This window comes from Danio rerio, chromosome 2, assembly GCF_049306965.1.
Source record: "Danio rerio strain Tuebingen ecotype United States chromosome 2, GRCz12tu, whole genome shotgun sequence".
NCBI lineage: Eukaryota > Metazoa > Chordata > Actinopteri > Cypriniformes > Danionidae > Danio > Danio rerio.
In genome coordinates this window covers 51,217,953-51,362,131 of record NC_133177.1, presented here as the reverse complement: position 1 = coordinate 51,362,131, position 144,179 = coordinate 51,217,953, and the positions used below count along the sequence as shown (strand labels likewise).

The 144,179-nt window shown below is 37.5% G+C and overlaps 5 protein-coding genes and 3 long non-coding RNA genes across 17 annotated transcripts; 4 read left to right on the top strand and 4 right to left on the bottom strand.

The window, feature by feature from the left end:
* Nucleotides 1–5,805: 5,805 nt before the first annotated feature.
* On the bottom strand, nucleotides 5,806–13,914 carry klf6b (Kruppel like factor 6b). The gene is made up of 4 exons (XM_001920617.7): nucleotides 13,670–13,914; nucleotides 11,237–11,696; nucleotides 7,300–7,423; nucleotides 5,806–6,323 (listed from the first exon to the last, which is right to left on the bottom strand). Exons 1-4 carry the CDS (start codon nucleotides 13,769–13,771, stop codon nucleotides 6,272–6,274), a joined length of 738 nt encoding a protein of 245 aa, XP_001920652.3. The 5' UTR covers nucleotides 13,772–13,914; the 3' UTR covers nucleotides 5,806–6,271.
* A 16,957-nt stretch (nucleotides 13,915–30,871) lies between these two features.
* On the top strand, nucleotides 30,872–94,948 carry LOC141378791 (uncharacterized). Of its 6 annotated transcripts, XM_073930175.1 has the most exons (7): nucleotides 30,872–30,959; nucleotides 44,479–44,573; nucleotides 48,662–48,737; nucleotides 77,323–77,362; nucleotides 79,998–80,284; nucleotides 80,689–80,782; nucleotides 89,772–94,948. In XM_073930175.1, exons 5-7 carry the CDS (start codon nucleotides 80,267–80,269, stop codon nucleotides 93,431–93,433), a joined length of 3,774 nt encoding a protein of 1,257 aa, XP_073786276.1. In that variant the 5' UTR covers nucleotides 30,872–30,959; nucleotides 44,479–44,573; nucleotides 48,662–48,737; nucleotides 77,323–77,362; nucleotides 79,998–80,266; the 3' UTR covers nucleotides 93,434–94,948. The 6 variants fall into 6 exon arrangements, with proteins under 6 accessions (XP_073786276.1, XP_073786285.1, XP_073786283.1 ...); XM_073930184.1 differs by lacking the exon at nucleotides 79,998–80,284 and having other exon boundaries at nucleotides 80,686–80,782; XM_073930182.1 differs by lacking the exons at nucleotides 48,662–48,737; nucleotides 79,998–80,284 and having other exon boundaries at nucleotides 80,686–80,782.
* On the bottom strand, nucleotides 43,548–114,542 carry LOC141378861 (uncharacterized). 3 transcript variants are annotated; one of them, XR_012394393.1, is made up of 6 exons: nucleotides 114,279–114,542; nucleotides 114,102–114,126; nucleotides 111,487–111,536; nucleotides 45,764–45,841; nucleotides 45,270–45,315; nucleotides 43,548–44,876 (listed from the first exon to the last, which is right to left on the bottom strand). It is a non-coding gene; the product is annotated as an uncharacterized lncRNA (long non-coding RNA). The 3 variants fall into 3 exon arrangements; XR_012394382.1 differs by having other exon boundaries at nucleotides 43,762–44,876; nucleotides 45,277–45,315; XR_012394388.1 differs by having other exon boundaries at nucleotides 44,179–44,876; nucleotides 45,243–45,315.
* LOC141378880 (uncharacterized) lies at nucleotides 89,216–91,639 on the bottom strand. Its single transcript, XR_012394403.1, has 4 exons — nucleotides 91,432–91,639; nucleotides 91,060–91,346; nucleotides 90,809–90,955; nucleotides 89,216–90,671 (listed from the first exon to the last, which is right to left on the bottom strand). It is a non-coding gene; the product is annotated as an uncharacterized lncRNA (long non-coding RNA).
* si:ch211-77g15.32 lies at nucleotides 99,653–101,533 on the top strand. The gene is made up of 3 exons (NR_120356.1): nucleotides 99,653–99,773; nucleotides 100,015–100,080; nucleotides 100,821–101,533. It is a non-coding gene; the product is annotated as a si:ch211-77g15.32 (long non-coding RNA).
* On the top strand, nucleotides 100,821–109,679 carry LOC110437898 (uncharacterized). 3 transcript variants are annotated; one of them, XM_068218048.2, is made up of 3 exons: nucleotides 100,821–103,594; nucleotides 104,140–104,237; nucleotides 104,363–109,679. In XM_068218048.2, the coding sequence occupies exons 2-3, from the start codon at nucleotides 104,144–104,146 to the stop codon at nucleotides 108,142–108,144; spliced, it is 3,876 nt and encodes a 1,291-aa protein (XP_068074149.2). In that variant the 5' UTR covers nucleotides 100,821–103,594; nucleotides 104,140–104,143; the 3' UTR covers nucleotides 108,145–109,679. The 3 variants fall into 3 exon arrangements, with proteins under 3 accessions (XP_068074149.2, XP_073786262.1, XP_073786263.1); XM_073930162.1 differs by having other exon boundaries at nucleotides 101,749–103,594; nucleotides 104,144–104,237; XM_073930161.1 differs by having other exon boundaries at nucleotides 100,821–104,237.
* Nucleotides 114,543–130,660: 16,118 nt separating the features above from the next.
* Nucleotides 130,661–133,171, top strand: fzd8b (frizzled class receptor 8b). The gene is given in 1 exon segment (NM_131553.1): nucleotides 130,661–133,171. A coding segment is annotated over 1 exon segment (1,731 nt). The 5' UTR covers nucleotides 130,661–130,846; the 3' UTR covers nucleotides 132,578–133,171.
* Nucleotides 133,162–143,372, bottom strand: ftr27 (finTRIM family, member 27). Its single transcript, XM_073930302.1, has 8 exons — nucleotides 143,068–143,372; nucleotides 142,381–142,972; nucleotides 140,096–140,191; nucleotides 139,790–140,023; nucleotides 139,480–139,624; nucleotides 138,506–138,565; nucleotides 135,341–137,299; nucleotides 133,162–133,226 (listed from the first exon to the last, which is right to left on the bottom strand). The coding sequence occupies exons 2-7, from the start codon at nucleotides 142,966–142,968 to the stop codon at nucleotides 136,764–136,766; spliced, it is 1,659 nt and encodes a 552-aa protein (XP_073786403.1). The 5' UTR covers nucleotides 142,969–142,972; nucleotides 143,068–143,372; the 3' UTR covers nucleotides 133,162–133,226; nucleotides 135,341–136,763.
* Nucleotides 143,373–144,179: the final 807 nt, after the last annotated feature.

The window sequence follows — 144,179 nt, the reverse complement described above, 5'->3', positions numbered from 1 at the left end:
CGAATGTTTTTTAAACTGTCCAGCAGATGTCAGGAGAAGCAGGCAAGCAGCGCTTTATTAAACACAAAAGGTCAAGTAACGTTAACAGAAAGGGAGTGAACGCGAAAATAAACTACTTTTAGGACATGTAGGGAGTATTTATCTATTAGGGTGAAATATTGTAATACGTTTTAAAATGATAAGGTGATTGCTGGACTCTGGAGGGAGTTTTCCTAATAAAAAAATACTAAATAAAAATACTGGTTTCATCCCTAACTCGATAGTGGGTCAATTCCTTTTAAAACTTGTGTTTTTAAAATAAAAATAAACTAATTAAATTAAATTATTGAATATATAGACGTAAAGTATATTGTGCCATCTCATGCTATTTAATTATATTATAATACATTAAATATTCTGATTGGAAATAAATGTCTATATTAGTTTTCGTTATTACAGATTTGTATTATTTATTTTATTTGTATTAGCTTTTTTGCAGATATATATATATTAGAATGTTACTGAACAACACATTAAATATGGAAGGCATCTATTCTGATATGTATGTACACATAAACACTACCTGACAAAAGTCTTGTCGTCAATCCCAGTTATAAGAGCAGCAAATATTAACTTGACTTTTAGTTGATCATTTGGAAAAGTGGCAGAAAGTAGATTTTTTCAGATGAATCATCTGTTAAACTGCATTCCAATCATCACAAATACTGCAGAAGACCCATTGGAACTCGCATGGACCCAAGTTTCTTATAGAAATCAGTTAAGTTTGGTGAAGGAAAAGTCATGGTTTGGGGTTACATTCAGTATGGGGGTGCGAGAGATCTGCAGAGTGGATGGCAACATCAACAGCCTGAGCTATCAAGACATTTGTGCTGCCCATTACATTACAAACCACAAGAGGTAAAATTCTTCAGCAGGATAGCGCTACTTCTCATACTACAGCCTCCACATCAAAGTTCCTGAAAGCAAAGAATGTCAAGGTGCTCCAGGATTGGCGAGCCCAGTCACCAGACATGAACAATATTGAGCATGCCTGGGGTAAGATGGAGGAGATATTTAAGATGAATCCAAATAATCTTGATGAACTCTGGGAGCCTTGCAAGAATGCTTTCTTTGCCATTCCATATGACTTTATTAATTAATGAAGCGATTTGAGTCATTGCAGAGATGTCTGGATGCAGTCCTCCAAGCTCATGGGAGTCATACACAATATTAACTCTTTTTCCACTGTACCATGACTTTATATTCTATACTGGACATTATTTCTGTTAAGTGACAAGACTTTTTGTCTAAGCAAAGCCAGACCTTACTGTCCTAATGAAATAATTAAAAATCAAGGCATGATCATATTTTATTTTGATAAAATAAGCGTAATCTAGAGGCCTTTGCCTTTCATATAAGCCACTTCTGACACCAAATCATAAACTAGAAGTCAAGTTATTAATTGCTGTTCCTAAAACTTGAACAGACAACAAGACGTTTGTCAGATGGTGTACTGGCTTCCCAGCTGAAGCAATAACTCCTCTTTTAAAGATCTTTTCTCCCCATTCCAGTTGGTTTAAAGTGTTTTTCCCAGTGTTTGTGTGTGAGGGTGGGTCTGTAGAGCATCTCCTTCATCTTACTGATGTCTGTTTTAGGTTCATGCGGAGGTAAAAGTCTGTGAAACACTCCCATGAACTCGCAGTACTGAACATTTGTTGTTACATTGAACAAAGTGCATCAGATTTTTGTCGACACAGTGTCTTTGTTTACTGTTTATACACAGTCCTCCTGTGGATTTCACTGACACAGGATACCAAATTAATCTCTAAAGCATGGAGCAGCAGTCCAGGCCTGAAAAGCTGAGAGGTGTGATGTTTGCACACTGCATATTAATAATAATATAAACATGGCAACACAGTGGTTAGCACTGTCGTCTCACAGCAAGAAGGTTGCTGGTTTGAGCCCCAGTTGGGTCAGTTGGCATTTCTGTGTGTACTGTATGTTCTCCCTGTGTTGGCGAGGGTTTCCTCTGGATGCTCTGGTTTCCCCCACAGTTTCCCCCGCTAGATGAATTGAATAAGCTAAATTAGCCATACTGTATATGTGTGAATGAGTGTGTATGGATGTTTCCCAGTGATGGGTTGAAATAGGTGAATAGGTTGGCGGTTCATTCTGCTGTCGCGACCCCTGATGAATAAAGGGACTAAGCTGAAGGAAAATGAATGAATAAATAAATAACACACAAAACTGTGTTTTATAAAAATCAATTATTTTTATTGTGGTATAAAATGTATTTACAAAGATTTAAAAAGTGACAATACATTGTTGCCTTAATATGGATCTACTTTTAACAAACAAAGAGCAAACAAACAAAATGCACCTTTTATATTATATATAAAGCTATAGAAATAGTGAGAGACCACTTTAAGATTTTTTGTTTCTCTAGATTTACTTGTGTTTGAGTAAATTATAATTAATCTTTTATTTTGTAAATGACAAATTTAAAATAACAATGTAGTCAAATTGCAGAATATTTAATTTAAATATAACAATAAAAATATGCCATGTTTTTGAACATGTTTATGTTTAGAGCAGTGTTTCTCAACCATGTTCCTGGAGGACTAGCAACACTGCATATTTTGGATATCTCCTTGGTCTGTCACATGTCTTTCAGTCTCTGCTAATGAGCTGATGATCTGAATCAGGTGTGTTTGGTTACGAAGACATGGGCTGCGTACGAAACCGCATACTATACAGTAGGCTAAAATCAGTATGCGTGCCGAGTAGTATGTCCGAATTCATACAATTCGACAATCAGTATGCAAGAAGTACCCGAATGACTTTCTACTTCCGGCGAGATTCTGAAGTGCGCATCCCATGCACGCTGCGCTATCACATGATGCTACGCAAGAGAATTCATGAATGGGAGTGAAGCGAGTATTGACCGTACTAGAGTATAGATACTGTATAGAACGTACTTTTCTAACAGCCGAGTAGTGCATTTAAATTCAAATGCAGTACCTACTGAGAAGTAGGCGGTTTCGGACGCAACCATGGAAATTGTGCAGAGCTGGTGGTCCTCCAGGAACGTGGTTGAGAAACATATGAAACATATAAGAATACCAATGCTTTAAAGTCAGAAGGGTTAAGAAATGAATATATGGTGAAATAACCCTGACACATACAACAAATGAAAACATTTATGGGAGGAAATCTGACTCTTATAAAAACAAAACCTTTGACTCAAACCAACCTTATCAATCCAGTTAATACACAAGTAAAAATCAGAGGTCTTCAGGAAAACTCAAACAGTTCAACTGACATGAATCTAGGCATGGGCCGGTATACGATTCTGATGGTATGATAACCTTGGATAAAAATACCACGGTTTCACGATATTGTGATTGCTGCTCCAAAATAAGTTCTTTTTAAATGTCTGTGAAAAAAAAAATCAACAACTTTTTTAATTTTGGAAACATTTAAAATATTTTGGGCCAGTAGCTTTTGATGTAGAAGTTCCTTTTCTGCTGAAGATACTGTTTACAGTACTAAAATAGTTGTAAAAAACATGTAAAAAAGAGGACAACAACAAAAATATCGTACATACCTTAGGAACGGTATAACAGAAAACTTTGGCGGTTTTAAAACCTTGACTTTTCCAAACCGTGGTATAGCTTAAAAACAGTTATCGTCCCATGCCTACATGGATCTAAAGTATTCTTTAATATAATATAAAATACACAATGTCATTTCAAGGGATACACCTGGAGTTCAAATCCCCTTAAAGATGAAGCTAAATTCCAGTCTGCTATAAACAGCATTGATATCGTGTTGACACTGTAACACCTGCAGGCCTTTAAACATCTGGACAGCAAATGCTGGAGTTCATCAGCTCCTCCTGCCAACATCATGTCAAACAACTGCCAGCAAATTTCCTCATGCATTTTTTTAAAGACCACAAAAAATATAGCATACTACACAGTAGCAAGTCTGTGTCCTGTCTTTATGTTACACCCATTCTAATAAACACAGTTCAGTCTCAATCCTTATGACACTAAACAGCAATCAATGATCATCAGAATTACAGTTTCACTTCATGACTCTTGGACAAAACTGAACTACTGATACTGATTGCTTTAGTGCATTCATGCCAAATTAAAAGTTTATTGCTTTTAAATTCAGCACAAATGCTGCACCTAGTCGATAAATGTAATAAACACCTTAATTTCTCTCAAATGTGCTCTTATAAACCTGCCTGGACACACTCAGTAGCTGCTCTGAACAAAAACACACCAGCTGTGCAGTAAAGCAGAGGTTTTCATTTTTTTAATGCAGCTTTGTGTTAAAATGTTTACAAAACTGAGGCATATTATATGTATTCCACTTGGAAAAAAATAATAGTTTCCCTGGATTTACTGTTTATTGTTACAGTGCTCAGCATAATTGAGTACAGCCCATTTTGAAAATGAATATTTTAATCCATTTCTCAGCGAATATACTGTAGGCAGTGTATTTTGGTGCATTTAAACAAAACAGATTTATTAAACAGATATATTTATTAAAATAGCATTTTTGTCACCCAACATATTAAAAAATTGAAAAATACAATTAAATTCAAGCAAAATATTGAAAAAAAAAATACAACCTACACAATTTCAACTCAATTTTTTGGCTTCTTTTCATTTTTCCCTTTTTTAAATTTGTATTTATTATTTTTCTATAACATACATTTGGCTGTACTGGTTTTTTGAACCGTTACCTTAAGTTATTTTGTTAGATAAGCTCCAGATTTGACTTCAGTACTGACTAATCTAATGTATATGCACAAAAATAATACTGTAAAGCTTCCTTTTAAAAATATGAATTTAAAAAGAGAGATTTGTGAGAGATCTGTGCTTATATATGCAGAGCACTGTATGTGTTTCAATGAAATGTCATTAAGGGGGGCTAATAATTCTGACTTCAACTGTATATATACACACACACACAGGCAGTATATGAAGAGTTAAGTTCAGATGCAGATACCTCTGAATGCCATTTGATTTTTTTTTTCAAAAATTTGTATTTTTCTCAGACTCTTGAATGTAGGCTCAGTAATTTTACTTTTACAGTGATAAATAAGTTATTTTTATTGGCTTTAAAGTGAAATAACTGAAGACAAATGTAGAAGGCTGAGAAGAAACATGTTCATTTTACGACAAAATATCAGACTACATTTAGAGGTTTTTGTATCTGAACTCTTTATATATATATATATATATAAGGTTCATCATTTGCATGTGTCTTTATGAGGTGTGACAGAGCATTTTTAAGAAAGTTTAGAACATTTGGGCACAAAACATTATGATGTTTGGAGATGCAAGAAAGATTTATTTAAAATATATGTATTTATATACAGAATGTATATGATTTGTGCCAAAAAAGAATTTCTCACCTAGAATTTTTTTACCCAAGTCAAAATATCTTCATTTCAAAGAGAGAACAGGACTATTGTAATTAACAAATTGGCACATAATTTTGCTTGTCTTCAGGATAAACTTTTAATTTGGACTTATTTCTTCTGAAGGTGAAAACAAAACATAATTATTACTTGATCTGAGAATTTTTCGTTATTTTACTAGAAGACAGAATTGTTTTTGCTTTGTGATTGTTTAATTTCTGTACCTGAATACTGTTAGACTCCCAGAAAACTGTCAAATAGAGCTATTCAAACCATTTTCTGAAACTGTATTCATATCGCAATATCGTGCAGCCCTAATATATATATATATATATATATATATATATATATATATATATATATATATATATATATATATATATATATATATATATATATATATATTATATATACACACACAAACACACATGCATGCACACACACATATACATACATATACACGTGCACACAAACCTATATTCACACACTTTTTGAGATACGCACATTTCCAGTGCAGAATGTAAAAGCTGGCTTATATATAGAATGTAAACTGGCTTATGATTATTGTATATTTTTTACCCCAGGTGAAATGAATTTACCCCAATTTGGAAATTCTACAAACAAGTTAACCTCTATTCAGCACCAGAACGTTGTGCATTAAATTAACAAATAAAATGCCATCCTTTTTTTAAGTCTCGATTTGAATGCATATAAGAAGTAGGTGCAAAATGTGCAACGCAGGCACTCACTGAATGCACACAAAAACAGCCGTGCAGGTGTTTGGGATTCTCACACACACGCTTGGTTTGTTTTTGTGCTGTAGCAGGTTGTTCGTCTCTCGCTGCTCGTCATTCAGATGTGTCTCTTCATGTGCAGAGCCAGATGATCAGAACGAGAGAAACACCTGAAAGAGAACATAATGTTCATACAAGAGGAAAAGTCCCCCTGAATATAAAACCAAAGATAGTATTAAGGTTCTCTAAGTCAGTGTGCTTAAAACTCGCATTTAGATGATATAAGCAATAAGGGTGTAGATTCGCATCATGGATGTGCAGCCGACAAATGTGCAGCAACTATGTGATGCTATCATGTCAATACGGACCAAAATCTCTGAGGAAAATTTCTAGTATTTTGTTGAATCTCTGCCATAAAGGATTAAATGGGGTCTAACCCGGTACTAGTAAGGTGTACCTAATAAAGTGGGCTGTGAGTGCATCACCTACATTTGAATTCAATTCAATTAATACACTCAATGCTGTAATTTAGAGGTGCACTTCATTTGAAAGCAACAAAACAAACACGCTAATAATGCAACAAGGCTGCTAATTGGATGAAAGCGTGTTTTAGGAATTGGTCTGAGACTACTAATAAAAACATATTTCAAATATAGCCTAGTGCACCTTTAAAGCAAATAATCGTTAAGACAGAGTCAACATTGCCATTATAGATTAGACAAACTTCAGCCCCTTGCTTCTAATTGGCCGAGCTGTTATACACAAAAATGTTTAAAAAGTGGGAGGGGCTACTCTTCATGTCTTGTTGGAAATGACATCAAACAATGCTGTGCATCTCAAGGCATTTCAGAAGAGCTTTATCTTGCGTTTATCTGCCTTAAATGGATTTTTTGCATTGAGCTTTCCTGCTTAGTATGATTCGGTACAGAGCACCCTGATGAGGCTGCCCTTACATCATAGGCATGATGTATATTATAAAGTTACCATTGATATCACTTGATAGGCGTGGTATATTTTTAGTTTCTCACCATGTCAAGTTCCCTTTGCAGTCTTTCTTAGAAATTGAGTATTGTACTGTTCTTACCAGTTACAGGAAATGAGCCATTAAATGCTGCATCACACACACACACACACACACACACGCACCTGTCACAGTGGCTGCATTTGAAAGGTTTTGCTCCAGTGTGTTTTCTGAAGTGTCTGGTCAGTTCATCACTTCGAGCGAAACGCCACTCACAGCCTTCCCACGAACACCTATATGGCTTTTCACCTGCAGGAAAGACAAAACACAGCTATACTCACTGTTTTTGTATTTTACTTAGGGGTAAAAAAGTACTATTTGAATGCTGAGAGTAAACAAGCTGATGCTGCTGAGAGCAACATTTAGAGGAGTGTGTACAGTAGATGTGAGCTGCAGGCTTTCCCTCATTAGCACAATAAAAATAGAACAAACAATGACAGCAGTGAGAAAGGATGCTGAGGTTTAAAGGTTTAGAAGGCACATTTTTAAATACGTTTACATACTTGAAGACACTTAAGTTAATACTCTACATTAGGGATGTGTAAAATTCACCAAAACATATGTTGATAATAAGAATTAGATGATGTTTTGCAGAGTGTGTTTGTGATTGCACCATGACTTTGAATCAGTTGTCCAGAGCAGGCCTCAATGTTCACCACCTTAAAATGATTTCTGGGGCATTTTTAGCTATCTAAGGAGATTCTGTTTTAGTTATAAGATGTATGCCTAACTTTTAATGCCGAATTTTAACATTTAGTATCAATGAAACTAGAATAGCAGCACAGAATGAGGTTATTACGGGCCAAGCACCGAAGGTGTGTAGGCACCTATTGTATCTGTTCCGGTTCTTAGTAATATTCTTCTCGGTTTCCTCTTCTTCTTCTGCTCTGGTTGTCTACAGCATTTGCGCAAACTTTCACAGTCTGATCTTCAACCAAAACAAATTTTCACTCTCTAACTCAAACTCTCTAGCGCCACCACTTTTTACTTTTACTGTCTATCTTTAGAACTTTGAATCAAATGGGCTACAATCTTTTTCTGCTGATTCCTTGGCTCAAAATGAATGATGTCATTTTTCATCATGAAAATATTTTCTCAATTTTGAATTTTTAGTAAAACCCATTTGAACTAACTCATCCTAGGCCATTTTTCCGATTTTTACCAAAATTGAATTACATGATCTACAGAAAAAAAAACATGCAACACAGAACATGTTCATTCCCACAAGTCCATGTCTATGTGGAGCTCTTTAAAGTGATTACAGTATTTATTCTTAATTCTATTACTTCTAGACAAGTCAGGATAGTAGTCAGGATCATTCATTAAATTGCAAGCAAGACGAGAAGTGTGGGAAATAGGGTTAATATTTGCACCTCCAGCACATGACAGCAACATGAAGAATGAGCATTCGAAGAATGCAGGGAGTCACCAAACCACATGTACACACACACTCTTCAAACATTTGCCTCTAGAGGAGGAGGTCTGCTTGCTAAGTATTCAAACAACGAGAGTGATGCAACAGCAAAGCCACATGGGAATGAGCGTATAAAGTGTATGAATGCACTGAAACTGCTGGGTTTCAATCACCCTGTGTTAATGCACATTTTGAAGTATTGCATGAAAAACTAGTGCTGGAAATACCAAATATTGAATAAAAAATCCCTTCACAGAAAATTTTTACACTCACTTGAGATGGCTTTGGACAAAAAAGGGTTAAAGCAAATAATGTGCGATGCATTTACTGAATAAACTCTGAAGTAGCGAACATTACACCTGCATGACCAATGAAGTTCAAGTCAAAATTGAGCATTATTGTCACTCTGCTACATATGTAATGAAATGTCGTGTCTCACATATACACTATACACACAACACTGTACATAAGAATTATTTGAAACCTATACATACTAACACTGGAGCAGTAAACTAACTATAATTATGGATTTTAATATACGTGCCTAAACTATCCACATAACCTAAGACAAGCTATACAAGCACTTTCACACAAGACAGAACAATTTTGTACAAGATATTGTGCAAAAGGAAGTATTTATGTTGGATGAAAAAAGTAGTGCAACATGATCAGCTACATAGTTGCTAGGTTACCAATACTACAGTCAGCCACTCTAAAGCCTCATTCACACTACGAGTAACTGGGGATCTCTCAGCTCGCTCAGAGGCCGTTTGTATTCTCCGTGCTGTGGACCTACACAGACCTGCGTTCACAGCAGGTCGCCACCTAGAGCGAAAGAGACATTGGCATTTGACATTAATGAATTTTGGCTTGGTAGAACATTTTATACAAAGCGAGTTACACTGCATTCTAATAATGCATTTTATCAGTTCATGCATTCTCTAATTTTGGGATGTTTTAACTCTGTTAAGGCTGACATCTTAAATAAAAGTCCAAAGAGACAGTTTAGTAGATAGAAAATAATTTTAAAAAGCATTCAGGTATAAGAAATTGTATCGTTTGTAACTTTGAAAAGGGCGAAGCAGTGGCACAGTAGGTAGTGCTGTCGCCTCACAGCAAGAAGGTCGCTCATTCGAGCCTCGACTCAGTTGGCGTTTCAGTGTGGAGTTTGCATGTTCTCCCTGCATTCGCGCGGGTTTCCTCCGGGTGCTCCGGTTTCCCCCACAATCCAAAGACATGCAGTACAGGTGAATTGGGTAGGCTAAATTGTCCATAGTGTATGAGTGTTTCCCAGAGATGGGTTGCGGCTGGAAGGGCATCCATAAAGCTGCTAAAAACTTGCTGGATATATTGGCGGTTCATTCCGCTGTGGCAACCCCAGATTAATAAAGGGACTAAGCCGACAAAAAAATGAATAAATGAATGTAACTTTGAAAAAAGAAAGACAATTAATTTTATTGAATTGTTTATATAAGGACTACGCAGTGTAATTTCACATTTGATCATAGCATTAATGTACACCTGACCTGACAAAAGTCTTGTCGTCAATACCAGTTGTAAGAGGAACAAATAATAACATGACTTCTAGTTGATCATTTAGAAAGTTGCAAGCAAAGCAGGTCAGGGTATTCCAGGATTGGCCAGCCCAGTCACCAGACATGAACATTATTGAGCATGTCAGGGGTAAAGATGGAGGAGGCATTGAAGATGAATCCAAAGAATCTTGATGAACGCTGGGAGTCCAGCAAGAACACTTTCTTTGCCATTCCAGATGACTTTATTAATCAGTGAGTCATTGCAGAGATGTATGTATGCAGTCCTCCAAGCTCATTGGAGCCATACACAATATTAACTCTTTTTCCACTGCAGCATGACTTTATATTCTATACTGGACATTATTTCTGTTAAGTGACAAGACTTTTGTCTAAGCAAAGTCAGACCTTACTGTCCTAATTAAATCATTAAAAATCAAGGCATGATCATTTTTAATTTTGCTAAAATAAGCGTAATCTAGAGGCCTTTGCCTTTCATACCAACCACTTCTGATACCAAATGATCAACTAGAAGTCAAGTTATTATTTGATGTTTCTAAAAACTTGGATAGGCAACAAGACTTCTGTCAGGTAGTGTATACCTGAATACAGTTCGACTCCTCTGAAAACAATAACATTCTGTTTATTTAATTTTCACTTTATTCTATGTAGATTTTTTATTATATTTTATGCAAACACACTCCCCCCTACAGTATCAACCCAATAAATCTAAAACAATAAATTCTTTCCAAACAGTTTTTCAAGACATCTAGTGAAAGTACATACATATCGCTGAATAAAAAAACATTGCTATGTTGGATTTTTCCAATATCGTGCTGCCCTAGCTTTTACTTACTTAAAAACTATCAATCAGGTGAATGAAGGAACGAAGCATATTCGAGTAACTGGTTTTTCAGCAAAATTCTGTTCATGTCTGTGTGTGTGTGTGTGTGTGTGTGTGTGTATTTAAATGCTTTGTACATCATATTCATCAGTGTGACTTTCAGCTTGATCTGAACGAGAGCAGTTTTGTTTCCCAAAGCTGAGGAAGCTGTTATGGCAACAGTAAGTCAAAATACTGGTAGGATTATACACCCTCACATAGAAACTGCTTACCCGTGTGTGTGCGCTGATGTGCTTTCAGGTGAGAACTCTTTGTGTAAACCTTCCTGCAACCGTTAAAGTAGCATCGATGAGCTCTCCTTCGTCCTTCAGGTGACCCTTCACATCTGACCTCCTCCCCTCTTGGACCGTCTGCATCTTCTTTCACCAGTGAGGGCGAGGAGGGCGGTGTGTGTGCGATTACACACTGCTGCTCAGACGCGTTGTGGCCCAGTGGGTGTGTGTGAACATCAGCAGATGCGATGATCTTCTCACAGCTGCCGAATGATGAATGGCAGGATGCTGCGATCTCATCCTGTCTGGGGATAGAGGCTCCCGGTGGGGACAGGTTTGCTTCTGTCCCACAGCACCGCACAAACTGGCTCCACAGATGGTCGGATTCGCATACTGACCTCAGATCTGCTGCAGAGACATAGGGCTCGTTCTGCAGATAGCGCTCAAGCTCAAGACAAGTCTGTGTGAGAGAGAAAAAGGGCACAAAAGTGACATGTTACATGCATTTTCTGCTTGTGTTTTTAAATGTAAAACAATTTTTTTTTTTATGTTTTGGAAATGTGCGACATTGTTTTAGGGTAACTTTCTAAATGGTAAATTCTAAAATGAAACTAAAACTCTTAAAAATAAAGCCCTGTTATCATTTATGGACATATATGGTGTTCTAAAGCTTTTAGTATCTTCTGTAAAACACACAATTTGAGGTTTAGCAGGACTTCAGACGTTTTCTTGTTAGTGTGAAGCTGTCAAGTTGCAAAAAATTATACATTTATAGTAACAAATGTTTTAAGTTATATGAAGACTGAAATTCAAAGGTTTGGGGTCAACGAGAAAATGAAATACTCTTACTCAGAGAGATCAGAGGGAATTTATCGTAAACATTTTGAACATAAACATTTTTTAAATATCGGTTTTAAGTGCTCTACCATAATTGTTTCTAGAAATGGGGCGATAACCGTTGTCAAAGTAATCCGCGGTTTGTTTTAAAATCGTCAAAATTGTGTGCAATACTGTTCCTAAGGTATGTGTATGATTTTTTATTTATGTTTTTTTTGTTTGTTTTTTAGGACAGCAGTATCTTCCACAGAAAATATATCTAAAGATGACGTTTTAAATAATAAAAAATCTGTTTTTGAAACAAATGATGACAGCAGAAGTCAATAATTTATTAAGCCAGACATGTTTACTCTTCCAGAATAATTTTAATGTTTCTCTAAATATTGTGTTCAAAAGGGAAAAAAGTTTTTGTTTTTACCAAGATATTTAAATAAAAAAAAAAAAAAAAAAATATATATATATATATATATATATATATATATATATATATATTAGAACAGTAATCATAACACCGCGAAACCGTGATATTTTTATCCAAGGTTATCATACTGTCAGAATCTTATACCAGCCCATGCCTAATTGTTTCCTTCATTCTTCCTACATAAGAAAGGATTTTTTAAGCATTAAACCAACATTGAGATAAAGTTGGTTATATATTCACATATTCGTTCAGTGACAACGGTCCCTATATTGTTTACCATGCAACTTTGAATATTCGGTCTGAAATCACATGTAAATGTGACTTAAAACAACATTAGCACTGTTTAGTTGACTGTGAACAATGTTGTACTTTAATAGTCATGAGCTGCTAATATGATTTCACTATTTAGAATTAGCAGAGAATGTTTGTGTAAAGTTATATTATTAAGAAGAAACTGTGAATGTGAAAACAAAAAACCAACTTTACCTTAATCAAACCAACATAACTTCTAAAGAATCATGTGACACTAAAAACATAGTAGAAGTAGCTTTGTAGAATTATTTACACTGAAAAACAATGAGTTCTGTAAAATTGATGCAAACAACTTTGTTTAAGTTCAGCCCAAATAAATAGTTTACAACCACAATAAAAACAACTTTTAAAAAAATTGTAAATCCAAGAAATAATCTTTGAATAGTTTTTTCATTGTATTTTGATGCTGTGTTTTACAAACATCATTATAAATAAATGCAGTCAAATAAAAATACTTTCTTTTAGCATCAAATGATATTACGACTTCTGAAGGATCATGTGACAAAAAAAGATGTGAAATTCAGCATTGACTATATTAATGCTGTATTTTTAATAAACGCAGTCATAAATGAACAGACTTAACGTTATTCCTAAAATAAATGTTTACATTTCAAAACCCTTTCACTTGTCGATTATTGTAGATTATGGTAGCAAGTGCAATTTTTATGTAAATTTTAAACGTCTTTTCCCGCTAAATTAAAATCTTTTATGAAAGCAATAATTTGTATTCCACTCTTGGGGAAATCTCGTGAACTGAAACATCGTATATTAAAATAAAATAATACCCTGTATGAAGTCGTATATTTATTTTCTTTAAATTTCTTCGGTCAAAGACTTTACAGAGATTGTTTATAGTTGGTTACCTGTTGCCAGTACTCCTCCAGAGACGGTAACGCGGACAGGTATCCCGTGTCAAGCACACTCTGCAGCTCCTGGAATATACTACACATAGGAATAACATCCATATCCCTCCCAGAACTGTCAAATTCAGCTTGAAAATGCGTTTTCCCGCCGTGTCTTCATGTAAGGCAGCAGCTTTGTCTGTAGCGGTAGCGAACACTCGGCTGCAGAGAAAGCGCTGTAAACTGCAAACTTCCCATTTCAAAACAAACCTAACACGCTGCGTGACAAGCTGTCAGTGAACGAATCAGAGGCGCGCAGATAGTCCCACGCCCACTATCTAGACTCCACCCACTTAGAGAGGCAGTCCGGGTAATTGGATGGTGATTGGTTGTTGGCTTGTCCTTCTGTGTGATGATTGGTGAGTTGTAGTTGGCGCTATTTCTGGGGAGGTATTTAAACATACCCCCTTCATGTTCTCACTTCACTTCAACCAAGGAAGGAAGCCTGTGAATATGTGGTTGATATATATATATATATATATATATATATATATATATATATATATATATATATATATATATATATATATATATATATATATATATATAATGTATGGAAAAAAGTATTAACCTTAATGAACCATCAATTAACATTAAATATTACAATTATGATTTAAGAATTATTTTTGATGTTTTTAAAATACTTTAATGTTTGTTCTTTAATTTTTTTTTATGTTCATTGATGGTTCATAAAGGTTACAACCTTTTTTCACAAACAAAAACACAGGCCTGAACACTGAAAATATTTTCAACCCATCCTGACCCTCTTTATCCTGACCATTGCATAGGGAACAGTATTAACAGATGCTTGCTATCAGGGTCGTAGCAACCAGGGGGTGGGGTGGGGGTGAGGGGGATACGTCCCCCTCACTTTTAGAGACAAATCATTTAGAAACTATTGATTAATGATTATATTAACGCAAACTTTTGGACTCATTCTCATTCAGCTGTCCCCCCACTTGTACAATGTTTATCCTGAAGTTGATATAGCCGCAACATATTGGTGTTTCGTAACATTTAATTCACTTAAGATTTAACAATATGTTTAAAACTCAGCCTCACGTACGTGTGTCAACTCATACATCATCTCGGTCACACATTACCCCTGTACTGCAACAGTTGCACTGGTTGCCTGTTAAGTCATTAAGGCATTGATTTTAAAACTTGATTTTAACTTATAAAGTTGTTCATGGTTCTGTTCCTGATTATATATGTGATCTGATCTGATATCTACAGCATCTTCTTGTTATTTACGTTCCGCTTTGGGGATCACCTTGTTTCAGCCTCCTTGCAAACTTAGCACCATGAGAGGTCATTCTCCTACTGTGCACTTAAATTGTGTAATGCTCTTCCCACAAACATCAGGAACGCCAGTTCCCTGGACTGTTGTAAGAAACTTCTTAAAACTCACCTTTTTAGTGTTGCTTTTGAGGCTTTTTTCTTATTTTGAATTTTTGCATTTCATGTTTAATTGTGTTCTGATGCTCTTGTTAGCGATTTGAGTCTAAGAAAAGCGCCCTATAAATAAAATGTATTATTATTAGTTTTTATGAGGTGGGTTGTTAGCCCAATGCTCAACCCCTAACCTGGAGAGCCAGAACATACACACATACACTCTACGGACAATTTAACCTACTGCAGCACTTGTCTTTGGACTGTGGGGGAAACCGGAGCACCCAGAGGAAACCCACACCAACAGGGGGAGAACATGCAAACTCCATACAGAAATGCCAACTGCCCCAGCTGGGACCTGAACCAGTAAGCTTATTGTTGTTAAGCGAGAGCGCTATCCCCTGCACCACCACGCCGCCATTATTATTTACTTATTTTCAATATAACTGCTGTCCTAAATACAAAATCAGAGATGCCTTGCACAAAAATCATCTGATAATGAAATCCTTTTCATGAAGTCAGAGATTCAAGCGAGCTGGTAATACTGGACACGTCAAAGCAACTGAACAGCGAACACTGAAGAGCGAATCCATCGATGTGCAGCTCCACAAGATCCGAGCAAGACAGTGGCGAGGAACAAAACTTCACCAATTGATGAAAGTGAGAGGAAAAAAAACTTGAGAGAGACCAGGCTCAGCTGGGCACAACCACTTCTCCTCTGGCCAAACTTCTTGTGCAGAGCCAGCAGGCATTTATCCAGCACTGGCATACAGCATGCGGGGCAAACATGGCCCGGATTTGGCAGAGGTGGCACTGTCTTTAAGGCGACACAGAATACTTGGGCCAGATGTAAAACGTAGTATTAGACCCAGATGTTCTTAATTGATATGTGGGTCGTTCAGCCTATCTTGAGCCACATTTAAAATACATTCTTATTATTTTCAAATAAAGAACGAAAATTTTACCAATCGGGTCGCTTTGAGAAAAAACACGCCTAAAAATTGCAACCGGGTTCATTAATTTCATTGCAGTAGTGACAAACCAACAAATCTGGCCCAGTTCAGGCTCTGTTAACTTGGCTTCCAGACTTGGCCCAGATATGGTCCATGTTTGGCTATTGTCTGAAAGCCAGACTTGGTCCAGTCATGTACCGTAATTCACTATGACGTGGGCCAAGCAAAAGCTAATTGCGTCGCCACTGGCTTGCATGGTTTGGGACCTGTAGAGATGCACATCGATAGATTTGCTCTAACTCTCAGCAGTGAATATTAAACCACACTGAACTGAACTAAACTGAACTTAAACTCTGACAACTGGACTCACACTGTTGCAGTGTACCATAATCTTCTATGTGAGGCTGCTTTCACACAATCAACATTGTAAAAGCGCTTTAGTAATAAAGATGAATTGAATTGGGCCAGGTAAGGCAGTGGCAGGCATCCGCTGTGTAAAAAATTGCTGGATAAGTTGGCGGTTCATTCTGCTGTGGCAACCCCGGATTAATAAAGGGACTAAGCCGACAAGAAGACGAATGAATGAATTGGGCCAGAGCTGGGCCAGATATATTTTGCTATATGTGGGATTTTATGCAAGTGTTTGGAGGGCATCTGAGGTGAATCAGCTCTGAATCAATCTTTGATGTCTGTGATTTATAGTGCTTTCCGCACCCCTGAAATCCTCCGATTAAAGACGCTGCTGTGAGGATTACAGAAAGTAAACACCTGGAAGCATGTACACTTACCTGAACCTCATAAAAACACTGTGGCATGGATTGTTTACAGTCATAAAATTTCCCCCTTATCATGGCTGAGTGAATGAATAAAGCATGTTTACACACACACACATGCACTAACATGCACATACACACAGAAAAGGGAGTGTGTGTAGTGGTGGTGACTCATATTTTCTGTGATTACTGTTTGTGTACATGGTGTCTCCCTCAGACACACACTCTTTCATGTTGCAGAGCTAGCCTTCTGCAAAATACTCCAAATAACAGATTGTTTTCGAGGTAAATCATAGCACCAGGAAGACATAAAGGAACACAAATATGATGCTAACCAAAAATACACAATAAATGCAAAATATTAAGAAAGAAAACTGTATACAGACTCAGTAACTTGCATGCTTGTTAAATAGCAAAACTATTTTTATGATATTAATGTTTTAATACACTTGCATCTTGAAAATTTTACAAATTATGTTGTGAAAAGGTAGATGTGGGCATTTTAATAAAAGGTTTTTAGTATTCAGTCAGTGGCTGTGGGTTTTAAATTGATCAAAAGTCTTGCAAAAACTGCATTAAAGTTTCCACACGATCTACCACAACTGTTTCTAACACAGAAAACATAATGGAGGTAAAGTTCAGATTTGTAGAAGAGGTATACAATATAATTGCAGTATGCAAAATTAATATTAAATAGCAAATTGTTGAATATTGTAGCAAGGAATAAGGTCATGTACAGTTTTAAAAGTTTTACTTTTTACTATTTAAAATAGGTCTGCATGATATTGGAGAATTATGATACAGGTTCACCAGATGCTTTGAATGGCTGATGTTTTTTTCTGGGGAGTCTAACAGTGTTTGGGTACAGAAATTGCATATTCATGACGGAAAAATGCTCTTCTGAATTAAGAGTTTTTGTCTCATTTCTAGTCCAAATAACCAAAGTTTCTTAGATTAAGCCAATTATTGGTTTGTTATCAGTTTCAACATTAAGGAAGTTTTTCCTTAAAACAAGCTAAATAATCTCCCAACTGGCTAAGTAAAATAATATTGTTTTCGGTTTGGAATGAAAACAAGGCAAATTCTAACAAATTCTTAGACAGACAAGCATTTTTGCAGTGACAATTTTTGAGCATTTTTTTTACGGACAGTTTAGTTTATTGAACTCACCTACAGCGCATGTCTTTGGACTTGTGGGGGAAACTGGAGCACCCAGAGGAAACCCACACAAACATGCAAACTTCACACAGAAATGCCAACTGACCCAGCAGGGCTCAAACCAGCAACCTTCTTGCTGTGAGGTGATTGTGCTACCCACTGCGCCACCAGAAAAGATACATATTCGCTTTTATAGTTTGTTGTATAACACATACATATGCGACTTATACAAGTGTAACATATCAGTTTTATTTTTTCAACATGTCCCTTATCTAAATGAGATTTTACAACACTTTACTTTTTGAATCTATTTGGTAATGGTTGTTCAGTTAAAATTATGGTTTTTCTAAACGAGCAAACCCTTGAAACCTTTTCAGAGTCGGCTTAATTCATCTACATAAATATCATTTATGTGGCTGAAAGACACAGTGAATTGTAAAATGCTCCACTCATGTGTAACTGGAAATTTCTCACTTCCTACATATAAAATTGCACAAATCATGTTTTAAGCTTGATGATGAAGCGGTTATCTTACTGTATCAAACATAAAATATGCTGCAAGCGATTGTTCATATAAATACATTTGCACTATTCAATAACAATACAAGTCAGCAATCACAATAATTAAACTGATAGTTTCTCAGTACTAAATAAGGCTTCAGTGGCCAACTTCCAACTAGAAAACTCAGATTCATGATTATTCTAGCACATGAACACAGCATCAATCACACGCATTAGTTTATAAGAAGACTCCTCTGGGAAATGTAATTTTATTGTGTTTTTGTACTATTTTCTATATATTTTTTCTGATGTATGATTTCTCATACATACACATAATGAGATGGAAATTATTAAGTAAAAAAGACACACAAGACTGAACAGGTGTGGAAGTTCAGTGTGTGAATGTGGAAGCATGTTGTTCTGCAACGCATACGAAAAGCTTGACACATGCAATCGATTAACATACTTTATTAGGGAACGGCTTTGCAAAATCGATGACACTATACATTCTGCAACATTGGTGTATCTAGTTGTGTGGGCCTGGCAATTGTTCTGTTTTTTTTTTTTTTTTTTTTGTGGTTCTGCAAGGTGGGGTTCTGCAGGTTTGAACTTTTTTCTTTGTGGTATTGTAGATGTTTGTCAAAGAAATTAATAAGACACAATGAATGTGTGTGTGTGTGTTTGTGTGTGTGTGTGTGTGTGTGTGTGTGTGTGTGTGCTTGGTCTGTTCCAGCTTGTTGATATAATACATAATTCTATAGTCATGTACAGTATATGTGGACATGATTTGAAAAGGCATACAGCTGTCTATATAAGGTCCCAGGGTTGACATTGCATGTCAAAGCACAAAACAAGCATGAAGACAAAGGAATTGTTTGTAGACTTCTGAGACAGGATTGTCTTGAGGCACAAGGCTGGGGAAGGTTACAGAAAAATTTCTGCTGCTCTGAAAGTTCCAATAGACCAATTAACATGCTTGTAAACATTCAGGATGCGCGCGCAGGAAGGTGGCAGAAAGCAACCGGGAGCCCTAGCATTTACAGCGAGGGAATGACATCAGATGCGATGCAGAGTTTGTTGCTGTCTTAGAAATAAGATATATTACTTACATATTATATATATTATTTACATAATGCTTACAGCATATTATAACAAGTGATTCAGCAAAATTAACGTTAAAGTGAGCGGCGTTCATCTGACAGCTCCATTTGCGATAGCACCCTCCCAATGAATATTGGATAAGACGAAATGACCAAGCATCCAGCCCCAAATATACAATCTCAATAAAGCTCCGAGTGATTTTACAAGAGAGAAGTTAAAGGTCTACAAGTCTTTGGATGCCAACAATGTTGTTCTTTGAGGTCATGTGCAATAAATATTGCTCCATGATGACCAGATTCAAGAGCTAAACACCGAGATACCGCCTAGCCAAAGACAAGGAAACAAGACGGAGCTAACGTTATACAAGGCCTGGGTAATTAATCACCAACACGCAAAACGACTGCATTCTGACAGTGAACTGCACCTGTACTGCAGGATATGTGAACCTACACATAAAGGTAAAGTTGGTTTTATATTCGCACATTCAGACTTTCTCCTTAATAATATAATTTCATAAAAATATTATTTGCAAACTCTAAATAGCGAAATCATATTAGCACCAGCCAATGACTATCAATATACAACATTGTTCACAGTCAAATAAACAGTGGTAATGTTGTTTTCAAGTGACACTTGCAGGTTATTTCAGACCGAATATTCAAAGTGCCGTGGTAAACAATATAGGGAATGTGTCACAAGTTGTCACTGAATGAATGTGTGAATATAAAACTAAGTTTACCTTAATAAACATAACTATCACGTTTCATTCTTAGCATTCAGTGTCAGCAGTTTAATTAACCACATGTAACTGTTTTTGCTGAAATCATTTCTGCAATCAAAAACAAGTAATGATTCAGCATAGCGTGAACTTACCTGATATGACATGAGAACTGCAGAGTCCAGCATTTCTAATTAGCTCCTCACTTCATTCAGCTCCCATTTAGCCAAAGACATCTGCAGTCGGTATTAAAGCAGTGTGTGGTGAATGGTAAAAGTTAAGTTTTCCATTTTTGGACTCGAATTTAGCATCCTACCGCAAAACACAACATCTTTCCCACTGTGTCCCGTTGTCTGTTTTTTGCAAACGGGGACCCGTGTGACGTCATGTGTGACGTAGGTTGGTAATTGGACTATAACCACAGTGGCCTCCATCATCTGTAAGTGGAAGATGTTTGGAACCACCAGGACTCTTCCTAGAGCTGGCCGGCCATCTAAGCTGAGTGATCGGGGGAACGACCTTTGTTAGGGAGGTGATCAATAACCCATTGATCACTCTGTCTGACCTCCAGCATTCTTCTATGGAGAGAGGATAGCCTTACAGAAGGACAACCATCTGTGCAGCAATCCACCAATTAGACCTGTATAGTAGAGTGGCCAGACGGAAGCTACTCCCCACCTGGAAGATGACAAAAGGCATCTGAAGGACTCTCAGACCATAAGAACCAAAATTCTCTGGTCTGATAAGACTAAAATTGAACTCTTTAGAGTGAATGCCAGGCGTTACTGTTGGAGAAAACCAGGCACCTCTCATCAACAGGCTAATACCATCCCTACAGTGAAGCATGGTGGTGGTAGCATCATGCTGTGGGGATGTTTTTCAGCAGCAGGAACTGGAAGACTAGTCAGGATAAAGGGAAAGATGAATGCAGCAATGTACAGAGACATCCTGAATGAAAACCTGTTTCAGAGTGCTCTTGATCTCAGACTGGGGTGCAGTTTCATCTTCCAGCAGGACAATGAAACAAAGCACACCACCAAAATATCAATGGAGTGGCTTTACAACAACTCGGTGAATGTCCTTGTGTGGCCCAGCCAGAGTCCAGATCTAAATCCTTTTGAACATCTCAGGAGAGATCTGAAAGTGGCTGTACACCGTCACTTCCCATCCAACTTGATAGAGTTTGAGAGGTACTGCAAAGAGGAATGGGCGAAACTTCCAAGCTTGTGGCATCATATTCAAAATGACTTAAGGCTGTAATTGCTGCCAAAGGTGCATCAACAAAGAATCGAGCAAAGGCTGTGAATACTTATGTTCATACGATTTTTCAGGTTTTTTATTTTTAATAAATTTGCAACAATTAAAAAAAATCTTTGTTAACAGTGTCATTATGGGATATAGTGAGTAGAATTTTGAAGAAATCAATGAATTTAATCCATTTTGCAATAAGGCTGTAAAAAAAAAAGTGGAAAAAGTGAAGCACTAGGAATACTTTGCGGATGCACTATATAACCCATAAAAAAAAAAAAAAACTACATCAGCTTTGCATGACTAAAACAGTTTTAAAACATAGAATTACCTGTCCAAAAGAAATACTTTAGCCATATTGTCACCCTCCTCCAGTGTGCAAAACTAACTCCAATATTGATTCAGGATTTTAATGTTTTGATTCAGCATTTGATTTTATTGCTGTCACACTCATCTCAGATAGTCAAAAAGAGTGATGTTTGCTGTGCTGAGATCCACATTTCAAGATGATATTAGGAGAAATCAGCCTGATCTCAAGAGGAAATGTAAGTATTTTAAGTGTTGTCAGTTTAGTGGCTAATTCGGACGAATTAGTACGAGTTCAGTCGTACAAAAATGTACGATTTCAAAAAGGAGGCGTGGCACCTAACCCCACCCCTAACCCCAACCGTCATTGGGGGATGAGCGAATCGTACTAAATTGTACGAATTAGATTGTATGAATTCATACGAATTAGCCACTAAATCAAAAGTTACAAATTGCCGTGAGATTGTGTTGGAGAAATATATTCTTAGTCTCAAAGACAAAAGGGTCCATTCAGACTTTCATGAGAAACACATGAGAAAGCAAACAACTGAACAGAGACACAAGGTCCCATAATGCAAGTCAAAAGCATAAATAACACTGTAAAAAAGTTAGTTACTTTACTTAAAGTGAGAAAAAGTTGCCTTTATTCTAAAAAGTGAGTAAATCCATTGTAACTCGAAACTGTTAAGCTGACTAAACTTCAAGGGATAGTTGCCCCAAAAGTGAAAATTCTGTCATCATTTCCTTATCCTTCTTTTTCACAAGACCTAGAGAAAACAGTTGATTAAAAAATACTTTCAAAGTAAGGCCAATATTTCATAATTATCTTATTGGTTTATCAGTATTGTTTTATTTGTGAAATACTTTTACTATGAAAAACAAAATAAGAAAAACACTATTACTTTGGGACGATTTTTTTCAAACGGTATTCACGACAAATAGTCTGCAAATTGGGATGCAGCAATAATCATTTACAAGGCAAACTGAATCATTTACTTGCATTATTTCAAAACTTTCTTGTTTATAATGTAAGCATTTATAAGAGCAGCGTTTTCACTGGTGACTACTTTAAATGTTTGTCACAGTTTGTTTCAAGGAAATATAACTACTTTATTTTAAAAGAGCCTAATTCGTAAATAATTATATAAATCAATTTATACAAAAATGTAAAATTTTAAAAGAAATCCACCCCTGACCATACTCCTTATTGGTGGATGAGTAAATTGTGCTAAAAAGTACGATTGAGATCATACAAATTAGTCACAAAGTTAGGTTGAGCGGGGATGAAATTAACGCTGGACAAAAAATAACTATTGGTGCATTCCAAAAGGGAAATATCATCCTCAGAAGGGTGCTTTGGAGTAAAAAATTATGGCTGCCATATTGAAGTGTCATTCCAAACAAAGTGATCAAAACTGGGCACATCAAAGGGGCTTTTGGAATTAACTGAATGAAACAAAAATACAACTGATGAACACTTCAGCAACTTATACTTTGAGAATCTGTTTGGTGTCACACACTGCACTTAATTCGTAAGTGCTCATCACTTCTGAGAGACTGTCCGAAGTGCTTAGTGCATATGGATAAGTCCTACAGAATGGGGATTTGCGATTTGCTCATTACCCAATGACGGTAGGGTTTAGGCAGTGGTCACCAAACTTGTTTCTGGAGGGCCGGTGTCCTGCAGATTTTAGCTCCAACCCTAATCAAACACACCTGAACAAGCTAATCAAGGTCTTACTAGGTATACTTGAAACATCCAGGCAGGTGTGTTGAGGCATGTTGGAGCTAAACCCTGCAGGGACACCAGCCCTCCAGGACCAGGATTGGTGACCCCAGGGTTTAGGGGTGGGGTTAGGTGCCATGCCCTCTTTTTAAAAACGTACAATTTCGTACGACCGAACTCATACGGATTCGTACAAATTAGCCACTTATCTGGCAAAATGTAAAATACTTAAGTTTTCTCGTGAGATCAGGCTGCTGTTTTTTCAATACAATTAATTCTCGCATACTGTTTTTAACATACTATATAGTAAAGAAGTGGTAGTGCACCACTTGAAGTATTTGATTTCAGAAGCAGTCAAATCAATTTCCTCAAAGCCCTGACAACATTTGCTTTCCAAGTTATGACAACACATTCGACATGCAACCCATGATAAAGCTGACAAATTTCACATGCCTTCATTATTGTGTCCTGCAGTTAGGACTTTGTAGCAGTTAGCAGCTTAAGTGCAGAAAGGAAATCAGTGTAACAGAATTTTTTCTCCCTAATTACAAGTTGTGTTTCTCTTTCAGTGTGTCAAAGTAGCCTTCTAATTGTCGTACTGCTATTCTCCGCATTGCAAGTAAATCTAATGCAATGTGAGATCAGATCAACACAATTAAAAGTAATGAAACATTTAATCTATTTTCACAAGGCTGTTCATTTTGAGGCAGACAGATTTCTTAAGTGCTTGTACAGGTCTTTGAATCTGTTCATTGCACCGCCACACACTAGCTCAGACTTGTTTAGAGGGTTTTTTTTTTTGTGCTTTTCCTAGAAACAGATTTTTGTTATGGAGGTAAATTAGGCTGTTCCTAGAAGCAGATTTGCGCAAGCATACTGTACATACCTAAAGCTTGAGAAATTCTCTTGTTCTGTTATTATTCTAGACTTCTCTAGAACACCCATCCACTGTAATAAACCTAGTTCAGACTCGCCATCACACAACACACATACACAGAACCTGTTGTGTTGTTTTAAGAGGCAGAAATACCTGCTTTTGTGATCAGTGAGCCCAGATCTGCAGTGGGAGAGGATTTGATGGTTGTTTGAGAGTTCAAGGTCGGACTAACATGTCTAGAAGAGATTATAAAATGTTAACTATTCTCTCATGTCATTATGAAAATGCATCACAGCTGTCCTAAACAACATGAAATGACCCATAAATGAAGAGTAAACATCTCTACACCACACTTAGTCTTCGGTTTAGCCATGTGTTTTAAAGTGGTCACTAGTTTCCACACAATTTTATGAGGTTGAGCTTTTTCATTCAACAGTTTGATATACCGATATATATATATATATATATATATATATATATATATATATATATATATATATATATATATATATATATATATATTCATTCATTAATTTTCTTGTCGGCTTAATCCGGGGTCGCCACAGCGGAATGAACCGCCAACTTATCCAACAAGTTTTTATGCAGCGGATGCCCTTCCAGCCGCAACCCATCTCTGGGAAACATCCACACACTCACACTACGGACAATTTAGCCTACCCAATTCACCTGTACCGCATGTCTTTGGACTGTGGGGGAAACCGGAGCACCCAGAGGAAACCCAAGCAAAGGCAGGGAGAACATGCAAACTCCACACAGAAGTCGAGTCGAGGCTCCAACCAGCAGCGACCTTCTTGCTGTGAGGCAACAGCACTACCTACTGCCTCGCCATATATATATATATATATATATATATATATATATATATATATATATATATATATATATAGAGGCAGAATCGAACCCGGGTCGCAGCGAGCACCAGAGTGCATGTGTCAACACACTAACCACTACATCACTGGCGCCGACAGATAGATATTTGTTATATATAATTATATTTTTAGGGTTTTTTTACCTTTATTGGATAGAACAGTGAAGTTGAGACAGGAATACATTGGGAGAAGGGGAAAGGATCCCCAAAGGATCTCAAGCTGGGAATCGAACTCAGGTTGGTGTGAGCACCTGAGTGTTATACGTCAGCGCACTTTACCACTAGGCTATTGGCGCCGACAGATATTTTTTAAATTAAAAACAATTATTCCCATTTCCTTTCACCAAATACACATATTTTTATATATACGTAGCTCCTGCAGTAATGGCATTAGTCAAATTGACTCGATTTAAGCTCATGAAACTGAATAATAAAAATAATTACTTACTCACAAGGCCGTTTATATTGAGTTGTTGTTTAGCCACACCATGTTAGTGTTTCGTAACATCTACTTTTTTTGAAGTCGTTAAGTCAAACTCAACGCTTAACCCCAAACCTGGTGGACCAGGACTTACCCAATTCACCTATAGCGCATGTCTTTGGACTGTGGGGGAAACTGGAGCACTTGGAGGAAACCCACGCCAACACGGGGAGCACATGCATACTACACACAGCACAGAAATGCCAACTGTCCCAGCCGGGGTTCGAACCAGTGAGCTACTTGCTGTGAGGTGACATAACTACCCACTGCGCCACTGTTCCGCCTTATAATAAAAAATAAAACAAATTTAATATTTAACAAAAGTTATAAGTACAAGCAAGTAGAATGTCACACTGTAGAGCGATGTTTTGCAGTAACATTACCATAAACATCTACAGTATAACTATATGTATTTTGCAACAAATGGTATGAATTTTCTATATGCAAAGCCGTTTTTAATTAAAATGTATATCTATTTTAGTCTTTTAAAGTAATTTTTTTCATGGTTTAACTTAGTCCATCATGACCTCCTAAACATCCTCATATCATAACTGGCTTAATCACTGTCTCCTCTCCACCAATCAGCTGGTGTGTGGTCTGGCGCAAAATGGCTGCCATTGCATCATCCAATATAGTATATACAATTATAATATGAAAATTTGCAAGCACAGCACATAGTAAAACTACTTAAAGACTCTTAAAATTAATTCCTTTAGAGCAGAATTGGCAATGATAATAAAATAAACTATCTAAAATAACTGTAAAAATAAATCAACTTAAACTTCAAATACAGTTTGTAAATAAAACTATATTATAATAACAGTCCATTTGTGACAAGCAAATTCAACTCCATGTTTAACTCCAATCTTCACGAACACGGACAAGCAAAACAGGGTGTTTGTTTGATTGTATGCCTTTGATGTTCCGTCATGTGAATCATTTCAAACTCAGCCAATATGAACTAACTTCTCAGGAAAGTTTAAACCTTACCAAGAATCCCACTGATCCGCATGAAAATGTACCCTGCATCCACCATCGCCTCTCTGAGATCTGTGAGCATATAGTGCGTTGTATTGTATGCAAATTTGTCATCTACAAAGATCTATTGAATAATTCCTGGCCCTGCAGTCAGTGTGCCATTCAGAAACATGATTCCAGACACAATCATGCACATTTGTCTGCCCTCAAACCACATTTCAGCAGCTTGTTTGTTGAGCAAGCAGAAAGCTCAGTAACAGGACAGCATGTTCTCCTCATCACACAGTTATTGCCCTGATGGAAGCAAGATGGCCAATAAAACAGCCTTTGTGTAAGAGAGTGTGTCGAAAAGACATTCAATGACTCATAAGGGTGTATATCCTCACTATTATCCATAAGACACACACTCTTGGCTAAATGCCCGACAGAGATTTATGCAGTATTTATATTTATAAATCAGCTACTGACAGCATTAAGACCTACCCTGTTAATATAAATACAGTGTGTGTCTCTCTTTCACACACACACACACACACACACACACACACACACACACACACACACACACACACACACAGCTCTCCATGTATTTGTGGGCTAAAGGTTAAAAAATGAGGAAATGTGTGCACACAAACACACATACTTGTACAGATGTCTTTATTGAGACTGTGGTATTTACGCTGTACAGACCGTATATTCTATCCACTGCCCCCACTAAATATTCTCCTGTTTTACATTTCCAAAATACTTCATTCTGTGACATACATGACCTATTTTCCTCATGAGGACCTCCCCAAAAAAGTCCCCACAAGGTCAAAGCTTACTCATATTGCCATGTCCCCACAATGTGATGAATACAAGGTACACATACCGGGGTAATCCCTAAAATGGGCAACTGAAGCATGTCAGTCCTCAACTGTCACATTTCATCACTCCCAATCTAAAAAGAGGTTTTACGTAGAATTCCCGTGTAATTAGTGACACTACTGGCGAATCAATGAACTGCAGGATCTAAATGAATCTTCTTGCATGGCACATAAACATTCATTTTTGAATGTTTTTATGTATTTAATTATTATTATTATAACATTCTAACAGTATGTTACGACCTCTTTGATGTTAGTCTAGGGTAAAAGTAATAACATTTAAGAGGTGTGGTACCTTTACAAGATGATGGGTGAAAACAAAAGACACAAATCAACAAAACTGCCAACAAAAGTGATTTATTGTACAAAAAAGTGAAATCAGAATAATGCCCAAATATATATACACTCAGAAAAATATTTACAATAATAAAGTAACAAATTAAACAAAGTATCAAACAAAATTAGGTCAACTCAAGAGTAAGGGGACGCCAGTGAAGCCAAATCAAAGAAATAAATATAACAAAACAATTCTAACTCATAAGCGAAACCCTTACCTCACTAGAACATGAAAAGAAAAAGAAAAGAAAAAAATCTTTAGCGCCGTAAACTTACCTATTCTGAACTAAAAACAAAACAAATACATAAGTGGCATTCACTTTCTTACCTGGTGTTTTAAACAATGGATTGACTACGTGTATGTAAGATGGAAGTCGTACGACATCTTCCCTGTCCACCTTACTCTGAGGACAAAGTCAACTCTCAATGATCTGTTTTGGATTTGAGCAGGTAAGAGTTGTGCCAAAGTAACAAACAAACAATCGAATATAAATGTACAGAAATCACAATCTCGATCAAAAATGGGCAGAAAATATACTAAATAATTTTATCCAAACGAAAGTTAAGCAAAATTTACGAATAACAAAATCATGTCGGCAAAAATACACAAAAACGGGATCAAAGGAAAAGCGCGCTCCTCCTCCGCTCTCCCTGGCGTCCTTATATATGACAGCGCCACGTCACCCAATGATGAGTGACTGGTCTCCTGACCAATCAGATTCCGCGAAGGCGGACCTAAAGGATATGACAGGTAAAGATGGGGAGAGAGAAAGAGAGGGAGATAGAAAAAGAGAGAGAGAACGGGACGCAAAAATTCCACCAATATACGACAACCGTTACACAGTACAAAACAGGCCCGGATTGGCTAATCGGGAGGACCGGGAGAATTCCCGGTGGGCTGGTCCGTTTTTTTGGCCGCGAGGGCTGGTGTCCCTAGCTGCTTGCTCTCTCAGCAGTCGCACTTTTTTCATTTATTTATATATTTGACCATAGCCTCACCCTTTTTATTCATTATTTTGCTGCAGCTCTGCTCTTTTTATTTATTTTCTCGCAGCCCCGTGAGCAAGATGCAGCCTTGCAGTTTAATAATGACAGCGGCACAGTGAATATAAGAATTGATTAATGAATATTACACCTGCTCAAAGAAAATCAGATGATTCACTACATTAATAAATCTGACATAGCTTAATCAGAAATCTAAAAAGGGGAGAAAAAAAGTGCTTTTTTTTTATTCCACACGCACTAGCATAACATCGCCGCTGTGGTCCAGTGGTCAGCATGTTGGATTACGTCGTTGCCAGCCTGAGATCGAACCTCATCTAATAATTATTTAATTAATAATTAAATAATAAATTTTTTTTTTCATTTTTAACGTTTAGACATATAGTACTGTTTGGGTTACTTATGCAGGTGTACATATTTTATTTTTATTTTTTTCGTGTGACCACCGTTACAAAGGACTGGATATCTATAAAGAGTTCTGCACAGAATATATATTCAGATATTGCAGGAAAGCGCATTGTGATGTTTTAAAGAATAGTGTTGAAGATTTAGCCACCCTTTAACGTTCTCATATTTGTGAAAAACATCTGAAGTTCTAAAGCAGCTGTGTCCTTGAAAAAGACGTGATCGTGTCATTAGAAACTGAATTGGAAATGACCTCATTTTACAATAGTCAGTCGTGAACTGAGCCTGGTTAAAGGCTTGAAACTCCAGGGCTGAAAAGGAGTCCCACTCCGGCCCTGTCTAAGGCACATTTATCAGAGAATAAAAGACCTCAGTGGCTTCTTTAAATGGAAACATAGCTATTGACTTCCACAGTATTTGTTTTTCCTATGCAAGTCAATGGTTACAGGTTTTCAGCATTCTTCAAAATATCTTCTTTTGAGTTCAGCAGAAAAAAAAAAACTCAAAGCTTTGAAAGCAAATGGTGAGTAATTCTACATTTTTGGGTGAGCTATCCCTTTTTGTCCCTCACAGAGTCTTATGAATCAGCTTTAAGAAAAGTGTGAGAGTGTATTATAGTGTCAAGCGGCTGGTAATTTCTAGCAAGAGATTGTGACAGAGCTATTTCTGTCCGGTAAGAGGGTGAGATATTCAAGATCAGAGGAGCGTAGTAGAGCTGAACACACACACACACACAGAGAGAGAGAGAGAGTCAAAAGGTTCACTAGTCATTTACAGTAAACCTTTCTCCCTAAATGTATTATGTAATATATATTTAATTGATAAAGTTACATAATGATTACTATTATTATTAAGCATTATGCAACATCTGTTTACAGTTTTTGGTAAAACATGATTGGGGTTCAACCATGCATTATTAAATGTTTATCTTTCTATCTTGAAGGTCACCATCCACTCAAAAGATGACATGTGCTTATTTAAAATAAGCTAAAACAACACAATTCCTGAATTATTTTATGGGGAAGAGGAAAACTTGATAGTTTTATGTTCAATCAATTCAATTTTGTATAAACTAATAAGTCAACTTAATTCCTTTATGCATTTTTTACAACGTATATGCACTGATGAACACAGTAAACATGGCACAGAGATGCTGCCCTCTAGTGTTCAAAACAGACTTTGTAATAATATAGAATAATGCCTTATGTTATCTTGTGTGAAACAATGTCCTGTTATAACACAGACTGATAGAAACCTCTCAGCAACGTTACAAAATATCTTTGTTTATCAGTGTGGAATGTTATCCTGACTCTGTTTCTTGGCTGCAGTTATGAGCACATTATGAGGCCAGTGAGAAATGCTGAAAGAAAGGCTACTTTGTTGCTAATGTCATTGAGTGGGAGGGTCCAGCAGTCCACTCTTGTATATATTTCGGTAAAAACATCATTGCCTCATTAGTGCGAAAGAGAGAGCAAAATATATTTATATAGGCAAATATATTTTGAAGATACAGACGACAAAGTTCTCTGGATGCAATTCAGGTAAAGAAACCAACTAAATATTTATTAACTCTTTGCAAGCTCTTTAGTCATCATTTTGCTGATAAATTTATTTTTTTTAGGATTTTGTACAGATTTTATTGCATTTAAAAATAAGTGTTTTTCATGCAACAGAATATATTTCTAATAGTCGAATAGTACAACTGCATTTCTTAAAGGGATAGTTCACTCAAAAAATACAAGTTACTCACTATTTACTCTCCAAACATGATTCCAAACATTTATACATTTAATTTATCTACTGAACTTAAAAGAAGATACTTAGTAGAAATCTGGAAACCTGTAACCATTGACTTCCATAGTAGAAAAAACAAATATTGTGGAAGTCAATGGCTTTATTCAAAATATATTCCTATTCAATTTAAGTGCATTTCTAAAAAAAACAAATGCAATAGAAAAGTACAATTATGAGAGTCAAATAGTTCACTGTTTTGCATTTCTTAAAGTGACGTACTCTATTTATTCTCCCTCAAGTGCTTATGCATTACTGTAGTGCAATTTTCAGTTGTAAATAAATGCAAAAATAAGGAAAATGCTCCTGCATTTAGAAAATATTAAAAATTTTTTTTGCAAGATTCATTTGCAAAAAAAATCCAATAACAATGTAAAATGATAATAGAAAGCACAAGTTTTTGCATTACTTAAAGGGATAGTTCATGCAAAATAAAAAAAAAAACCTCACTATTTACTCTCCCTCAAGAGGTTGCAAATCTTTTAACATTTATTTTCTCTGCTGACCTTAAAAGAAGATAGTTGAGAAAGCTTCTATAGTGGGAAATACAGATCCTATTGAAGTCAACATTTACAGGTTTCTTCAAAAATATCTTCCTTTGTGTTCAATTTAAATACATTTTATTTAAAAAAAAATGCAATAGAAAAATACAATTATGAAAGTCAAATAGTACAACTTTTTGCATTTCTTAAAAGAATAATTCACTCAAAAATAAACCTTTTCTCACTATTTATTTCCTCTCACGTGCTTTTGCATTACTGAAACGCAATTTTCAATGAAATAAAATGAATGCAAGAATAAGGAAAATACACCTGCAATTAGAAAAATAAAACAGTTTTTGCAAGATTCACATGCAAAAAAAATCTAATAATAATGTAAAATTATAATAGTCAGACAGTACAACTTTTTGCATTTTTAAAGGGATAGTTCACTCAAAATTGCAAAAGTTACTCACTATTTACTCTCCCTCAAGTGATTGCAAACCTGTTTACACGTATTTTCTCTGCTGAACTTAAAATAATATATTTAAAAGAAAGCTGAAAACCTGTAAACCATTGACTTCCATGTAGGAAATACAGATACTATTGAATTAATGTTTTCATGGCTTTATTCAAAATATCTTCAATTTAAGTGCATTTAAGCAAAAGGAAAATAAAATTATAACAGTCAAAGAATATAAATATATATATTTTTTTATTTTTTATTTTTAAGGAGATAGTATTTTACCCAAAAATTAAAAAGTACTCACTATTTTCTCTCCCTGAAGTGGTTATGCATTACAGTAGTTTAATTAACACTGCAACATCAGCTGTAAATGAATGCAAAAATAAGGAAAATACACCAGCATTTTGAAAAATAAAATAACTTTTGCAAGATTCAATAATAATGTAAAATTACAATAGTCAGACAGCACAACTTTTCACATTTTTAAAGGGATAGTTTACTCAAAAATAAAAAGTTACTCACTATTTACTCAACCTCAGTTAGATTTAAACCTTTTTATATTCAATTTCTCTGCTAAACATAAAAGAAGATATTTTGAAGAAAGTTGAAAACCTGTAACCATTGACTTCCATTGTGTTTTTTTCTACTATCGAAGTCAATGGTTTCCAGCTCTCTTCAAAATATCTTCCTTTGGGTTCAATTTAAATGCATTTTTAAAAAAAATGCAATAGAAAAATAAAATTAAAATAGTCGAATATTGCAACTTTTTGCATTTTTAAAGGGATAGTTCCCTCAAAAGTATAAATTTGCTTACTGTCTACTCTCCCTCAAATTATACATGCCAGGAGGTAAGTATAAATCTAATACAAATATACATTCGTAGAATTCACAAATGTTTAAAGTTTGTAGGGCTTTCTTATCTAGAGTCTCTGATACTAATATATAAGCATAATTCAGTCATCAATACCTTAAAATTTGGTTTCTTGTGAGTAAATTTACATTTATGACTGAAAAATTTTGTTAGCAAAAAAAGTTAATTAATTAAATAAAAACAATTTTCCTCTTTACTAGGGTACATAGTCAGGCTCGTAGCCAGGGTGGGTTCGGTAGGTTCGAAAGACCCACCCCTCTTCTGACAAAGTCCAGAATTTGGCACCTATATGAGTTTATTGTTGTTCACTTTTTGACAGTATGCCATCATAAATTGTAAAAAAAATAACCAATAGAACGCTTTTATTATTTAAATGGACAAATTCTGACTGAAGAAATGAGCTGACCAGATTGTTATTTGCCTATAGGCTACAATGTTTAATTTAAAACAGATTATTTTTATTTTTTATGATGGATGATAAAATGATATTTTTGTTAATATCATTACATTATATACAAAACTTTAGTAATAATAACTTACAGTTTAAATGCACATTTGTAAAAAAAAAAAAAACATACATTTTTGTAAACAAAAAAAAAAATAGTATGATAAGCACTTTCACATAAATGTAGAAAGCTTTTTTTTCATCAAAAGAGTGGTAATGATAACCATCTGACAAGCTAAACCAGCACAAATTAGCGCTTAAAATGTTATAATGCAGCATTTGAACTTCAAATATCTGCAAAAAGGTCTACCACCCCTTTTAATTGGCAGGCTGGCATGATGGTAAAGCCGAAAAGTTAATTTTCCCACAACAATAAAAATGGTTTAGAACACTGTAAATTGTTATTAATACATTTTTGCACCTCACCCCATAAGTTGACAGAGTATGCACAATGACAATATGAGTGCAAATCTCCTCATATTCGTTACAAAAAATACATCAATCCCACTTTTAAATTGGCACAAAGACTTCAAATATAATATTAGAGAAAAATATTTCAACATCTTAAAATCATTAGTTTTATATGCAGGATGTTATCTATGAGTTTTCTGTGTTTGAGTATTTCTGTTTTATACTGTACTAAAAAACTACATTTTCATATTGTTAAAAAAATTAATCTGACGTTTCCAGATGCCTTTTTGGAAATAATGAACTGGCGCTCTCTAGTGGACAAGTTTCGTCAAAGCTTCAACTTTTTATAAAAATAAACATTAGTTATTTCATCCAGCACCATACGACTGTTGCAACCGTGTGTTTCCGTCTAAATGCAAACATGTTTTTCCTTTATCAACAATAATGAAACGATAACCAGATGTAATATTCATGTAAGCACTGAATATTTGCGACACTAATTTACGACTAGTAGAAGAGTTTACTATTGATGGTTAACCTGTAATACGGCAACACGTTGTGGATTAAAGCTGGAAGTTGTTGGTACTCACTGTCCGTCTCCTTATTTAATTACTGCACGCCCCGTGCAACAAATAAAGTTAAACGCAAAACAAGACATGGTGTCAGAAGAAAAGTAAATTTAAAAAATGGATTTAGCAGGAGTACCATCGCCGCACATGAACTGGGAATCGTCTAATTTACCCGACGCATGGAGGAAATTCAGACAGCATGCAGAGCTCATGTTCGCAGGTCCACTGAAAAAAAGGGGAGAAGACGAAAAGTGCAGCTATTTGCTCCTATGGATAGGAGAAAAAGGAAGAGATATATTCAACACCTGGGCGCTGACGGCAGACGAAGCAAAGGTACTGCAAACATACTACGACAAGTATGAAGCATATGTGATGCCCAAAACGAACATAATCTTCGCCAGATATAAATTTCATGAGCGAATACAAGGAGCAAATGAAAGTTTTGAGCAATTTGTAACCGAGCTAAGACTATTAGTGAAAGACTGTGCTTATGCAGACAGTGAGGAAATGGTCAGAGATCGCATCGTGTTTGGCATTCACTCTCCTCGAGTGCGAGAGAAGCTGCTCAGCGTTGGTTCGGAGTTAACGCTAGACAAGGCTATGGACATAGCCAGATCACACGAAGTTGCACAAGCTCAGCTCAAAACGTTCGCAAACAGCTCATACAATCCCCGCGATCAAGTGCTGCACGCTGTCACAGCACAGAGAGAGTCACAGAAGAGAGCAAAGAAAGCTGAAGTGTAAGCTTCACATCGCAGCAGCAATGACGTCACGGAGCGCGGCAGAAGTTGCGGTTACTGTGGCAACCAGGCTCACGGTCCATCTGAGAAATGCCCTGCTAAAGGTAAACAGTGTGGCAAATGTGGAAAACGTAACCATTTCGCCAAAGTATGTCGTTCTGTTTGCAAAAAGAATATGTATGCAGTGAGCAGAGAGGTTTCACATTGTGAAGAAGACCCACCTGCAGAGTTTTTCGTGGATTCAGTCTCACAAAAACCAGGTGACATGGAACAAGCATTTGCAGACATACTACTAGGGGTAGAGGAAACTGAAGTTAGTTTCAAGTTGGACACTGGAGCGCAGGTAAATGTCATTCCACTGCACACATTTGATAAAATTAAAGCTCAGTGCAAACTCTCACCGACTAAACACAGTCTCACTGGATATGGTGGTCAAGTGCTCACAGTAAAAGGGACATGTGCACTGCCATGCAGATATAAGGACAGAGAAACACTAATGAACTTTTACATAGTTAACACACAAGCACCGCCCGTGTTAGGTCTAAAAGCATGCCTCGACCTGGACTTAATAAAGCTAGTGCTCTCAGTAAATGCATTAAAAGAGGACAAATGCATTATGGAGGAATATGCTGATGTATTTGATGGCATTGGATTATTCCCAGGGGAATGCACAATCCATCTGAAATCCGACGCAACTCCAGTCGTGTATCCCCCAAGAAGGGTACCTCTGGCCCTATGTGGCAGACTGAAAGAAGAGCTGCAAAATATGGAGAGACAAGGGGTCATAATAAGGGTAACAGAGCCCACTGACTGGGTAAATGCACTCGTAGTTGTGGAAAAACCGCGAACCCGTAAACTTAGAATATGCTTAGACCCCCGTGACCTCAACAAAGCGATCAAACGTCCTCACTACCCTTTACCGACGATTGAAGACATCACACCCAAATTAATGGGTGCAAAATACTTTAGTGTGTTGGATGCCCGTTCAGGGTACTGGGCAATCAAACTGACAGAGGAGTCATCCAAGCTCACGACATTTAACACTCCATTTGGAAGGTACAGATTTCGACGTCTCCCATTTGGCATCATTTCCGCACAGGATGAATTTCAACGCAAAATTGATGAGACGTACGAAGGTTTAAGGGGTGTTGTTGCAATCGTTGACGATATCCTGGTGTACGGACAAACCAAAAAGGAGCATGACGACAACTTGCATGCGATGTTGCAAAGGTCTCGTGAGAAAGGTGTAAAACTCAACCCTGAAAAAAGCATTGTGAGTGCTACCGAGGTTCGCTACTTTGGTCACTGCTTATCTGCTGAAGGAATCAAGCCGGACCCCGAAAAGGTCTCAGCGATCAAAAACATGGAGCCACCAAAGAGCAAAGCAGAGCTCGAAACAGTTCTGGGCATGATAAATTACTTGTCGAAGTTTGCTCCCTGTTTATCGGACATCAATGCGCCACTTCGTCAACTGCTTAAACAGTCCAGCGAGTTCATATGGGATTCTCAGCATGATGATGCATTCAAAAAAATGAAAGACCTCATAACTAAGGAACCTGGACCAGTTCTAGCATATTATGACCCGCAGAAAAAACTGCACCTTCAAGTGGACGCATCAAAGTATGGCCTTGGAGCAGTTCTACTTCAGGACGGAAAGCCGCTCAGCTATGCATCAAGGTCACTGACTGAATGTGAAGTGAGCTACGCTCAAATAGAAAAGGAGCTATATGCGGTCCTATTTGGCTGCAAGCGTTTTCATCAGTATGTTTATGGCCGTGAAGTCATAGTAGAGTCTGATCACAAGCCGCTTGAATCAGTGATGAAAAAACCTCTGGCTGCAGCTCCGCCGCGACTCCAAAGAATGATTCTACAGCTCCAGAAATATGACATCACCATCATACACCGACCTGGAAAGGAGATTCCAGTGGCAGACACCCTCTCTAGAAAATCCATAGAGACAGAGCACGACAATCTCAGTGAAGGAATGGACATGCAAGTTCACATGGTATATAAAAGCTTACCAGTCAGTGACACAAAACTGCAACAGATCCGTGTTGAGACTGAATCAGACAGCCAGCTCATTCGGCTGCAGCAAGTGATTCTGAATGGATGGCCTGGAGAGAGGAAGAAGTGCCCGGCAGAGGTCAGTGATTTCTGGAACTTCCGAGACGAACTCTCATTGACCAATGGAATCATTCTCAAAGGTGAGAAAATAGTCATACCAACATCACTCAGACAAGACATGCTCACACGTATTCATGTTGGTCACATGGGTGTCGAAAAGTCAAAGCAAAGAGCACGAGATGTGTTATTTTGGCCAGGAATGTGTAAGCAAATAGAACACATGGTCGAAACGTGCGATACTTGCTTGGAGCAACGTCGTTCAAACACTAAGGAGCCCATGATTTCTCATGAAATACCAACCAGACCATGGCAAGTCGTAGCTTCAGATCTTTTCACATGGAATCATGAAGAATACATGATTACAGTAGACTACTACAGCCGGTTCTTTGAAGTGGACAAACTCACCAACACAACGACCGCCACTGTAATCAGCAAACTGAAAGTGATCTTCGCGAGACATGGTATCCCAGAGAAATTTGTCTCCGACAATGGTCCACAATATCGAAGCAAGGAGTTCGAAGACTTTGCAAAGACATGGGGTTTCACACATACCACCACTAGCCCCTATTACCCCCAGAGCAACGGTTTGGCTGAGAAGACTGTGCAGATCACAAAATCGATGTTGACAAAAGCCATGATGGACGGGAAAGATCCCTATCTCAGTTTGTTAGAGTATAGGAATACACCTGTTGACAGCTTTAAGTCACCTGCTCAGCTCCTTATGAGTCGCAGACTGCGATCCATACTGCCAACCACAAACAAGCAGCTACTACCTGAAATTGTCAAAGTCACAGAGGCTCGCTGTAAAAGGGCAAAGCAGCAACAGCATCAGAAAAAGTATTATGATCGTTCAGCGCATCAACTGTCACAACTTCGCATGGGACAACCTGTTCGCATACAGGAACATGGCCTCTGGAAGCCTGCTGTTGTTGTTCATCCAGCCAACATCAAGATCCTATCATGTACGCACTTCAGATGGTCAGGTGTATCGGAGAAACCGACGTCACCTTCTCAGTACAAAAGAGGAAGCTGTGGAGCCTTGTGGTTCTGCAAACATTGAAGAAAATCAAAACAGCAATACATCGCCAATGTTTCCTGTACATGCTGAAATACCAGCACAGCCTTTAAAAGTCAGAGAGGTGCAGCCCATACAATATCATACCAGATCCGGTCGAGCAGTGCGACCAAGAGAAATCCTTGATTTGTAATTTGAAATTCGTCTGGGGTGTAGGCGGATCGCTGCCCCTGTGAGAGAACGAAATCTAAAATCTGGTATGGGCTGTCAGAAAGAAATGGACACTTTGTTCTTATATTAAGTGCCTTCTGTTGCAATTCTGTTTAATCCAGCACCCTTTATGTTTATGCTAAAGTAATGTTTAATAATTTAGATATACACTTCAGTGATGCAATGTGTCATTTTCTTTTGTTGTTTTTTGAAAAAAAGGGAGATGTAATATTCATGTAAGCACTGAATATTTGCGACACTAATTTACGACTAGTAGAAGAGTTTACTAGTGATGGTTAACCTGTAATACGGCAACACGTTGTGGATTAAAGCTGGAAGTTGTTGGTACTCACTGTCCGTCTCCTTATTTAATTACTGCACGCCCCGTGCAACAAATAAAGTTAAACGCAAAACAAGACACCAGACAAATTAAGAATTCAATGAGTGACTAATTAATTTGAACTAATTGCATTTTAAATTTGGAATACGATTGTGCCTAGTATTGCTAGTTTTTTAATGTATCTCACATTAATGCTTAATTTAAAATGATAAATTCAAAGTAGCATAATTTGACATCAATTGTCTTGCATTAGCCTGCTGTATATTACTGTTGGCCATTTTATATTTGTATCATAAAACAACTGTCTCTACATTTTAGGTGCTACATCTTGGCCCTGATAGATTTATAGTTAGATTTGTGGAATTTTCTATGGTTGGTGTTGTATCTAACTCTAGGTGGGACTCACATGACTCTCAAAAACTCCCCCTAGTATTTTTCTCTAGATGATTTGCTAATTATGCTGATAAGATCAATAAAATCAGAATAAAAGGCAATGAACACCTCCAGACAATTTGTGCTGTCTGCAACCAGGCTCAACCAACTTAAGAAATCAGATATTTTGTCTGATTTCAAGACAATTGATGGAAAAATCTTTGAAGAGATAATACAGATTATGAACACACCAACCTGCTGCCTTGACACACAAATCATTCTTCAAAATGGTGTTAAACTGTTGATCATCTAAGTTGATCATCTAAAAGTGGTAAATGATTCACTTCTTCACTTCTGGTAAATGCAACAAATCTCTTATAACAGTTATGCCAATGACACTCAGATCCACTTATCTTATAATCTTATCGCCTACTGAACCCTATTGATGACCTCTGCCAATGCATATATGTTACAAACTGCTGGCTTGAAGTAACAAAACCAATAAAGGACCCAAAACAAGAAATCGAATTAACTTCAACACATTTTTAATTTGAAATCAAATTATTATTATTTTTTAATCAGATATTAATAAAAATACTATGGCTAGAAAGAATGATTGCCCACAGTTCAACTCCTTTTTAGTATTTATCCCAATTGCAATGATGGCAAACATGCCGCAGAACAACTCCGCCTAGTGGATCAAAACGAACAAGACATCTAGGGCCATAACAATAAGTGTGCCAGTAGTATCTGGATGCAGACTTGCATTTGCAAGCTGAGACTGCATATCTCAGATTTGCAATGTCAGACATAATGCACTCAATGGAGCTAGTGGCGACACTGTGTGGGGTAGGGTTAGAAGTGGGGTTATGTGTCCGCAGTAAAGGCATTGCCCATCCAGATCCATCTCTAAGTGTATCCCCACTGCAGCCTATAGCATAATGATGTACTGAATCAGATGTTCAGGCCGGCAGAAATTAGAATTGTTTGTTTTAAGTCTCAAATTGTGCTATTGACATCTACACCTACACCAATCCTCACAGTAAGCATGTGCATTACACGTCCACTAGATATTGGATCTAATCCAGTAGGTGATTATGCTACAGACTGCAGCAAGGACATCTTGATAACAATAGATGAAGGAAAAGAAGGTTAAACACTTGCTTGAGGTGGCTTTGGACTCATAATTAAAGGGATTATTTACCTCAAAAAGGGAATTCTGTCATCATTTACTCACCCTTTACTTGTTTCAATCCCGTTTTACTTTATTTCTTGTCTTAAACACAAAAGATATTTAGAAGGAACCTGGACACCATTGACTTCCATAGTATTTGTTTTTTCCACAATGAATGTCAATAGTTACAGGTTTTTCTTTGAAATATAATCTCTAGTGTTTAACAGAATTAAGACATTTAAAGAGGTGGTCCACCACGAGACCATATTTTAAACTTTAATAATGTGTAATGTAGCTGTGTGAACAAACAACATCTCTGAGTGTAAGACGCTCAAAGTTCAATGCAAAGGGAGACATTGGCTTTTACAGAGTTAGCTTAGCAAAGCCTACAATGAATGAATTTTGGGGACTACAAAAAAATACATCCAAGCTAATGAGATCACAAGCGATTTAGGTTAAGTGCATTAACCATGCGCATACACCCCATGCAGCAACGGGGCCAGAGGCATTGTAATGTTACAGCAGAGAAAGCTAAAACGGCGTCCAAACGCTGCTATTTCCACAGAGCTTGTTCTTTTTCTGCATTTGGGCTTCCAAAGGACACAACACAAAGACAGAATTGCTTACAGTTTAATTTAATTATGTTCCAGAGAACTATAAAAAATATATATCTAGCATTTGACAAAAGAGAACTTCCAGAATCTCTCTCAAATGAGGGCTGGATTAGGCTAAAAATTCCTCAAAGAAGGAGCAGCTCCAACCATAATAGACGAAGCTGTGGATTGCAAGCTACCACCTGTAACTATTTTTATTTGTTAAAATTGATCTATGACATGCACAGTGTCTAGTGTTAACAGTATGTTGTAGCGAGGACATTAACAAGGACGTACACAACAGGAAATGCTGTTTGGCAGCGCTAACAATTTAGCTGCAAATTCATATTTCAAGAGTTCACACTTAGCTGATGATTGATTATAAAGCTTGTTTGGCATGCTGTCCCACAAGAGAACCCTGAGCTCATAAGATCCTTGTGCCCGGGGCTTCCTCCCGTTAGCAAGGCAAGAAGGGAGTTTGAGCTCAGGTAGATCTCGAGAACTCCCTTGCTGTAGTAGGTAATAAACAGATAGTGATTGCTCTTAAGAGATAACTACTTACTAGGAGCATGTCTATGATCCCGAATTAACCTAAGTTGCATGATTTTGGATGGTGGGAGGAAACCAGGGAAAAACAATGTGAGCACGGGGAGAATGTGTAAACTCCGCACAGAAACGTTGGCTGGCTTGGTAAGGACTAGAACCAGTGACGTTCTCGCTATGAGGCAACAGTGCTAACCACTGGGCCACCGTGCCACCCATCTAAGAAAGAGGAGGAGAAGGGGTGGAAGGGGGGATTCTTCAAAATGAAGATGGCTGTTATATGGAACTTAGGGCATTTATAGTGGTTCAGGAATCGTCTGATTTGTCAATCATGAATTGAATAATGCGGGGCCGGCTGCAACCAATCATAAGCATGTGATCCTCTCCTTTATTTATAAATAAACTTCACTTATCAGTCAAACCACTCTAAACACCCACAAGCTTCAGCAGCGCTGCAGTGTCTGTCTAAGCAGCTGCTTTTCTGTGCGTTTTACATCTTAAATAACAAACTCGCAAAAGATATGTGAACATTTTATATTACTTACACATACTTATTCCGAATATATGTAAAAGACATTTGTCAGATTTTATTTTAGAGAGCAGTCGTGAGGTTCAGCTGTGTACTCTGACAAATTCTGTCTGATTTAGGCACAAACTCATACGGCTAACAGCTACTCTGACACGCAAAAGTGTGTGCTTTTAGGGGCGGGACGCTTTTCCGGGTGACGTAGAGCCAATCCGCGAATCACAGCACATTATATTAGCCAACCAATCAGAGCCTCTTGAGGGCGGCCTTTCAGAGGAAGTATGAATGCGAATAAACTTCATGCGCAAAACTGGATTATCGCATAAAAGTTGTGCGAATGAAGCAGCGTTTCCATCCAACGAGTCAAAGCGAACAAAATCGTCACTTTCTGATTAACTGGCGCCAAATAGATTAACAGTAAAAACTGCATTTGCTGCAGTAGGAGAAGCTGCGTCAATCTTTTCTAAATAAATGTGCCTCAGAAGACAATCCTGACAAGCAGTGAGCGCACAGTGGCATTTGAAGGTGTCAGACGCGGAGCACAGGCGCTCTTGATTATTTTTTAATGACCAAAACAACATTTCAGATGTTTTATAATGTGCTCAGCCTGACGTTTTGTCCATTCACACACATTTTAAGCATCACATGATCTCTTTTAACAAAATCACATGACATTTTTTAATGCGCATGCTGGAGTTTGTGCGGTAAAAGTGTTTCCATTGCAGCTTATGAGCATCTTTTCTCATCGAATAAAAAAATTATCCTACCCAGTTAGGCGCATAAGTTTTTTATGCGCATTTTCAAAATTTATGCGCATCATGGCGTTTCCATTAACTGGTAAATGCGCATAAAATAGGTGGATGGAAACATAGCTATTGTCTGCCAAACAAGTGGTTCTAATTGGGTTTAAATTGTTAAACTTAAATAAAAGTTCAAGTTAAAAAAAAGTTGATTATGATGTGTTAAGTTTTTAGTTACAATACTTAATATTGTATTGTATGTATTATGTATTGTACAGTATTGTGCCAGTTATACCAAGCTTATGTGGTGAACACCAAAATTAGTCATAATTTAAAAAAAATCTATAAATTAATAAACTATCTATTTATGTATTAAAAAGATGATTATGAGATTTGATTTGATTTATGAGACACTTGGAAAAATCAATGCTGAACAGTGCTGTTTTTAAATTTATACAATAATCTAATGTAAAACATTAATTTGAATAAATTAGACAAATGTACCTTCACTAGTGGCCCATAATATGTTCAGGCATGCTTAAAAGTCATAGGTGTATTTTCTTTTATATACAAGTTTACTGCAAAATTACATCATCAAATGTAAAAAAAAAACGAAAACTGACACAAACACACTGAGATTACTCACTTCCAACCAAGAGTCAAGAAAGACCCACAAACACATTTACTCTAAAACGTAATAGATCAGGAGGATGGGCTGTTACTCTGAATATTTTTTACTCTGTCTTATGCTTTTTACATACGCTTATATATCATGTTGTACTGGCTGTACACTATAGGGATAATCACATACATATGTTTTAGAAAGTACATGTCCAAACACAACACTTTTTTCTTCACCACCATAAAACAGGTCATAGCCACCATCCCTGTAAAAGAACAGCAGATAGTACAACTTTTTTTTCTTATCTTTTTTATATGACTATGGTCAATTATAGACATAACTCAAGCAATAAACCATCATTCTGAAACATGGTATTGGACACTTAAAAAAATATTTCCCCTTAAATTTATAGTAAAATGCCGGCAGCAGTGGTTTAAGTCGTTTACTGTAATTTTACAGTTTGGCAGTTTTTTTTCCCTTTCTCAGTTGTGCTGCAATTTTACAGTAAAATACTGGCAGCAATGGTTCCAGGGATTTAAAAAAATCTTAAGTACTGTTTTCTATTTTAAGGCTTTGTTGTAATTTTTTAGTAAAGAACTTGCAGCAATGGATCAATTTCTTGTAATCCTACACTTTTACTACTATTTTATATTTTTCATGACAGTACAGTCTGATATTCGAAAGTCTCTGGTATGTTTCCTCAATGAAAAAAAAGAAAGAAAAGAAAATGTATTCATTGTTAGCATTTAATTTTTTACACAGTAAGGGTAACAGTTTTAATTGACAATAAATGTAGTGTCAGAGTAAAACTACAACTAAAGCAACCAAGTAATTGAGTATCAGTATGTTAAAACACTTTCATACGGGAAAAAGTGCAAAAGACTCTATGCACAGTCTCTTCAGCATTTGCGGTTAGACCGCAATGCAACTTCGGGTGCAGCATGGCGCTCACTTTAAGCAGATAGCGCAGGTGAGGATAATATATATAACACACGCTGTTTCTAAGAGTTTCCTCTTCCTTTTTTGAAGGACATTAATCGAATCGTGAAACAGAGAGCCGTCACACCAAGCAGCAAAGAAGAGGTTCAAATTCTACATTTCGAGTTACATTCATCATTTTGAGGGTGAGTATTGACAACTTTATATTCCTGCAGTGCAGGAAACAACATATACATTTTGTACAGTGTGTGTACTCTTTAATCTATAGCTCAAGCTTTTACTAACGGGCAGAAGGCAAGCCATTGTATAAATCTGGCTGTTGCTCGCTGTAATGAAAAGAGATGATGACTGCACAGGTTGTGTTGCTTCATGCATGCGGGTGAGATGCTCAGTGTGGACCCTCAGCCATGCGATGGATGGTGTCTCCCTCACAGTTGCTCTTACTCTAGACACATTACACTGGATGTTGTAGGATGCAAGGTGTGAACCTAAATCAGATTTAATGCAAGTAGATGTATAAAACAGAAAGAAATGTATTAGGTTTGGCATAAAACACTTGTGCTTAACACTTTTGCTTCAGTTTGTTATGGGCCTATTACATGACACTAGAATGTTTAGTCTGTGTGTATACATAGACACACACACACACACACACACACACACACACACACACACACACACACACACACACACACACACACACACACACACACATACATATATATATATATATATATATATATATATATATATATATATATATATATATATATATATATATATATATATATACACAGTTTTACACAGGAAAAAAAATGCAATTACATGAAGTTTCAGAGTAAAAACACCCTTACAAAGAGAGCAGATAAATTAAAAAATGCCTTTTACTTGAGCTTCTGGTAGCTCTGGGTTTACAGAATATCAGGTCTGAAGAAAGAAAACATTTTCAAAGTGTTAGTAACAAAAATACAAAACATGGCAAATTGCTCAAACACTCCAGAAACACACTTTCAAATTTATTACAAAATTAATGTGCTGGTTAGTGAACTATATTACATTTTAAATATTTTGTTACAGCACAGAAGGAAAAACTGACAAAAACATATTCTAACAGAACTGCAATTATTTCATCTGTAAATGTCTTTGGGTTTTCTACTGAGCCAGAAGGAATGAATAATTAGTTGATTGACCATCTGTATATTGCATATGTTTATAGAACTGTGAATGAGCTAATATTGAATGCTTAAAGTGTACACTTAATAGCAAATTTGGAAGTAAAGCCAAGAAAACCGTGCATTGATTGGTCGTAAAATGTTTCTAATTTTCACAGCAGACACGGGTACAGAAAAAACAAAACAAAAAACTCTAAACTTACCCTGATATTTTTGAAATCGAGCGCTTTCTGATCCTGCATGAACAGCCAGGTTCCTACCACTGTCAGGATCCAGAAATGCTGTAAAGACATCATTAAAACTTTCCATATTGATTAGATATAAACACATGGGTTTGTGTAGATCGTGTGCATGTTTAAATCATATACTATATATATTCAAAATGCAGCAATTTGGAAAAATGCTGTTCCAAAACTTCTAAAATCTAATCTGAATTTGTAATTTCTCTGTAAATGACAGAGAATGTAATAGTAGTGCAGGAAGGTGTTAAAATGCTATTAATAAATCTCAAGTTAAGAAAAACAGCAAGTTTAATAGCTAATCGTCTATATATTAACCACAATGACTATATACAGTTGAAGTCAAAATCATTAGCCCTCCTGTAAAATTTTAATTATTTTAAATATTTCCCACACGCTGTCTAAAAAAGCTAGATTTTTTTCCAATACATTTTTTAAAATAATAAGTTTTAATAACCAGGGTTGCAGAATATCTCTCAATCAAAAGGTAAGAACAAATTCTTTTGTTAGGATTGTACTGATGTAGAACATTTTTTACGCAGTATAGAAACACAACAAAGACAACAGACAATGTTTCTTTTTTTAAATATTTTTCAAATAATGTTTAGCAGGGCAAGGACAATTTCACAGTATCATGTCTGATAATATTTTTTCTTCTAGAGAAAGTCTTACTGGTTTTATTTAAGCTAGAAAAAAAGCAGTTTTTAATTTTTTAAACACCATTTTAAGGTCAAAATATTAGCCCCTTTAAGCTATATTGTTTTTCAATAGTCTACAGAACAAACCATTGTTATACAATAACTTGCCTAATAACCATATCCTGTTTAGTTATCCTAAATAACCCAGTTAAGTCTTTAAATGTCACTTTAAGCTGTATAGAAGTCTCTCAAAATATTTAGTCAAATATTATTCACTGTCATCATGGCAAAGATAAAAAAAATAAATCAGTTATTAGAGATGAGTTATTAAAACTATTAGAAATGTGTTGAAAAAATCTTCTCTCCGTTAAACAGAAATTGGGGAAAAACAAAAAGGGGGGCTAATAATTCTGATTGCAACTGTAAATTTAAAAATTATTTGATTTTCATTTTTTATTTAGAATAATCTTATTATTTAATTTATATATACACACACACACACACACACACACACATACACACGCACACTCATATATATATACATAAATATATAAACATAAAACGTTTACATATTCTATCATTTGTCAGAATTTTGCCACTTTGGTCTTATTAAATCTTGTTTTGGAGTCCAGACACTAGTCCAGACATTGTATGCTGTGCTGGAGTTTTCTTGGGTTGAGCACTCATATTTCTTGTCATTGTTGGAGCGCCGTCTTGGCTGCAATCGGGCTGTGCTCGGGATGCACACTCTTGTCCTGGTGTTCATGTTTGTTTTGTCTGCAGCATGCACCCACCAACCGTGACAACCCATTGTTTGAGGTGATGATGCAAGATCATTATATAATTTTTACAATAAACACACATTAGCATAAAATAAAAAATTATCAAATGTTAGTAAGTTATGTTGTTCAATACAGGTACAGTAATGATATAAATATCATTTAAAATAAATATTTAAAATAATCAAATATATTTATCTGCTAAGATTTGATCCTGAACTTCTGGACACACAGCAGGCAAACCATTTATGTATAAACTAAACAGACTTGGGTGACGCGGGGGCACAGTAGGTAGTGCTGTTGCCTCACAGCAAGAAGGTTGCTGGTTCGAGTCTCAGCTGGGTCAGTTGGCATTTCTGTGTAGAGTTTGCATGTTCTCCCTGCGTTTGCGTGGGTTCAAAGACATGCGCTATAAGTGAATCGGGTAAGCTAGAAATATTGTCCACAGTGTATGTGTGTGAATGAGAGTGTATGGGTGTTTCCCAGTGATGGGTTGCAGCTGGAAGGGCATCCGCTGTGTAAAACATATGCTGGATCCATGATAACGCATTAACAGAAAAACTGAACCTTGATAATTTAGAAAAACTCAACTCAACTCCACCCCTATCTAGACTGGATATAATTTGTTCAATCAAGTAACAGTTTGCAGTCTCCGTAGAATGATGTGCTCCAAATCCAAACTGCATAGAGTGTAATGGAAATTTACCTAAATTTAAATTCTACCAGGTGATTACAAACAACTTTTTTAGTTACTTTAGAGGCAATTAGTAAAATACTGATATATGATAATGATATATATATAATTAATAGGATTAGCAGGATTACCAGTCTTAAATATGTGTATTATCACTGCTGACTTAATATTGTCTAACATAACAATGTCTTATTGATAAACTACCAAGGCAAAGGTGTGCTGAGAACATTTGCATACTTTAAAAAAATGCTCAGTCGTATTCAAAAGCATCTTTAGTCAATGGATCAATGGTTTAGTACAGAAGACTCAGATATTTCAGAAATATTACAAACAGTAAAATCATAATTTGTTAATATATTGTATTTACTTCTCACACTAAATCATTGTGCTAAATCTTGCACTGAATCTTTAAAAAAATATTATTTATATCATATCATTAGCAATTTGATACTTATGTTGAATTAAACTACCCTGAGATTCTAACTTAATAGCTTTATTTATTTATTTTGCACTTTATTAATATTCTCCCATGCTTCCCTACTATTCCCTTTTGCGTTATTTATAATATCAATTTAAAAACTTGTTTTTGCTTGTCTTTCTTTAAAACTTTATTACGCAGTTGCTGAAATGTTTTTTTTTATCATGAGATAACCCTGATTTAATTGATTTCTTTAGGGGATGATCCCTCTGTCTCATTAATTTCCATAATTGTTTATTTAACCAAGCTAAATTTTGCTTTTCACTTTTACAGAAATAGACATTATCAATCACAAAAGTATATGTGAGTGAAGTGGAGCTGTGGATTTCAGAGTGGAAGTCTGAGCATCGTGAGTTTCTCTTGCTTCAAAAGTCTTTTTTTGCAGAAATGCTGTTTATGATAGATTTTACGATAAATCGATGAAAAGATGAATGCATAGTTGTCCATTCTTTTTTGTATGCTATGCACTATTTTCGCTGTCAAATTTCCTATTTGATATATTACATTTTCTCTGACCAGCTAATACCTCCAGTTAGAAAATAGTTAAAAGTTTTTAGTACATTACAATTCAAAGGATGGAATAATTCCTAGTGTAAAGGTAGGCTACATCAAATGCTTATAACAATAAGTTAGGCTCTATTGTGCAACAAGCAAATTATTATACACATTATATAAACTATACACATTATTCACAATGCAGAAAAGGAAATAAAATATAATTTGTTAAGAGCATGACTCGGCGTACTCACACTATACGATCCAAACCGTGCTCAGGCCCATTTCCTGGATCGTTTAAGAAGTGTGAATGCGCTGAATCGGGCTCAGGCACGGTTCACTTGGCCGGCCCTGGCCCGGTTGGAAGAGGTGGGCCTGAGCGCTGTTCATTTGGGCTTTGGCGCAGTACAATTGTAGTGCGAGCGCAAAACGTGCCAAAGCCCGAAACTGAAAGCGAGACGTGACTTTTAAGGGGTTGTTTCATATGGATTTATTAATAATTCTTACTGTTCAATGAACGCAAACTGCCGTAGTTTATTAAATACGCAAACCCCTCACTGCATGACAGCTGCGCACCTTCAGCAGACCTCCTCATTCCTGTAGCACGAGAGCTTTATGATTGTTTATGAGCACCAAAAGTGGCGGATCTCTTCGGTGAAATATCTGACTGCGTGTCACTGCATCCCCAAGGACTGTTTGGTGAAATATTTGACTGGATGTCACTGCATATCAAACGACTGAAACGATATAAATAGAGAAATCTCCACTGTGCTGAGCGAGAGTGCTCACTGACCAGCGCAGCATCAATGACATAAGCGTACCCAAGCCCAATTATAATATGAGTGCGGGCCGTCAGGGGAGACGGGAGGGGGGACAATCGTGCTTTGGCCCAGTTCGAGGCAACTGTACATAGTGTGAGTACGGCCTCAAACATGCCATAAGCATGCTTATTCAAGTCTTCTTCTTTTATTTATTTTTTTCTATGTTTATCCATTCCAAATCTCTGATATATGTTTTAGCAATGCAGTTCTATTGTAAATTGGGAGATGAAGACACTAAGTTGTGTCACTACTCTGCTTTATTAATTTATTCAGTCTTTTTGTTAATGACTGCCCTAGTAACAACTCACTATCAGTTATGAAATGCACTGTAACAGTCTATATTTAATTATAAATAATTAATTAAATGAAAAAAATACATAAAGAAAAATATAAATACTAAAATTAACTATTTTTATTGTATTTTCTTGTGTATTTTGCAATTATTTGCACATTTTTTCCACTTGAATTTATTTCTACATTTATCTATTTCTACATTCATTTATGATTATATTTACTTAGTGATTGCCCATAGCGTAATGATTAGGGCATGTTTTACCTCAGGTATAGCAGTTGAGCCAAAAGTAAGTCGGCAAAGGTAAGATTTGAAGTCAAACATGAACACATGTGTAACATAACACATTGCCACTATCAATGTTGGTGGTAATGCATTATAACACAAGTTACACTATACTTTTCTAATAATTCATTTTTAAAGTAACTCAAATATTATTACTTTACAATTTTTTAAAAGTAGTGCATTACTTTATTCGTTACTACTCTTTATTGCATAATGCGGGTTACTTGTAATTTGTTACCACCAACACTGACAGTGTCAGTGTCACTTGTGACATTTGTGACATGGGTGCTGTAGTGACTGATACCTAAAGATGGCAGGACAGAGCCTATTGATAAAGACGGAAGGCCAGAGCCTTACGCCTGTTTCACACCGCAAGCGTCAGCGGCGCGTAAACAGCGCGTGTGTTTTCGGCGTCCATGTTAACAGATTAGAGCTTTCATACCACACGCAGCAGCAGCCCGTCAGAGTGAGGCGTGAGCGTCGCCGAAGCAGCAGTGCAGAGATAGTTTTGGCGCTGGGTCTATTTTTGACGCGCTGCTCACGCTCAATTAAAGTGACAGTACATTGATAATGACCAAAACACATTGAATGACAGTAAAAAGTAGCAATAAATTACCCAATAAATGGGTTAATAATGTCAAATGGTTTATATATAGTCAATCAAATGAACTTAAACGATTAAAAATGGCACAAACATTTATTTAGGCCCGAACTACAAAACCAAGTGTAAAACAATTTTAATATCAGTTTTGCTTAAGTTGCACGTTTGTGTTTCAGGCGAGGGGAAATAGAATATTTACGGGATTTGTAGTCCATAGCGAAGTGTATTGTGGGTAGTGTAGTTCGACACGCATGCTGTGTTCTGTGCAGCTAAGCAGAGGAAGAAAGCTTTAATCGGCTTTGTTTTATGTTCACTCGAGTTATTCCTACTGGGGGCTGTTTGCACTGTGAATCTGACAATACGAAAATAAGTAAAAGAATGACATGCATTAATTACTTTTGTTCGTCTCATCCTCTGCACGAGCATAAATTAACGAGCTCTTATTCTGCCGCTGGACATCACTGAAGCGGAGAAGGTAACACTAGTTCCCCTTCGGGGGGAACTTCAGCACTATAAGTGGATTTGATGTTCTAAATCCACGTATGGGAGATTCGGTTCAGAAGCTACTCGTCTGAAAGAGTATTGAATAGGCCAATGAAAGCAATGAATTGGCAGCGTAAGCCTGCGCAGGTGTGCTGCATCGCCAATTAACTGAGCATATAAGCACACCTGGCGCCAGCAGACGCTATCCTTTTCGCTTCAGAGACTTTTCTGATCGAGTTCATGAGGGTTCCTCTTGCTGATCTACAGCCACTTCGAGCGAACGAGTGTCTCCCGGTCCAGAGCGAGTTCACGCAGAGGCAGACGGTCGAGCTGGGTTTCTCCCTTGCCTGGCGTCTCTTTGGGTCCGGTCCTCCAAGAGCGGTGCGTATTGCTGCAAAGCATCCTAAAAGAGCAACACAGTCGTGCAGCACGCACGTCCTTTTCAGGATGGCGCTCCGACTGTGCGTTTCTGGTTGCGGGGGTTTTCTGGCTCCGGATGATGGGCACGATCACTGCATTACATGTTTGGGGGTCCAGCATGTTAATGTGGTGCTCGGGGGCGGTTCATGTCGTCACTACGATGCCATGACCGTCGCGCAGTTGAGATCAAGGCTAGCTTACGTAAGAGAGCGAGACACCCCAGTCGCCTCCTGCTCTGCAGCGGGCGCTCGGGCAGATCTGAGGGCTCCAGCGAGAGACAATCCGTCGCCTAAGGGCTCGCTGACCTCTCGCTCCTCCAAGCGCTCCATCCAAGCTTCGGGTACTGGGAGTGATCCGTCTAATCAGATGGTAGCTCTCACGCTCACTGACACCGGTCGTAAAGTCGTAAATTCGACTTCTTATCAATTAGAAATGATCGGAAATCAGACCGGAGGTTTTGAATATCAGAAAATAGACTTTATTCTCCATAATAAAGCCGAGAAAGAGCAGACCTCATAGCATTCTCCTCCTGCTCCTTCTGAAGTATCTGTGTTTGTTACAATCTTTAAACAGGATTATTTGACACACCCCTAAGTCTCTTTTTAACTCTTGACCATTTTTGAATAGGTTTTTAGTCTAAGGGGTCCTGCTATTCTTGGCTCTCAGCCCACTAGCTCATGTCAACAGAGATGTTACAGGTCTGTGTCAGCAAAGTATATATGCAACTTATGCAAAGGAACGAAGTGTTTACATACATTGTTATGATAGGATAATAACTTGATAATATGTTACTCATTCTAACTTCTGACACATATAGCTTCATAGAAGTATTTAACATATATGATCAGTGCTTTACATATTCAGTTATTCTACACAATCAGTCACTCAGCCTTCTCCTAGTGTTGCTCCTGTGCAGGCATACTCATCTTACACAGTATTTTTAACACAGGCTGGCATGTTTGCTGCAAACACTACATACATTTTGTGAAGAGAAAATTAACTGCTTTACACTTAGAAAATACTTCATACAGAGAGAATAAAATCTTCTTCAAGATCAGATGTTCTCCGCGGCATCGGAGGGTGGGCTTTCATTGTCCGACGATGATCTATACCCGCTCGCCCCCTCTGGGCAAGCGAGCGCCGTCAAAACGGATCCTGAAGCGGACATGTTGGCCGTGCTTTCTCGGGCTACTTCGGCCATCGGGTTGGAGATGGTTTATCCCCCAGCCCCGCGGCCAGACCGACTAGATGGGTGTTACGTAGAGGACCAAAAGGCGAAGCCTTTGAAGCCTCTCATCCCCGTCTCGTCACGCAGTCCTGGAGGGCACCTTTCTCTGCCCGCACTGCATCCGCCTCCGCCCTCACCACCCTGAACGGTGGAGCTGCCAGGGGGTATGAGGCGATCCCGCAGGTGGAGCGCGCCATTGCGGTCAATCTTTGTCCGCGTGGCGCCCCCACTTTGCGCGGTCTGCCCCATCTCCCGTCCAAAGCCTGTAGGTTATCTGCCTACCTCGGAGCTAGAGCTTACAAGGCTGCGGGCCAGGCAGCTTCCGCCTTGCACGCGATGGCCACCTACCAGCGCTACCAAGCGCAGGAGCTGGCCCAGCTGCATGAGGGTGGGTCTAACCCAGGCTTGTTACACGAGCTGCGCACTGCGACCGACTATGCTCTCCGGACCACTAAGTCCGCCGCGTGCGCACTGGGGAAGACGATGTCCACACTTGTGGTCCAGGAACGCCACCTCTGGCTAAACCTGGCATATATGCGCGATGTTGACAAAGTTTGCTTTCTTGACTCGCCCATATCCCAGGCTGGCCTGTTTGGCGACACCGTCGGTGAATTCACCCAGGAGTTCAAGGCGGTGAAGGAGCAGTCGGATGCGATGGGCAATGTCATCTATCGGCGGGGCCGTAAGCCCGCTCCGTCCCCTGCCGTGCTATCCACCTCTGCTGCTCCTCGCCGGGGGCGCCAGGGCGCCGCTAAGTTCGGTAAACGGACCACGAAGCGTCCCTGAGACAGGCCATCCGGAGAAGAGGAGACTTGCTCTTTCCCCGCTGGAGGGCGAGGCCCATATTCCAATGGTACTTTTCAGTGCCACCAAAGTTTCGAACAAAGAGCATTTTTCCCCTTCCCCGGATGTGACAGCTCAAGCCCTGCCAGTCTGGGACGCGCTGCCTCTCAGCTCGCGGGGTCTGCATGCTCCACCAGCGGCTCACGGGCGCCGGGGGGACGGTCTCCCTTCTCCCAGCCCCCTCTCCGGAGTCAGGGTGCGGAGCCAGAGCGAATCGCTCTCCTCCAGCTCTTCTGTGGGACCCTTGCGCTCCCCGGATCAGCACACCCGCTCCGCGCTGCCCCTCCGCGGGTACGTCAACGATTGCTGCGATGACGTCATTAGCGAGGGCTCTGCCTGCCTGGTTAGCGCGGGCCAGTCCCTCGCAGTGGCTCATACGCACGATCAGACTCGGCTACGAACTGCAGTTTTCGAAACGGCATCCCAAGTTCACGGGCTTGTATTTCACCAGGGTCAATCCCCTGTCAGCCCCTGTCTTGCGAGAGGAGATTGCTGCCCTCCTGACGAAGGGTGCAATCGAGCCGGTACCTCCAGCCGAGATGGAGAGCGGGTTTTACAGCCCGTACTTCATCATACCCAAAAAGAGCGGTGGGTCACGGCCAATCCTAGATCTGCGCGTTTTGAATCGCTGCCTTCACAAGCTGTCGTTCAGAATGCTTACGCAGAAGCGCATCCTCCGATGCGTCCGCCCTCAGGATTGGTTTGCAGCCATAGACCTGAAGGACGCGTATTTTCATGTCTCCATTCTTCCACGCCACCGTCAGTTTCTGCGGTTTGCGTTCGAAGGTCGAGCGTGGCAGTACAAGGTCCTCCCCTTCAGGCTCTCTCTGTCTCCGCGGGTCTACACCGAACTCGCGGAGGGTGCCCTAGCGCCCCTGCGGCTCACGGGCATCCGCGTACTCAATTATCTCGACGATTGGCTGATTTTAGCCCACTCTCGGGAGCAATTGACTGCGCACAGAGACGAGGTGCTTCGGCATCTCCGCCTATTGGGGTTGCAGGTCAACTGGAAAAAGAGCAAATTCGCCCCGGTGCAGAGGATCTCTTTTCTCGGAATGGAGCTGGACTCGGTCACCATGGTCGCGCGCCTCTCCGGAGAGTGCGCTCGGCTGCTGTTGAACTGTCTGAGGGAGCTCGACAGCAAAATAGTGGTCCCACTGAGATATTTTCAGAGGCTCCTGGGGCATATGGCTTCCGCTGCGGCTGTCACGCCGCTCGGATTGCTCCATATGAGACCACTTCAGCACTGGCACTTCAAGATCGAGTTCCAAGACGCGTATGGCATGCGGGCACACACCGAGTCTCTGTTACTGCGCTGTGTCACCGCACCCTCAGCCCCTGGAACGATCCCTCGTTCCTGCAGGCCGGTGTGCCTCTGGGACAGTCATCCAGTCATGTTGTTGTCTCAACAGATGCTTCCAGCACAGGCTGGGGAGCCGTGTGTCGCGGGCATGCAACTGCGGGCCTGTGGGTAGGTGCCCAGCTGCATTGGCATATCAATCGCCTAGAGCTGTTGGCAGTGTTCCTTGCTCTCTGCCGTTTTTCTCCAGTGCTGAAGCAGCAACACGTGCTGGTCAGGACGGACAGTACGGCAGCGGCAGCGTATATCAACCGCATGGGGGGTATGCGCTCTCGCCGCATGTCTCAGCTCGCCCGCCGTCTGCTCCTCTGGAGTCACCCGCGGCTGAAGTCGCTGCGCGCCATTCACATCCCAGGTATGCTCAACCATGCAGCCGATGTGCTCTCACGGCAGCAGATTCACTCTGGAGATTGGAGACTCCACCCCGAGTCTGTCCAGCTGATATGGGCGCGATTTGGGGAGGCCCAGATCGATCTGTTTGCTTCCCCCGAGAACGCTCATTGCCAGTTGTTTTATTCCCTGACCGAAGGTTCTCTCGGCACGGATGCACTGGCCCACAGCTGGCCTCGGGGCATACGCAAGTATGCGTTTCCCCCAGTGAGCCTGATCGCGCAGTTACTGTGCAGGGTCAGGGAGGACAAGGAACAGGTTCTGTTAGTTGCGCCCCTCTGGCTCAACCGGACCTGGATATCAGAGCTCTCCCTCCTCGCGACGGCCCTCCCATGGCAGATCCCTTTGAGAGAGGACCTACTTTCTCAGGGACAAGGCACCGTCTGGCACCCTCGCCCCGATCTCTGGAACCTCCACGTGTGGTCCATAGACGCGAGGAAGACTTAGGTAACCTGCCGTCCGCGGTGGTCGATACCATCACTCAGGCTAGAGCCCCCTCCACGAGGCGCGCCTACGCCCTGAAGTGGAGTCTATTCACTGAATGGTGTGTCTCTCGCAGAGAAGACCCCCAATCTTGCCAGATCAGTGTTGTGCTCTCTTTCCTTCAAGAGACGCTGGATAGCAGGCTGTCGCCCTCCACTCTCAAGGTTTACGTTGCCGCCATCTCCGCTCACCATGATGCGGTGACTGGCGGCACCGTGGGAAAGCAAAACCTCATCATCCGGTTTCTCAGAGGCGCTAGGCGAATTAATCCAACTCGCCCCCCTCTCACGCCCTCTTGGGATCTCGCCCTCGTTCTCACGAGCCTGCGATTTGTTCCCTTCGAGCCACTCGATTCAGTATCCTTGAGATTTCTGTCCCTGAAGACAGCTCTGCTGGTCGCGTTGGCCTCCATTAAGAGGGTCAGGGACCTGGAGACATTTTCGGTCAGTGACTCGTACCTGGAATTCAGGCCTGATTTTTCTCAGGTTATCCTGAGACCCCGCCTGGGTTATGTGCCCAAAGTTCCTACCACTCCCTTTAGAGATCAGGTAGTAACCCTGCAAGCGCTGCCCCCGGAGGAGGCAGACCCAGCCCTTTCCTTACTGTGTCCAGTTCGCGCCCTGCGCATTTATGTGGACCGTACTCAGTACTTTAGATCTTCTGAGCAGCTCTTTGTCTGTTATGGTGGACGGCAGCAGGGAAGTGCCGTGTCTAAACAACGTTTATCCCACTGGATTGTGGAGGCCATTTCATGTGCTTATTTAAGCAGAGGTCAGCCGCGCCCCCCGGGAGTGCGTGCGCACTCCACTCGGAGCGTTGCATCCTCTTGGGCGTGTGCGCGCGGCGCTTCTTTAACAGACATTTGTAGAGCTGCAGGCTGGGCGACACCCAACACATTTGCAAGGTTTTACAATCTGCGAGTGGAGCCGGTTTCTCAAGGGTGTTAGGGACCTTTGGTGATTGAGGAAACAACTCGGTGGGTGTTGTAGCACGCTTGCGGTGCCTTTTTTCCCTAACACGGAGAGATGTGCACCCTCCTGTCTGTCAGTAAAGTTCCCCATTCGGTGAGCCCTGCAGATTCCTCCGAGGCCCCCAGCACTGACTCAGCGGAGGAGTCACTCGCTGGCCCACTACGTTAGGTCTGCCCGCTGGTCAGCTCTCGTTTTTGGGTACAGGTGCCTGCTATGGCCGATCCCCGCAGATCCTCCGCCACGGTCAAGTTCCCCCCCCTGGGTGGACTCATGCTCTCCCTATCCGCTAACCACCTTCTTATGCGCACTCCCCCTTTCAGGGTTAGTCCATATGTAATTCCATTTGTCTCCCTATTGAATGCGGATGGTCTCCGCAGCGTCCTCCCTACTGGGATGGCACGCTTTCCAACGTACTGTTGTATATTCCTAGAATTATCTAGACGCTAGCGACTCCCAAAAAAATATACCTATTCCGTAAAGCTTCTTTTGAAGTGGGGATAAGTTAGGGCCAAGGGCACGTTGGAGGACCGCGCCTCCCATGATTTGGGTTCATCACGCTTGCCTGACTGCCCTCTCATGGTAGTTGTTGGTAAGGTGCAGTCATTATGGCGCTTTCAATGGGCTCTCATACGTGGATTTAGAACATCAAATCCCCTTATAGTGCTAAAGTTCCCCCCAAAGGGGAACGTTCGAGGTTACTAAAGTAACCCTTCGTTCCCCGAGGAGGGGAACGGAAGCACTATACTCCGTCGCCATAATGACTGTCCCTTAGCTGTTAAAAGTCTCTTCAGCTTAAAAAGGATAGCGTCTGCTGGCGCCAGGTGTGCTTATATGCTCAGTTAATTGGCGATGCAGCACACCTGCGCAGGCTTAAGCTGCCAATTCATTGCTTTCGTTGGCCCGTTCAATACTCTCAGACGAGTAGCTTCTGAACCGAATCTCCCATACGTGGATTTAGAACATCAAATCCACTTATAGTGCTTCCGTTCCCCTCCTCGGGGAACGAAGGGTTACTTTAGTAACCTCGAACATTTGATCTGTATAAATATCATTATAATTATATTGTATAAATATTATTATATATAGGCTTACAGCAACCTGACAATCAAAAAACAAATGACATGATATCACAGGCGATTGTCTTCTGACTGTAGATTTTTTTAAATAGCTTGTGAAGCATACAGTACTATTTGATCTATAAAATTTGTAAAATAAACATTTGCAGGTTAAAGAAACAGCATAGGAGGGGCCTTGGTGCAGATGAAAAGTTTAAAGAGTGTATTTGTATATAGGGTGACATGGGTAACTAGATAGAATAGACAGAGATAGGTTGATCTCTGCAGCAGCTGCCGAAGAGCTGCGTGCTGCAGACGCAGCTGGTGTGAAAGGCAAACGCCTGCGTGCTGCTTCTGCTCGACATACGTGCTGCTCACACTCTGCTCACGCGCTGCTGACGCTTGCTGTGTGAAACAGGCATTACATTTCTGCAATGGAAGTATTCACATCATTTTAAACACATTGAAGAAAAGGAAAAATGAACAGTGATTTTACTTCACTATTAAGACAAATAGTACAAAAGTAGCAAACATATTTGATTAAATTTTTTATAAATCTGTATATTTAGAATGTATAACTCTGAGGTCAGGAAGTTCTCAGAAGATAATACTATCCTACATTATTATTTAAAAAAATAGAGGTAAAAAAGGTGTAGTTATACAGTGTGTTGTTAATTACAGAGCTCCTTTATAAAAAAAAAGAAAAAAGGTCTACCCCTACTGCAACACTTCAGATATAAACAGGAGAAATGCCATTACAACTTAGGAGAGTTCAATTGTTGATTAATTATTGGGTCAATATACAGAAACATAACTCTGATAATCCAGTAAAAGAAGTGTTAAAACCTTTTTGGGTAAAAGTCAAGTAAGAAATAAAAAGTTTTGTGTGGACAGTACAAAAAGTGGTGAAAGAAATGGAAATAAATAAGATGTTCATTAGTACCATGGTTAGTAATTCCCAAATTGTTACTACCACAACCCATTGTAGAAACATCACTTGTAAAGAAAAGAGATAAGAATCAAGAGTTTTAATATTCAAGTGCGGTTTATTTATAAACTTGCACACTAAGCAAGCAAACAACCAACCAAACTACCAATTGTCATACCAACCAACCATCATCCAACCTCAACATGAACAACAACAGCAATAACACCAGCAACAACCATCCAGACTTTAACCCACAGGATCACCCAGCTCTGTCTGAGACACCCGCAGCAACTCACCTACATGCAACCCTGCGAGGCTCCCTACACGAGCCCGAGGCCTCAACTAAAGGCATACCTCCCCAAAGAGAAAATTGATCGCGTACAAAACGCGAACTCCTCTCCATCCTTGGAAACTTAAATTTTGCCATGAACACCATCCCTCAAGGTCACCCATTTATTACTCACCTCCTTCAGCTCTCCACAACAGTACACAATTTAGAAGACAATATTCTTCTTTACAATCCTAGTTGCAAAGAACTCAACTTATGGATATCCTTCCTTAAGCAATGGAATGGCAGTTCCTTTTTCTATAGTAACTTAATTTTATCCTCAATAGATATCAGTTTATTTACTGACGCCGGCCCCTCCATTGGCTTCAGATGATTTACCAAGGGCAATGGTTTGCTTCCTCATGCCCCCTCCCAAATGCTCAAAATTCCCCAAAACCAACACTCATCATCTCTTTTTGAATTATACCCTATAGTCACTGCAGCCATTCTGTGGGGGGACAATTGGTCTGCCTCCAGCATCCTCGTACACTGTGATAATGAAGCTACCGTGCAATGCATCAATAAAGGGCGTTCCCACTCCCCATTGCTTATGCCCTTATTAAGACGCCTCATCTGGACATCAGCCAAAAAACAATTCATAATGACTGCTAAACAAAACCAGGCTGTAAAAATATAATTGCTGACTCTATCGTTTCTTGTTCAAGTGATTTTAACTATTGGCTCCAGAAGGAGATTCTCATCCAACACCTGTCCCTCCTTATTCAGAAATTATATTGCCATAAATTACCCCCTGTATAACCTCCGCCAAATTTCTATATCGCTCATCTTACAAGCAGTAGGTCCCAGATCCCCTCCAGTCATATCTCACAACATGAAATGCATTTAAACACTTCCACACACTATACAAAGCACCTTTCCCTGATTTTTTCCCTCCTCACCACCACCTCATTCATATCTCACCTACACGTTTCCAAAAACATACAAGCCAGCTCTATTAGAAGCCACCTAAGTGGGATCCAATTTTTAAAAAACTAATTTACAGATCCCCTTTAGATGCCATATCCAATTCCCAAACCACACTTCTCATTAAAAGCATCCAGAAAACCCACCCCTCCCCCCCGATTTAAGACTACCCATTATACCTAACATTCTCTCCAAATGCATACACACCCTAAGCCAGGGGTCTCAAACTCAATTTACCTGGGGGCCGCAGGAGGCAAAGTCTGGGTGAGGCTGGGCCGCATAAGGGATTTCACAAAAAAAAAAGTCCTCAAATGTCATTATTAACAGTTTTAATTATTTCTTCTGAACATGAAGTGTCCTGAACATTAACAGAACATTGAGTGAAGATTATGAACAGTTCTTCTGAACATGGCATCTTTTGCCTACTTCTTGCTGCCAGAGACTTGACAGCGCTTCTTCTCACAAATCTGAACCACATTTGGCTTTAGAGCGGAAGCAGTTGAGACCCTCAGTATGGCTTGAAGATGATCATCAAGTCTAGACCTGTACTTTGACTTATTGAAGTTCAAGGTGGAGAATAACTTCTCACACAAATATGTGCTCCCAAAAAGGCCAAGTCCTAGGGAAAAAAGTGGGGGAACTCACTCAAAACTTCCATTCCCTCACCTAAAAAAAAGGCGTATATATGTATAAATAAAACACCCCCACCCCACTCCAGTCACATCAGTCTGTACCAGTCTGTATCTACCTATAATATATATAAGACAGGGCTCGAAATTAACTTTTTTACTTGGTAGCACCGGTGCTCCCAACTTCAAATATTTAGGAGCACCAAAATAAATTTAAGAGCACCAGAAAAAATTTAGGAGCACCCACCAAAAATGATTGAGCACCGCTACAAATTGTTTTTTAAGGGATTTATTGTATTTTAAAACAACATCAATAGGACTGACAAAAACCAGAAACAACTATCGAACTAATGCTGTGAAGACATTGATATTTGTGTGCAATAATTCCAAAATGAATGTCTAATAATTATAGAATATTAATGATGATGAAAATGACAATAATAGTAAAAATGAATTCCATTTCTCATTATGATACTGCCTTGAATGTGCATGAATGTAGGTTATCTGCTATAAAAAGTCTGTTACTCTATGAAAAATAATTGTATAGTTTGCATCAAACAAAAATGAAGCATTGCAGTAAGAAATATTTATTTTGTACTGCTGTTTTTATATGCATGTCAATTTAATAAATAATATTTCTGCTACAAAACAAACAAAAGATTATAATAAATCATTCAATTCAATGATGAAAGCTGAAAAGCAGTCATCAGTAAATAAATAAAAAAATAATATACACCTCAAACAAGAATAGACAAAAGAAAGTAAGTAAAGTCTCACTTCTATCACTTTTAAAAGTTTTGGTTTCAGTTTGTGTCAATTTAAAGGTTCAGTCTGAGATGATCTTTATTTTTCTGTGTTTGTGGAAAAGCTGGCGAGTCAGCCGACCCAATTTATGAGCAGGCAGCGCAAGATTCTTGCGATGACCACCGTCGGAATACCGCTGTTTGTTATGAGACGCAGTTTCAGTGTAAACTTAGTAAAGACGAGCTTCTTTGGCGATGATATGTACAGTATTAGATTTGACTTTTAGCGGACATTTGCGCTGAACACGCAGTGAATGCAACGCATCGAGATTCGGGCGCCTTCTCCATGAAGCGCGTACTCGATTGATCTCAGCTGGCGGATCATTATTCACCATGTGACGTTTCATGATCGCTCTCATCTGCACCTCAATTTTAGGTGGGGTTTGCAAACCTGTGTGCTTTAAGTTTTTACTCTTCAGCCGTTTGCATTTCCCGTGGTCATAAAAGCTCCTTCCCTGTCATCTGACAGCGGAATACCTTGAGTGATTGACAGCTAATATGAGCCAATATAGCGACAGGGAAGAGCGATTCAGCACGTTTTTACAAAAAATCAAAACAGGTCGCACTACAACCATTATTAGCAGTCGCCCTAATGCGCCCAAATATATTATGAGGTCGCATAGATTAATTTTCGGGCGCATATCCGACCAAAATGGTCGCAATTTCGAGCCCTGTAATGCCTAGTTCACACTAGAGGATTTTAAGCCTGATTTGAGCCCGATTTGGAAGTTAACGAGCTCGCCGACAGATCGGGCTGTGATCGGGAAGAAATCTGCGGGTGCACGCCGCTCGCCGCTCTTTATGTGTGAACTACTGAGCAACGCATCAACGAGGCTCGCTGACGCGTCGCCGACACCTCGCAGACGGAAATCCAACATTCAGCATGCTAAATATTCCAGAGCAGTCGGCCGACTCAACCCCACGTGTGGTCAGATGTAGTGACGAGCTACAGCCAATGAGAGAGCATATCAGCATGAGCCGCGTGCCTGTGTGTTCAGGAGCTCAGCAGAAACATCTGTGAAAGGTCAGAATGGGCATCGGTGCACTCGCTTCATTTTGCGTTAGCACAGACATGAGAGGAGGATATATTAACAGTGGAACTAGAATTCTGTAACTATTAGAATTACCATACTGCTCATTCTGATCGTTTTCATACAAAACGCCATATTGTCACAACATATTTACATTCAAAGCTATTATTGAGATATTAAAATTAAGCTTTGAATGTCTGGCATCATATTTAATGACACATTACCCTAAAAATATAATATTTTTTTGGTAATACAGCCTATAAATATGTAGTTAAGATACTAAAACACTTAAAGGCTTGGCTTTCATTTTCACTTTCAAACAGGAGCTTTTTAACAGCACAGAATATGCTGTTTTGAAAGATATCTAAAGTAAATTGATGTTTTTGCCATCAGAAAGTTTTGTTTATGTTAGCAGGAAGTTGCCAGGCAAGAAAATACACACATATTTAAAGTCACAGTGAAAAGTATCAGACATGCATGCTGTCATTTTGACCAATATGGTAATTTAAGGCAGAAATGCTCAGTTCTGTACTGTTTTGTAATAAAAAAAAATAACAATGTCAGAAAGAAATACACTGATAGTTAGAAAACGGCAGGGTGTTATAAATATGTTAGTTTTATTTCAAAGAGTTATAAAATTACAAAAATTAAAAACTCTCTGTTTATCTATCCACTGGAACCTTGCAGATGATTGATTAATCTACTGATAAATCAGCTGATTTGACGATGTTTTTAAATGCTTTCTCCAAAGCTTGAAAAGCTGTCAGTGATGTAATCAGCACACAAGCAGCCAATAGTGTTCAGCTTTTTTCTGACGACTCCTCCCTCAAATTTTCATTGGCTGTGGTTTGGTAGCTTGAATGAGCTGATGGGGAATGAGTTGTTGTCAGATCATGTAGTGTGGGACCCCTCCTCTAATGGATCATTCACAGAGTGTTGCGTAGTGTGAACACCTCAGAGATCAAAAGACACAAAGTCAAGTCATGTAGTGTGAACAGCACAGCGATCTGCTGATGTTTAAAATCCTGTAGTGTGAACTAGGCTTAAGATGCAGGCTGTAGCTAAGTGGCAGGCAGGGGCGGGAACAGCTTACCTTGGTTCTTCCCGCCCGTCACAGCGTCTAACAAAGGGGCGGGGTGCGTGGTGACGTCACCGGCATCCCCGCTCCTTTGTTTACACGGCGGGCGGGGAATGCCAGTGACCGCTGTGTACGGATAGAATCAGCGGACCAGGAAGCGCTCTCTCTTCCCGCTCCGTTGATTCTGTCAGTGTACAGCGGTCGGCGCGGGCCACAAAATATTGCACTGAGGGCCGCAAATGGCCTGCGGGCCGCGAGTTTGAGACCCCTGCCCTAAGCCATCAGTCCATCCACACAGCTCACATCCTCGATGCCATGCACACCTTTTACAGCTTCCTCAGATGCTCCGAAATCACAATAACATCAAATTTTAACTACACCATCAACCCCACAATCTTCGATCTAACTTTGCAGGATAAAGAAACCATTTCTTTCTTTATCAAGCAGAGTAAAACAGAAAAATGTACAAAGGACACTCCATTTATATTTTTGACCTTCCATCTCCCACACACCCCTTCCAAACCCTCCTGGCATTTTTACATCTTAGAAAATCCCAAGATCTCCTCCCACTTTTTACTGATGATACTAATTGTCCAGTAACATGTTTTGGGTTTCATAAACATCTAAAAAAAGTACTATGCATATCTGGTTTCCCCACCAAATCCATGCAGAGTTTGCATGTTCTCCCCGTGCTTGCATGGCGTTTCCCGGTTTCCTCCCACCGTCCAAAGACATACACCATAAGTAAATTGTCTTCTCCAAAGTAGCATCTTAAGACAAGCTCTTAGCCAGCTATAGCTCAGCATGTTCACAAGCTGGGGAGTTATTGTGTCTTACCTGAGCTCAAACTCCCCTCTCACCCTTCAGCCCTTCAGCTCAGTGCTCTCTCCCAGAACAGTATGCCAAACGTGCTTATTATCAATCATCAACTAAGTGTGAACTCCTTAAATGGTGCAAAAACATATGAAAGTGAAATAGAAGAAGGCAAACACTATACCACATTCAGATTATGGGTTTAGAAGTTAAGTTCTGTTGGGTTCCAGCTCATATTGGAATAACAAGAAATGAGTTGGCAGATGAATGTGCTGAAGAAGGTCAAATATAGACATGGAAGTCAAATATAGTAAGAGTGAGATGAAGGTTTTAATCAAGCAACTTTTCAAGCAAATAGGTGGCAAAAACTATGGAGAAAGAAATAAATAGAAGACGATTGTTTAATATACAAAAAATGTGGATAAAGGAAAAAAAACAAGCTGAAATAGGAAGGAAGAAAGCATAATAGCTGCACTTAGATTTGGACATACAGGACTTAACAGTTAACTTCAGACAGAAAAATGTGATCATTGTGGGCAAGAAGAAACTATGGAGCATGTCATGAAATATCCAAGGTACAATAGGGAAAGGAAAGTATTTATCTTTAATTTGAAAATAGTTAAAATTCATTTTAGTTTGATAAAAGTGCTATAAAACAAACCAGATGAGGATTATATAGAATTTTTAATGCTATATTTGGAAATGACTAAATCAGATAAAAGATATGTAGAAATTTTTTCTCTCTCTCTGTTTGTATGTGATCATGGCCTACACTCCTAACCAGTAAATGGCAGTAATGTACATAAAAGTTGTGTGCCAACTTCTAATAAAACTCAGCAGAAAAAGAAGCTGCATAAATCTTTTTTTATTTGATAAATAACTTGCACCTTCCCATTTCATTGGTTGGGTCTAGCCAATGAACCAACTTTGCTGCTCTTTTACTGGTATATACATTTCTGTAAAGCTAATTCACAAAAATCTTTTAATAAAATTGTTAAAACTAAATAATAATTATAAAATAATCATACAAATTATTATTTTGCACCCATGTTGGATGTTGACATGGTTCATTGGTCAGGCATCAGTCAATCAAACAGCTTTACCCCTGCCCTGCCCCCTCGCTAGTTCAAGTTAAATTCTACTCAAGTGTGCCACACGCCTGCTTTTGAGTGAAACTCTCGGCCGTTAGATCGCCCCCTGGGGGCTGGCTGCAGTAAAAGTCATAAAGCCCGCCTCCTCCGTGTTAATAAATGAGACTTGAGCCCAAATGAAAAAATTAAATACACTTGCAATAAAATGTCCCGAAAGATGGTTCAGGTCAATTAAGGAACTGGTTATCATTGCTGATATAGGTGCAGATCTTCATTTGTGTAAAGAGTATGTTTTTAACAGTATTGTAATGCTGGGCGTGTCATCGTGATTGACAGTTCTGACTAACAGTTTCTAAACGTCTCATAGAAGTCGGAACTTCGGGATGAGACTGAAATGTTATTATTCGATTTCTGTGGTATTTTACCATGATAAAATAAGTTGTTCAGCAGTAAACAATGCTTTCTGACATACAGGATCTGGTGGAACACAGTTTATTCTGTAAGATCAGAGCTTTATTAGTTTGCTGATACATGCCTAACCTAGCCAAAGAGGGGAAAACACAGGTGATCGCTGTCTAGCAGTGATTCTCTTTATGGATCTGAAATAATAATTAGGAAGACAAAACTGATGTAAGGCGATCTCCTCATTGACACCATGGCTAAAGTATTACTGTTAGACAGGTAATGTTCTGTTTTATCTTAGTCAGGTTAAGCTTATGTAAGACTGTGTTGTGTTATGAATGGCTTATTTGCACAGACGTGTTGTTCAGCCACTGAAATCTCCCAGTGAGAGATTGATGTGATTATTTTCAATTTTATAAGGGACCTTTGACAGCATTGATAATGGAGATTTTATTTATTTTAACAACAAAACATCAGTAAATAGCGCTATTCTGCCTAACCTGCTTTATTGAGCTGAAGTTGCTTTTATATTCACATTGGGTCATTTTTGAACAACAACAGGCTTCCTATACTGTTTACCCGGGTACTCTAAATATTCGCTCTGAAATAGCACGTAAGTATGACTTAGTAATAAAAATAATTCCTGCACGCTGCGGCCAAACACTAAATAACTGGCAAATGACATGAACTAGTGGGTTGTCTGCTGTTGTGATGCTGTTGTGCGTTCACAATTTCAGGAGGCGTGGCTTTGAATCACTGTCTCTCCCTGCCGTCCAAAGATAATATGCTAAGCAATTAACATTTTGGCAGATCACCTACTGCACCTTTAACTGTACCATACCTCTTTTCGGTACCCTTTCCAAAAGGTACCTAGCTCAACAAAAGGGTACCAAAAGTCGGAGCTAGACACACAGCTGAATGCTACTGGTTTACAGAGAATCGTCACTAGCGATTGTACAGAGCTTTTTTTTATTCTTTAGATTACATTTTATTTATAATTGTATTTATTGTATATTCTTTCTTAAAACTACTTTTTGTATTAATATTATATTTTAGGCACCTAGGGTCTGAGAGTAACGTAATTTTGATTCTCTATATGTCCTGTACATGTGGTTGAATTGATAATAAAGCTGACTTTGACTTGGCTTTATTTGCGTGCACTTGACATGCAGCTATGTTTGAAATAATGAATTTGAGCTCATGATAATAACGTGCACATGATTATTGAAATGCTTCTCACATGCATTGTGAGAAACTGACAAACGTGAGAGTGGAGAAAAACCAAAGAGAAGCCTGAAAAAACAACAGAGCAAATGATACTTTCAGCAACCTAAAACAAGAGCAACCTGCCATGTTTACTTATTATCATAGCTATTTGGATTATTAAGAACTCAGAATGATGGAAATACTTTCTAACAAGATGTTAATGTTGCATGTGTTGGTTTTGGGCATTTTTTGTAATTGGTAACATTTCAGAGACTGTAAGGCTCTCAATGTGTTCATATGTTTTATTTATTTTTTTATTTTATATAATCACAGACGTTACAGTAGGCTATTTCTCATTATCATGGATCTTCAGTTATAATCAAATCATGTTCATAGAAAGGTTAGTGATGAACTTTTACACATTACAAGTATTTATGTATATAAAGCATTTGTTTAGTATGAAGTGCTTTTCAATATGTTAACTTCTGAGCAAGAATGACGCCAACTGTACTTTTTTGTTGTACCATGCCTACCATAAGGGTACTATTGGTATCATTACAGTGTAATGTATTTAAAAATATTGCTTGCTTTGTTTTCATTCTCCTGGCTTGTGTACGCGCTAGTGGCGTTTTTCTGTAAACCAATAGAGTTCAGCTGTTTATCTAGTTCCACCTTTTGGTACCCTTTAGTTGTGCTAGGTACCCTTTGCAAAGGGTACCCAAAAAGTGGTACTGTAGTGTTCGCTTTTTGGTACCTTTTGACAGTGGAAACGGCCATAAAACCATACCGTACCATACCACTCACTGGACATTGGCCATAAGCTACACTTCATGTGTTTTGTTTGGGAACCACAAGGTGTCATGAGCCGCATTTCCACTGTTGTGCCTAAAGGGAGCGAGCTAGTGTGGGCCAGGGCCAGTCACGTTTCCATAGTCACTTCTGGGGCTTGATCTGGCCAAAGCGGGGCTTTCTCAGGGCTATCGGCCGGCCTTTTTCGGCCCGCCAAATATCTTGGCCCAAAGCAGACCAGAGGAGGAGTGTGCAAAATGGTGTGCCGCTGTCATTACACTAGGTTTTCCATCATGCACGAGTTCATGTGCCAAATTTTTTTTTAATATAACAGAAAAACATAAAACTTTACAAATTACGTGTCCACTTTTGTAGTGTCATAGATCTAGATAAAAAAAGCTATAGGCTACTGATATCACTTAAAGAATTACAAATATCGGATATAATAAGAACAAATTAAATAAATCAATCAATATAAAACAAACAAAAGCTATAACAAGTTAGGTATATACAATACAAATACATTAAACCTTTTCATGCCATTTTGAACTTTCATTTTACAAAAGCCTATCAGAAAAAAAAGATTTTTCTAAAGACCATAAACACTGAAGGAGTTTTATTATTATATTTTATTTGTAAACAGGGCTTGACATTAACAGCCACCAACCTGCCAAATGCAGGTAGATTTCAGCACTGGCAGGTAAGACAGACACTCATAATAGCCACTTTGGCTGGTTGAAAATAATTTTTCCTGGATAATAATTCTTAAACGCAAGGTTCGACAATAAGGATATCCCAATATGCATGCAAAGGCGATCTTAGAATTGAGAAGCAATACAACTAACAAAAATAATTGCGTTTGCACGAGCAATAGAGAGCAGGTGAATACCGAATTAGAGGAAGATCACTAACAGCTGAGGTGATGCGCGCGACTGTTTAAAACGTGTGCGCGCTCCGGTTTCCTTGCTTAAAAACAACTGTGCCTAGAAACACAACTGATGTGATTGGTTCTCTTTCAATTAGACTAGACAAAAAGTGATGAACATGGACCCACAGTCTTGCTGCTTTCAAGAGTTTCAGATTTGTCTTTTTGGAAGCAAAACCGGTTGCTTTCGCTTTATTCTTTGAACATTTTTGGGTCTAACGTTAACCGTGTGGGTGTGATCATCCTATCATTATCACACGGTATGTTTTTTTAGTTTTACCTGATTTTGCGTTAATATGGTTAAATTATCTTTTTTTTTTTACAATAACATAGCTTTAATGGGTATTTATTATACATTTATGTGCATTTATGTGTAGTTAACTGGTGATCTGGGACCTTTAGCCAGGACAGATTACTGTGCATATGTTTTGTTAAATAAAAAGTATAGTGTTCAGCTATATTTAGCTTGTTTTGACACATTTAAAAAGTGTGGTTAAGAAATAATTAATTGTTTTATGTTTGGTGTGGTCAGAGATCAATTAGGTAAATCCTTCATTTTGAGCGCTGAAAATTATGAGAAATAAAAACTAATTGTAATACTATAAAACCATGACCCATTTGCTCATGATTATTAAGCTCATACACAACACACAAAAGTGAAATGAATGAGAAGGCATGTGGAGATAACGCAAACTCTAAATCAAGTAATTTTAGCATGTCAAAGTCATTTATGTGTATAAAATATATTCTTCCCAACAATACAACTGTGGCTTGTGAAAATTGCGAGTGGCTAGTAATGTTGGAAATCTACTAGCGACAGTGGCTGGTGATCAAAAAAGTTGTCAAGCCCTGTTAATAAAGTATTTGAATGCGATGATATTAATCAAATCGCGCAAACAGAGCATTTTTGGGTGAGTAAAAAACATCAGAAACTAAGAAATCTTATTTTCTGTCATCCAACCCTGCACTGCTTTATAAACAGATTGGCAAAAACTGCACGTGAAAAATTTGTTCTATGTCCTCAAACAATTGTTCATGCTTTATATGACATGGTAAAATAAAAAAAAATATATATAGAGCTTTATCAGAAGAATGTTTGATATTATAAATCATAATTATGCTTTGGGGAGAATCAGTCTAGATAAGCCATTCTGAAATAGGTTATTTAACACTACTTTTATCAAATGTATAAGCTACATTTCTTTTCTTAAAACGGATGCAGATTTTGGAAAGCTGCTGTACGTAATCGCAACGATATATGCTAGCCTATATATTACTAATTGCTCTTATGTTCTGAAACACTTACAGTTTCCTTTACTTAAGATAACCGATTAATGTGCAACCATCCTTAATTTATTCTCTCTATAAGTGTCATAAAGCCTAGGGAAAAATGTGTGTTTAGGTCTCTCCAGAGCATTTAGGCTGATTGTTTGACAACGTTTACTGAAGCAGGGATGTTACAAAAAAAAAGTGTTATACGGAGTTATTAACTGATAAACTGTGGTTTTATATTATGAATGGTGCGATGCATCATTCCTCCGTTAGTGGCGAGACCACTCGATGTATGATACCAACTGTAGTTCAACTGTAGGTTTTGTATGAAAATACAAAGGCCTATACATATAGACATATGATGTAATGCTGTACAGTAACATGTCATTTGTTAGTTTCGGTTGTCTTCATTTTAATCGTTTCGTGATTTGCCTGATTCCCGCTGAACTTGATTGATTCGTGGGGCGTTCTGGGGTCCGGGTGCTCGTGCCGCACTGTGAGTTGTTGGCCTGACAGTGGAAACGCGTCATGATTTCGGCCTCACTGCTCAACTTCCCGGGTGATTGGCCTGGCCAGATAAAAGCCCTGGCACACATTGGTCCGAAAGTGGAAACGCGACATGATTTTGGCCTCACTGCTCAACATCCCGGGCAATTGGCCTGGGCAGATAAAAGCACTGGCTCACATTGGTCTGAAAGTGTAAATGCGACATGATTTTGGCCTCACGGCTCAACCTCCCGAGCAATTGGCCCGGCCAGATAAAAGCCCTGGCTCGCATTTGTCTGACAGTGGAAACGCGACGTGACTTCGGCCTTACTGCTCAACCTCCCGAGCGATTGGCCCAGTCAGATAAAAGCCCTAGCTAGCATTTGCTCCGACAATGGAAAAGCGACATGATTTTGGCCGCACTGCTCAACCTCCCGGGCGATTGGCCCAGCCAGATAAAAGCCCTGGCTCGCATTGGTCCATCAGTGGAAATGCGGCTAATGGCTGTAGGTCAATGGCGATGGGTTTTTCAGTCAGAACTCTTTTCACACAGCAAGATTTTGAATCGCTGACACAACCAAATATATAGCATGACAAATATTTCACAGGCCTCTGCGCAATATCAGTGATAGTTTTTAATTGTGTTTTTCTGGTATTTCACACTCCTTGACTGTCACTTGATAGAACAAGCATCAATTTGTTTCGAATTTCAGGCATGTCAGTGATTTCACAAAACCTATCCGCGAGTGAAAAGTGGGGATAAAATCATGCAGTGTGAAGTTAGCATAAGACATGCAATGACTCACAAGGGTCTATATAAGAAGTCTATATCCTCACTATTATACTTAAAGCACATAATCTTGGCTAACCGCCTGACAGAGATGTATACAATATTTGTACGTGTAAATCTGTTACTTGTGGCATGGAGACCCACCCTGTAAACAATCCAAGTTCATAATACACAACCTTAAACTAGAGAATTTTGAATCCCGCTCCTGCCCGCACCCGCCAGGTTTTAGCCCGAACCCGACCGCTCCCGCTTATATTAAGAATTTATTGTCCCGCTGCCCAACCCGCCCCGTTTTCTGGCCGCCGCGCCCGATCCCGCTAAAGAGCGGGGGAGAACAAAAACGAAAATCCCCCAGCTATACAGTCCAGACAGCCAAGCTGTCTGTATAAACACACACACACAGCAGACAGCACCAAGCACACACACACAGACAAATCTCTCTCTCTCATACGCGCGCGCGCACTAACACACACACAAGCACCAAGCAGACACACAGGCGTTTGCTGTTATATCAACTCAAAGGCTTGTAATACCATGTATCAAGTATCAATGTAATACCAAAAGGTTTTATATAAAGGTATATAAATACTGATTCCGGCGCGGATGCGGCAGCGTCGGCTCGCTTACGGCCGCCGCATCTGTGAGTTCACAAGCATCCGGAGTCTGGCAGCCGGAGCCGGGCAGAGTGGTAGGTCTCCGGTAGGCGAGAATCTAGCCGGAACTGGCCTGAGTGTATTTTGCTATCTGGGAAAGCTCTCTTTCTCTCTCATTCACACGCGCACACTAACATACACACACACAAGCACTAAGCACACACACAGGCAAAGCTCGCTCTCGCTCTCTCTCATTCGCATAGCAATATCCGCGATATTGCTAGACAGCCCGCTCCCGTCCCAAATTAAACCCGTTACCAACAGCTCCCGCGATTTATTCGGAAATTTATTCCCGCTCCGCAGAAATCTGGTCGGGTCCTGCGGCGCCCGCGGGAATGCAGACCTCTACCTTAAACCATGGACGATCACTGTGTTGTTCAGACCACATGACTTTATTGTCTGTCTTTAAGTCATGGTGATGTTCACACTACACAGCACTTAAATAATGCACAAGCGGCTTCATGCACTACATGACCTGACAACTGTCATTGTTCTGAAAAACCATAAAACAACAACGAAAAAAAAACTAAGAAATTGGGTGAAAGAATGGATCAGCAAACATGGGCAGCAGGAATTGTGTTCTACAGAGAGAGTTGGAGGTGAGTAAAACATGTTTATAATTTTAAAAGTTGCTGCCTTCCTATGTTGTTTATTTATAGCTCTGACAAAGTAAATGAGAGCATTTAAAAGCAGTGTCTATCAGTTGATCCGTCAGGGGACTGTTCATATATCTCCATGGTTCAGCTTATAGATTTAGCTTTCTAACGCACCTTTGTAACCTGTATAAATGAATAATCACAATAACATACATGGCCTTGAAGTATGGGAAATTTTTATTACAATATGGATCTCTTTAATCCACCAGTCCTGCTAACATTTGCCTACTTTTAAGAGCAATTGGTTATTGCCTTTTTCGCATTGACCTTTGTATAAAGTCAATAAATGCCCGACCAATCTGTTGCTCTCGGATGCTCAACGCTTTCTCTGCACTGCTTTCAGACCCATAATCCACTGCACAAATGTTAAAGCTTTTATATAAATTAAAAAAGCTCACTCTTTCTGCTGCCCTCATAGATTCCAATGAAAATAAACCGAGTGAATGTTAAACACAAATTGAATTGAATCAAATGAATTGAAAACACTTGCTCTGCTGCACTTGCAACATGCCAGTGGAATTTCACTGTAAGCACTTAGTGAAGAGTGTGAAGTGATAATCATTGTTAATCACAGACATTTCGTTGACCATGTGAGCATAATGGCAATTCTCTTCACATGAAACATGTGATTTGGCCAAACTGGTCCAGAAATTTGGCATGCTAGATATTTATTTGTCATTTGCTTTTAAGTGAGCCTCTTTCTTGCATTGTTTAAGTAGTTATAAATATATATATATATATATATATATGTGTGTGTGTGTGTGTGTGTGTGTGTGTGTGTGTGTATATATATATATATATATATATATATATATATATATATATATATATATATATATATATGAATACATGAATATGTGCTTTGACTGCAGACTGTCAGCTTTAATTTTGAGGGTATTTACATCCAAATTAGATGAATAGAGTAGGAAATACAACAGTTTGCATATGTGCCTCTTACTTGTTATGGGTCCAAAAGTAATTGGACAGAGTAATAATCATAAATCAAACTTTCACTTTTTAAGACTTGACTGCAAATCCTTTGCAGTCAATTACAACCTGACGTCCGGAATGCATATCCAGATGCTGTGTTTCATTCCTGGTGGTGCTCTGCCAGGCCTCTACAGCAACCGTCCTAAGTTCCTGCTTGTTCTTGAGGCATTTTCCCTTCAGTTTTGTCTTTAGCAAGTGAAATGCAAGCTCAACCGAATTCAGGTCAGGTGACTGACTTGGCCATTGCATAACATTCCACTTATTTTCCTTCAAAACTCTTTGGTTGCTTTTGCAGTAGGATTTAGGTCATTCTCCATCTGCACTTTGAAGTGCCATCCAATGAATTCTGAAACATTTGGCCTAATACAAGCAGAAAATATTGCCTGAAACACTTCAGAATTCATCCTGCTGCTTTTGTCAGCAGTCACATCATCTATAAATACAAGAGAACCAGTTCCATTGACAGCCATACATGCCCACGTCATGTCACTGCCACCACCATGCTTTACTGCTTAGGATCATGAGCAGCTCCTTTCCTTCTACTTACTCTTCTCTTTCTATCACTCTGGTACAAGTTGATCTTGGTCTCATCTGTCCGTAAGGTGTTGGTCTAAAACTGTGAAGGCTTTTTCAGAACTCTAATCTTGCCTTTCTGATTTTGAGACCCAACAATAGTTTACATCTTGTGGTGAACCCTCACTCTGGTGTAGTCTTTTCTTGATTGTTAACATTGACACACATACACCTACCTCCTGGAAAGTGTTCTTGATCTGGCCAACTGTTGTGAAGGGTGTTTTCTTCACCAGAGAAAGAATTCTTCAGTCGTTCACCACAGTTGTTTTCCATGGTCTAGCGGGTCCATGGGGTTGCTGAGCTCACTGGTGTTTTCTTTCTTTTTAAGAATGTTTCAAACAGTAGTTTTGGCCACACATAATGTTTTTGATATCTCTCAGGTTGGTTTGTTTTGTTTTTTCAGCCTAATGATGGTTCGCTTAACTGATTGTGACAGCTCTTTGGATCTCATTTTGAATGTTGACAGATTCCAAATGCAAGTAGCACACTTAAAAGAAACTCCTGACCTTTTATCTGCTCATTGTAATTGAAATAATGAGGGAATCACACACACCTGACCATGGCACAGCTTAGAAGCCAATTTTCCAATTACTTTTGGTCCCTTAACAAGTGGGAGGCACATATGCAAACTGTTGTAATTCTTACATTGTTCACCTTTGGATGTAAATACCCTTAAATTAAAGCTGACAGTCTGCAGTTAAAGCACATCTTGGTTGTTCATTTCAAATCCATTGTGTTGGTGTATAAAGCCAAAAATGTGTCAATGTCCCAATATTTATGGACCTAACTGTATGAATATAAATATATATTTATAATACATTAATATTGCTGAGTGTCGATCACCTGCTGATTTTCCCCGATCACATCCCTACCTGTTGGCCAAGAAAACCCAAAACCCAAACATGCATGAAGCCATTAGCCCCTTTCACACATACAGACCTTTCCGGAAAATTACCGGCAATTTTCCGGAAAGGTTGTATGTGTGAACAGGTCCTTTTTGAAAATACCGGTAAATTCGTTCTGGCTATTTTCCGGAAAGAGAAGTTGTAACATTACCGGCAATTTGCCGGAATGCCGCGCTGTGTGAACGCTAGGGTTGTAACAATATACCGGTATGACGGTTTACCACGATTTGAACGTGCACGATTATCATACCATGAACAATTGCATATCAACGGTTTTAACCCTTAAAGACCGAGACAGCCGCCCGCGGCTAAAAATAAGTAACGTTATTGCTCTTAAATGTTTAATAACTTTTGATCCGCTGATCCGATTCATACAATTCAAAGATTGGCATAAAGAAGAGAATCTCAGCTTTCCAGTGCTGTATCACATAACATTCGCGGACTTTCAGAGGCTCCGGAATCAGTGCGGTTACATCATCAACATTTGACAACGCTGATTTGACAAAGAAATGCTCGTCACTGTGTCTCCGGACAAATCAGACAAGATACATCGATGCATTGTCCCTCCTCCATGCCCAGATTGGTTCAAACTCGCTATATCACAACCAATAAGCATAGGTTTCGCTTTTGTTAGTGGACCAAGCTTTTTGAACAACACGGAATGAGAGATAGGCATACATTTATGCGCGGCTAAATAAAACGCAAAAAAAAAAAGTTTTGCATGAAATAATTCTCATACTAAGTACTTTTGCATGCACAGCAGCACAGAAACATGACAAAACAGTGACACAGCAAAGACAAACTTCTGCTCTTGCTGTTTTCAAAAGACGCAAATGAAGATGCAGCTGTTTGTCTGCATTGCAGACAACCATATCCATATCCATAGACAACCATATCCATGCTGGCACATAAAACCTAAGGATGTTCCATATTGAATCTAGTTTCGTTATGTAACTATTTATAGTATAGTAAATATTTATATCTATTTTTTACTGAGGATTTGCACCATGTTTATTTGGACTTTATTTGGACTTTGACACATTATTTATTATTTTCTTATTTTTATTTGTTCATTGTAAGTGGTGTTGTTTATAGTAACTAAAAATATATTATTTGGAAAAAGTCAAATTTGCTTCACTGTTCTATTATTTTGTAACATTTGTAACATACCGTATACCGCGAAACCGTCAAACCGTGGTATTGTTTTAGACGATTATCATACCGTGAAAAATTCATACCGTTACAACCCTAGTGAACGCAGAAGGAATATTTCCGGAATAAGCGCGTGCACGTCTAGAACGTGCTGACGTAAGACTTCTGCTTTAGCCAATCACAACAGTCAGACGCATTTACGTCCGCGCGGTTTGTGAGAATAAAAGCCTTTGAATATTTTTCCAGACGCATTTAACTGCTAGAAGTTAGTCAGATAACGTTTATATGTTCTCCTTAATGCCAACTGTGCAAATAATCATCGATAAGATGCTTATAAGCCGTTGTTTGTTTACCTTCAAGCTTTGCGTGTGCCCATGAAACAGCCTGTGAGCGGCAGCACACGCACATATTATGAACATCTCGACATGCGAATATGATCCTGTGAAAGTTGTTTACAATATTGATCATCAAAAGAGTTTGTAATTTAGTCAAATGTTTACAAATACAAGCGCAGCCGTTTAAAGCTCATTTGTGGTGAATGATGTCAGAATTTACCGGTATTTTGGAATGGATGTGTGAATGCTCTTTTCCGGAAAATTTCCGTAACGTCCTCGCCTGTGTGAACAGCGCTTTTTAGAACATACCGGTAAAGTCGTTCCGTAAATTTTCCGGATATTTTCCGGTATCACTGTGTGAAAGGGGCTATTATGTCTCTATAATTGTTCAATGATTGCTCAATAGCCTATATACAGTATTTTATTGGTTCATTTTGTTTTTTTTCAGGTGTTTCTACACAAATTCTGTTACAGGAAATTCCATTACAGTAAGTAGATGTTTTCTTGAATTCTGCCAAATTTTATTTAGAAAACATTTTCATTTTTTCCTTTTCATTTTGTCACTTTTAATTTTGTGCGTTTTCCCTGGTCAGATAAACTTGACAAAGCACTTTGGCCAGCTTGGTGGCTGTTGTAAATGAGTTGTTCTGAAACTTTTGACCTTAAATACACTGCCAAAAAATTCAAAACCAGGATGCAAATTATTAGGATGCAGAAGTTTGACCCCCTAATTAACCCTGATCCCCCTGAAGGACATCAAAACAAGATGTGTGGAGATTTGCAGAGCTTGATCAGTGTCTTAAATAATAATACAAATAAAGATAATATAAATATACGTTTGACTACTCCTATAATATATTCAAAGCATTGTGAATTCATGATCGCACCCAGTATGCTCATTCAGCAAATATTTAGTCAGCTGTTTGAACACCAGCTGATCTAGACAACCGATGGATACATTAAATCTTCAAAAGACACTTTTCTTTTAATATAGGTATTTTTATCAACATAATGCCTAAAAGTACAATTAGTCTCACATGTATTTTAATAGATGCCTATGCTTGCACATGGAGGATAAACAACAAAATCTTTCTTGATCATGCGTTTATTGCTGCAAGTATGCACAATTCTTAAAGTTTGGCAAAATCAGACATTTTCTTCTTTTTTTACCGTATAGGTCATCGTATAGGTCTAAATCAACTTAGTACCCATGAAAACACAGAAAACTTAAATAAGCTTGATTAACCAATGAGATGTAATTGAATAAAATATATGAAATTGGTTTACTGAAGCATGCATATTTATTACACTAACTACTGAAAAAAGCTGATTCCCACAACAGTCAATGTATAATTCGCAAAATCCAATTGTCAAAATCCAAAAGAAATTACAAAAATAAATAATAACATCAAAAAAGCAAAATAGAATAATAAACAGCATATTTGCCTTTTAATTCCACTTTTTTTCAAATATAAAAAATTGCTTAAAAATTCAAAGTATATGTGTTATGTATTATTCCATTGCTTGAATTCCTTCATCAATATCTTCTCAAACTGGTCGTCAGTATAGAGATGCTCCCAACAGGAATTTTGCAGCCGATACAGAGTACAGATCCTTCAAGCTTTTTATAACTGAGCCATCTTAACCTTCAAGTGGACATTTCTCCTTAGATAAGAGAATAAATCACTTATGTTTCACATTATCCCTTAAACGCGTCTGTTAAAAACTTTTAGTGAGGACATGCCATGGACTGTAGAAGCTTTACAGAAAACAACAAAAAACATTTATCAAGGAAGAAACATTTTGCAGCACATATCTGATGCTTAATTTCAAATGGGCACCTATAAATCCATTACTTCTTTACTAAAAGAATGCAGGCCAATAAACTACTATTTATTGCAAAAAGTATATCACAACAAGTTATATTATTACATTTTCAATTTCATCCATTAATTAATTTTTCTTTGGCTTAGTCCCTTTATTTATCAGGTGTTGCCACAGCGGATGCCCTTCTAGCCACAACCCAGCATTGGGAAACAACAATACACTCTCGTATTTACACACACATACACCCCGGACAATTTAGTTTCTTCAATTCACCTATAGCGCATATGTTTGTATTGTGGGAGAAACCAGAGCACCCGGAGGAAACCCACTTCAACACAGGGAGAACATGCAAACTCCACACAGAAATGCCAACTGACCCAGCTAGGGTTTGAACCAGTGACCTTCTTTCTGTGAGGCGATAGTGCTAATCACCGGGCCACCGTATCACCCATTTTCAATTTATTTGAATATAAAAAATTAAGTAATTTTATTTCATTTGCCAAGTATATCCTGGCAGGTTTTAGTGAACTTACAATATTACCAAACAGTACAAAAAACTTTAAGTTTTATTTATAAATAGGCATAAATGCATGCAAGATCATTCAAAAATTTTGCTCATCTCAAACTATTGATAGCAACACATATAGAAAGTCTAGTGAAATGAAATAGTTTTTGAGCACACATTCCTGACAAGCAAACCGGTATTATATGGATCGCAGCCCCTGAGAGTCTCACCTCTATGAATATGCTGGAGGCTCTCAGAGCTTCCAGGAGTGGTTATTAGATGGTATGAGACACTAGATAGGAGTGATTACACTGCTTGTGTCACAGTAGCTAAAAACACAGGATGTACGATTGCTGCAACAAAAAGAATATCACACGCCCTATAAACAGAGTACAGACTCTATATATAAACTGAGGTTGTGCCACATCTTTTGGATACTGTGATGGGAGTGCAGCAATCACACACAGCCCCCCACGCATCCTTTAAATTCTCATGTGCTGATGTATAACCTGCGTGCACACCGGGATCTTTTTCTGCTTAAGGAGGATCATATAACAATTGAGTCATGAGGTGTGATTATCAGCCAATACAGATCGCCATCTGATTGATCATAGCACCCCTAGTCATCAATGTCAACTTCTGTCAAGAAGAAAAAAAACTTCTAAGAGCGTTTTTTAAAAACAAAGTGTTGGGTCACCCAAAATTTTTTATTATTTTATTAATTACTCACAGGTCGTTCCAAACATCTCAGACATCATTGTTCCTCTTTGTAAAATACATGGTATCTGCAGGTTTCTGTTGTGAATGGAAGTGACACAAACAACTGAAGTAAGATCCAAATGCAGGTTTAATTGGTGGTCAAGCAAGCAGTGGTCAACACGGGTGCAAACAGGGGTGAGCGGACATCCAGAATCACAGTCGAATACAGGCAAGAGGTCAGAAAGGCAGGCGGCAGGCAAAGACAAAGAGGCTAACGGTCAGTACACGGGATAACAAGACTGGGAACCGCGTTGTAATGCTACTGTGAAAGATAACAAGACTCGGCCCCCTGGATGAGTTCATGAGTGGCTTAAGTATGGTGTGTATCAGTCTCTGACAAGGTTCACCTGGTGAGTGTAATCAAGCGAAATGAATGAGCAGGCGTGCGTGTTTGGAAGAAGTGCATGTATGAATATGTAGTCCTGGGAAATGCGGAAGTGTAGTCCTGGTATAGTGGAAACCAGCGATCTCCAGAGAACGATCGCTGGTTATCGTAACAGTTTCTAAGAGTTATATTTAAGACTTTTTAAGACCTTTTTAATACCACAAAGATTCAAATTTAAGACCAATTTTATAATCGAGAATTATACCAATAATTACAAAATATTTGATTTAATATTAAACTACATTTTTAAAATGTAATTATTTTATATTCTTACTTGACTTTGTTTTTCCATTCTTAAAATCTGCATACTGAAAGCTTATTTTGTCAACTTTCAGAAGATGTCCGACTGTAGGATCATTGAACTGGCATGTCTTGGCCGGCCTTTTCAATTAGGGATGCTTTATGACTGCCGAACGGATCTTCTCATTCCAGGTAAAATAATAATACCATTTCCAGCATTATATCAGATAGGATCTGGTGACATTTTGACAGTTTTCACTAAATCTACACATGACAGTTTTGGCATTTAAATATTCTAAGAGCAATACATAACATTTACCTTTACCTTTTACTTTTATGAAATGATTAGTTTTTGGTGCATGAAACTTATCTTACAAAGGATGATCAATATTAGTTTTGCATTTTACAGATATTTCATTTATTATGTCATCATAGCATATAACAGTGGTTCTGAACTGGTTTGGCCCACATTTCTTTGTTTAGGAATTTTTTTAATAAAGATATTAAAATGTACACAACAACACCCAAATACCAACACTACACATTATCTGCCAACTGGAAGACTAAGTGGCTATTCTACAGTTGTGCTGTGCAGTATACCGGTACCGGTACTTATAATATTTCAAATGGTTTTACATCATAATTTGACACATTAGTCCGAAGTTCACTAATAGGCCGCAGTGCTCCCTAATTTGCTTCTGAAACCAGTAAACTTCTCAACAGAACAATGTGATGGATCATTAAACAGAAGAAACTCCATCAATGTGCCCGAAACTATTAAATGATGACGATATTAAAAGTGAAACTGGCAACATATCACATATAAAACAGATGATAAAGGTGAATGAACTAACTCTATGCACATGTATGGAACCGTTGCTACAAACTGTTAAATTTACCTCAGGACGCACATCAAATCATGTCAAGCATTTGTCACTTGCTCATCCTGATCTTTTCCACAAATTTAAAGATCGACAGGTGAGTGCATTATTTGTCTTTTACAAATTAAGATTAAGACAACAGATCGATGTCAATAGACAATATGATGTAAAAACAAAAGCTCAAACGTGCATGTTATATGCTAGATACAGTTTTGGTGTTATAATATTTTAAACAATCAAATATTATCAAATTGAACTTGAATGAAGCGGGATTAATAAGCTTTAATAAATTTGGTCTCAGTAATTTGTAATTAGTTTCCTGCACTGCCACAGCTATGAATGCAGCAGAGAAAGAGACATTTATATATAATTTTTTTTTTATTATTATTATTAAGGTTATCTAAAAATGACAAAAATTAAGAGAAAGTGTGAAAGAAAATATATTGTTGAGCTTTTATGCACTCATCACATCTTATGTATTTTTGTTGATCAGTACTGAAAAGTTTTATTAAATCTACATTTATAAAATATGAATTATGCAGTTATCAGTCGATCTCTGAATTTGCTGAAATGATTAGGATGAGCAAGTGATTTTAAGTCCTGACTGTTAGAATATCATTTTAGAGTAGAGCAACCTTTACAACTCTTATGTATTTTATTAAACCAATATAATTCTTAAGGTAAGCTGACCTAATTGTGATACTGAATTTCTTAGTTTTCGTTTTTTAGCAATTATGGATTCTAAATAAATTAGTCTAAAATATTTGAACATTACTATGATTTAAAAACAGGCCTAACATGATCCATGGTTATTAAATACTGAATGATGTTCATTCATTTGCTGATATCTTAATGATTTGAATATATTTTAATTGAACTTTGTTTATAAAACATCACTGCGTTTATAAAGCAGTACACACACACACACACACACACACGCACGCACGCACGCAGGCAGGCACGCACGCACGCACGCACACACGCACGCACACACACACACACACACACACACACACACACATCAGGGCTCGAAATTAACCTTTTTTCTTGGTAGCACCAGTGCTCCGAACCTTAAGAATTTAGGCACATAAGCCAAAATTTAGTCGCACCAAATTATACCAAATTATAAGCACCGTTACTACAAGTTTTATACAAACATATTTATTGTATTTGAAATCAACAGTAATCAAACTAACAAGCAATATATATATATATATATATATATATATATATATATATATATATATATATATATATATATATATATATATATATATATGGTCAATTCCATGAAAATGTCAACCTTATCATAAAAAAATAAACTTTTGACCAAAATAACAAAACCTATTTAAATTTGCTCATTAAGGTCTATATTTTATTGTAATGATGTGCTCTTGTTGAATTTTTAAGGAAATTGGTTTGTTTATCCATGAAATATGAGGATTGTGCCAATGGTAAATTTCATTATAATCCAACCACATTTCGTGCTTTAGAAAAAGGGATTAAAGACTCACCTTTTCCATGCTTTATGTTAACAGTAATCATTCTGCAGAAGGATTGGAGTCTGTAGTATAAATAATTATCCTTACTTTTTCATAACATTACTGCCCTTTTGATTTATGAGCTACATATTTAAGACATCACGCAGCTTCGGTCACGTGTCACGTCCGTAACGATTTAATGAAAAAGTTTATATTGTGGAATAAATATTATAACAAATAAAATGAAACTTTGTATACAAAGCCAAAATATGTCCATACTAATTATGATCGCCAATTCATCTCAGGTCTTTGCTTTAAACAACTACAATTTTGCGTTACGGACGTGACCATTTTTGAACTCCTTATTAATATAAGCCAATGACTAGCGCATTTGTTCATTATGATGCTGCATTACAATTACTGACTTACATTACATAACATCCATATGTTATATCAAGAACTGAACATTTTAGTTAGCTATAAACCATTTTAGTAACATTTCAAAAATAAATGTTTAATAAAGAGAACAACGTTTTACATGCCATAATCTTGGCGCATAATCTTGGTGTTTTGGCGATGCAGCACCTTGTGTTGAAGCACTGTTTCTTTTGTAGATAGGGTAACTGACTGACCGTCAAATAATAGATCAAATAGTTAAGATACAATTTATGCCAAACTAGGAATGCTGATGTCGATTCATTTTGCCAATCAACAACCGCTCGTTAAGCGATATTAACCGTTAACAGATTAATATCAAAATATTATTTAATAAAAAAAATTGACGTGCCTATTTTGTCTGACACATTAAATATTGCATTTTAAAATACTGATTTAGGTTATTTTAACATGCAAACAGCATACAGAAGGAGCATCTTCACGCACCTGCAGTGTTTTTAGCAGCACAGAAAAACTGAATAAACAAACAAAAATAATAAAATAAATCCTGCTCTAAACCTTTTTACTTAAATGACAAATTAGAATTACAAAACGAAAACATTGACTAAATGCTTTTTAAGAATCGGCATAGACTGTTTGTCCAATCGTGTTTTTTTCTTCCGTCAATTAAAAAATATTAGGCTATAGCTCAAATAAATTGCTTTACGGAAAAAATGCATTCAATTAAAGCTCCGATGTTATAATATTACAAAACCTGTCAACATTTTTAATAAAAGTCATTAGTTTAAAGAATATGTCTTAATTATGACTTATTAGCCTATTTCCTCTGTCTTACTTGCGGTTCATGTGCGCGCGCGCTGAGTATAGTGAAAGATAATGACAATGAACCATAAGGCTTTAAACCTATACTTTTTGTTAAATATAGGCTAAGGATATAACAATTTTGTTATTTACATGTGATACTGTATTAATTTGCATACATGTTTTATAAGCTGTAAAATGAAAGCATCAGTTTGGTGCGAAGTTATCCTAAAATATTTGGCTTTGTTTGATTTGTAGATTAGGCTATGTAGGCTATTTAAAAATGTATATAAGAACTAATAATAACTATTATTTTCCAAATGGAAAAAAAATTGGTTTGTTGGTTAGTCTGCACTAAATCATCAATATACCTAGTTGAGTTTATGACGCGGCTCCAGGCTGCACAGACGACCAGCATCAGCGCTGGTTCGTCAGCTCCTGTGTCAAACTGTGGCCAGAATATCCTTCTTTCATTTTGCTTCTTTGGCAAAATACATCTGTAAGCACGTGTTTGCACGTGTTACTGTTCTGCGAGTTAACAAATATGTGTTGCTCATAGAGGCCGGTCACAACGTACGCGCTTTTTCATTCCAGAGACGTGAGGTGCTCCGCAATGCATTTTATATTGACAAGAAAAAAAAGGAGCACGGTGCTCTTTTGTATGTCACTATTGGTAACAACTAAATCAGCTGGTCTATTGTGCGCGAGTGTTGCTGTCAATGTTGTCATAATTTAATTTTTAAAATAATATTATGAAATTCAAGATTTGTAAAGTCATACAACTTTGGATGACTTAAAAGAGCGACCACAAGTCCCTACTCCGTTATTAAAAAGTTCGCCATATCTTGACAACACACTTTGTCACCTCAAAGGAAACCCCGCCTCTGCTTTCATTTGATTGAAGAATGACGCCACTGAGGTAACATGCTTTTCCTCTGGAGCTCACAAAGCGGGCAATGGCAAAACGCAAGGCGCGCATGCAGGGCGCAAAATCAATAACCATGCATTTGGTCTTTTCCCATTGCTCAAAATGCGCACGCCGTGGGTCAGGCTGCAGGCACTTGCACAGGCCACAGCGGAGTTTTCATTTCATGCAGAGCATAAATATGTTTTTTATTTTATTAATTAAATAACTATTTATAAAGATAAATTATCATAGCGACAACATTAATTTTCCAAGCCCTTTATCCAAAATCTAAGCACTTTCAAAGCTGGAAAATAGGCTATAGCCTACATTAAAATGAAAACATTTTCAAAGATTTCAAGCACCCGGCAAATGTGCTTGAGTGCTTATTAAAATTATTTTACAGGCGGCAAAATAAGAATAAATCTTGATATTGATCTAAGCTTTAACTACATTTATAGGAGTATTTAATTTGTTAGTAAATCGATAGCACCTGCAGCTGTAATGTCATTCAATATTTTACACAATCGGTTATAAACTATAGCCTAAAAATATAAACATTATAGTCATCCATCGTACATGCCTGCAATTAATGGCTATTTTTCACAAAACCTTTCATAATAAAGTTTTCTCTCTCATCCTGGTCCTCTGTTTAAATTTTTTCAACCTGTCCTGAAGTGACTGCCAACGAGAAAAAGAAAGCAAGCGCGAGTGGACAAATTAAGCTATTTATTCAATCGACTAACACATTAACTAGAATAAACTAAAATAAACTTTGTCAAATATAATATTGCCATAACTGTGACACAACTAGATTTTGAATATTCGCCACGTAGACACGGTCTTGCGCACTAACAGTCGGGCAATGATTCAATTCAAGTTTGTCTGGAAAGGAGCCCGATAAGCATATTATAGCTGATTTTGTTTATTATCAATTCTATATTAATCAGAGAATAAAAGCACCATGTTAGCATGCACCACTGTTTCCGAATTGAGTTTTGAACATTCGAACGTGCGTTAACCTTTAACAACACACATGCCATAATACGAATTAAAAATAACAAGGTGATATCTATTTAAGTTTGATTAATTGTGCAACCTTACCATTCAGATGTCTCAGAGGTTAAAGTTTATTGGTTTACACACCCAACAGATATCCACAAATAGGTCTTTTGTCAAGTTTTGAAAGCATTTATCTGATTTTCATAATGTGTCAACTGTCAATTTCAGAGCAGTCACGTCCGTAACGAAGACAAGTCACGTCCGTAACGATAGTTTTCCCTCATTAATGCAAAAATGAAAAACTAAATAAAATGAATTATAAATGTCCCATGCAGAGCCAACCCTTATGCTTTTGACTGTTATAAATATTTTTGGCTTCTGCATTTTTATTCACAGAATTTTAACCAAGTATGTCAACTCTCAAAACTCATGTCTTTTTTTTGTCACGTCCGTAACGCATTCATTTTGCCGTCATTTTAAATATAAAACACTTGCATAGACTGATATTTTTTGATGCCTAAACTCCATGGTTAAGGGGTAATAAAAATATAAACAGATATTTCAATATTCTGTTAACATATACATTCTCCGAGTATAAACGTTTCATTTTTTTTCTGCAAATGTCACGTCCATAACGCTGGAATCAGCCATATATATATATATATTAGGGATGTAACGGTATTGTATACCGTCATACCGCAATAGCAATTTTTTTCAAAATTACCGTAGTTGCATGACTCGGTAAAACTATACTCTCGGTGAGAGTTCAAACTGGCTATTACCGCCGCATCATATACCGCCGCCGTTTGAAATAACTGCCGCTTTGTTTTTAGTGTATGACCACAGTTTTTGAATAAGCCGCCAGGGGGCGCAAAGTGACGGGATGCGAACGGACAGAAATACCTTATACAGCAGCTTTAAATATGCTATTATATAAACTACAATTCCCATCAGCCCAGGCGTGGCCATCCTCCTTTGTGGTCTGTTGTCGCTACAGATCCAGTAATGCGGAAATCAAGTATGCTGCTAGTAGCGGGGATGAAAAAGAGCTGGAAATGATCGAACCTAAAGCGGGTTTTAAATCGGATGTGTGGAAGCATTTCGGTTGGGGGTGTTGTTGTTGACGCCCCGCGCATACTGAATATCGGTGTTTTAGCGTCGGGCGGGACGGAGGGTGTGTCGCGTCGGGGGGGCACTTTGATCATTTTGGAAGGGCACTTTCTATCCAAGACTAAAAAGGGCATGTGCACTGCACAGGTTGAGCCCTATGTGTGCACTTGCCTGCAAGTTGGGGAATACGACTAATAACAGTCATGGGGACTGCAGAAACACAGCACACTGTTCAGATTGATGCAGACATTGACTTGTACCGCAAAGAGACCTCTATCTCACTCATGGCTTGTCCTCTCAAGTGGGGGAAAGACAATGCACAACGTTACCCACTGCTGTCAACCTGGGCCAAGTCATATCTCTGTCCCAGAAACCTCAGTCCCAAATGAGAGGGTTTTTTTCTGTTGCAGGGGACATTGTAAATGCCCAGAGATACCAGCTTTTACCAGATTATAGTTATATAATTTTCCTTAAAACCCATCTCTATCTAAGTGAGTGAGTGAGTGATTAAATGTTGAATGTGATTTTTATGGTTTTCAACAATAATAAATTGAAACTTTTTTTTTTTTTTACATGGTTTAATAATTTTTTTGTTATTAAAATTGAAAAATTGAAGTTCCTGTTTCAAAGCTTACAGATAGATGGTTAATTTGTATGTCATTGACACTTTTGACACTGTTTTGGAGTATTTTTATTAGTTTTGTTTTTCCTGTAAATGATTTAATAAATACCGTACAGTGCCATTCATACCGAGGTTTTACCGTACCGTGAAATTCTGATACCGTTACATCCCTAATATATATATATATATATATATATATATATATATATATATATATATATATATATATATATATATGCAAGCGTAAGGAAAATATGTCGCAACGAATGTCATGTTAATAGCAATACTGGTGTTTTTATGAGTAGCGATATTAGTTTACTCAGTTTAAGTCCGTTTGCGATGGTGTACGTGGTGTTAGATTTGACACATAGCTGTCACTTGCACGGCAGACAGCATCTGGCAATTATATGAAGGATTAAACAGAAGCTCTCATGCTAGACATGGCATGCAGTTATCTGAAAATTCCATCCCACAGACTTTTCATAGCAGACTTGAAGCCAACGGAAGTCTTTTATCCACTCTTGGAAAAGTGTAGATGGTGGATTAACATTCAGCACATGATCACTACTAAGATGTGTCATTATTTGTAACTAAAGATGCCATGATTTCCAAAACAAAATGTGTCAGTAGCTATGTTTCCATCCAAAAATGCGAATAAACTTTATGCGCAAAACTGGATTATCGCATAAAAGTTGTGCGAATGAAGCAGCGTTTCTATCCAACGAGTCAAAGCGAACAAAATCGTCACTTTCTGATTAACTGGCGCCAAATAGATTAACAGTAAAAACTGCATTTGCTGCAGTAGGAGAAGCTGCGTCAATCTTTTCTAAATGAATGCGCCTCAGAAGACAATCCTGACAAGCAGTGAGCGCACAGTGGCGTTTGAAGGTGTCAGACGCGGAGCACAGGCGCTCTTGATTCTGGAGGTCATTAATAATTTAATAACATTGATACTGAAATGGTAAGGCATTTTATAATGACCAAAACAGTGCTCAGCCTGACGTTTTGTCCATTCACACACATTTTAAGCATCACATGATCTCTTTTAACAAAATCACATGACCTTTTTTAATGCGCATGCTGGAGTTTGTGCGGTAAAAGTGTTTCCATCGCAGCTTATGCGCATCTTTTCTTATCAAATAAAAAGTTTATCCTACCCATTTAGGCGCATAAGTTTTTTATGCGCATTTTAAAAATGTATGCGCATCATGGCGTTTCCATTAACTGGTTTTTTATGCGCATTTGCAAAATTGGATGGAAACATAGCTAGTGTTATCTTCATTCTTATCTTTAGCGTTTTACAATTTTTCGCGGTAGTAGCTCTGTCATACCAAGCCAGAAGGCATTAACTGAGTGATTGACAGCTGATATTTCAGTGCTAGAGCAGTGGTGGGCCAATAAGAAGAGCGCAAAGGCGGGGCAAGCATTACGGAATTGGCTTTGTTTACTGCAGCAAGTTGACATGACAACTGTTTTAAACCATTCCTGAGCGTGGCGTTTCGCATTTCAAATGCAGACAAAGAGCTTAGAGATGCATTCTGCGTGAATGTCTCCCGAATCCGAGCATGTGGTGAACATTTTGCAGTAAGACAATTTTAGTAAGTAACAATTTTATGCACTCGCATAATCCCAAATATATTTTGAGGTTGCATAGATAAAATTTCGGGCGCATAAGTGACCAAAATGGTCGCAATTTTAAGCCCTGTATATAAATACTGAATGTATAGAAAACGTTTGTCCTGCATTTTAGAAGGACAACCACATCTGACAGAACATTTTACCACATTCACATTTCATCTTTTAAAATCAAAATGGAAAGTCCAAAACTTTTAAAAGTCGTGCATCACAAAAACACTCACTTTGCTTCTCAACCTATGAGCAGTGGTGAAGCACTATGAACCTATGAAGTTGAGAAGCACTGGCATATAATACCTTATACAAACATGTATCATATTTCACATTACAAACTTTGTGTATTTTTAAGGAATAACTCTTTGGGATGCTGAGATGCTGCAGAAGAATATTAATGTACGACCGCAGCCCAATACTGACTTCAAAATCATTGCCTCAGATTCAAGCGAAGACAAAGCAGAAGCCTTGAATATTTCTGCATCTCTTGAAGCCAGCTTTATAGGTGGATTAGTTAAAGTGAAAGGGTCAGCAGACTTTTTAAAAAATAAAAAGAAATCTAAACATCAGTCTCGAGTGACCTTACAATATCGAACAACCTCACGTTTTGAGCAGTTAACTATGAAGCATTTGGGAGCAGGGAACATAAAGCATTGCAATGTATTGCGGGAGGGCTCAGCCACACATGTTATTACAGGTCTACTGTACGGAGCTCAAGCCTTCTTCATTTTTGACAGAGAGGTTTCATCCAATGAAAACCATCAAGAAATACACGGTGAGCTCCAAGCAGCAATCAAAAACATTCCTACAATATCAGTTGAAGGTCAGGCATCAGTGAACATGAGTGAATCAGAACAGGAGAAAATAAATAAGTTTAGCTGCACTTTTCATGGAGATTTTGCCCTGGAGAACAATCCAGTGTCTTATGTGGATGCCATCAAGGTGTACTCAGAGCTGCCAAAACTGCTGGGAGAACATGGAGAGAACACTGTGCCTATAACCGTGTGGCTTTACCCTCTGAAAAAACTAGATTCACAAGCTGCACAGTTAGTCAGGGAGATCAGTGTCAGTCTAGTGCGAAGTGCACAACGGATCATGGAAGCACTGGATAACTGTGACATTCACTGCCAAGACCTGATGAGGGACAATATCGCCACTCAGTTCCCCGAAATCAAAACCAAATTAAGAAAATTTAAAGACCTCTGCTCAGAGTATAAAACTATTTTTCAAAAACATCTCTGCAGTCTTCTTCCATCTATCAGGGGTGGAGGAACAGAAGAACAAGAGCTTGTTAATGTTCTGAATGACAAAGAAAGATCCCCATTTCAGGGTGCTCTGGTAAACAAGTATCTACAAGAGCGAGAGCGAGAGATGAATGTTGTCAGATCTTACCTGGACATCATGAAAGATGTTCCTGTTTGTTCATCCAGCAACGACTTGGACAAGGTTGTCTTGAAGCCATCCAGTCACTATGTCATAGCCTTTGCACTCTCTTCCTTAGATGAAAATGAACTGTACATTTCAGACTTGGAGACTTACCTGAAAAATCAAGCACGCAACAATGGAGAGCAAGAAAGTTATGATCAAAACTCTTCAAAGAAGACAGAGAAATGGTTTTCCTCAGGAAATGTAACTGCACTTACCAGGGAAACCATACAGGCCTTCCTAGATTTTAAAGAAGCCAATAGAGGAAGAGAGAATATTGAATTCTGCATTGCATCAATCCCAGATGAACTCAGCTCTGCTTCTTCAATTCATGTGTATGAAAGAGGCAGACTCTTAAACTCTCAGTTTGAGCTTCCCTCAAAACCACCAACACCGGTTGTGTTGAGTGCTGAACATGACTGCATTCATCTGCAAATCAGTTCTCCTGAGCGTGGTGTAAGGTTTGTGACCTCCTACTGTATCTCATATCAGTCTGCACAGAGCTCTGAATGGACAGAGGTGTTAACTGAAGGGGTTTCAGATCAGGTCACTGTGAAGCACTTACAGCCGAATAAAGAATATCGTTTCACCTGTAAGGCTGTGTGTCGTCCAGGAGTGAGTCTAGCAAGTGACTCAACATCTTTCTTTAAGACTCGTCCATGTGCTCCTCCAGGAGCGCCTATGGTGAAAAGAGCTGAATCTGAGTCAGTAACTGTAGCTTGGGATGTTCCTACATCTGTGGGTGAAGATGTTCTGCTCACTGGTTATGTGCTGGAGTTCAGAGAATATACAAAAGATCTGGAAAACGAAAAGCGATGGAACGCTGTGAAATGTACAAGCAGAGAGTGCACTCTTCAGGGACTGAAAGAAAACACAGATTACACAGTCAGAGTTTCTGCTAAATGTGGAAATTATGGAGAGAGTCTTTACAGCTCTGACTCAAGGTTTTCTGTAAACCTGAAAAGCAAACAGCCAGTCAAGGTTGGAAGTGGGATATTCTTAAATCAATCTTCACGTATACATAAGGGGAATCCTTCAATTCACATACTTGAGCTACATAAAAAAATTGAAGAGAATGAACATTTTAATCAGTATGTATTTGGAAGAAAAGTAGAGGATGTGAAAAACAAAGTCATTCTTCTTCTAGGATCAACAGGAGCAGGAAAAACCACGCTGGTCAATGTGTTGGTCAATTACATACTGGGAGTAGAGTGGGAGGATAGCTATCGCTTTAAACTGATCAATGAAGTGACGAATCGCTCACAAGCAGAGAGTCAGACATATATCGTTTCATCTTACGAGCTGTACAATCAGCCTGGCTTTCAAATTCCCTACTCCCTCACAATCGTGGATACTCCAGGATTTGGGGACACAAGAGGAATTGCACATGACAAACTGATAACAGAGCAGCTCAAAAGCTTTCTTTGCAGCCCTTTGGGAATCGATCACATTGATGCCGTCTGCTTTGTTGTCCAGGCCTCTCTTGCCCGATTGAGTGCCAACCAGAAGTATATCTTTGACTCAATCTTATCCACTTTTGGAAAAGACATTGCAGAGAACATTATAGTTATGGTGACATTTGCTGATGGTAAAGAGATCCCAGTTCTAGAAGCCATCAAAGCAGCAGATCTGCCCAGTCAAAAGAATAAAAAGGGACAACCAACGCATTTCAGCTTCAACAACTCAGCTATGTACGCAGACAAAAAAGTAGAAGCACCTACAACCTCTGACAATGACTCAGACGACGATGACGATGATGATGATGACAAACTGATCAAGCTCGTCTGGGATAAAACCTTTAAACAGATGAGGGCTTTTTTAAAGGCACTGGGGACCATTGAAAGTAAAGATCTGACACTCACAATAAAGGTCCTAGAGGAACGGGAACGCCTTGAGAAAGTCATGACAGATCTGACCCCTCAAATATCTGCTGGTCTTTCAAAACTTTCTGAGATTAAACAATTCAATAAATTGTTAAAAAATGAGAGTGACATTTTGACTCAAAATAGTAACTTTGAACAAGAGGTAGTGGTGATGAAAGCAGTCAGAACTCCTGTAAATGGTTTTACTATGAACTGCAACACCTGCTTCTTCACATGTCACACAAACTGCTTCCTCCCTGCAGAGGATCCTGTGCAAACTTGTGCTGTGATGAAAGATGACAACTGCATTATCTGCCCTGGAAACTGCCATTTCTCTGCTCATTCAAAGGAAAAGTTCATGTGGAAATATGAAACATCAAAAGAGAAAAAAACTATTACAGAGTTAAAAGAGAACTTCATAAAGGCACAAGGAAAGTTTATGAACACCAAGGAAATGCTTGGGAAACTTGAAAGCGAATGCCGTGCAATAAAGAGCAAACTTAAAAAGCTGACCAAAATGTCAGCTGATTGCCTAAAAAGACTAAATGAAATTGCACTGAAGCCCAAATCTCTGTCCACTGATGAATATCTTGATATACTGATCAAAACAGAAGAGGAGCAAAAAAAGCCTGGCTTTGAGAAACGCATTGCTGAACTTAAGACAATGAAAGAGGAAATGCTTATTCAAGACAAGATTGAAGAAGGAAATGAACTGCTTGATGGAGAATAAATCTATTAGCATCTCAAAACATGGCTAGAAGTCATAGAGATTGAGGCAAATAATGTGACTTAAAAAGAATGAGCTAAATGATGATTCCAGATCTCAACCTATTTTTAGTGATTTTCAAGCATTTAATATATTTACAGAATCATATATTCAAATATTCTTAAAATGCTTTAATGGGGTTAATGAATTAACAAAAGAGAGAAATCCCCCACTCTGAGTGTTCCTGGACAAGACTCCCTGATCAGCCAGTTCAATAATCATTGCATGCTTCTATTCTTATAACTGATACTAATTCATGATGATAACGTTTCACATGCATTGGTTGTGGCATGGTCCTTGATAGTTAAAAATACTATAATAATGTATGTAAAGTGCTTTTTTCTTGTTTATTAGGATGATTTATGAAATGTTCAAACATGTTTTATGCTTTAAAATGTAATGCATTCAGATTGTTTAGAATATAAAAATCATTTTCTTATAAGCATAAACAGTATAATCATTCCTCTCTCTTTTTTGCATTATATACCACAATCTAATCTCTAAAGCTTTGTTTTAGGACACCTGATGCTAAACATTCCCTTAAAATAAATCAAATTGTTAAATATAAGTGCAACACAATTTTAATATGCATTGCACCATTGAATAAGAAACAAATATTTTTTTCTGCATACAAATAATGATGCACATGCTTTCTAGAACAACTGCTATTCATTATGTTTCTGTATTATGTCTTAAGCCCTTGGAAAGAAAATAATAAATGATAAATAAATAAATAAATATATTTACCGTGTCATTTTGAAATGCATTTTTTATGACATTGTTGACAAGTTCAGTCACTAACTGTATGACAGCATTGATGCACTGATTGTTCCACCAGTTTTACAGAGAGACAAAATACTTGACACTAAAAACTAGCTTTAAAATTGTTTTAACAAAAATCTGGCAGGCAGTTACGGCTATCGACAGACCCCAAGTGATGGTCAAGCACTAGTAATGTATTACATTTACTGTTATAACCTTAAATATTGTTATTAGCCCAAATAATAGGATGCTTTAACTGATAATATTACAAGAATCAAGTAAAACGTGTAGCAAAGTAGCGAAAGCTAAACAAACTCCATGATCAGGATACCACACCCACCTTATTTTGAGCCAGGAAAAACCCTAATAACCATACATATTTCACCTCTGCTTTTAGCAAATGGTGTGAAGAAATGAACAGTGTTTTTAGGTGTATTAACCATTAACTAACTGGAATAAATGTCTATTACAATATTAATATTACATTTCTATAAGTAACACATTATCTAAAAAAATAAGTAATAATATTTTAACTTTTTTTTAAAATGCAATAAGAGTTTAAATAATTAGCTTTAAAAAATAAATGGCTAAATTAAAACAAACAGTCACGTTGAATCCTGCACTCAATGAGAATGTACTCCCTGCAAGTACAAACAGAAACCAAGATGGCAGGCCAGAGCCTATTTCTGTGATGGAAGTATTCTCATTATTCTGAACACATGGAAGAAAAGAGAAGATTGTGATAGTCTCAATGGACAGTGATTTACTTTACAAAAAGTACAAAAGTAATAAAACACATTGCTTTAAACTTTCATTAATCTGTATATACGACATGTACACTGTAGCTCTGGGGGTATGTTGTTAATTGCAGAGCTTAGTCCTTTATTTATCAGGGGTCACCACAATGGAATGAACGGCCAACAATTCCGGATGCAGCAGATGCCCGTCCAGCCACAACCCATTACTGGGAAACACCCTTACACATTCACACAAACTCATACACTTCATACAATTTAGATCATCCAATTCACCTATATTGCGAGTCTTTGGACTGTGGGGGAAACCGGAGCACCCGGAGGGAACCCGCACGCCAACATAGAGAGAACATGCAAACTCTACACAGAAATGCCAACTGACCCACCCAGCTGGGACTCAAACCAGTGACTTTCTTGCTTTTATTGTTATTATTATTATTTATTTATTAATTATTACCAATATTTTAACTAATTTAGAACAATTTACAGTTCATTGATGCTTGCATAAGTTATTATTTCACTGATTCGCCCTAATGTGATGGGTATTCGACAAGAGAAAAAACTCCAGGTATTCTAGTGAATACTCAGGCTTTGATGGTGCCAGATTAGATGTTTAAACTGTGCTACACGTGCAGCCACTCAATCACTTCAGCTTAATAAACAAGACCACCAAACACAGGAAACATACAATATAAACTCACTCATTACTGTGCCAACAGGGAAAGCTGGCAGGAAATATCTCATGAAGATCTGTCTGGCTGATCTGGCTTGATTTTGATGCTGAGATCTAAAAGCTAACTAACATAAAGGGCTGGTTAGTATACTGAATTAAGATATATCTATATTTTATATGATATGGTATGAGGAAATATTGTTTAGATCAATCAGCAATAGTATGATATAAGCAACAATAGAAGAGGACACAAGAGTGATCTGCTAAGGGGAAAGTGCAAAATCCAATTAGTCCTTAAAAGGAGTCATGTTTTTATTAATGACTAAAATAAATTGTAATATACAGTTAGCACGTATAGTTTGAAGTGTCAGATGCTGACAGACAATACTTGCAGTGTTTCATAAGATGCCTAACCTAAATTTCACAGAATTGCCAACTTTAAATGTCACAAAGTCATTTGAATGTTTTTATTTTGTTGTCAGAAGTGAATGAGCTTTCCGGATGTGAGTTTCTGCTAAACTTAAAAGGCATTATTCCTGCATTTAGATTTTAATGTAACATTGTTAAAATGTTACGCGTCAATCTGTTTGGGACATAATGTGTATATAGCAGCATATACGGTTTACATAAGTACACCATACTTGTTTTTACAGCATTTAATATGAATAGTCTCATTGGAGCATATGTAAGTACTTTTTTAGAATATGTTATTTAATCAAAATATAGAATCTATGAGATTTATATGGGGGTTTATACAGACTATAACTAATTAGTCAAAAAAATCATAGATTAAATGTTTTGGGAGCATATCTCCCAGAACTATGGACATATATACACCAAATTCTGTCAAATTATTATTAATAATCAAATGAAAGAGAACACAAGTTTGAGCAAAACATGTTCAGGAATGTACATGAGAGGACCAAGAACGGCAAACGCTCTGTAATTTTTCAAATGAGGTTCAACAGTTCCACAGGATTTCTCAGAGAAAAAGAAAACAAACGAATGTAAAACTCATTGAATTGAAAAACCCAGTGGAAAGAGACAGACTAAATGGTCTATTCTGTTGTGTATATTTTTTTGGAAAATTGAGGGATTATTTATTTTGGTTTGTTCGGGTCTTCCTGCGAGCTGTGTTTCCTGAGGTGTTCACTCTGAGTCACTAACTTATTTCTAGTCCAAACAGAGAAGTCAATTGGAAAGTGTCCATAGAGCATGACCATGTACAAGAAAATGTGGCCAAATGTAAAGAGGTCATAAAATGAGAAATCAAAATTTGCTTGGTCTTTTGACTTGTAACGGTTACTGTATTAGAAAAACATCAATTTCAGAAATCAAAACTTTCTCAATCAAAAAACAGCTTTATACTGAATTGTGGAATGTGCCCTTTTTATTATGTAGCAGAATGGATTGACCCAGCCTGCTTCTATATTACAGCCAATTTAGCTCCACCCACATATTTGCATGAGTAATTAGAGAAGCAAATGTGCAGTGCCAAGTTGTTTTTCTCTTTGCATTCTTTCTGATCCCAAAATAATAAAGTCTGGATAAACTTTATTTTTAACTAAGTTCCAGGCCACATAAAAAAAATGTTTCTTTTGGTTTACTTAATTTTGCCATTGATTCCTTTACAAACTTGACACGATTCCACACAGTATTTTCTAAAATACTGATGATATCATTCATTCATTCATTTTCATCCTCTTTTCTGGGGCCGGGTCACGGGGGCAGCAGTCCTAGGAAAGAACCCCAGACTTTTCAGCCTTTAAAACATACGATTTTAAAAAAGAGGCGTGGCAGGTGGCACCCAACCCCGCCCCTAAACCCAACCGTTATTAGGGATGAGCAAATTGTATTCATATGAATTAGCCGCTAAATCAAAAAGTTACAAATTGCTGTGAGATTGTGTTGGTAAAACATATGCCTGAGTAGTTAGCGGTTCATTCCGCTGTGGCTACCCCTGATAAATCAGGTACTAAGCTGAAAAAAAAAAAGAATAAATATATGAATATATGAATGAATATCACAACTATTTAAACCATGTGTTATCCAATGAGGGGGTTGACCATAAAAAAGCTTACTGAATTATGTTGTTGATGTCAAACTCTTAATAACATATAGGTGGAGAACAGTATAAATAAATAGAAGCAGTTCACAACCAATGTACACACCAGTAAGGAAGGTGCAAACCAGTCTGAACAGTCAGAAGAAATATTTTACTTCACTCTAGATCAACATCAACTTCTAAATAAAAGTGCACACATTGTCTCCTTGTTTATTTCTGTGTGACAATTTGCTCTGTGCCGTCTTGTTATCATCCAATCAATTCACACTGGAATCTGACTGAGTGTGAGCACAAACGCACGCACGCACACACACACACACACACACACACAAAACTAAGCAACTGTTAACATTTGATAATGTGAGCTACTACTGAGACACTACTTTTTATTAATATATATATTTTATGTCCTAACATGTACCAGTTTATAGTATGCCATTGCAATGTGTGGATATAAGAGTGCAAATGATTTTGGACAGTTATTTCTTTTTTATTACCTTTGAATAGTTTAAGAAAAAGAGAATTAAATACAGATTGTTCCATATACACTAACTGACAAAAGTCTTGTCGTTGATCCTAGTTGTAAGAGCATCAAATAATGACTTCTAGTTAATCATTTGGAAAAGTGGCAGAAGGTACTGCAGAAGACCTACTGGAACTCGCATGGACCCAAGATTCTCATAGATATCAGTCAAGTTTTGTGTAGGAAAAATCATGGTTTGGGGTTCCATTCAGTATGGGGGTGTGCAAGAGATCTGCAGAGTGGATGGCAACATCAACAGTCTGAGGTATCAAGACATTTGTGATGCTCATTACATTACAAACCACAAGAGAGGGCAAATTCTTGAGCAGGAGAACGCTCCTTCTCATACTACAGCCTCTACATCAACATTCCAGAAAGCAAAGAAGGTCAACATGCTCTAAGATTGGCCAGCCCAGTCACCAGATATGAACATTATTGAGCATGTCTGAAGTAAGATAAAGGAGGAGGGACTAAAGATGAATCCAAATAATCTTGATGAACTCAGAGTATTGCAGGAATGCTTTCTTTGCCACTTCAGATGACTTTAAGTTTTGTGAAACTTAAAGAAGAAAGAAGAAATTAAGTTATCTGAGTCATAGCAGAGATGTATGGATGCAGTCCTCCAAGCTCATGCAAGTCATACACAATATTAATTCTTTTTCCACTGCACCATGACTTTATATTGTATTCTGTAACATTATTTCTGTTTAGTGACAATACTTTTGTCTAAGCAAAGCCAGACCTTAATGTCCTAATGAAATAAAAATGGCAAGGTATGATCATATTTTGATAAAATAAGTGTAATTTAGAGGCTTTTGCCTTTCATATCAGCTACTTCTGATGCCAAATGATCAACTAGAAGTCAAGTTATTATTTGTGTTTGCTAAAATTTGGATAGGTAGTGTAAAGATGTATAACATTACAGTGAGAGAGAGACCAGGAGCCAACGAAGCAAAGATTGAATATCTTTGGTGAGATTTGAAAGAAGCGATACAAACAAACAATACAGTAAGCTTAACTCCTTTGTACACTAACAGTTTAAGGTTTGAGGAGTGTCAGACACTTGTAAGAACTTATAGACAACATTTATTTTAAGTTATAACAAATAAAAGATTTTAAACACTAGACGTGTTTACCTGTTTCTGTTTGAACTCAATAAATTGAATGAAATGAAAATGAAATTAAATCATCTTTTTTTTTTTTTTTGATGGTCAACTGAATCCTTTCATTTTGCAGTTGTGCTTGTAATAAACTCTTATTTAAACATGCATATCATACAACACTCCCTAATATGGAAAAACCCTTGCAATTAAATCATAAAACTAAAGGACTTTGACATTTGATGTTTTTTTTTTTCTGACAACACTCTTTCGTGTGAAAGTCCCCTTACATGACAATTAAGATCAAATCTTTACAGTCAGTTTTAGCAAGCACTGCGTCAACATCAGTGTCCAGAAATATCCAGCAGCAGAACTTTATTTACATGAAGCAAGCCTTAATCAACCAGATATACACTGCTATCAAAGGTAAATATATTGTCATTGCTTTTCTCAAAACATATTTCTAAAATAACTTATATAATGTAAAAAAGGCAGCTTTAAAATAATTACAATTATGAATGTAGAAATGCAGGCAGAAAAGGAGATCTAATATGGAAATTTACGTCTCTCTTTCTCTTTCTTTCGTTCTTTACACATTCACACACACACGCACATCTATCAAAGTTACAGTATTCCAACATGGCTCTATAAAGGTGTTGTGTTCTAGGAGTCCATAAATTCCAGCTGTGTTTGAAAAGTGCAAAGACACTGAAACACTACCGAAGGAGAGCAGGTAACACAAATTTGTGCCAAATTTTTTTAGTTTTTATTAAAACTTAGGTTAAAATAGCCAAAGTATTTTGGCAAGTAATCGCCAGATTCAGATGTTACAGTAAAGTCATTTTTTGAAACAATGCTATTTTTTTTTTTATAGAAAGAAACATCAAGAGTTAATGAATGAATCATTGTTTTATTCAATGTTTTTTGGTTGCTAAAAGTAAACAGCTAAAAGTATGGTAAAACTAGTGTTGAATTTCAGTTAATAATGACAGTTCAACATAACCACAAACTATTTAGACCTTAAATCAAATATTTTTATTGTATATATGATATATTATAGCGTGTGTGTTTGTGACCTATCAGGACACAAATCTGTAAAATGACATAGGTATGACAGGTATTACAAGAAGGTGGTGACGAGGAAATTGCTGATGTCCTCATTTTTCAAAAAGCTTATAAATCACACAATGAGCTTTTTTTTAGAAAGTAAAACTGTACACAGTTTCCTGTGAGGATTGGGGTTAGGGGTAGGGTGAGGTTAGGGCAATTCAAAATACAGTTTGTACAGTATAAAAACAGTGGAAGCCTATGTAATGTCTCTAAAATTCACAAAAACAAGTGTGTGTAATTGTAATTTTAGGATATCACCAAATGTACTTAAATTCATTTAGCATGAAATAAAACTGTGCTTCTGTAACATTAAAGAACATTATTTCATTTTGTGACAGTTTTCTTTATTTTTCTCCTTTACAGCATCAGATATAATTCCTCAAAGGGTCGAAAATGGGTGGTACTAACACAAGAGCTGAAAAAGCAGAGCGAGAACGTAATGAAGCTCAAGCAAAAAAGCAAGAACTCGAGAAAGAAGTTCAAAAGCTACAACAAGAAAAAGAGTTTCAGCAAAGAACAGAAGAAGAAAGGAGAAGAGTGGACACAGAGAATAGAAATAGAGAACAAGAAGAAAAGACGAGGATTCACAGAGAAAAGGAAACTTAACCACAAGTTATCAACACTATCAACTAAAGTTTCTGTCAACAGTTCTTTAGTGAAATAAGAGAAATTATGGGAGCTATTTATTGTGTAATTGCCCATAGAGAAAATAACTCATATTAGACTATAAATGATTAAAACATTAAAACAACTGTGACATTGTTTATTCAGATCTAATGTTTCAGAAAACATGATATCAATATTATCACTGTTTCCACTGTAACTTCAGAGCACTAGTGATGTCAAAAAAGGTACATTATGTGTCCTCACCTTAAATAAGAAACCATCATCGCAATTGTTTTTGTCTGAAGTGACCTTGAAACATGATACACTTTTACAGCATGAGTTACAAAGGGTACTGTTTACCTATGATTGCATGACAATTTAATCTATGTAAAAGAGAAACTAAATCATTGTCTATTGACGTAATACTTGCAGATTCGTAAAAAGATGCTTAATAAAATGCTTCAACAGAACACTGAGGAGTTTTTTATTTTATTTATCGGTACACAGAGTAAAATTCAGAACTGTGATCACAGAACGTTAAACACTTTCACATGTTTTGGTTATATTCATTCTCCTTCGGCTTAGTCTCTTTTTTAGAGGTCGCCACAGTGGAATGAACCACCAACTATTCCAGCATGTTTTACACAACGGATGCCCTTTCAGCAGCAACCCAGTACTGAGAAACATCCATACACACACATTCACACACACACACTATGGCCAATTTAGTTTATTTAATTCACCTATACCACGTGTCTTTGAAGTGTGGGGGAAAACCGGATCACCCGGAGGAAACCTACGCGAACATGGAGTCAAACCAGCGACCTTCTTGCTGTGAGGTGACAGTGCTAACCACTGAGCCACCGTGACACCTATTTTGGGTATATTTTCAAATACATACTTTCACATTTATGTCCTAATATTTGAAGCTTTTGTAAAGATATACATAATATTTTAGAAAAGATTTTAAACACTTGTTGATTTCAGTTTTGAGGTATTTTAATTTTGGGTAAGCCGTCAATGTTTTTCTTGAAAAGGAAAAATAAATATATGTATAGAATCATCCTTGCTACCACAAGCCACCACAAATGCAGAATTGGATTGGCGTTTTGAAAAATATATTAATTATAGAAAGAATTACATTCTCTGTGAATAACAAAAAAGAGACATTTGTTGGTTTTTGGTGCAGTTGGCTTGAGTATATACACTCACCGGCCACGTTTTTTAGATACACCCTACTAGTACCGGGTAAACCCCTCTTTTGCCTTCAAAACTGCCTATTCCTTCGTGGCAGAGATTCAACAAGGTCCTGGAGATATTCCTCAGGAATTTTGGTCCATATTGACATGATAGCATCATGCAGTTGCTGCAGATTTGTTGGCTGCACATGCATGATAAACCACCAGTCTGAACCGTTGATACAGGGCAGGATGGATCCATGCTTTCATGTTATTGATGCCAAATTCTGACCCTACCATCCGAATGTTGCAGCAGAAATCGACACTGATCAGACCAGGCAACGTTTTTCCAATCTTCTATTGCTCATTTCTGGTGAGCCTGTGCAAATTGTAGTCTCAGTTTCCTGTTTCTAGCTGACAGGAGTTGCACCCAGTGTGCTGCTGTAGCCCATCTGCCTCAAGGTTTGACATGTTGTGCATTCAGACATGCTCTTCTGCATACCTCGGTTGTAACGAGTAACGGGCTGATTAAAAATTTGCATTAACAAGCAGCTGGACAGGTGTACTTAATAAAGTCTTGCTATCAAACATTAACATTTATTTTAATGTAAATATTGCTTCCACACACCCCTTTTCTTCTGTGCATAGTTTTGGTATTAATGATTTAAGATAAGGTAAAGGGGAATGTGAATCTATTATTCTCAAATAAATTAGTTTTTGTTTTCATTTCTCTCTGAATTAAAATGGGTGAAGTGATAAAAATGACAAATGTCTAGCAGATGATTTGTTTCAGTACATTGCTCAAAAAAGAAGCTTTGAAAACATTTCATAACTGCCATGCCCCTTGATACCATTAAATCTGCCGTTTACTGTTTATAGCAGGTCAATGGTCATAGAACTACTGATTTACAAAACACTTTGAAACACCATATACCTAATTAGGTTCTTCTGATAAGGATCAACTTACATCCGAAAGTGAAGGTAAAAGTGTAGAATTGCTTTTGTTTTAGTTATCTAACTGCTCATGATGCCAGGACATTATGACCTGATTAGACATTTTGCATTGGTACAAGTACCTTTGCTGAAACTAAAACCTTTTGCACATTTATTTAGTTTATGCAAATGCATTTTATTTACATAAACATTAAAGAAAGGTTCTATATTTTGCTTCTACTTCTTTTTTTTACAGATATCAACTCTGTAAGAAGGCAGATTAGCTGTATCTTGTCTACCCAATCACAGAGTTGCAAGGAGTGGCTTTGATATATAAAACTGCAGAGTTCAGATGTAAATGAACAGTGTCTAAGCCAGAAGCGGACAGAACATTCTGAAGTAATATAGTGGGGGGGAAAGGTATGTAGCTTAAATTACAATATTTTCATCAATGCTGTATTTCAAAATGTCATTAAAGAAGGGAATTTAAAAAAACATTGTTTTTAGCCAAAAGTAAACTATATATGAATATAAATGTAACCACACTGCCAAGGTGTGTATATATTTCTTTCAAAAAAGTCAAGTGAAGCCAAGCTGCAATGTGTTTTCAAAGCTGAAAGTTTATAAAATTTAATATATTACAATGTCCTTTGACCAAACCAAAAGCTTAATCTTTATTTAAAAACTGTATCACAGATGAGATAGATATGTTGTGATGAGCTTTTGAAGGTATCTGAGTGATCGATCTAAAAAGCATTACAATAAGAATAACTTTGTTGTATTTTATAAATGAATACTTGATTTATAGCATAATATTAGTAAAAGTTTTGTTTTAGTCTTATAAATTATTTTATAGCTTTCTTAGGTCTAAAAGCACTTTCGTTTTCTCAGAATATAGCTAAGAGACCACTCTGATGACTCAGTAAATCTGAACATTTATAATAACTCAATGAACTTTACACTAGAAAGATGTCTGCAACTGAGACCATTGAACTGGCAAGTCTTGGCCGACCATTTCAGCTGGGCATGCTTTATGACTGCCGAAGAGATGTCCTCATTCCAGGTAATAAAAAGCACATGGAAATGCCAACTGATAACACAGTGGAGGAAACCATTCAAATGAACTGTGTTATTACTTTGTTAAATACTATTTCTTATATTGGGTTAACTTATGCAATTTTTTTAAAGGAATAACTCTCTGGGATGCTGAGATGCTGAAGAAGAATATTAATGTACGGCCACAGCCCAATACTGACTTCAAAATCATTGCCTCAGATTCAAGCGAAGACAAAGCAGAAGCCTTGAATATTTCTGCATCTCTTGAAGCCAGCTTTATAGGTGGATTAGTTAAAGTGAAAGGGTCAGCAGACTTTTTAAAAAATAAAAAGAAATCTAAACATCAGTCTCGAGTGACCTTACAATATCGAACAACCTCACGTTTTGAGCAGTTAACTATGGAGCATCTGGGAGCAGGGAACATAAAGCATTGCAATGTACTGCAGGAGGGCTCAGCCACACATGTTGTTACAGGTCTACTGTACGGAGCTCAAGCGTTCTTCATTTTTGACAGAGAGGTTTCATCTAATGAAAACCATCAAGAGATACATGGTGAGCTCCAAGCAGCAATCAAAAACATTCCTTTAATATCAGTTGAAGGTCAGGCATCAGTGAACATAAGTGAATCAGAACAGGATAAAATAAATAAGTTCAGCTGCACTTTTCATGGAGATTTTGCCCTGGAGAACAATCCAGTGTCTTATGTGGATGCCATCAAGGTGTACTCAGAGCTACCAAAACTGCTGGGAGAACATGGAGAGAACACTGTGCCTATAACCGTGTGGCTTTACCCCCTGAAAAAACTAGATTCACAAGCTGCACAGTTAGTCAGGGAGATCAGTGTCAGTCTAGTGCGAAGTGCACAACGGATCATGGAAGAACTGGATAACTGTGACATTCACTGCCAAGACCTGATGAGGGACAATATCGCCACTCAGTTCCCCGAAATCAAAACCAAATTAAGAAAATTTAAAGACCTCTGCTCAGAGTATAAAACTGTTTTTCAAAAACATCTCTGCAGTCTTCTTCCATCTATCAGGGGTGGAGGAACAGAAGAACAAGAGCTTGTTGATGTTCTGAATGACAAAGAAAGATCCCCATTTCAGGGTGCTCTGGTAAACAAGTATCTACAAGAGCGAGAGCGAGAGATGAATGTTGTCAGATCTTACCTGGACATCATGAAAGATGTTCCTGTTTGTTCATCCAGCAACGACTTGGACAAGGTTGTCTTGAAGCCATCCAGTCACTATGTCATAGCCTTTGCACTCTCTTCCTTAGATGAAAATGAACTGTACATTTTAGACTTGGAGAATTACCTGAAAAATCAAGCACGCAACAATGGAGAGCAAGAAAGTTATGATCAAAACTCTTCAAAGAAGACAGAGAGATGGTTTTCCTCAGGAAATGTAACTGCACTTACCAGGGAAACTATACAGGCCTTCCTAGATTTTAAAGAAGCCAATAGAGGAAGAGAGAATATTGAATTCTGCATTGCATCAATCCCAGATGAACTCAGCTCTGCTTCTTCAATTCATGTGTATGAGAGAGGCAGACTCTTAAACTCCCAGTTTGAGCTTCCCTCAAAACCACCAACACCGGTCATCTTGAGTGCTGAACATGACTGCATTAATCTGCAAATCAATCCTCCTGACCGTGGTGTAAGGTTTGTGACCTCCTACTGTATCTCATATCAGTCTGCACAGAGCTCTGAATGGACAGAGGTGTTTACTGAAGGGGTTTCAGATCAGGTCACTGTGAAGCACTTACAGCCGAATAAAGAATATCGTTTCACCTGTAAGGCTGTGTGTCGTCCAGGAGTGAGTCTAGCAAGTGACTCAACATCTTTCTTTAAGACTCGTCCATGTGCTCCTCCAGGAGCACCTACGGTGAAAAGAGCTGAATCTGAGTCAGTAACTGTAGCTTGGGATGTTCCTACATCTGTGGGTGAAGATGTTCTGGTCACTGGTTATGTGCTGGAGTTCAGAGAATATACAAAAGATCAGGAAAACGAAAAGCGATGGAACGCTGTGAAATGTACAAGCAGAGAGTGCACTCTTCAGGGACTGAAAGAAAACACAGATTACACAGTCAGAGTTTCTGCTAAATGTGGAAATTATGGAGAGAGTCTCCACAGCCCCAAAATGATGTTTTCAGCCAGTTATAAGAGTAAACCATCAAATAAGGATGGGAGTGAGCTGTTCGTGAATCAAGCAACAAGAATAAAAAAGGGAAATCCATCAACCCATGCACTGACACTTCACAACAAAATGGTAGAAAGTGTCCATTTTAATCAGTATGTATTTGGAAAAAAAGTGGAGGATGTGAAAAACAAAGTCATTCTTCTTCTAGGATCAACAGGAGCAGGAAAAACCACGCTGATCAATGTGATGGTCAATTACATACTTGGAGTAAAGTGGGAGGATGGCTATCGCTTTAAACTGATCAATGAAGTGACGAATCGCTCACAAGCAGAGAGTCAGACATCTAAAGTCTCATCTTACGAGCTGTACAATCAGCCTGGCTTTCAAATTCCCTACTCCCTCACAATCGTAGATACTCCAGGATTTGGGGACACAAGAGGAATTGCACATGACAAACTGATAACAGAGCAGCTTAAAAGCTTTCTTTGCAGCCCTTTGGGAATCGATCACATTGATGCCGTCTGCTTTGTTGTCCAGGCCTCTCTTGCCCGATTGAGTGCCAACCAGAAGTATATCTTTGACTCAATCTTATCCACTTTTGGAAAAGACATCGCAGAGAACATTATAGTTATGGTGACATTTGCTGATGGTAAAGAGATCCCAGTTCTAGAAGCCATCAAAGCAGCAGATCTGCCATGTCAAAAGAATAAAAAGGGACAACCAACGCATTTCAGCTTCAACAACTCAGCTATGTATGCAGACAAAAAAGTAGAAGCGCCTACAACCTCTGACAATGATTCAGATGACGATGATGATGATGATGACAAACTGATCAAGCTTGTCTGGGATAAAACCTTTAAACAGATGAGGGCTTTTTTAAAGGCACTGGGGACCATTGAAAGTAAAGATCTGAAGCTCACTATAAAGGTCTTGGAGGAACGGGAGCGCCTTGAGAAAGCTATGACAAGTCTGACCCCTCAAATATCTGCTGGTCTCTCTAAAATGAGCGAGATTAAAAAATTCAAGCAATGTTTGGAAAATGAGAATGAGAACATGGCACAAAATGAGGATTTTGAGCAAGATGTAGAGGTGGTAAAAGCAAACAGAACCCCAGTGAACTGTTTTACCATGAATTGCAACAACTGTTTATTCACATGCCACTCCAACTGCTTCTTGCCTGCAGCGGACCCCATGCAAACTTGTGCTGTGATGGAGGCCAACCACTGCATCATCTGCCCTAAAAACTGCCATTACTCTGCTCATTCAAGGGAAAGGTTCATGTGGACATATGAGACAACAATAGAGAAAAAAACCATTAAAGAACTAAAGGACAACTTCATGAAGGCAAAAGGAAAGTTTATGGACTCCAAGCAAATACTTGATGCACTTGAAAAAGAACTGCATTTAATTCAGGACAAGCTAATGAAGTTGATCAAACTGTCCTCTGATTGCATAAGAAGACTGGACGAAATTGCATTGAAGCCAAAATCTCTCTCAACAGCAGAATACCTTGAAATTCTGATCAAAACCGAGAAGGAGGAGAAAACCCCTGGCTTTGAGGACCGTATTGTAGGACTTGAGAAAATGAAACAAGAAACTCTTATTCTGGAAAAAATTGCTAAAGGAGTTGATTTGCTCGAAACAGAGCGCAGCATCATTACAGAGAGAGAGATGAGAATGAAGACTGTAGCCCTGAAGATTATGAAAATGAAGAAATCTGTTAGTGCTTTACAGTCTCAGAGCCACAAGGAAGGATCCGATCAAAAGAAGTGAAAGTCAGTTCAAAGAAAATAAGGAAAAGTTCAAATGTACTTAACATGATGTTGCTTAACATCAATTAGTTAATTCTTTTTCCAGAGCATGTTAATAAGTCACTACAAATTGTAGTTTTGTTGTAAATTGTAGTTATGAAGATTAATGTAGATGAAATATGCTGTAAAATTATACAAGATCAGAACACCAACTTACACTACCTGACAAAAGTCTTATCATCAATCCCAGTTGTAAGAGCAACAAATAATAACTTGACTTCAGTTGATCATTTGGAAAAGTGACAGAAGGTAGATTTTTCAGATGAATCATCTGTTGAACTGCATCCAGGAGGCATTGAAGATGAATCCAAAGAATCTTAATGAAGGCTTTCTTTGCCATTCCAAATGACTTTATTAATAAGTGATTTGAGTCATTGCAGAGATGTCTGGATGCAGTCCTCCAAGCTCATGAGTATCATACACAATATTCATTCTTTTTCCAATGCACCATGACTTTATATTCTATACTGTACATTATTTCTGTTAACTGAGAAGATTTTGTCTAAGCAAAGCCAGACCTTAGTGTCCTAATTAAATCATTAAAAATAAAGGCATGGTAATATTTTATTTTGGTAAAATAAGTGTAATCTAAAGGCATTTGCCTTTCATGTAAGCCACTTCTGATACCAAATAATCAACTAGAAGTCAAGTTATCATTCATTCTTTATAAAACTTGGATAGACAACAAAACGTTTGTCAGGTAATGTATAAGTAAATAATTATGTACACACTGAAGTGCTAGCAACCAAGCTATGGCTCCATGCAGTGAATGCATTATAATAAATTATATTTGTTTATATTATGTGCTCTTTAACTTACTTTGACATTTATGCCTTTTTAGAGGCTTTTATACAATTTCTTTTCATTTTTGCAAACATGTAGACCAGGGGCTACCAGACTTGTTCCTGGAGGGCCGGTGTCCTGCTAGTTTTAGCTCCACCCCTAATCAAAGACACCTGAATGAGCTAATCAAGGTCTTACTAGGTATACTTGAAACACCCAGGCAGGTGTGTTGAGGCAAGTTGGAGCTAAACCCTGCAGGGACACCAGCCCTCCAGGAACAAGATTGCTGACCCCTGATGTAGACACTGTAAATTTGTCATTAGGTACATCTTCAGCATAAGACATTCTGAAAATTATTTTCTTACACAGTTAAAAACTTTCTTTACATTTACATTTCTTTACATAAAAGTGAGTAAACTGAGTTTTTTGTCAAATTTAAAAATGACAAGTTCACTTTACAAAAAAGCTCGTAAAACTGTTGCCTTATAAGTTGATTTAGTGAATAAACCCGATGTAACTTTCAACTGTTAAGTTGACTTTTTTTTTATATACAGTGTGTAGTAGAGCTTATGCAGCATCACTGCAATGCTTGTATTTTTCACAATTTCATAAAAATAAATTACTGTTCAAAAGTTACATTTTAATTCTACATATGGATTAAAATTGTGTTGATTATTTTGCATCAAATAAAGAGAATAAGTTTATCAATCAAAAGCTGTTTTGTGTGTTTTCCACGAAATTAATACACAAATGTGTCAGTTTAATCATCTACAATCATGGGTATTTATGAGGTTTTTGCAGTTTTGATGGTTCAGTAATGAAGCCTGCACTGCACGCTAGTGGTTTGTTTAACTTTTGTTGCATTAATCTTGTTAAAGAGCCCCTATTATGCATTAAAAAAGGTCAGATTTTGATTTTGGGGTTCTCCAATAGCAGGCTTATATCCATTCAAGGTCAAAAAACACTTTCATTGCCTTATAATATGCATTTTTTTTGCCTAATTATTCCAACGACTCCTGCTTGAATGGGGAAACATCAAATTCTCCAAAATTACTTGGTAAGCTTACGATTCCATTTCATATTTCGAATAACCAATAAAATTAAACAACAACTGTCTATTTAGTATCATTTCTAAATATTCGTATTACAAAAAATCTGCAGAAACTCATTTCTGGTCTGAGCCCTTTCCTCTTAGTATTCAGTCTATAACGAGCGATAATTGGCTCCTGTACTAGAAGGCTGGCTTTATTCGCCATATAGCGATCGCTGATTGGCTACTGTACTAGAAGGCGGGGCTTCATTCGCAATATTGACATTTAAAAAATATTTGAGTGACATGTCTTGTGTATGCTATAGTCTTTGATTATAGGTTCTGAATGTCGATTTTGATTACCTTTCGATTAATTGCCCAGCCCTATGTTTTATCTTAACAAAAGCTTCAAATATTAGGACATATATGTGAAAATATATGTATCTGAAAATCTACCCAAAATAGGAGGCATGGTGGCTCAGGGGTTAGCACTGTCGCTTCACGGCAAGAAGGTCACTGGTTCGAGCTCTGGCTGGGTCAGTTGGCATTTCTGTGTAGAGATAGCATGTTCTCCCTGTGTTCGCGCGAGTTTCCTCTGGTTGCTCCAGTTTCCCCCACAGTCCAAAGACGCGTGGTATAGGTGAATTGAATAAACTAAGTTGGTGGTAGTGTATGTGCGTGAATGTGAGTGTATGGGTGTTTCCAAGTGCCGGGTTGCATTGTAAAACATATGCTAGATAAGTTGACTGTTCATTCGGATGTGGCGACCCCTGATAAATGAAGAGACTTGCTGAAGGAAAATGAATGAACGATTAAATGTTTTTGTAGTTAAAAAAAGTTCTACAAAATTAACATTTTAGGTTGGGTACAAATGATCATTTTTTGTAAACAAATATGAAACAAAGGTAGTCTGCGCAACAGAATCCACTTCTGAAGAGTTATTTAATAAACATTTTGGACAATAAAATAATGTAAATTTGGGGTGTAAGGGTGTAAAACTATATGAAAGTCAAAATTTCTTTCTACCAAATCCGAAATTGTAATTTACTAAACCTAATAATAGAAATTTTTCAGTAATTCAGACAAATATGAAACTGGCAGTTTCATTATAAAATAAATTAATGAGGTTTAATCAAAACTCCTCTGCAAAGTTTTTTTCAACAAGGCAGTCTTCCTGAGTGGTTTGTAGACATGTTTGTGTTAGACAAGTGCTAGATAAAGCTTTATTTTTTATCTTTCGTCAACATTAGTCCTAATTACCACCACAATACAGCTTTACAAATACACAAACATCTGCTGACAATTAGTGTGAGGTGGTAGTCAAACAGTGATTATCAGCCTCATTAAGGGGGAGGTGAATCTCATTATGTGTGTTTAGAGTCCTGACGACATAGATTAGTGTCGGGAAGTTTGAATCAACCCTCGCCCCTCATACACACACACAAACACAGACCACACAGAGGGGCAATGAGTCTAGAATACACAACTCACCTGACCAATCCGCCAGAGTACACCTCCTGAGAGCCTCATTCAATCAATTTCTAAAAAAAAATAAAAAAATTAAAAAAATCTAATAAACCACAGATGACATGATAGACTCATTTCATTATTCTAATGTATTTAAATGGTATTTCAGTTTGTTATTGTGTAGTTCACAAACCAAAGATAGACATCAATATTCAGTTTTATTTGTATGTATATAAATTTACATATATCTTAGCTCTAGTAACTCATCAACACAAGTAATAATCTGCACTAAATTGATAAGCTGTGTGTGTTCTGAATAGTCTTTAACAAAAGACAGAAGTCTACAGCCTAATGGCATTCTGGTTCAGTCTGATTCACTTAAGTCAAGACTGATGCAGTCATTTTTAAATGCTTCAGAAATCAATATGAAATCAGTCAGCTGCCAATGCAATAACTGAAAACTGGCAAAATGTAACAGCTGAACATTATTAATAAATCTATTAAGCCTGATTTTAGTCATACAAAATAATTACATTATTAACAGTACAGGGCTCGAAATTGCGACCATTTTGGTCGCATATGCGCCCGAAAATTAATCTATGCGACCTCATAATATATCTGGGAGCATTAGTGCGACTGCAGATAATGGTTGTAGTGCGACCTGTTTTGATTTTTTGTAAAAACGTGCTGAATCGCTCTTCCCTGCCGCTATATTGGTTCATATTAGCTGTCATTCACTCAAGGTTTTCCGCTGTCAGATGACAGGGAAGGAGCTTTTATGACCACAGGAAATGCAAACGGCTTAAGAGTAAAAACTTAAAGCACAAGTTTGAAAACCCCACCTAAGTTGAGGCGCAGATGAAAGCGATCATGACACGTCACGTGGTGAATAATGATCCGCCAGCTGAGATCAATCGAGTACGCGCTTCTTGGAGAAGGTGCCCGAATCTCCATGCGTCGCATTCACTGCGTGTTCAGCCCAAATGTCCGCTAAAAGTCAAATCTAATACTGCATCATCGCCAAAGAAGCTCGCCTTTACTAAGTTTACACTGAAACTGCGGTTCATAACAAAGACCGGATTTGCGCCGATGGTTAGCGCAATAATCTTGCGCTGCCTACTTATTAATTAAGTCGGCTGACTCGCCTGCTTTCCACAAACACAGAAAAATGAAGATCAGCTCAGACTGAACCTTTAAATTGACACAAACTGAAACCAAAACTTTTAAAGAGTGATAGAAGTGAGACTTTACTTACTTTCTTTTGTCTATTCTTTTTTGAGTTGTATATTATTTTTTTATTTATTGACTGATGACTGCTTTGCAGCTTTCATCATTGAATTGAATGATTTAATGTTAACTAATGCACCCTTATTGTAAAGTGTTACCTGATTTATTATAATCTTTTGTTTGTTTTGTATCAGAAATATTATTTATTAAATTGACATGCATATAAAAACAGCAGTACAAAATAAATATTTCTTACTGCAATGCTTCATTTTTGTTTGATGCAAACTATACAATTATTTTTCATAAAGTAACAGACTTTTAATAGCAGATAACCTACATTCATGCACATTCAAGGCAGTATCATAATGAGAAATGGAATTCATTGTTACTATTATTGTCATTTTCATCATCATTAATATTCTATGGCCTAATTATTAGACATTCATTTTGGAATTATTGCACACAAATATCAATGTCTTCGCAGCATTAGTTAGATAGTTGTTTCTGGTTTTTGTTAGTCCTATTAATATTGTTTTAAAATACAATAAATCCCTTAAAAAACAATTTGCAGCTGTGCTCATTCATTTTTGGTGGGTGCTCCTAAATTTTTTTCTGGTGCTCCTAAAAATTTTTTGGTGCTCCTAAATGTTTGAAGTTGGGAGCACCGGTGCTACCAAGTAAAAAAGTTAATTTCGAGCCCTGCAGTATAAAAGTGGATAAATAAACAGTTTGACTAGTCTATATGTTAATATTATGCTTTAAAAACTGATTTTACTTGGAAATTACTAATAATTTCTGCAAATAATAACTGCAAATTAGGAGGGGGGAAAATGACACCATTTTAAGCAGCCAAAATAGAAAATAGCATACATAATGTTATATATTCGCATTTGTAAATTCTAATTTAAAACATATTTTATTAACATCCACCAGTTGACTGTCTTGTTGACAGATAACATTACCAATTATAAATTGTTTACAAAGTGTCCAGTATATCTCATTTACTACATTCATTTAAATATATTTACAGCCAACATTCAATTTAATACTTTGTTAACTATGTATTCACTTTCTGTCAATTGGGACATTTTGATAACGATTAAGGAGACTAAGGATAATTACTGGCATATTTAAATATTCATAAACACATACAACATAAGGATAATATAAATGTAAACTCATTTTGTTAACTTTGTTTTGACCTATGGTTTTTACAGCCGTTATCCAACCTAGCTATTATTTTCTATGTTCTAATTTAAAGCTTTAACGTTAACATAAAGGTTCACCAATTGTGAATCACAGTCAATATTACTAGAACTGTACACTACATCCCATTTACTACATTTATTAAAAAATATATACCATAACGTTACGTTACATTTGTCCTCCAAAAGAAGTAACGTATAACTTACCTGAATTTATTTTAGTAACCATTCACTTCGTGTCAAAAGGGAACAACGGGATAACGTTATTTGATAACGGATTGAGACTGACATATTTGTATATTTATAGACACGAATGAGATAAAGATAATATAAATGTAATACATATTTTGTTTCTGCATTTGACCTATGGTTTTGAAAAGTTACCTAACGTTAGCTTTAGCATAACGTTCGTCGTTGTTCAGACGCCGAAAACGCAGGTGTTCACTTTCTTTTCATCCCTTCAACGGCAAAAAAACACATTTCATTTGACTATAGATAACTATTGACATCATTCATCACTATTTTCGTTGGATGTGTCCTAAAATGTTCATTTTCTGTCTAACAACTTTCAAAACCGCGCCAAAAGATTCACTATGTCGCTAGAGCTGCCTTGTGCCTTTCATTCGAATCAATAAGAAGAACCGATTCAAAAGAGTGACTCGTAGACGAATCGAACAACTGATGAGCGATGTCATCAGAGGCTGCTTAACAAAATACTGAAAATACTGACCGTAAACATGTCATTATCGCTAAAATATAGCGGAGAGAAAATATCTTAGGTACTCTTTTCCACCCAGAAAAAATATCTATTTGTCATATTTATAGCGAATCAACTTTATCTTTAGCTTATTGTCCTCACTTGCGAGTCACAGCCTAAGAGTATTGCATACACTTTATGTTAAATTTAATGCACGGAAAGAACCATATAGAAACATATAGGTTTTGATATAGGCTTAATATAGATTTGATATAGGTTCATATATGTTTATATAGGTTCTTTCCGTGATTGTCAGGATTGTTTTTGTGTTATATATTTGTAGTATTTATTTGTCGAATTTATAACATTCATTAAATTATAAACTTATAATTCATAACTTTTTTTTTTTTTTATAAATTATAGTTTTTTAAATCAATTGACGTGAATAACAACTTAAACTTGCTACTTCTGAAGTTTTCTTTCTTCAATAACAGTTTTTAGCATAGCAAAACTATTGAAGCTGTAGGTTCAATTGGGCTAAGGACAAGGGCAATGACAGGGTTTGTACATTTGTAAAGTGTGTTTAATAAAGAAAATAAATCTGTGAACCAAATAAATGACACATTCCTTTACAGAACAACTCACAGAAATTAACCATCAGTTTATTTAAGATTTTTTTTTGGAATGAAATACTTTTTATTTACTGTATTTATCATCTTTCTGGTAGAATGTCCCTATTATTTGTTGGGACAACTTAAATGTAGGCCTGCCTATATATATATATATATATATATATATATATATATATATATATATATATATATATATATATATATATATATATATATATGTATATATATATATATATATATATATATATATATATATATATATATATATATATATATATATATATATATATATAGTTTAAATGATAATATATATACTAATAATGATAATAAATATTTTAAGAAGAGTTTTTTTATACTTTTAACAAATGTATATTTTTTATGTTTTGGAAATATTTTATCAAATGCATTATAACTGCTAAAAACTGCTAAAAACTATGCAATGTTTTAAAGTTAGTGTTTCTCTTTTCTTTCATTCTTTTTGCAAATGAGTAGGCCTAAAGGTCTGTATATGCGTGCATGTTTTGACTGACCTTTAGATGTTTAGTTTTCCTCAAAACAGTAATTACCCTGTCTGAACCTGTGGACACACACATATACACACACTATCTGATGTTGACAAAATGCTCTTCTTTCCTAGGTAATTCCCAATGTCCAGATTTTCTCATTATACACCTTCACAAAGTAATGAACTGTGTTGTGGCTGAAATGTTCTTGGAATAACAGATTGATTAAAATAAGCCTGATTACATACATTAAAACAAATTAGACAAACAAATCAGCACGAACATATATTTAAGCCAATAATTATTATGCTTTTGAATAAAACAGGTATATCGATCTCAGCTAGTGTGTCTGAGCAGAGTGCCAGTGAGGAGATATTGACATGAGGGCTGAAAACATCCCCAGTGTTTGTTGAACCTTCAAATTTGTGTTCAATCTATAAAGCCCAAGACACTGAATTTACTTTATAGGGTTGCCAACATTTGCATTAGCAACATTTCTTGAAAGCAGCTAAAAGCATGAACATTTATATTTCATAACAGCATCTTAGTTCTCCCACAGCTTTTAACATCTTCTATTTTGTGCATCAGTGTTTCATGTAATTAGAGAGCTCTTTCAGATGCATCAATCAAAAAAAAAAAAAAAAAAACAAAACAAAAGATCAATCAGTCCAATTGATTTCTCACAAGAACACATCAAGGGCAATCAATAGTCCTTCATATAGGTCAAGGCTGATGCTCAACATTTGCTGAAATGCAAATTGCACTTTTTACATTTCCATAATACTTGTTACCCAATGATACTGAAATGTATTGATCCTAAATTATTAGTTTTTTTACGATTGACTTTTTGAAAGTAAGGCTCATTTTGTCAAAACACTACACACAATTTACACATCCACACACACACATACAGCAGAACACATCAGAACTTTTGCAAAATGAAACACTTATTCAAAACTCTACAACAATATAACAAAACACAATTTTGACACACGCTTCATTTGAGATATATCTGTTCGCTTCATTTACACACTGCTGATCTCAATCTTAAACACTCTCATTTCTAATTGACTAATACTGATAATCAGGGTTTGAGAGGTATTGCTATAAAGTACATGAACATACTGTATTCACCAAACAGTGAAAGACTGATAAAGTTAAATATTGCCCTATCCTAACAAATCATACAACAAATGTAAAGCGCATTTATTCAGTTTTCTGCTGATGTATACATTTCAATATATATATATATATATATATATATATATATATATATATATATATATATATATATATATATATATATATATATATATATATATATATATATATATATAAAATCCCATCCCCTGTCTTCTATTTATCCATCTTCCTCCCTTTCGCGCTTCCTCTTCCATACTGCGACATTGGCTTCTATATTTATTGAAGATAAATTTTTATTGTAAAACATATTTATTAAAGACTACTATTTATAGCTATACTATTGTAAACATATATACCGAAGACTAATAGTTTATACCTATTGCTTTTTTATTGTGGTTACAGCTGATTGGTGTGTCCACAGTTTTGCACCAGTGTGTGCACACCTGATGGCTGTGTTGGTTCATGTGTGTGTTTTTTCCTTGGAAATTGCAAGGAAATTCCTTCATGAAAAATATCTGTGTCAAAAACATCCAAGTGTGTTTAGTGATCTGCAAATCAATGTGTGTAATGTTTTGCAAATGTGTGAAGCTGACTATGTGCTTACAGTTGTGCAGATCTAGCGTTGTGTTTTGCTCCTTGAGTGTAAGGTTTTGCTAATTGTGGGAAAAGTTTCATTTTAGTGTTTAAGCAATCATAAAAAAACTGTAATACAAATTTTCCAAATGTACTGGTTCCTAAATGAGGAACAAAATATATGTATTGTCTATTTAAACGAGCGCGATAGGCTGGCTGAATAGATGGATGGATGAACGGATGGATGGATGGATGGATGGATGAATAGATGGATGGAACAATTTCATGGATGGATGGAACAGTGGATGGATGGATGGATGGATGGATGGATGGAACAATGGATAAATAGATGGATGGACCGATGGATGGAACAATAAATGGATGGATGGATGGATGGATGGATGGATAGAACAATGAATGGATGAATGAATGATAAATAGAACAATGGATGGATGGATAGAACAGTGAATAGATAGATGGATGGATGGACGGAACAACAGAACACTATACGGATGGATGGAACGATGGATGGATGGATGATAAATAGAACAATGGATGGATGGATGGATGGATGGAGGGATAGAACACTGGATGATAGATAGAACAATGAATGGAAGGATGATAGATAGATAGAACAATGGATGGAAAGATAGAATGATGGATGGATGGATGGATGGATGAATAGAATGATGGATGGATGGATGGATGGATGGATGAATAGAATGATGGATGGATGGATGGATGGATGAATAGAATGATGGATGGATGGATGGATGGATGGATGGATGATGGATGGATGAACAAATAGACAGATAGAATGATGGAATGATGGATGGATGGATGGATGGAAGGATGGATAGTACCTTCTTCAATATAGTGCTGTACTGCAGTCAATCACTCTTAATGGTAAGAGTTACTAATAAAGAGAAATGTTTATTGCTGTAATTAAGCAGACACATTCACAGATTCGTATTCCACGCCATTTAACAGGCTTTAGAAAGGCAGCGAGAGATGGAGAGAGGGCTATTGTGGAGACATAAATGCGTCTGCCTGAATATGCTGCCTAATTATGTCCTTTGAGACCAGGACAAGAGGAGAGAAAGAAGCAGGAGAAAGCAGGATGAGGAAGAGGGAGAGAATAGAGGGGGAGGAGAGAGAGAGAGCCTCCAGGAGTCTCAGACAGAGACAGAGGTCTTAAGCCACAGATGAATGGAGGAAGACAAACTAAACAGACATGAGTATGATGGAGAGGGGGAGTTGGGGGAGGGCCGGAGAGACTGACAGAAAAAGAAAAGCCGTTGAGAGGAAGGAAAGAACACTAGAAAGACAATGGAAACACAAGAGCAATACTTTTAGTCAGCCTTTCTATTATGAAGTGGAGGACTGCATGTGTACAAGAGACTTAAGACAAAGACTTGCACACACAATGCCATTCAGAGATTAACCGGGAGGGCAACATTTATTTATTTTTTAGGTTTATTCATTAAGCATTGGCTTTTACACTTTGCATATCTGAAGCACAATTATATATACATGAAGCCAAAATTATTAGGCCTGATTTTTTTTGTCCATTCTTAAATATTATATGTGCCAAAAAATTTGAATATGGAGGGAAAGTCTGTTTATTTCAGTAATTACTTTCAAAAAGTGAAACGTGTGTTATATTAGTTCACGACACACAAAGTGAAATATTTCATAGATTAAAGATAAAGAATACTCAAATCCAGTATTTCACAAAATTAGAATATCATGACAAACATTGTAGGCCCCAGTGTCTCAATCTAGTCTGCTAAATACCGCAAAGCCTTGAGATGGTTTCAGTCTGGCTTAGCAGGCTTCAGAATTATGGTGAAGAATGCTGACTTGACGGTTGTGCAGAAGACCATCGCTAAAAACCCTCCATAAGGAGGAAGAGTCTTAAAAGCCAATTGCAAAATAAGCTGGATGCTCTCAGAGTGCAGTATCTAAGCATATTAATAGCGTGTTAAGAGGAAGGGGAAACTGTGGTTGGAAAAGGTTTCCCCTTCCTTAACACCTCAACTGAATCAAAGGCTGATCACCTTCATGCCACACCGCTTTGGAGCTGTACTAATTAGTGTAAAGTACTATGGACATAATACAATACATCAAACCCATTTCAGAATGCCCTTTTTTTGGTCACACGAAGGCTCAATCCCAAATCTACCACTTAGCATTTCCCCTTACCAATTCATGTCCCAATTCTCTTTAGATTGAAAGTGTATGGCTAAGGGGAAGGGGTAGATTGCCCTTTTGAACAGAGATTTTTCAGGATCACGAAACCAAGGGTTAAGGAAATTTCCCAAAATACACCAGCCACAATGGCAGGATAGCTGCAGTTAGAAGTAAGGAGATTAGTATTTTTTAGTTCATTATTATCATTCATTATTATGAATTTTTACAACAAACAAGGACAAATTTTTATACATTCATAACCACGTTCATGATTACCGTCATGCTTTAAAAAAAAAACGCTAAAATAAAAACCGCTAAACTTCGCAATCTATAATGCATAATCATAACTCCTGTAAAGCAGTCCCTCAATATTCTGACACTCGATGACACTGGAATACCCTGTCAGAAAAGTCTAGTGGCTGGGATTGGACTTTTTACAGTGTCTGCTACAATGTTAGGGTGCTTTCACACCTGTGAATCGATTCAGTTGTTCCGAAACAGAGATTACAGATGTTACATTGTTGCTCTTTGCTCTTGGAGCGGTTTGCTTTCACACTGCAAAGTTTCTAATCGAACTAACAGAGCTAAAACAAGTCCCGTGTGGGTTAACTCTCCTCACATTGGTCAGAGTGTCAGGGTTTATTTGCAGCGTCCCGCTCGGCTGTCAGGAGAGGTGGTGGTTTGGTGGTGATTGACAAGGTGCGCGCGCACTCGACGTGTCTGAGGAGAGATGCGGTGGGGAGGGGTAAGAAGGGTGCATGACAATGCCTATTTGAGGACCGGGAGGGAGACGCAAGATTACCGGGAGATCATCACTCGTTTGTGGGCATCCGGAGACTTGCAAAACTTCCCGCCCTACTCATAATTCTCTCTTCATATAGCCGTATGCCTATTACATATCTAGAAAACACTGTGATATAACCGCGCTCGGATCAGTTCGCTTTCTCATTGCAATCGAACCGCTCCAGGGTTCGTTTCAATCGAGCCGAGACCACCTCACTCAGGCGGTCTCGGAGCGATTACTCTGGCGCGGAACAGAGCGCGATTGCCCTGTTCACATATGCCAAACGAACCGCGCTAACTGAGCAAACGAGACAGCTTGCAAAACAAAAGTGTAGGTGTGAAAGCACCCTTAGTGTTGTTTTTTATGTGTTTACATAGATGAATATGGCCACTGTGTAAATGCACAGTACAGTTACAATCTTATTGCCACATTAGATCGTTATGATAACATAATATATGCCTTCGGTGATTTCCTGTATAAATACCAAGACATAACGCAACTGGAATAACTGCAGCAGTCACGATCGTCTGATCTCATATGAGGTAAGAGATCACGATGACATGTGATGATGTGTGCAGGTGCTGTAGTGCTGTCCCATTTCTTAGAGGTAAATTTTAAAGCCCTTCCCCTTCACACTTGGTTTTAAGGGCTAAAGGGAAGGGTCAGGGGTACAAAAATAGAATTGGGCCGAAATAGTCTAATTTCAACCCAGGCTCATTCTAAAAACGTAGTCCAGCCGACATTTCTGGAGACCGCGAAATACGTCCCGGGAGGTACGTATGGCTGTATTTTTTTTTTTTAAGCGAACGCTACGGGGCGGTGTGACGCCGTTCCCTTTCGCGCTTGTCGGCTGACCGCTTACCTCCATGTGGAGGGCTTTCCCGCTGCAGTCAGTTTGTCCCGACAGCTCATTGTGTGCGTCGGCGGACTTCAGATGCAGAGAGGAGGAGTTGACAAAAGGCGTCCGGGTTCAAGTCTGGGGAAGAGTGGTTCCAGAAAACAGAATCCAGCGAACGAGTTCATAATGGTGAGAACGCGGTGAAATCCAAAAAACAGACGATGGTTTTTCTTTTTCTAGACGGCTTTTCTAAATTGTTGCTGGGGTTTAGGGAAGTGAGCGGGCGGGCGGGTCAATCGGTAAAACTGGTTGGGTTCAGGGAAGGAGGAGGGTGGGTCAGCCGATTGGCCGGTCGCGCAGTCAATCATTTGGTCAGTCAGATAGCGGCCTCTGGTGGGTTGACACGAGAACAGCGCGGGCGCGGGCACAAGCGGCACTCGCAAGAGACGTTCGAGATACGAAAAAGCGCGCACAGCGGCCTTTCGCGAATTCGCGAAAACTAAAAATGCACAAATACGTACCTCCCGGGATGCATTTCGCAGTCTCCAGAAACGTCCGCTGGACTACGTTTTCAGAATGAGCCTGGGTTGTCTAATTTTGTGAAATACTGGATTTTTTTTTTTCATTTTTAATTCATAATCATTTAAATTGAATCAAATGAAGGTTTGAAATATTTTACTGTGTGTTGTGAACTAATATAACACACAAGTTTCACTTTTTGAAACAAATTATTGAAATACATGCAGTTTTCTTGATATTCAAATTTAATTGGGCACATACCAGTAGGCTATATATCAAAAGTGCTCATTTTCATTATTCTGCTGATGAGTCATACACAGCTGCATCTACACTCGATCTGGCCCTTTCTCAATTACAGATCGCTTTAAACTAGTTTTAAATGCCAATAAAACAAAACTTATATTATTTTCAAATTCAAAACAAACTACATTTTATTTGTCCTGGTACAAATATCTTGGAATTTTAATTGACGATACATTCTCTTTTAGTTCTCACATTCAGCAATTGAAGAAAAAATTAAAAGGGATTTTAGGCTTCTATTTCAGAATTAAGAACTGCCTTTCTTTTGATGCTAAAAAGAAGCTGGTTGATGCAACATTTATATTTGATATTGGACTATGGTGATGGTATCTATATGCATGCTTCGTCTTAGAGTCAGCATGCATTGGATATTGTTTACCATCGTGCACTAATATTTATAACTATAAATCCCTTACTCATGATTGTGTGTTGTATACTAGGGTAGGTTGGTCTGCTTTGTCCATTTGTTGGCTCAAGCATTGGCATATCTTTGTTTACAAATCAATACTGGGTTTACTCCCTTCATATCTCCAGAATTACATTTGTTAAAAAAGTCCTTAGCTATGGCCTTCGATGTGAACTGTCCCTTTATAATTTTTTATAAACTGTCCCTATGTATTTTTGCTGGTTGTTCAGAATACTTATTTAAAATGAGCAGAATCAACACAATTTTTAAGGACAACCTAATTGTTTCATGTTCAATACACTTAAATTTGCTAAAGTTAACTTAATCGATTGATTTGTGTTGGGACAAGAAGGAATTGTCGAGCATTTCTGTACAGTAAGTAATCTACACTGTAAAAACTGCTGGATTCCACACAATCGATTTGTTTTGGGACAACATGAAGAAATTAAATTAACTTAGTAGCTTTTACAAATTTTTTACAAATTTGGTTGTTTTTTTCTCATTTTAAATTAGTTTGAACAAACAGCAGACATAATTTCTTTTGAGGTTAGGTGAACTCTCTTTGCTTTTAGAATGGAGATATCAGTGAACTGCATTTTCATGAACATGCACATGTGTATGTCCCAGACTGTTCGGTGCCGTCTGGGTTTGCTTGCTTCAGTGGTGAGGAATCTGGTGAATGTATTTGAGAAAGGTGGAAGAAAGTGTAGAAGACTCTGACAGGAGCAAATATAACAGCAGATGACTGCTGCTCAATGTAGAGGTCAGCCAAAGTCTGTGTATGTGTGAAATCTACGGCCGTTTTGTGACCTAAAATAGATGTGTAGTGTGGGTGTTGTTTTGCCATTTCCCAAATGTTTCTGGGATCGATTTTGAGGATGTCGTTTTGATATTTTGTATAACACAGTATTAAACTGTAATATGAGCTGGAGCTGTAATCGAGCCAGACAGATTTCAATTCGAGCCTGTCGAGTACATTTTGATTGGCATCTTTTAAAAGCCTGAACTTGTTTAAGCCAGACATTATTCAAATGTGCACATGAATTGAATTTGAATTGAATTGAATTTTATTTGACAGATTTTAGACAAACTGTACAAAAAGTATTCCATACACTTTGTTAAAAAAAACTGTCGAGGATAAAAACACAATAAAGCCCTGGGCTTATTTCCATTGTGGTCCTCTGTTAAATAAAAACAATGTATGGCTTCAAAATACTAATGAAGAATAAAACAAACAGTCGCCACAGCGGTACGAACAGCCAACCTATCCAGCACAATGTCCCTCCAGCCGCCAACCTATTCACACTCAAGTAACATAATTTAAAAGATCCTCATCCACCATGCAAAACTAATTATCCTCATCAAACAACCATCTTTTAATAGCCTTTTTGAACAACCTTAAATCTTTTATTTCCTTGATTGCTTTTGGTAGTTTGTTCCACATGATTGCACTTGTATATAAAAACATATTTTTCCCCACTAAACTTCTAAATTTAAATAAACAAATATTAAAATCCCAACTCCTAGTACTGTATGAATGCTGTTGCCTCACCATTTGAAAATAGTTCATCAAATAGCTAGGAACCACATTATTAAACATTTTACGTACCATTCCCAGTTTTAAAAAACACACTCTATTACTAACAGTTAACATACCTAATTTATTAAAAGACTCTTTGTGCAAATGTGCTCTAGGATGCATTTTTAAAATTATTCGTACTAATTTATTTTGTGCCTTTTGCAATTTCTCCTTCAAATTTTGTGAGCAGCTACTGTACCAAAATGACGTAGCATAATCAAAATGGGGTTGAATTAAAGCTCCTGCCAACAATTGTAAAGAATGAACATCCAAAAGATCAGATTGCCTTGCTAAAAACCTAATTTTTCCACATATCTTCGTAATAACTTTTTTTGCCATAGCATCTCCTGATAATTTATTATCTATTAAGCAACCCAAATAGTTTATCACATTTTTTGACTGAATTTTCCAATCATTAATCTTAACTACCAAATTATCATCTTTTTTTAATTTCACTCTTGAAGCAAATAAAATAGCCTCTGTTTTACCCATGTGTAAAGAAAGTTTGTTGTCTAAAAACCAGTTGTAAACACTTTTTAACTGTGAACTCATAATTTCTTCCAGGGCCCTTTTGTCATGATGAGATACTAAAATTGCGGCATCATCAGCATAAAGATAGAGCTCCTCTGAACACGCTATTTTTAAATCATTAATATATAAAAGAAAAAATAATGGACCTAAAATACTTCCTTGAGGTACTCCACAGTTGATTGATAAGGGAGCAGATAATATACCCTTTATATCGACTCTCTGATTTCTATCATGCAGATATGACTGAACCCACTTTAAAGACACTTTATCAAATCCAATTGCCTTTAATTTATATAGTAAAATTTGATGGTCCACAGTGTCAAAAGCCTTCTGAAGGTCCAGCAGCACCATTCCACAATAGTTGCCACCATCTACAGCTCTCCGTATTTTGTCTGTCATATGTAATATACATGTCTCGGTGGAATGCAATGCTCTAAAACCTGACTGTAACTCATACAAAATATGTTTTTTAGTAATATAGTTGACTATCTGTTCGTGTACAATTTTTTCCAGAATTTTAGACATAACCCCTAAGATTGATACAGGTCTATAGTTAATCATATCTAACGTACTTCCTTTTTTATATAATGGTATAACTCTAGCACTTTTAAAATCACATGGTATTTTCCCTTGTTTAATAGATAAATTTAAAATATGTGACACCAAGGGGGCAATCACTTTAACAGAGTCTTTAAAAAATCTAGCAGGAATATTATCAACTCCAGGAGCCTTATTTAATTTTAACTCACTAATAATTTTTAAAACTTCACTTTCTGTAACAGGTCTCAGACTAAAAGAATCCGGCAAAATGTCCTGTTGTCTATAAAAAGAAAACACTCTATCTTCATTGTAAATATCAGGTTGCCCTGGAAGCTGACCACATAATTTTTTTGCTAACAATATAAAATACTGATTAAAAGATTCGGCAATATCCTTCGGATGAACTATTAATTTGTCATGCACACTGCCCTTTCGCCTTTTTTAAAAGAACAAGTCATTTATATGTGTTTTAACATAATTTATTCATAACAAACGAAGCCTATGACCTTATTCTTCAATGCGAAAGTATACGCTCATTTTTGCCATTGTTTTTGAACTTCCAATTTAGTTGCATATGGGAGAAATGACTAGGAATAATAAATGGCAGAAAACGGTGAAACTACTTGCTCTACAAACAAGTGTTTGCATGACTATACAGACCAAGTAGAATAATATAATGAGAAAATATCAGTTTGCAGCATCAAGCAGCAGAACGAGCCGTTTTTAACCTCTAAAAATGAATGGAAGTGAATGAGACCGGAAGTCTTAAGCCAAAGAGATTCAAATGGCTTTTATAGGCTACTTGGAAGTTGGAACAAAGAAATAAAATAAGTCCTCTGTAACATCGTATCATCTCAGCACTCTAAATAGGCCTAGGTACATACACTCAGTCTTTAAATTGTCCAACACACCAATAAATATAAGTCTTTCTTAACAAATTAAATTAAAAATATATTCAAAATTAGGACGGGTATTTGGCAATAACGAAATTAAGATAAAGCCTCTGTGGGATTTGTTTTGCTACTTCTCTTTACAACCTGGCATCATTACGTCGATGGTGAAGCTGAATATTAAAAGAATAATGCCAACATTGGGCGACGCAGTGGCGCAGTAGGTAGTGCTGTTGCCTCACAGCTAGAAGGTTGCTGGTTTGAGCCTCGGCTCAGTTGGCGTTTCTGTGTGGAGTTTGCATGTTCTCCCTGTGTTCGCGTGGGTTTCCTCTGGGTGCTCTGGTTTCCCCCACAGTCCAAAGACATGCGGTACAGGTGAATTGGGTAAGCTGAATTGTAGTAGTGTATGTGTGTGAATGATTCCCAGTACTGGGTTGCAGCTGGAAGGGCATCCGCTGCATAAAACATATGCTGTATAAGTTGGCGGTTCATTCCGCTGAGGTGACCCCAGATTAATAAAGGGACCAAAGTGAAAAGAAGATGAACGAAGGTCTGTTTAATTTAATATTCTGTAAATGCAAGTTTAATGTCTCTACACTAGTTTGTATTTTCTGGATTGGCATACTTCATGCTTCTGTCTGTCACCCTAAAGTCTTAAATATAAAAGAATGATCATTTTCTTTTACGGTTCCTTGAATATTAAAACTTTAAACTCCACAAAATGTTCTTTATTGGGGGAAAAATCTATTAAAATTTCCGTTCTTCAGGAAACTCAGGATAATTCTCAGTGGCTTTGATGTAAAAACCCCATACTGAATCCTTTATGTTTGAAGGTGTAAGATGAATCGCTTTTGCTGTAGTATTCTTCATGTTATGCAAATGAACACACGTAAAGGCTCTCAAGCTTATCAAAGGCTATACGTTTACAAAGCAAATAGTTCCCACCCAGACTAACACATTCAGTGAGAGACAAAAAGTCAATGAGATTACAAACGACTTGCTCGACACATCAGATGAATGAATAAACTACTTCTTAAAGCTTCATTATAGATTTAAATATCATTAAGAATTAGAAACATGCAGGTTATTGCTTTTTTATCCTTTTGAATTGCTTCCTGTTCTCTCTCTCTGTGTGTAAGTCAGGTGGAAACTTGAGCTGATTGGTGTGTCTGATAAAATGGTCACATTGTGGAGGGAGAGCAAGAGAAAATGAATGCAGTGAAGTGAATTGGGGCCTGTGTGTATCCAGACTAAAGGTATTATCATTCTCTAAAAAAAAAAAAAGAGAACGGAAAAAGGTTGGCCAGACTTGAGAGTATATCAGTGTTAATCTACAGGGCCAGCTATGCTACACTCTCAGAAATAAAGGTACGTGAGCTGTCACTGCGGTGGTACCTTTTTAAAAGGCACACATTTTTACTTAAAGGGTCCATATTGGTACATCAAAAGTATATGTTAGTACCTAAAAATTTAAAGAGGAACACTTTTGTACTTTTTAGGTACTAATACCTTGAGGTATTAATATGAACCTTTTAGGTACAAATCTGTACCTTTCGAAAAGATACCACCACAGTGTCACCTGGCGTGCCTTTAATTCTAAGTGTACATACACTGTAAAAAGTGATTAGTTTTTTAAAGCTAGTAAACCAATTGCCTTAAAAGCAACAAGCTGCCTTTACATAAATGATGTAAGTAAGCCCATTGTAACTTGGAACTGTTAAGCTGACATTTTTATAATTATGATTGAACTCACTTTTTTAAGTAATCCTTTTTACTCTGCCAGACTATTTTTAACACATCGTTTTTCAAATAATCACTGTAATTTATTAAGCCTATAAAATCTCCTGTATTGAATTTAGAAGACACACTGGAGTCTGCAAGAGCGGATTTTATTTTAGTTAGTCATTTTGCAAGATACAGAAAAATTGGGAAAAAAGCAAATATAATAAAGGTGCATTGGAAAAAGAGATTAGTTTACTTTTATTTAAATAAATGTGAGTACAGATTGCATAATTATAAAAATTAAGTCAACTTAGTTTCAGTTTACAATGGATTTATTTACATTATAAAGTCAACTTGTTGCTTTTAAGGAAATTGGTTTACTTGCTTTATATAAATTCACTTTTCACAGTGTAGATTTTGATACACAATCTCTCGTTCTCTCTCTAAAATCACAAACTGTTAATTTGATTAATTAATACTCAAGTCCTCAACATTGTTGCCTACACTAAAAAAATTAAGTTTTAAGCTTTTTTATAGTGTAGATTAAACTTTCATAATTGTGCAATGAGGCATTTTAATTGAAAAATTACCACGCTCTCATTACTAAAGTCTACGTCAATTTGTCAATTTGTCATGCATCTTTTTTAGTATGATAATCTTTAAAATATAATCATTCTTGAACCGCGAGGATGGGCAGTTTATATGATGGATGCATTTCAAATACAAAATAGTATTTTGTCATTTGTATTTTATAGAGTTTATGCAAGTGGCTGAATATTTTGTTTGAAAATATTTTAGTGTCTTGTGTTTTATAGTTTTAAAATACTGGAAAATACTTTGCAAGAAGTCTACACTAGATGATGACATCATAGAAAGCACCAATCAGAGGGCACATTTTTCTCAGTTATTTGCCTGAGCCTGAGACCAGAACAGAAAATGGATGCATTTTTAAGAAAGTGGTGAATGATTGAAGTATGGGTGAAAATTATGCTTAAAGAATGCAACAGACAAATGGTGAGGGTATATTCAGAGCAAGTCAATAACTGAGAAATGCTAAGACCTGAAAAATATAGTGTACAATTCAGCATCTTTGCCTAAGAAATGAGATAAACATGGGTATTTTTGTAATTTTTAGATATCATATTTTCATGTTGTGGAGTTTTCAGAAATTTATATTTAGAGTTGAACTGCAAATTCTGTGAACAAAAGTAATTAAAATAAACTCTTGATATAAACCTGTCACCCTTTTAAATCTATAATCCAATATGCCTATTGATGGAAAGTGTGCGAAGATAAGTCATGCTACCTTTTAAAAGTATTCTGTAGTATTTAAAAAATATTTTATTTTGATAATCGTTGTGGCTGCTGTATTTTGTTATTTGTATTTGGTATTTTATTGTAAAATACATTCAAATGTGCACACCTTAGATTTGTTCGTGCCTTTACACTTTTACTCTGACCGCTTCAATTTCTTTTTGTGAATTATGGCTACACATTTAATTCACAATACCCCAAATTTCCCCTGCTTATGTCCACAAACCATCAAATTAGTTTTGGACTTGTAGGCTATATTAGCTTTAATTAGGAGACTCGAGGTTCTCTTGTAAGAGTGTGTGTTTGTGTTCACTGTATCCGCAGTCTGTCTCACTCAGGAAACTCCCTTCCCCGTGAAAACCACCCAACTTGTCATGAACTGTCGGATTATTAATTGACCCCCGCCGAGGCGCTAAACGGGACATCAGCGAAGCAATTAGAGCGAACAGGAGCTCGCATGCGTCTGCAAGAAGACATTAAGCTTTCTTTATTGGCCTCAAAGGCGACTTTCTCACACAGCAAGACGTGCGTTTCAGAACGAACTTCTCTGAGACATTTAGCGATTTTAAGCGTGTCTGGAAAACCAAACAGTCAACTTTATCAAATGAAATGAGTGCAGTTAACTCAATTGACTGAAAGTTAATTCTACTCATTTGAAGAGTTTCTAACTCAGTGTTAAAGGTGCTGAGGTACAGAGTTAATTAATACCTCATTACTTCAACTTAAATGGAGTAAGTTTACAGTACAGATTTGAACTCAAATGGATTGTAGCAATCGGTTTCCTCAAATGGTTTGAGTTACATTAACCTATTGAGTTTTACAGTAGCCTATAGCTACATATTCACCTCAAGTTCAATACACTGGCTGTTCATGTGTTCAACAGCATGTTCATCTGTTTTATATATACATTTAAATATTTCAGAATAGTCAGTGAAATAGTTGTTTTTTATAAACATAGCTAAAGAAAAGCGGTTTCGTTTCACGTCTCAAGGCTTTTAAAAGTGCGCCTGAATTATTTAAAGACAAATCTTTTGCTTAAAGGGGAAAGTTTTAGGTGGTATTTTGTTTTAAATTTAATACACTTAACATGATTTAATTGTCAAAATACTTTTTAGAGGCACTGACACATTTTGTAAACGGTGAATAATTAAACAAAACAGGAATGTGGGCATTAGGCCTACACTAGCACAAACGCCTTCTTTATTGTTTATCTTGTATAGCTCTTGCGTTCCAGTCTCCTTTTAAATCTAATTAATGCAGAATAAATGCCAGTTTAACTATGCAGTAATCACATTTCCATCAGGAAACAAATTCTGAAGAGATTAGGAACAACCTAAACATGCCATGAGACTTGTTTACAACCTCAAACTCCGTGTTTGGACATAGGGTGGGATGTAAACAGAGGTGAAATAATTTAAGACATACAAACCATCCGCAGCGCAAACATTTACTCAAAACTCTCCAGGGATGCTTGATTAAATTACCGTGAGGTTCCGCCCTTGGAGGTCTATGATTGGGCGTTGAGATAAAGGGGCGTGTCACGTTGGTCCTTTGTATAAATGGACACACGCTTCAGGGCTTTGACAGTCAAAACAAACTGGACTCTGTACGGAATTGCATTTGTATTCAGCCTCTATGCACAGCATGTTATTCTGGTGTCCGGTGAATACAGGCTATGCTTTTTATTTTACTAGGCTATAATTAAGAAAAAGACTCTTGCCAGAGCACATGCCAGCGCATCCTTTATTTAGCAGACAGAAGGGAGCGGCTGCGCGAAACTGACCGAGGATGGACTCGCCTACACAGGGGACCCACTGGTCTGCTCTCGCGCTCTGCGTCCTGCTATTGTGGAGCTCTGTGCGTGGCCGTGAGCATGTGTGTCAGGAGATTTCGGTGCCACTGTGTAGAGGGATTGGTTATAACTACACCTACATGCCCAACCAATTCAACCACGACAACCAGGATGAAGCCGGACTTGAGGTGCACCAGTTCTGGCCCCTCGTGGAGATCCAGTGTTCCCCTGACCTGCGCTTCTTTTTGTGCAGTATGTACACGCCTATTTGCTTGGAGGATTATAAGAAACCTTTGCCGCCGTGCAGGAGTGTGTGCGAGCGGGCGAAAGCGGGATGCGCGCCGCTGATGAGGCAGTACGGGTTCCCGTGGCCGGACAGAATGAGGTGCGATCTTCTACCTGTGCAGGGGGATCCGAACACTCTGTGTATGGACTACAACAGGACTGATGCCACATCATCTCCAGCTGCTCCAAAAACAACAAGCCGACCAGGGAAACCATTCAAACGGAAAAATAAAAGCAGTCCTGGATCTTCATCTTGTGAACCGGAGTGTTACTGTCGCGCGCCGATGGTGCCCGTGCACAGTGACCACCATCCGCTGTATAACCGAGTAAAGACGGGACAGATCCCCAACTGCGCTATGCCCTGCCACAACCCCTATCTATCCCAAGAGGAAAGGACCTTTGCTACATTTTGGATAGGGATTTGGTCAGTTTTGTGTTTCCTGTCAACGTTCGCCACAGTGATCACTTTCCTCATTGACATCGAGAGGTTTAAATACCCCGAGCGTCCCATTATTTTCCTGTCGGCCTGTTATATGTTCGTGTCCCTGGGCTATATTATCAGACTCATCGCTGGACATGAGAGAGTGGCGTGCAACCAGAATCATGAGGTGGACCATATACACTACGAAACTACTGGACCTGCACTTTGCACGCTTGTATTTCTCCTCATCTATTTTTTCGGGATGGCGAGCGCCATCTGGTGGGTGATTCTGTCCTTTACATGGTTCCTCGCGGCAGGACTGAAGTGGGGGAATGAAGCGATAGCGCGGTACTCGCAGTATTTCCACATGGCTGCTTGGCTCATCCCGAGCGTTAAATCCATCACTGTTCTCGCGCTGAGTTCAGTGGACGGGGACTCGATCGCGGGAATCTGCTATGTGGGAAACCAGAATTTAGACAACCTGCGGGGCTTCGTGCTCGCGCCGCTCGTGATTTACCTGTTTATCGGCACGATATTTTTATTCGCAGGCTTTGTGTCCATGTTTCGCATACGGAGCGTCATTAAGCAAGGAGGAACGAAAACGGACAAACTCGAGAGGCTGATGGTTCGCATCGGGGTGTTTACAGTACTCTACACGGTTGTTGCAATCATGATTGTGGCTTGCTATGTTTACGAACACCACAACCGCGAGGCGTGGGAAATCGCGCATGCGTGCAACTGTTCGTCCGATAAAAAAGCCCCGAAACCGGACTACGCTGTGTTTATGCTCAAATACTTCATGTGCCTTTTGATTGGGATCACGTCGGGCGCGTGGACGTGGTCCAGTAAAACTCTGGACTCCTGGCGCGCCCTGTGCACGCGCTGCTGCTGCTGCAGGTGGGCCACTAAAGGCACGAGCGGGTCAGTTTACAGCGACGCAAGCTCGGGACTGACGTGGCGATCGGGCACAGCAAGCTCGGTGTTGTGCCCTCCAAAACAAATGCCACTTTCTCGTGTGTGATGATAACATCAGGACAAGCAGAACGTATTAACAAAGACTGCAAACTGAGCAACTGCAGCTTTCCTGAGGTGATGTGAGATGCATAATATTTCGTGACAAAGACTTGAGTTGAAAGTGTGAAGTTTTTAACTTAATGCCAGTCATTAAAGGGATCAAAATGGTGTCATTATTTTCAACCCCTTTACTTGCTCCAAACCTTTATGGCTTTCTTCTGTTGAACACTGAAGAAGATGCTTTGAAGAAAGATGCAACACTTTAACCACTGACTTCCATAGTTGGAAAAATAAATGCAGTGGAAGTCCATAGGCACAGGTTTTCAGCTTTCTTCCAAGTATCTTGATTAGTGTTAAACAGAAGAAAGTCATAAACATTTGAATAAAGAGTGAGTAAATGATGACAGAATTTTATTTTTGGGTGAACTATGCCTTTAAATCACAGCTACAGCATGTGTAGACATTGATGAATGTGCCTTGATGAATTGTAATACGGGTTTTTATATTTTCTTATGTATTTATCAGATAATGTTTAACGTTTATAAAGAATTGTTTGTATTTATCTTTTAGTTTTGACAATAAAACTATATGTGAAACATCACCGAAGCACTTTTATTATTCAACATATGTGCATTTCCAGATTTACAATCACCTCACTAACAGAAATAATGTAGTGAATATCTGGCTTTCTTTGATATCATAAAACACTTTAAGCTACAAAATAAGCAGCATATTTTTAGTAAAGAACAAAAATAAAGTAATATCAGAAAAAGGCGAATATAAGATAATAATGTAAACAAAATAAAAATCACTTATTTCTCATCAAATTTGAATAGGATTGAGAATTTAAGACATTTTAAGTAATTTGAAGTCATTAAGAAATGAATTATGAACAAATGCAAATGTCAGATGCGTATATTGTTAATTAGAGAGAGGTTTTGTATTATTAATTTATTGTTGTTGATTAGATTGGCTGTTGTTGGTCATTTAAAAAAGTAGCCTAATACGAGAAGTAATTGTAAGCCATTTGAAACAACTGAACTCATTCAGCATACTCAGTTAAAATAGTTGGGTTAAAAACACCCCAACATATAACCCAGCCAAAGATTATTATAGCACCTTTCCTTTTATTGGTTATTTTAACCCAATGCATTGGATTTTTTTCAATAAAAGTATTTTTTTCCATTCTGCCATTGCTAATGCTACTATTACTAGTGCTACTTATTGTGTAAGTATGGCTGTGTAAATAAATTTCTAAGAAGATTGAAAATGCTTTATTTCCACAACATTTTAAGTTCCAGACACAGCGTTTTTATCCGGTTAATATACTCTAAAAAAAAAAACGTTGGGTTATTTATTTAACCCAATAGTCGAGTTAAAAATATTTGGTGCTTCGTTGGGCTATTTTTAACATTTAATGGGTTATTAATTAATAACTCAACCAGATTTGTTAAATGTTTTGTGCTTTGTTGGGTTATTTTTAGCTATTGTTGGCTTATTTATTTAATAACCAGTTGGGTTAAAAAATTTGAATTTCAACAGTCAACTGTTTTTACTGACACATGAGCTGTATTAATATGTGTACGTAATGTCGCTTTGCAGTTATAACGTTTATGTTAGCTCTAACACAATTACATTTTTCTTTTAATCAAGTTACCTCTCAGAGTCGTGTTTTTTATATCCGTTTCACCAGCACTCTTACTTTGATACAAACTCGCGCTTCATAGTCGATCTAAATACAAATAAAAGCACTTTCTCTACCTCCGTGTTCATTTCTACAGTTTTTTTTGGAGAAAATAATACACATATTTGAGATATTAGTGGTTATGCCACTTTTTTGGCAAAATAATCCAACCAATTAGTTATTTTTGTAACCAAAATTGCTGGGTTAACCTAAACAACTCAATGGATTGGGTTAAAATAACTCAACACCAGGTCGGTGCCAAAACAACCCATCATTGGGTTACCCGTTGGGTTATTATTTAACCCAACTGTTTTAAGTGAGTATAGATTGGCTACGAAGCGCAAGTTTGTCTCATCAACAATTAAAAGTGCTGGTGAAACGGACAGAAAAACACGACACGGAGAGGTAATTTGATTTTAAAAAAAAAACATTGTGTTCGAGCTTGAATAAACGTTATAATGCAAAAGCAACATTACGCACGCATATTAATACGGCTGTTCTCTGTCAGTTAAATCAGTTGACTGTTGAAATTCAACATTTTTAACCCAACTGGTTGAGTTATTAATAAATAACCCAATAAAAGTTTTAAATACTCCAACAAAGCACCTAATATTTAACTTAATTATTGGGTTAAATAACTTATTAAATGGGGTGTAACAAATTCTTTACTTGCTCCAAACCTTCATGACTTTCTTCTGTTGAACACTGAAGAAGATACTTTAAAGAAAGATAAAAACCTGCGACTATTGACTTCTATAGCATTTGTCAATAGGCACAGGTTTTCATTTTTCCTCAAAATATCTTCATAAGTGTTAAACAGATGAAAGTCATAAAATTTTGAAGTAAAGGGTGATTAAGCAATGACAGAAATTTCGTTTTTGAGTGAACTATCTCTTTAAAACACAGCTACAGCACGTGTATAGATTGATGAATGTGCCTTGATGATTTTGCATTTTCCTATGCATTTATGAGATAATGTTTAACGTTTATTAAAAAATGTTTGTATTTATCTTTTAGTTGACAATAAAACAATATGTAAAACATCACCAAACATAACATAAGTGCATTTCCAGATTTACAGTCAACAACACCTCACCGACACAAATGACGTAATGAATATCTGGCTTTTTTTAATCAAACTAATGCAACACTTAAAGCTACTAAACAAGCAGCATATTTTAGTAAAGAATAAAACTGAACATCAAGTAAAAACACAATAAGGCAAATATTAAATGTTAATATTCACAAAAAAAAAATCTTTTGCATTAAATTTGTATAAGATTGAGAATTTAAGATATTTTTAAAGTTATTAAGACATGAATTATGAACAAATGCAAATGTCAGAAGCTGATATTGATAATAAGAGAGAGGTTTTGGGTTTTTGATTTATTTTTGTTGATTAGATTGGCTGTAGTTGGTCATTTATAAAAGTAGCCTAATACAAAAATATAAAAAGTAATTATGAGCCATTTAAAATAACTAGACTCTTTCAGCATGGCGAGATAAAGAACGGCAAGGCAGGCAGGCAATTAATTAAATTAGTAAGTGTGTTTAAAAAGCCTTCATTCACATGGCTAATCTTTAAAATACCTGCCGTTTCGGCGTTACTCAGATGAAGGCAGCTCTCTGTTGAAACGCGCAAGTTTTTAAAAAATTAGCCATGTGAATAAAGACTTTTTAATATTTCTTCCACATTTTTTGAGTGCCTTGGACAGATTTTCATTGTTTGCATTGATGAATCTCTTGCCCAAAGAGCACCAGCACATTGTTTGAGCTCCCCCTGAGCACCTTTTGTTTTGGATAGTGTGTTTATCTGAAAACAATTGCACAAATTACAATGTTCATCAGCCAGTTGGTATCACCTGACTAAAACCTCTGTTGTATTAAAGTATAAGATATTTATATTATTAATTAAAAAACTATGATCATATCTAAAGGTCGGATTGTCTTACTGTATGTACTTTACAATGTTTGCAGTGCAGGTTCAAAGTGTGCTGCATTTACAAGCTGAATTATCACAATAAACTAAATCCAGAGATTTATCAGTGAAAGTGTTCAATGTTTTCCTTTTACTTTAAAGATAATGTATAAGAGAATGAATTCAAGGATTTAGTTACATAAAAATGTAAGGTAAGACTTTATTTTGATTTTCCGATTGCACATTTTGTTGACTAAAAGTTGAATTGCAACTACATGCCAACTAATTCTCATTAGAGTATTACTAGACTGTTTGCTAATGCTCCTTTAACAGACATTTGACTGGCTATAAGAAACTTTGCAAGTACATGTCAACTTACATTAACCCTAATGAGAATTATGAGTCATGTAGATGCAATGTAGCTTAAATTTGGACTATCAAAATAAAGTGATACCACATGTAATGCTACTGTCTTTACTTTAATCCAGATTTACATGCACTGCGTGCATTATTGAATTAATCAATATTCCACAATTAACCGTATTCCACAATTAAATTAGTTTGCGATGATCTGCGGATGCTGTAAACGGACTATAACCCTAGATTACACAGTTTCACAGATGACTGCGGATTTAAAATAAACCCAGGATGGAGCGGTTGAGTGAATGTGGTCTGGATTCGGTGTATGAGGCTCATCTCTGAATCAGAAACGCTAAAGAAGGACAGAATCCCTGCTCTCTGATCAACATACACGCCTATTCTGGAGTTGGAGACTACAGGGAGTTCAGTTCTGTCATTGTTGTGACTGAATATGCATTTAGAGGCAGAGCAGAACAATCTCCAGGACTGATCATTGCTTCCAAACTTGCACTCGATACCTCGTCCCTTCCTGCAGATGGTCTTATACGACACTGATAATCCCACACCATGATTCCCGCTCCACTCCACCTCCCAGTAACAGCGTCCACACACAATCTCCTTGCACAACACCTGAGGCCAGACATCAAATCTGTCCAGATGATCTGGATACTGGTGGAGTGTAGAAGTGAAAGTAGCTCCTCTCTTCCCCTCTGACAGACTGAGGTGGTTATGCACCGACTCTGAATTCAGAGTAAACTGATGGGAATCTGAGAGGGATAAAACAGACAATCTGCATTTGAATAATGAAATACGTGAAGCAACAATCAAAGATGTACTAGTAACAGGTATAATTAACACTGTAAAAATGATGAAAGTCATGACGACAAATGATTTATGTTACTTTAACTCTTTTAAATAAGTTAATCAGGTTTCAATTAAATACTTTAGTTTGACTAATGCAAGTGGAGATCTTTTCCACAAGTAAAAATGGCATTACATGGTAATTACAGTGACATTTAAATATTATAAAATGGCATTAAGTCTATTAAACATGAACATGTTCTTTGCCACCAGTGAGATTATTGCGGCAGTACTGTTTGGTGCTAATTGTGACATATAAATCAAACACTTTAACTGCTTTTATTAAGAGTACAGATGCAAAAAAACGTCTGAAATTCTTCAAAAATTAGCATTTGTTTTAAGTCTCTGATGTTTATGTTAATTTATTTCACTTTAAAGGGCATCGATAAAAAATGATTTCTTCAAGTGTTTGCAGCGCGAGGACTTAGTTTATTGCTGATAAGTGTGTGTGCGTGTGTGTATATATTTAGTTGAAGTCAGAATTATTAGCCCCCTCTTAAAATGTTTTTTCTTTAATTATTTCCCAAATGATGTTTAACAAAGGAAGGAAATTTTTCACAGCGTCTGATAATAATTTTTCTTCAGGAGAAAGTCTTATTTGTTTTATTTTGGCTAGAATAAAAGCAGTTTTTAATTTTTTAAAAAACCTTTTAAGGTCAAAATTATTAGCCCCTTTAAGCTTTATTTACAATAAACAGTTAAACAATAACTTGCTTAAGTAATTATCTTAAGCTGTCTAGTTAAGCTAATTAACCTAGTCAAACCTTTAAATGTTACTTTAAACTGTATAGAAGTGTCCTGAAAAATATCTAGTCAAATATTATTTACTGTCATCATGACATCATGTCGAGGTTTTTTGCATCTTAACTCTTCACATACACACACACACACACACGCACGCACGCACGTGCATGCGCACACACACACACGCGCACACACACACACGCGCACACACACACGCGCACACACGCGCACACGCATGCACGCACGCACGCACGCACGCACGCACGCACGCACACACGCACACACACACACACACACACACACACACACACACACACACACACACACGCGCGTGTGTGTCTGTGTTTGCTTTCATTTATAAAACTCACACTGTAAGAAGTCCTCACGGGTTTTGGGATCAGCCACATGCAGTATTTTGCTAAATCTTCCTACAGAAACAAACAGATTTTAAAATGTGATTTTAATAAAGGCATCAAGATCAATTTATTGTGATAACAATATTATAACAAAATATATTATTTTTGGCCTTTTTGCCTTTATTAGATAGGAAAGTATTAGATAGGACAGGAAGCAAAGTGAGAGAGGGGTGGGGGCGTGGGTTTGGGAAATGTCCTCAAGCCAGGATTCGAACTCGGGATGCCCTGACCTGCTACTGCACCACATGTCAGAGTGCGAATTACCAGGCTATTGCACTGACGCACACAGAGTTTTAATGTTCAGCCAGCTAGCCCCAGCCCAGTGAACTGTCGCTCCATTACAAATTTGCCATGTTTAAGATCTGATTTCTTTAAAAATCTTCACAGCCTTATTGATATTTGATATAAAGTGTGAATCCAACTGGACAATAAGCACTGCATGAAATTAAAATTTTCGCATCATGGTTTTCAAAATACTAATTTATTTTACTCTAGTATTTTCAATAGAGTTTCATCGCTAGCCTTCTGCTACTGACAGAGCTTGCATTTACATGGTTTTTAATCTTTTTTTAATGCTTGAACAACTAAATGAGTGCCTAAGTCTATTGAACTGATTGTATCTCAATTATATTAAAACATCGATGCCTTAAATAAAACCTTGCTAAATTTATATTAGTCACATTAAACCATTCACCGGAAGTTGATCAATGGCTGCAAAATACTAGCTGTGCATATACCCAATTGATTGACCCCTACAGAAAAAAACATTTGAAAAATTCAGATGTATGATAATAAATTAAAAATCTGCTACGTTTATATGAAAATGCTCTAAAACACCACGTGTGTTCAATGTGTGTACATGCTAAGCTCATATTGTTGTTGAAATGTTACATAATTATGTTATTCAATAATCATGACTCATTTACCTCCAGCAGAAAACTTTTCCATCTCCAGTTTGCAGAAATCCTCTACTTTGCTTTGTAAGACAGACAAGGAGGGTTTCACATTAAAATAAGAGCCGAAAAAGCCAGAAGCTTTAGATCCAGGAGGGACAGAAACGGACTGGAAATTCTACACATGCAAAAACGCATGAATTAAGGACAAAAAATTAGAGAATCATTAAAAAAAAGTATGACATAATTGGCAATACTCAAACCTCTGAGGACTATTGCATCTAATGAATTACTTGATAAAACCAAAGATTGCTCAGTACTACTACTAATAATTTTTGTGAACCTGTAGAAAGTAGATGTGATCATCTGTGTGAGAAATCTTCTCCAGCTCAGAGTTTCTCCTCTTCAGATCATCAAGCTCCAGCTCCAGTAGTTTCGCGTGTTCTTTGGCTCGACTCGCTGCCTCCTTTTCTCGATCTCTGATCATCTGTGTGACCTCAGATCGACTTCTCTCGATGGACTGGATGAGTTGAGAAAAAACCTTCTCGCAGTGCTCCACTGTTCTCTGTGCTGAGGTCTGTTGAGAAACACTCATTGAGTCACACAAAATCAGCTCATTTCAAGCTGACTATTGTTCAACAACACTCACCATGCGATGCTTCATAGATGTTCTCAAGTATTGCAGCTGTTTTTGCCTCTTTTGAATTTTGTTCTGTAATATTATGACCATCTCTTCAACCTGTTTCTGAGGGGATAAGAAAATTATTATAAACATTAGAACGCTAATTAGGGTTGCACAATATATCATTTTAGCATCAATATCACAACGTATGAACACACAATAGGGATTATAGTTGAGCAGGTACAACCGTTTAGAACACATGAGAAGTTTGGGGTCATTTCAGTTTAACCATTCATTCATTTTCTTTTCAGCTTAGTCCCTTTATTAATTTGAGGACACCACAGCGCAATGAACCGCCAACTTATCCAACATATGTTTTACACAGCGAATGCCCTTCCAGCTGCAACCCAATCACTGGGAAACACCCATACCCACAGGAACAAGGGGAGAACATGCAAACTCCACACAGAAATGCCAACTGACCCAGCCGAGACTCAAACCAGCGACCTTCTTGCTGTGAGGCGATTGTGCTACACACTGCGCCACCCCAGTTAAACCATAATAAAGGGAAGGTTTATTAATTGATTTAGTTTTTAGGGCATTTGAAAAACATTTTAAGCAAGTTTAAAGCATCTGGGCACATGGAAAATTACATTCGTAGCTTTAACAAAGATTAATTGTATTTAATTATTTGTATATTTGCTCTATTTATCTCTGCGTGTAATTTGTTGATTATATTTTATGTGCTCTTCTCAGGGTTCATACACATTTTTACTACAAAAACTCCAGGGGCCTCTTGTATCAACGCTGCGTACGCACAAAAACTTTGTTTACGCCAGATTTCACGCTCACGTTTGGATTTACCACGATGAAATTAACGTGAAATTGTGCGTTGGTCCGCACCAACTTCATGTCTTGTGTACTTGTGTTTCTTATGCGTTTTTTTTGATTGGCGACTCCTAGAGGTTAAATTGTACACTACAAAGTATCTTTGAGTCGTGCAAATTTTCAGCTCTATGGGACGGGATCATACACATGTCTAGCGATATATAAGGTTTCCATACCATGCAGTTGACCAGCCAAACTTTAAAGTGCAATTTGCAGCAATCGCCGGTTTTCCCAATGTAATCGGAGCGATCGACTGCACGCACATTGCTATTAGGGCGCCATCTGAAGACGAATTTGCATACATGAATCGGAAACATTTCCATTCAATAAATGTTCAAATAATATGTGCACAAATGCGCTTAACAAATATTATAGCAGGGTGGCCTGGGTCAACCAATGACTAGGCCCACACGGAATCTGCGCGCGCAGAATTCCGCAGATTTTTTGCCTATCATTAATTCTGTTTATTTACTTAAGTAAATGTGTGTAAATCTAAATTTATTCCGTTTTTTAATTAATTACAGTAATATTATTGACTAATATGAAAATTTTCATCTTATTTACGTACAATGCAGTGTGTACAGTAATATTTTCTGTCTTTTAGTAGAGGTATTATATGAGAGACTTGCTTTGTTTACCAAATAAAGTGGATCTAATTGGATTTGCAATTTAAACATGAAATAAAAGTTGAAAAAAATGGATTAATTTTTATTTCACAAATTAATGTTTTAGTTATGATACTACCAAAATAATTTAGCAGAAATTAAATTAAATTAAAATCTCCTCAGAAATAGTAAAAAACGTACGCAGATTCCGTCTGGCCCTGCCCATGACTAATTCATCCTCACAAACAGCATGGTTGAGATAAGGCTCTAAGGTGGCAGGCACTCGGTCAGTTGTAGAGCGGGCGATTGGGCAGCTGAAATGCCAGTGGCGCTCCCTTGATAAGAGAGGGAGGGTGCTGTTATACCGCCCTAATAAAGTGTTCCCAATACATCTGTGTCTCCCACAGACACGGATACTACTCCAGACAGTAAAGAGTTGCCCACAATCGAGTCAACACTCTCCTCAAAGGGTGTTAGTTCAGCATCCCCTGTTCGTTTCACACTTTGATGATGTGCCGCTGTTTTCCTCTTAACCTGCACCTTTACATCGGACCATTTCTGTTTTTAAATTCTGTATACCGCCTTGTGGGTTTTTCTGTTTTTCCAAAACTTTTCCAGGCCTGGAAAATTCCATGACTTTTCTAGGTTTTCCATGACCGAATGAACCCTGTCCTCTACAAAATCATCCCCTTGATCTTAAAAAAAATGGCAGGAAATTTAAAAAAATCGCAATGTTTGCTTTTTCCAATATTGTGCAGCCCTAACGCTAATACACATAACTGAAACATTATATAACTCATATGTGTTTTCAGCTCATACCTGTTTCTCAGCTCTCTCTGCTTCAGCTGAAACAATATCGTGATTTTTGTGTTCATCCATCACACACATTAAACATATACATTGCTTATCAGAATGACAGTAAACCTCCAGCAGTCGGTCGTGTTTGGAGCAGATTATATCCTGGATTCGTCTAGTGGCATCAGTTATCTTATGTCGCTTCTTTGAACGAGATTCTTCGTGAGACTCATAATGGCACTGACAGTAAGATTCGAGACACACTAGGCAGGATTTAACAGCTTTGCGTTTTCTCCCATTACAAACATCACACTCCACATCTCCAGGTCCAGCGTAACTGGGAGCAGGGTCAACTGTTTGGACTTTTATCGCCTTCACTTTCTCCACCATTTCTGCCAACATCACATTCTTGTTTAAGGCAGGTTTTGGAGTGAAGGTCTGTCTGCACTGAGGGCAGCTATTAATCGACAGATCACGTCGATTCCAGTATTCAGTAATGCAGTTCATACAATAACTGTGGCCACAGGGGATGGTCACTGGGTCCTTCAGGAGATCCAGACAGATTGAACAGCTGAACTGATCTTGAGCAACAGAAATGCTGGCTTCTGCCATTGCTCTACATGCGCAAACAGACAGAAAAACGCAGAAAATTAGCATATGTGAATGAAACAAACTGTATACAATTCAAAAAGGGTTTTAAACGTGACTCACCTGCAGAAATAGAACAGTAGACAGCTTCTCCGTTCACTGAGATTACTTTAAAAAGTTCGTCAACTCTGCTGGCTGATAAAACACACGTTGATCGTGGGCCTGCACAACGCTGCAGCCTACAAACAACTTGGAAGGCAACAACCTGACTAAAATGTTTCGACGGGATTTCTTTAAGAAACCGCTTGTTTTCTTTTTTAAACGAGACCAATAGTTTCAAGGGAAAGTATGAGAAACTAAAATCAGACGTTTGCAAACATATAAAGCCAAAGGCGACTCCTCGGAATGTTTTTCCCCCCTTCTCGTATGACTGACTGGCGGTTGGCAAATCAATTTACAGGTGCGCATTATGCCACCTATTGGATTGGAGTGTGAAGTGCAACTTAAGGGGGAAAAATGCTAGGGGACATTTTTTTAATAAAACCCCAACCAATGCAAACAACAAAAATAACAGCTTTCATAATGTCCATTTTCATACTTCTATTGCGTAGTTATTATCTGTATTTATGAAGAATAACTGGATGTATGACCATAGAGACAGACAGACAGACAGACAGACAGACAGACAGACAGACAGATAGATAGATAGATAGATAGATAGATAGATAGATAGATAGATAGATAGATAGATAGATAGATAGATAGATAGATAGATAGACACAGACAGACAGACAGATAGATATAGATCGATCGACAGATAGACTGATATATGGACAGATAGATAGAATGCAGGTTTGATTCAAGCTCCTCTTTATTCTCATACCCTCCTCTTATATTCTGCCCAAGCTGCCAAACTTAAATAATCAAGAAAAGGAATGCTATAAAATTTTTTGTTTATTTATAGATATTTATTAAATATTACAGAGGGCATACATACATACATACACACACACACATATATACACACACACACACATATATATACATATATATATATATATATATATATATATATATATATATATATATATATATATATATATATATATATATATATATACATATACATATATATATATATATATATATATATATATATATATATATATATATATATTGTGTGTGTGTGTGTGTGTGTGAGAGAGAGAGAGATATTTTATATTTATATCTATTTA

Excerpts from the sequence above, each read along its gene's own strand:
- klf6b (XM_001920617.7), bottom strand. The coding sequence starts at position 13,771 with ATGGATGTTATTCCTATGTGTAGTATATTCCAGGAGCTGCAGAGTGTG. Across the intron at positions 7,424-11,236 it reads ACATCAGCGCACACACACGG|GTGAAAAGCCATATAGGTGT; the intron begins GTAAGCAGTTTC and ends TCTTTCCTGCAG. Across the intron at positions 6,324-7,299 it reads AAATGCAGCCACTGTGACAG|GTGTTTCTCTCGTTCTGATC; the intron begins GTGCGTGTGTGT and ends GTTCTCTTTCAG.
- LOC141378791 (XM_073930175.1), top strand. Across the intron at positions 80,783-89,771 it reads AACGGATCTTCTCATTCCAG|GAATAACTCTTTGGGATGCT; the intron begins GTAAAATAATAA and ends TGTATTTTTAAG.
- ftr27 (XM_073930302.1), bottom strand. The coding sequence starts at position 142,968 with ATGGCAGAAGCCAGCATTTCTGTTGCTCAAGATCAGTTCAGCTGTTCA. Across the intron at positions 139,625-139,789 it reads ATCACATCTACTTTCTACAG|AATTTCCAGTCCGTTTCTGT; the intron begins GTTCACAAAAAT and ends TTGCATGTGTAG. Across the intron at positions 137,300-138,505 it reads CCGTGAGGACTTCTTACAGT|ATTCCCATCAGTTTACTCTG; the intron begins GTGAGTTTTATA and ends TATCCCTCTCAG.
- LOC110437898 (XM_068218048.2), top strand. The coding sequence starts at position 104,144 with ATGTCTGCAACTGAGACCATTGAACTGGCAAGTCTTGGCCGACCATTT. Across the intron at positions 104,238-104,362 it reads AAGAGATGTCCTCATTCCAG|GAATAACTCTCTGGGATGCT; the intron begins GTAATAAAAAGC and ends ATTTTTTTAAAG.